The sequence below is a fragment of the Ovis aries genome, chromosome 11 (genome assembly GCF_016772045.2).
Source record: "Ovis aries strain OAR_USU_Benz2616 breed Rambouillet chromosome 11, ARS-UI_Ramb_v3.0, whole genome shotgun sequence".
NCBI lineage: Eukaryota > Metazoa > Chordata > Mammalia > Artiodactyla > Bovidae > Ovis > Ovis aries.
The window spans coordinates 40,716,621-40,860,193 of record NC_056064.1 but is presented as its reverse complement, the minus strand read 5'-3'; the positions used below and the strand labels follow the sequence as shown (position 1 = coordinate 40,860,193).

The following is a 143,573-nucleotide window of genomic DNA, read 5'->3' as shown; positions in this document are numbered from 1 at the left end:
TATATATTCACTAAGACATCATCAGAAGACCATACATGAAACAATAGGATATTAACAATTCAATAGACCATCAGTTCAGTTCAGTTGCTCAGTCATGTCCGACTCTTTGCAACCCCATGAATCACAGCACGCCAGGCCTCCCTGTCCATCACCAACTCCCGGAGTTTGCCCAAACTCATGTCCATTGAGTCAGTGATGCCATCCAGCCATCCCATCCTCTGTCATCCCCTTTTCCTCCTGCCCCCAATCCCTCCCAGCATCAGGGTCTTTTCCAATGAGTCAGCTCTTCACATCAGGTGGCCAAAGTATTGCAGTTTCAGCCTCAGCATCAGTCCTTCCAATGAACACCCAGGACTGGTCTCCTTTAGGATGGACTGATTGGATCTCCTTGCAGTCCAAGGGACTCTCAACAGTCTTCTCCAACACCACAGTTCAAAAGCATCAATTCTTCAGTGCTCAGCCTTCTTCACAGTCCAACTCTCACATCCATACATGACCACTGGAAAACCATAGCCTTGACTAGACGGACCTTTGCTAGCAAAGTAATGTCTCTGCTTTTTAACATGCTATCTAGCTGCCATCTATAGGGTCGCACAGAGTCGGACACAACTGAAGCAACTTAGCAGCAGCAGCAGCAGCAGGTTGGTCATAACTTTCCTTCCAAGGAGTAAGCATCTTTTAATTTCATAGCTGCAGTAACCATCTGCAGTGATTTTGGAGCCCAGAAAAATAAAGTCTGACACTGTTTCCACTATCTCCCCATCTATTTCCCATGAAGTGTTGGGACCAGGATGCCATGATCTTAGTTTTCTGAATGTTGAGCTTTAAGCCAACGTTTTCACTCTCCTCTTTCACTTTCATCAAGAGGCTTTTTAGTTCCTGTTCACTTTCTGGACCATAGGCATGGGCTTTACCATTTGAGCTACCTGGGAAGCCTTCCCGGAAACTCAGCTGGTAAAGAATCAGCCTGCAATGGAGGAAACCTGGGTTTGATCCCTGGGTTGGGAAGATCTCCTGGAGGAGGGCATGGCAACCTACTCCAGTATTCTTGCCTGGAGAATCTCCATGGACAGAAGAGCCTGATGGGCTACAGTCCATGGGATCACAAACAGTCAGACATGACTGACTAAGCACAGCACTATACAGGCCTGGGCTAGTCAAACTCTCCCACTTTACAGACAAATAAACTGAGACCCAGACAATAAAGACATGGACCCAAACACTCAATGAACTATTGCAGTTGGATCTAGATCTGAGCCTCTAGATTCCATATCCAGTTATTAACCTAAAAGTACATTTAGTTCCATGTTTATCTAACACATTGGCAATGCCCTGAATACTTTTTGTCTCTATGTTTGAATACTCCCTTGGAAAGGATTGCTTTTTATTTTTTTCTGACCTGGACATGTGTTAAAACTGGATTCAGTTCAGTTCAGTTCAGTCTCTCAGTTGTGTCCGACTCTTTGTGACCCTGTGAATCCCCCAATCCCTCCCAGCATCAGAGTCTTTTCCAATGAGTCAACTCTTCACATGAGGTGGCCAAAGTACTGGAGCTTCAGCTTTAGCATCATTCCTTCCAAAGAAATCCCAGGGCTGATCTCCTTCAGAATGGACTGGTTGGATCTCCCTGCAGTACAAGGAACTCTCAAGAGTCTTCTCCAACACCACAGTTCAAAAGCATCAATTCTTTGGCGCTCAGCCTTCTTCACAGTCCAACTCTCACATCCACACATGACCACAGGAGAAACCATAGCCTTGACTAGACGGACCTTAGTCGGCAAAGTAACGTCTCTGCTTTTGAACATGCGGTCTAGGTTGGTCATAACTTTCCTTCCAAGGAGTAAGCGTCTTTTAATTTCATGGCTGCAGTCACCACCTGCAGTGATTTGGGAGCCCAGAAAAATAAAGTCTGACACTATTTCCACTGTTTCCCCATCTATTTTCCATGAAGTGTTGGGACCAGATGCCATGATCTTCGTTTTCTGAATGTTGAGCTTTAAGCCAACTTTTTTACTCTCCTCTTTCACTTCCATCAAGTGGCTTTTTAGTTCCTCTTCACTTTCTGTCATAAGGGTGGTGTCATCTGCATATCTGAGGTTATTGATATTTCTCCCGGCAATCTTGATTCTAGCTTGTGTTTCTTCCAGTCCAGCATTTCTCATGATGTACTCTGCATATAAGTTAAATAAGCAGGGTGACAATATACAGCCTTGACGTACTCCTTTTCCTATTTGGAACCAGTCTGTTGTTCCATGTCCAGTTCGTCTTCCCTTTAAGGCAATAATTGGTATTTTCTGATTCTCAATACCCAAAGAATAGAAAATCAACCCTTAACAATTTGAAATTAGGCAAAAGGAATCCAGGGTAATCACATGATTGCAAAAATGTATCATTGGTTTAAATGAAATACCTTAATTCCCTGGGGTAAAACTATAAATTTATCTTTACTGTGTGATTACTTCCAAGAATTTCAAAAATAACCAATTTATAATATCTTCAATGAATTTTTGTGCAATACTTCTCTGTGCAAATTTTGATGATTTGGGGGGGTGCAAGAAAAGATCCATATTAGGCTATATTAGTCCTCTTTTTCTATTTCATTCTACTAGGAGAACTTCTTCACGTTAATAAGGTACTATAGTCTCAAGGCATATCTTAAAATTGATTTTTTTCTCTACGTTAGCCTCAATTCACTCTGCTATTTTAGACATTATCTCTTTTTTTAATCTAGATATTAGACATAAAATATACTTATTTTCTCAAGGTGAAATTTAGCAATGCTAACAAAATCTTTTGAAGAAATATTTAAAAAGCAACATGACGAGCTGAAGGTAAAGTTTTAACACTAGCCCCAGAAAATAATCAACTAACCTTACATTGACTGTTATCATTTACATAAGATTTGGTAGTCATAAATCGAAACATAAGAATAATTTTTCAGGACTTCCCTGGTGGTCCAGTGGTTAAGAATCTTCCTTGCAAGGCAGGAGACACAGGTTCGATCCCTGTCAGAGAACTAAGACTCCACATGCTGCTGAGCAACTAAGGCTGAATGGGCTACTAAAGCCCGCGTGCTCTGGAGCCCATGCTCTGCAACTGCTGACCCTGCAAGCCACCACTAGAGTCCACACACCCCAGTGAAAGATCGCACATGATGCCAAACAGATTCCACCTGCAGCAACTAAGACCCAACACAGCCAAACAAATGAATGTTTTTAAATTTTAAAAAAAGGATAATTTTCAATCAAGCAGCTAAAATACTCCCAAAGTATTCATTTTCTCTGTACCAATTAAGATGAACCAACTCATCCTGATTTGTTCAGGAAACCCCTTAGTCCCAGGCAAACTGGAGTGCTTGGTCAGCCTATTGATAAAGAATTGCTCTTGCCTTCCTCTATTTAGGCTGCTGTAACAGAATACCGCAGATTGAGTGGCTTATAAAAACAACAGAAATTTATTCCTCACAGCTCTGGATGCTGGGATGTCCAAGGCCAAGGCACCAGCAGGTTTGCATTCTGTGCAAGGTTCACTTCCTGGTTCATAGCCTGTATCCTCAGGAGTCTCTTTTCTCACAGTGTTAATCCCATTCACAGAGACTCCACCCTCATGAACTAAACACTTCCCAAAGACCTCACCTTCTAAAACCATCACCTTTGGGGGGTAAGATTTCAACATATAAATTTTTCAGACAAGTAGAGAGGAACTAAACCATTTTCCTGAGTAAAGAGACAGTTGCACAAGTTTAGACTCTAGGCAACATAGAATAACCTCTCTCACACATCTGAGTAAGTCCAAAAATATTTCAAAATACCCATTACAAACTGATTAGTGTCTGTAGGTTCAGGCAAGTTGCAAACTGAGAAGTTTTCATTTGTATTTGGTTTTGACCCACGCACACCCAATCCACATAAAAGAGTTGGTAACAAATTCTATTGTTTCCATTACAGGAACACTTCAAGTAAATAGCAGCTATTCCATTACCCAAAATCCAATTAAAGAAATACTTGGCTAATTCAGAGATGTATCAGATGTATCATGTATTATTTTGCAATATTTATGTCAACGTATTTTCCAGTAGTACCATAATAACATGGTTGAGTGGACAGATCCATTTAATATTTTCAGTCCAGTCAAATGCATGCCTTGACTAAAAGCTCATTTTTCCATTAATGTTTTTATATACCTACCCTGTTAATGATGTGTGAAATTGGAAACTAAACTTCATAAAAATTCATTATTAAGGAATGTAGCAATTTTCTGTTGGTAGAAAGGTCATAGAGCTGAGACAAGAGCAAGAAGATGAATCACAAATTATGGTGGGAAAAGGTAGGTAAGAGAAAGGGACCTGAGAAAGTTACTTTAGCACAGAGGTTCTCAAACTTGGCTGCACCTTAGGATCGACTGTGGAGATTAAAATATTCTAATGCCCAGATGACTTATAGATCAGTTAAATCAAGTTTTTTGAAGGTTAGAATACAGGCATCCATATATTTTAAAGATTTCCAGGTAATTACAATGTACAACAAAGTTTGAGAACTTGTTGCTTTAGTAGCGTCAAGTGCTTTTGTATTTCTTTGTATGTTTCCGATATTTCTAATTTTTTAATACTCTCATGAGAATTAATTACTTATTCAGTTCAGTTCAGTCGCTCAGTCGACCCCATGGACTGCAGCACACCAGACTTCCCTGGCCATCACCAACTCCCAGAGCCTGCTCAAATTCATGTCCACCGAGTCGGTGATGCCATCCAACCATCTCACCTTCTATTGTCCCCTTCTCCTCCTGCCTTCAATCTTTCCCAGCATCAGGGTCTTTTCAAATGAGTCAGTTCTTCGTATCAGGTGGCCAAAGTATTGGAGCTTCAACTTCAGCATCAGTCCTTTCAATGAATATTCAGGACTGATTTCCTTTAGGATGGACTGGTTGGATCTCCTTGCAGTCCAAGGGACTCTCAAGAGTCTTCTCCAACACCACAGTTCAAAAGCATCAGTTCTTCAGCACTCAGCTTTCTTTATGGCACAACTCACATCCATACATGACTACTGGAAAAACCATAGCTCTGACTAGATGGACCTTTGTTGGCAAAGTAATATCTCTGCTTGTTAATATGCTGTCTAGGTTGGTCATAGATTTTCTTCCAAGAAGCAAGCATCTTTTAATTTCATTAGTCACTGCAGTCACCATCTGCAGTGATTTTGGAGCCCAAGAAAATAAAATCTCACTGTTTCCATTGTTTCCCAATCTATTTGCCATGAAGTGATGGTTTTAGAAAAGGCAGAGGAACCAGAGATCAAATTGCCAACATCCGCTGGATCATGGAAAAAGCAAGAGAGTTCCAGAAAAACATCTATTTCTGCTTTATTGACTATGCCAAAGCCTTTGACTGTGTGGATCACAATAAACTGTGGAAAATTCTGAAAGGGATGGGAATACCAGACAACCTGACCTGCCTCTTGAAAAATCTGTATGCAAGTGAGGAAGCAACAGTTAGAACTGGACATGGAACAACAGACTGGTTCCAAATAGGAAAAGGAGTACGTCAAGGCTATATATTGTCACCCTGCTTATTTAACTTATATGCAGAGTACATCAGGAGAAATGCTGGACTGGAAGAAACACAAGCTGGAATCAAGATTGCCGGGAGAAATAGCAATAACCTCAGATATGCAGATGACACCACCCTTATGGCAGAAAGTGAAGAGGAACTAAAATGCCTCTTGATGGAAGTGAAAGAGGAGAGTAAAAAAGTTGGCTTAAAGCTCAACATTCAGAAAACGAAGATCATGGCATCTGGTCCCATCACTTCACGGGAAATAGATGGGAAACAGTGGAAACAGTGTCAGACTTTATTTTTCTGGGCTCCAAAATCACTGCAGATGGTGATTGCAGCCATGAAATTAAAAGACGCTTACTCCTTGGAAGGAAAGTTATGACCAACCTAGACAGCATATTCAAAAGCAGAGACGTTACTTTGCCGACTAAGGTCCGTCTAGTCAAGGCTATGGTTTTTCCAGTGGTCATGTATGGATGTGAGAGTTGGACTGTGAAGAAGGCTGAGCGCCGAAGAATTGATGCTTTTGAACTGTGGTGTTGGAGAAGACTCTTGAGAGTTCCTTGGACTGCAGGGAGATCCAACCAGTCCATTCTGAAGGAGATCAGCCCTGGGATTTCTTTGGAAGGACTGATGCTAAAGCTGAAACTCTAGTACTTTGGCCACCTCATGCGAAGAGTTGACTCATTGGAAAAGACTTTGATGCTGGGAGGGATTGGGGCAGGAGGAGAAGGGGATGACAGAGGATGAGATGGCTGGATGGCATCACGGACTCGATGGACGTGAGTCTGAGTGAACTCCGGGACTTGGTGATGGACAGGGAGGCCTGGTATGCTGCGATTCATGGGGTCGCAAAGAGTCGGACACAACTGAGCGACTGAACTGAACTGAACTGATGGGACTGGATGCTATGATCTTCATTTTTTGAATGTTGAGTTTTAAGCCAGCTTTTCAACCTCCTCCTTTACTTTCATCAAGAGGCTCTTTAGTTCCTCTTTGCTTTCTGCCATAGGGTGGTATAATCTGCGTATCTGAGGTTATTGATATTTCTCCCAGTAATCTTGATTCCAGCTTGTGCTTCATTCAGCCTGGCATTTCTCATGATGTACTCTGCATATAAGTTAAATAAGCAGGATGACAATATACATCCTTGACGTACTCTTTAACCAATATGGAACCAGTCCATTGTTCCATGTCCAGTCCTAACTGTTGCTTCTAGACCTGCATACAGATTTCTCAGAAGGTGGGTAAGGTGGTCCGGTATTCCCATCTCTTTAAGAATTTTCCACACTTTGTTGTGATCCACACAGTCAAAGGCTTTAGCATAGTCAATGAAACAGAAGTAGATGTTTTTCCGGAATTCTCTTGCTTTTTCTATGATCCAATGGATGTTGACAATTTGATCTCTGATTCCTCTGCCTTTTCTAAAACTAGCTTGAACATCTGGAAGTTCTCAGATCACCTACTGTTGAACCCTAGCTTTGAGAATTTTGGGCATTACTTTGCTAACATGTGAGATGAATGCAATTGTGTGGTAGTTTGAGCATTCTTTGGCATTGCCCTTTCTTTGGGATTGGAATGAAAACTGACATTTTCCAGTCCTGTGGCCACTGCTGAGTTTTCCAAATTTGCTGGCATATAGAGTGAAACACTTTCACAGCATCATCTTTTAGGATTTGAAATAGCTCAGCTGAAATTCTATCACTTCCACTAGCTTTGTTGTAATGATGCCCACTTGACTTCACACTCTGGGATGTCTGGTTCTAGGTAAGTAATCACGCCATCGTGGTTATCCGGGTCATTAAGATCTTTTTTGTATAGTTCTTCTCTGTATTCCTGCCACCTCTTCTTAATATCTTCTGCTTCTGTTAGGTCCATACCATTTCTGTCCTTTATTGTGCCCATCTTTGCATGAAGTGTTCCCTTGGTATCTCTAATTTTCTTGAAGAGATTTCTAGTCTCTCCCATTCTATTGTTTTCCTCTATTTCTTTGCACTGATCACTTAGGAAGGCTTTCTTATCTCTTCTTGTTATTCTTTGGAAATCTGCATTCAGATAGCTATATCTTTCCTTTTCAGGTACCTAATCAAATATTTTCCCAAAGCTCCTATAATGAATTCTGTGATGAAAATTTGCCATGTTATTTTAACCTCTTCATTTCTTTTACCTCTTAGATTTTTGTCAGAGTGAAGTAAAATATTAACATGCAGATAAGAGGCTCCTTAGGCAAAACATCTCTAAGCCAAGCAACTAAAAGATTTAGTATTGGGAACACCTAAGTAAATTTTTCCTTAAAGAAATATCAGATTGTTTTAGTATTTCCCACAGGTACACTTTTTATTTCTCTAACAGTTAATTAGACATCATGCTTCTTTGCGACCCCATGAATCACAGCATGCCAGGCCTCCCTGTCCATCACCAACTCCAGGAGTTCACCCAAACTCATGTACATCGAGTCAGTGATGCCAACACTATGATACACCTACCTAAAAATAATTTTCCTATTTTTGGTAACTTGAAACTTTAAAGTTTCACTGAATCAATTTAAATGATGGGAATTCATTGAATTCTAGTTCATTTTTAAATAAAATAAAATACTGAAACTTTAATTGCTAAAAAAAAAAAATTAGACATCATGCATAAGCTCAAGTGAAAAAAATAGTAGCTTTAGAAGAAAGCATAGCAATCAACTAATTGAATCCACTTGTTTAAGAGATGAGGAAGGTAAAGTCTAGAAAGGTGAGCCAAGCCCTCCTGGGATTCAAATCTCATTCCTACCTACATATAGCACCTCTGACATATGGAAATATCAGAGCTGAAGAGAGCATCACATAATTTTTAATACTCATTGTTGTTGTTCATTTGCTAAGTCGTGTCTGACTCTTTGTGACCCCAAACTCATAGCAAATTAAAAATAACAATTCTAAACATGAACTATTGAAAAGTCAAGATAATTAGGGTATTAACTCTTAAGTTGAAACAATTTGCAAAAATGCCAGTAATTGCAAGAAAAAAGTAAGCCTAAGATAGGTACTAGAGGTTGAGCATTTTTATTTTCTCTACATATGGTCTTAAATAAATTATTTTACATAGACTATATGTGGCATGGACATTTTTTTAAAGCTTATATTGTGCCAGATGATATACCATACCATTTCTCCAGGGGAAAAAGTAATATAATTCCAAAATTACATTTTATGGACATCAAGCAACATTGTATTATGGTTACATATACACCTATCTAGCCTTTCACTTTAGAAAATGGATACTAATTTCTGATTATGCAGTAGATACTGGTGGCCCCAAGGAATCCATACTACCACCACCATCACCCTACCCCACATACCCCCTGCCCTGGGACTCATGCCTTTCTGTAATTTCTCCCATATTTACTTTGTCCTGGGCCATGACTTGATTTGACCAATGGAACATCAGCAAGCATGATGAAGCAGAGGTTTGATAAATGCTTACACATTAGCCTTACCCCTTGGACTGCTCTTTCTAAGAAGCCACCTACCATGTAAAAAGTTCATTTACCCTAAAACTATCACACTGAATAAGTCTAAGCTAGCCTCCTGGAGAGGCCACACGAAGGAAAACTGAAGAAACCAATCAACAGCCATAACTGAAGCTCCAGACCTATAACTCAGATCAAGCCATTCCAGCTAGTTCTTAGCCATTCACGCCAACCCAGCTGAGGTCCCAGATACCATACAGCAAAGACAAGCCATTTTAGTATGCTATATCTGAAATTGGGACCCATGGAATTATGGAAAGATAGAACAGCTGTTGTTTAAAGCCAGTATATGTTGGGGTAGTTTTTCATGCAGCAGTGGATAAACAAAACAAAGTATTTAAAATAGAAGAGTCTATTATTTGCTCAGTGACAATAGCTGACTTAAAGCTAGTCCATTAGCGATGTTATGTGGCAGCCTGGATGGAAGGGGAGTTTGGGGAAGAATGGATACGTGTACACGTATGGCTGAGTCCCTGTTCTGTCTACCTGAAATTCAATACACAACAAAAAGTCTAATACAAATAAATAAATGAAACTAGTCTATTAGCATCCCATCCAACTTTCTACCAAGCTTTGTAATCATTTTAACATTGAACTGGATCTCTACAGAAGTCCTGGTCCAGTAACCATAGGTGAAGCACCAGAGCTTTCAAAAAAAAAGCCAAAGTCTTCACTCTTCAAAGATGGGACAGAGTAAAGCCAATGCTCCAGTATCTTCACAGCTTCCCTCTGTGTCTCTTCACAAATGGGGGACCAAGCAGTGTAAGTCCAACCCGGAAAAGAGCATGTGAGAATGCCCAAGTAAATTCTTTTCCATCATATCTTTGAGTTTCAGTTCCTTTCAACTCTGTGTTTACGTTCCTCATTCCAGGCACATTAACAACTTCTCTCTAAATACTTGGTAGGTATGACATAGATCAAGAGTTTCACTGAAAGGTGATCTGTTTTCAGTGTAGGTAAGCAAAGTCCTCCTTGACCAAGAAACTATTAAGGCCTGTACAGATTAAGATGATCACAACCATCAAGTTGTTATAATGTTTAAGTTTTTAAGTCATTAAGACCCTAGACTATTGTCCATTCATTCTAGGCATGTTTTTTTTTTTCCACAGTGCTGAACATTAAATACTATACTCGTACATGGCCTTTAATCCACAAATACTTTTAAGATTTTTGGTTGGATAGATAGATAGGTACCCTGAAGTGTTTTGTTGGTTATTTGTGTATCATAACAACATTGGTTTTCCAACTTCCTAGATGCCTGGGATCATTCCTGTGTGTGACTCACTCTGCATCTCATTTATTCTATTACAACATCTACCTGTCACCATCTTCCTGAAGAGGATTAGAGGGTTTCTAAAATATATTTGCAGTGAGGTCATGCAAAAAAGGAAAAGAAGACTGTCTCTGACATACTTCAGAATCTGATGACCTAACCATACTCACAGTTTTTACCAAAGAAGTTCGTATGTGTGTATGTGTTAGTCACACCAGTACATGGACTGTCCTGCTCACCATAAGGTCTCTTTGAAATTTAAATTAGGAGCCATCTAAAAAACTTAGTCACTAAGTTGTAGCCAACTCTTTTGTGACTCCATAGACTGTACCTGCCAGGTTCCTCTGTCCATGGGATTTTCCAGGCAAAAATACGGGAATCGGTTGCCATTTCCTCCTCCAGGGGAATCTTTCTGACCCAGGGATTGAAATCCTGCACTGGCAGGCAGATTCTTCACCACTGAGCCACCAAGATTAAAAACTATAAGTCACTTTATGCTAATTTTTAACGGATGCATGCCCAACACTCATATATGTGACATACATACACACATATATTTTAAAAAACTTTTAACAGTAACAACTCTTCTTGACTGAGTTCTGCACCCATAGCCTCATTTAACGCTTATCACAACCCTGTAAGGTTTGATTATCCTCATTTTAGAGTTGAGGAAACTGGGACTCAAATGGAGTGAACTAATTGACCTGTGGTCACATAGCTAAAAATGATGACACCAACATTTGTACCCAAGATTCTTTCTACTGTGTTGCACAAAGTCAAAAATTGTTGTTAAAGAGCTATGGAAAACCTAGACAGAGGCAACATGCTTTGATGAACTCTTGCTGATGGTTTCTATCTAAGGTGAAGGTGCAGGGATAAGAAATCTGAATGGGCATGGTACTAAAATAATACACAAGAGCTGGAAATACCCAGGACTAGGCAGGAACAGAGTTTTTGACCTGAGAACTCCCTTCCTATTACCCAAATCTTGAAGCATTCGCTCCTCTGTGCCCTAGAGGTATTCTCTTAACTTGCCTAAAACCCTACTAGTCAACACCAGAGAGGAGCTTAGCAAGTTCCAAAACCAGAGGACCTCACCCCTTAGTCTGACCTTATGCTCACTCCTACTTTCTACCAAAAATATCTCTCCCCATATTTTCAGAGAATGAGAAAAAAAGAGAAGGATAAAGAGAAGATGGTCATGATGGCCGGGCCATAGTCAGAACATGTTCAAGAGTCATCTGTTAAAAATATTGTATCCAGAGTCCCCCCATCACAAAAATATGCTGTAAGGATTTCCAACACTCTAGGAAGTAGTAGTTTGGGAGTCAATATCTAATCCCAAGTTTTATATATATATATAACACATATAACTATATATATATATATATATATATATATATATATATATATCTCAGTGCCTCTTAAATCTTAATATTCATACCTATAACATGGGATTCTTATTACAAATGCAGATCTGGGTTTCTAGTAGGTCTGGGTTAGGGCCTAAGATTCTGCATTTTCACAAGCTCCCAGATGATGCTGAGGCTGCTGATTTACCAACCGCACCTGGATTATAGATATGCATTCAATCCACGTCAGTCTATCCGCTAGACTGAAAGTCTTATCTCTAAGCTGTCTCCATAGATGTCATGCAGGAAAGGCAGCACACCAGAATCCCATTAGCATCGTCTTTTCAAAGTGAGGAAAGCTTACAGGAGCACTAAGGGAGGGCTTGAAAGAAGGTGTCTCTTGGTTCTAGTCAAGAGTAGAGAACAGAACAGTCTGGAAGCTTAAGGAGACCCATCACCTTGTCCCAGACTATTTCTGGCGTCCATGTATTATCACAAGACCCGGAAGGTTCACCACTATCCAGAATCATTGATGAGGATGCAAAATGCCTTGTCAATATTGTCTATTGCATAGCACATATGGCAATAACAAGTACGCCACTATTTACATACAAATATCCACTTACAACATTCTTCCTAAATAATCTGCAAGGACCATTTTTTTATTCAGAGAACTAAATGATGTCTGAAGTTTTAAGGAAACCAACAACTCTGTGAAATGATGTCCTGTTCCACACTAAACTAACCCAGCTTGGATTGGTTGCTTTCATTGTTATTGATGTTTTTGTCTCTGTTTTCAAGAACTCACACGTGAATTGGAATAAGAACCAATCAAGAAATATGTATGACGTTCCTAACATGTGACTACTATGGAGCCAATCCCCATTAGGAAGACAAAACAAGGAAGTTAGTGAAGTCAGAACTTCAGAGAAGCAAGTTAAAATATACAAAACAGTCCTTTTGCCCAACTGCCGTTCCTGGTACCCATAATCATGGTAGGTAGTCATTATAATTACTACCTTTGCCGGTTTCATGATAAGGAAATTGATTTAAGCTAAGAGACAAAAAGAAAACAAGTCTCTTCAGTAAAGCTTTTTCCACCCTCTTGGAATTTTCTCCCACACTCAACAAAAACTTCATAAAGCCATCCCTGACCCTTCTGCCCAGTTCCACCAAGTCAAGTCCTACAGTTGGCCTCACACCCTTCCCAAGCATCCAGGTATTACCATGTGACTTCCCCCCACCAGGCCCCAGCCTATTTTTCCAGAGGGCAGCCATCATTACCTGAATGGCAGGTTTGCCATGCAAGCTGCCTTAATGTGAGGCTTTGTAGACATCACGCCTGAGTTGTCATTAATGTCCTCTGAAAATAATAATCAACTGATAGACCAAATTAGGGCATTCCAAGAAAACATTCATCCAGGCATTTGGGGAAGCCATGGAAAATCTAAATTTATTGACCTTTTTGTTCTCCAGAGAAAGATTTAACATACACACAAAGACAATAGTCAGCTAAAAGCTTATGAACCTCATTTGCTACAGCGCTAAGGGTTGGATGAGCAGCTCTGGGGAAGGAGGTAGCATCTTTAATCATTCCCACATGTACAAAGGGCTGGAACACTGGCAAGAGACCTTATTGTGGGGATGTGGGTGATTCCATTTCTCACTCTGTCCTTTCTTCTTCCCTCTACCACGTTAGGTGGTTAGAAGTTTCTAGAAGAGACCTCTCTACAGGAGACAAATTATCGTCTATCTTCCTCCTCTACCCCTACCTCTCATGTAGACGCACCTGAGGCCAATATGACCCAAGGGAGGAGGTGACAGCACTCAAGTCTGCTGTCTTCCACCCCAGCCACACTGTCCCTGGGCCAACCAGAGGGTAGGGTGACCAGGATCAGGTTCTGACTGAGGCCACAGTGGGGCTACCTTCTAATAGCAGATGTCCCTCCCCCAGTCACAGGAACCGGAAGGAGGAAATAAGCCCCCAGGGACAAGCACAGGCCTGCTAACCACTTTTACAGCATTTGTTGTTGTTTTCCAGTTGCTAAGTCGTGTCTCACTCTTTGCGACCCCATGGACTGCTGCGCTCCATGTCTCTCTGTCCCTCACCATCTCCTGGAGTTTGCCCACGTTCATGTCTATTGATCAGAGCCGCTATCCAACCATCTCATCCTCTGCCGCCCTCTTCTCCTTTTGCCTTCAATTTTCCCCAGCATCAGGGTCATTTTTACAGCAGGCATAGAGTTAAAACCACAGCTTGAGACACTTTAGGTATCAAGACACTCAAAGGCTGGGTGAGAGGGAAACAGAAACACGTGAAGTGGGGGAACAGTGGAGTTCAGGGCTGGGAGTTCGAGGCTTTGATGCACAAATACTCTCCAGGATCTTCCTGGTAGTGCTTGGAATCAGATCTGCCTCACCTCCCCCACCAGGAACATGCATGGGGGAGAATTCAGGGCCTATTCCCATAGCCCTTTAGAAATACCCCTTCTAGGTGGTCTCTGGTACACTGAAAGGATCCGAATGATGTCTGGAAGGCACCGCTGTGCTTGTCTGGGTCCCAGAGCAGGGGAGACTTGAGGCCCACAGATATCTGCATCCTGCCTGCCCCCACCCAAGCTTTGTTTCGGTGCCTGCAAGTAACCTCTGACATTTATATACTTATATAAAATCATCTCAATATAAAAAGCACCTCCACAGGTTCTCCTTCTCTTGGTCTCTTCTCATTTCCGCTCCTCTGCAGTCAGCTCAGTGGCAAAGAATTTGCCTACAATGCAGGAGCCACAAGAGATGCAGGTTTGGTCTCTGGGTTGGGAAGATCCCCTGCAGGAGGGCATGGCAACCCACTCCAGTATCCCTGCCTGGAGAATCCCATGGACAGCGGAGCCTGGTGGGCTACCGTCCATAGGGTCGAAAAGAGTCGACCACGAATGAGGCGACTTAGCTCGCACGCACATGCTCAGCTAAGTGTTTCTTTGAGGGCACAGACAGGGCAAGTAACCTTCAGCTAGCAGAAGTGGAGTTGGGAGAGGGTGGAGAGTTAGGAGGAGGGGAAGAGGAATTAGAGCTGCAGGCAGCAACTGTTCTACCTCACTTCCCCTCAAACCCACTCAGGCTTGTAGGAGACAAAATCCATTTACAAAACAAGTACAAAAATGGGTTTGAAGTTAAGCAGCAGAAAAATATTTTTTTCCAGTTCCTGCCTTTACAATTATCCCCTGTTGTAAGTGCTGGCTCCCTTTGCAAGACAACTTGTCAGGGATTATTTCCATACTGGCATCTATGTCTTCAAGGCATCCAAGTATCTTGTTTATCTTTCAACAGATCAAAAGGCAAAAAGAAAAATGTTCTTGGATCAACTCCCAGAAAAATCTCAAACCAGATTTTCCTGGGATATTTCAGGCCAGTCAATGCCTGTTATTTTATACTGTGGCTTCTTTCTTTTAAAATATGGATTAAATGACATGATGAATAAAAAGATTAAAAGTTCACAATTCCAGCAGCACTGGTTTCTAAATTGCTGTGCTATCTACTTAAAAAGTTCCATGGACTTTTACCATCCTCTCTGCTCTTCAGGGTCACTGCTTTGAGACGGGGAAAACAAAGCAGAGAGCAATTATGTTTGACAGGAATGGTGTAAGGGAAACCAGATTTCAGTTCCAAATAGGACTGGAACCAGATAGATATTCTGATCTGACTATTTTCTTGTTAACTATGGGGCTTCCCTGATGACTCAGTGGTAAAGAATCTGCCTGCAACGCAGGAGACCCAGGTTCAATCCCTGGGTTGGGAAGATCCCCTGGAAAAGGAAATAGCAACCCACTCCAGTATTCTTGCCTGGGAAATCCCATGCAAAGAAGAGCCTGGCAGGCTATACAATCCATGAGGAGGCAAAGAGTTGGACACAATTTAGCGATTAAGCAACTGAGAGGGGCTTTGACTCTTTTGCACACAAACACGGCCAATTTAAAGAACACTGGATAGCTGGGGTAGTGTAATAATTTAAACGATGGAAACAGGGACTTCCCTGGTGGTACAAGTGGATGAGAACTCGCCTGCCAATGCAGGAGACTAGATCCTTAGTCTGGGAAGAGTCCACTTGCTGCAGAGCAGCCGAGCCCGCGGGCCACAACTACTGAGCCCACTTTCTAGGGTCCATGAGTCACAACTCTTGAGCCTATATGCTGCGACTGCTGAAGCCCGTGTACCTAGAGCCTGTGCTCCGAAACAAGAGAAGCCATCCCAATGACAAGCCCACACACCACAACAAAAAATAGACCCCGCTCACCGTAGGGAGAGAAAGCACACACGCAGCGACGAAGACTCGTCGAAATCAAAAACAATAAATAATTAAAAAATAAAAGATGGAAACGGATTTGCTTTTCCTGTAGGTCTTTCATGCTTGTGGCAAAAAAAAAAAAAAAAAAATTAAAAACAAGATAAAGGATATAGTTTGCTTTTTGCTTTTAAAATTGTCACGTTTGCCAAATGCCTTTCGAGATGACTGGCCAACTGTTGCTCACCGAGAAGTAATGCTGCTCTTTGCAAAATGCCGATTTGAACCAAATAGGAAGAGCAGTAATGATGATTCACAAACAGGTTTCCCTAGATGGACTGGAAATCAAGTTGCTTCGGCAGTGATGCGATATGAAGGGCAAGAGCGCCCCCTGCTGACCACAGAGGCAATTTAGGCCTGAACTCCGTATTCTTTTACGTGATCAGGGCTCTCAGGTTGAGCTGAAATCTGTATCCAAACAGCTTCTTGAGGAAGTAAATAAATTCCTTCACAATTCATGCCCAAGGCAGGATAGAAACTTTTTCAGTTCAGTTCAGTCCCTCAGTCATGCACGTCTCTTTGAGACCCCATAAACCGCAGCACACCAAGCCTTCCTGTCCATCACCAACTCCCGGAGTTCTCCCAAACCTATGTCCATTGAGTCGGTGATGTCATCCGACCATCTTATCCCCTGTCCTCCCCTTCTCCTCCTGCCCTCAGTCTTTCCCAGCATCAGGGTCTTTTCAAATGAGTCAGTTCTTCGCATCAGGTGGCCAAAGTATTGGAGTTTCAGATTCAACATCAGTCCTTCCAATGAACACCCAGGATTGATCTCCTTTTGGAAGGATCTCCTTGCAGTCAAGGGACTCTCAAGAGTCTTCTCCAATACCACAGTTCAAAAGCATCAATTCTTCCGCGTGGCTCAGATGGTAAAGCGTCTGCCTACAATGCGGGAGACCCGGGTTCAATCCCTGGGTTGGGAAGATCCTCTGGAGAAGGAAATGACAACCTACTCCAGTACTCTTGCCTGGAAGATCCCATGGACAGAGGAGCGTGGTAGGCTACAGTCCATGGGGTCGCAAAGAGTCGGACACGATTGAGTCACTTCACTTCACTTCACTTCACTTCAGCTTTCTTTATAGTCCGACTCTCACATCCATACATGACCACTGGAAAAACCACAGCCTTGACTAGATGGACGTTAGTCGGCAAAGTAATGTCTCTGCTTTTGAATATGCTATCTAGGTTGGTCATACTTTCCTTCCAAGGATTAAGCATCTTTTAATTTCATGGCTGCAATCACCATCTGCAGTGATTTTGGAGCCCAGAAAAATAAAGTCAGCCACTGTTTCCACTGTTTCCTCATCTATTTCCCACCAAGCGGTGGGACTGGATGCCATGATCTTCGTTTTCTGAATGTTGAGCTTTAAGCCAACTTTTTCACTCTCCACTTTCACTTTCATCAAGAGGCTTTTAGTTCTTCACTTTCTGCCATAAAGGTGGTGTCATCTGCATATCTGAAGTTATTGATATTTCTCCCGCAATCTTGATTCCAGCTTGTGCTTCCTCCAGCCCAGCGTTTCTCACGACATACTCTGCATATAAGTCAAATAAGCAGGGTGACAATATACAGCCTTGGCGCACTCCTAGCACCTTGAGATCTCAGTAATTTGTATGACAGGTACAGTAGCAGAGGACGACTAACAAAATGGAATTAAGGTCCCTGTAAGCCTGTCTCCCCACTAAAAATAAAAACTAAACTACAGCCTTCTTCAGCAGCTCATTGAACACCAATTCCATTAACAATGAGCAAAAGAACTTATTTCCTTATTTGAAATAAAATATTGACCAAGGGTTTTGTTGAAAATAGGTCAAACCCTACGAAATTACAGGTATTCCAGTGTTTATGCACAAACAGCCTGAACGCAATGAGCCCATCAACCACTGACAAAGATACACAGGAAAGCCTGAAGGTGTGGAGCTGGGGGCAGGCTTCCCTTCTTGATGGGACTGGGGGTACAGGATGTAAACCCTCTGGCCTCACAATTTTCCCGAGCACATCCTCTGAATTTCTCTAAAAAATGAAAAGTAGAGGCTAGAATTTTAAAGTGTTTTTGGTAATTTAGAAAACTGCTCCACATGATACATAAACATTTTTTAAATTAGCTTTTTTTTTTTCCTTTTAACACAAGTATCCTAATAAAAAGGAGCTTCAGAGAAAAAAACGTTTTAACATCATGTTCTCACATTGCCTGATTCTCTGTCAGACAGCAGTCTTAGAATTCGGCAGGACCTTAGAAAGCAAATTCCAAGTGTTACCAAATCCAAACGTGCTATGCTTGCCACAGGACAGGACAGTAAATCTGAGAGGCGAGGGGTTGAGGCAAGGGAGAGACTTTATTCAGGAGCCAGGCGACCGAGAAGATGACAGGCTAGAGCCTCAAAATAATCATCTTGTCAGGGCCTGGTTGCCAGGTTCTTTTATGGATCAGAGATTGGGGGGAGGTGAGTAAACAGAGTAAAAAGACTGTTCAGTCTTCACAAATAACCCCTGGAATGGCAAGCCTCAGGCCGGGGAATATGTTAGCTTTATTTCCTTAACAGTCCTTCGCAGGTGGGAGGCTCAGGTTATCTCCCTGAGGCAGGCTGTTGCGTATGTTTATAATCACAAAATGGGGTTAAAGTCTTGGGAGCAGATCCAGTGTAAATTTAAAATTAACCCTTCCCTGTTAAACAGGTAGACTTGAAGGACCAAGTTGGAGAAAGTAGAGAGCCCATATCCTGAGCTGACCCAGTACTTCCTTTAGTGTCCACTGGGCAATGGCCCCAGGTTACACACACACACACACACACACACACACACACACACACACACACACACAGAGTCATGGCCTCTGCGTTGTTGGATTTGTTTTGTTTTGTTTTGTTGCCTTGCTGCACAGTTTGCAGGATCCTCGTTCGGCCGCCAAGGATTGGACCCCCGGGCCCCTGAAGTGGAAACTCAGAGTCCTGACCACTGGTTGTTCAGTCACTACGTTGTATCCGACTCTTTGTGACTCCATAGACTGTTCTTCTGTCCATAGGATTTCCAAGGCAAGAATTTTGGAGTGGGTTGCCATTTTCTCCTCCGGGGGATCATCCCAACCCAGGGATTGAACCCGCGTCTCCTGCATTGCAGGTGGATTCTTTACCACTGAGTCACCAGGGAAGTTCCCCTAACCACTGGACCCCCGGGGCAGTCCCCGGAGTTGTCAGATTTGAAGAAACTGTGGCCAGTGCCAGCCTCCAGGACAAGACACTGAATACAGTAAAAGCCGGAAGATACCCTTGGCCTACAGCCTCAAGTCTCCAGGGGATTCCAAGGTCCAGCTTAAGGATGGGGACCACTGGGTCGAAGGATTTCTCTTGAGTCTAGGTATAATTCAATATAAGCTTGGAGATTTCTAAGCAAAAAAGAGAAAAGAAAATCCTACAGCAAGTTACACTGTTCATTATAAGAACACAACAGAAAGCCAGTTATCCAGCAGAGGGAGCAAGAGGTAAATAAACGCAGTACTCCTTTCAAAGTCCTAAACTGGAATCTTACGACTTTAGAGTCCAGATGATTCATATTCTCTTCAGCGATATTATTTCCTGGAAGGTAAAGAAACTTGGCCGCAGTAACACAGAGAATAAGACCTTCCATCTCTTGACTCCAGGTCTTGTATTCTCTCCCAGAACAAAGCTGACATGACACGATTCTTCTATGTTCGTTTACCTACAGAAACATGCAATCGAATTCCTTATGTAGAAGAGAGAACATAGCAAAATACATTTTAATAGATAGTAGTGAGAGGGTAACAGGCAGGAAGGCCAGGGATCTCCAAACGGAGGAAATAGGCTGCAAGTGTGAGACATTTTTATCTCTCTTAAGAGGCAGGAGGAAACAAACTAGCGATATTTTTTTCCTTCTCTATACAAATTTAGAAGAAGTTTCTCTTAAAATACTGTGTTGCCATAATGACACCTGGTCTCACCTGAAGTTAACTACTCTCAAACCTCGAGTTAACCAATGCATTTTTCTTATGGAAATATTTGTCTTAAGCTATGTTAATGTGCTATGCATTACCCCAAACTCTGTCTTCAAGTCGATCTGTCAAGTAGCCTCAGAACCTACTCAGAACCTACTATGTTGTTCCCCTAATCTAGGTAAATGAAACTATTTGTATGGTAATCTGCCCTTCTACAAGATTCAAGTCAATCGTTTTATGGCCCGGGATGAATCCTCTGGTGCCAAGATTATCCCAAAATACATCTTATGGATGAGGGGCCTGGTGCCATTCTGAGTTTTAAGACACTACTTTCTTTCATTAACAGACTGCTAATGACTATATAACATCCAGCTGAAGACTAGCAGGGGGGTACTCTTTCTGCCCCCTTCTGATGCCTATGTCTGAAGCTTTCTCTATCTTCTTTATACTTTAATAAAACTTGATTACACAAAAGCTCTGAGCGATCAAGCCTTATCTTTGGCCCTGGATTGAATTCTTCTCCTCCAGAGGCCAAGAATCCCGACGTGGGTCAACAACAACCTTTCAGTAGGCTTCCCAGGTTGGAGAAGGTGATAGCATCCCACTCCAGTACTCTTGCCTGGAAAATCCCATGGACAGAGAAGCCTGGTGGGCTGCAGACATGAAGAGTTAGACACGACGGAGCGACTTCACTTTCACTTTTCACTTTCGCTTTTCACTTTCATGCATTGGAGAAGGAAATGGCAACCCACTCCAGTGTTCTTGCCTGGAGAATCCCAGGGACGGGGAGCCTGATGGGCTGCCGTCTATGGGCTCGCACAGAGTCAGACACGACTGAAGCAATTTAGCAGCAGCAGCAGCTGCAGAAGCAGGCTTCCCAGGTAGTGTTAACAGTAAAGAACTGCTAATGCAGGAGACATGAGATGCTGGTTCAATCCCTGGGTTGGGAAGACCCCCTGGAGAAGGAAATAGCAACCCACTCCAGTATTCTTGCCTGGAGAATCCCATGGACGAGAAGCCTGGTGGACTACAGTCTATGGGGTCGCAAAGAGTCGGACACAATTGAGCAACCAACACACACACAGCTGCTGCTGCTGCTGCTGCTGCTGCTGCTGCTAAGTCACTTCAGTCATGTCTGATTCTGTGTGACCCCACAGACGGCAGCCCACCAGGCTCCCCCATCCCTGGGACTCCAGGCAAGAACACTGGAGTGGGTTGCCATTTCCTTCTCCAATGCATGAAAGTGAAAAGTGAAAGCAAAGTCGCTCCGTCGCGTCCAACCCTCAGCGACCCCATGGACTGCAGCCTCCCAGGCTCCTCTGTCCATGGGATTTTCCAGGCAAGAGTACTGGAGTGGGGTGCCATTGTCTTCTCCGAACACACACACAGAGACACAGGAAGGATTTCTAAGAAAACTATAAAGAGGGACATCCCTGGTAGTCCAGCGGTTAAAAACCCGCCTGCCGATGCAGGGGATGCAGGTTCAGCCAGTGACCAGAGAACTAATCTCCTGTGCAAGAAGCCTTGCACCGCAACAAGGAAAGCCCAAGTGCTTCAGGGAAGACCCAGTGCACCCAAGATTTTTAAAAAAGAAAAATACCGAGAAACTTCTTCCTCTTTAAACCAGATAAATTAGATTCCCTCATACTCATTCAATCATTCATTCATTTATTAACCATCAATTGTATACTTACTGTGTTAACAATGTATCCGGACCACCTAAGCCCTATACACCCTCATAGCCCTATACTGAAGTTTGGGATGTTTTAGCCCCTTCTTAAGACATATTTTGTGGGACACGATACAGGCTATTACTGTGCTGTGTTTCCTTATGTGGCTGTCAGTGTTACACACTGTGGCTGTAGGTATTATTTACAGCAGATAAGGACAGAATATTTCCGAATGAGCTTTCCAAAGTCACTGCACTTTATAGGCTTACTCGTTCAACACGCATTTGTAGGCAAAGGTCCAGTCCTCAAACTTCACGGTTCAGATATTTGACTTTATCAGTTTGCTCAAGGTTGATAGGTGCTAAGGGGATGAACTCATATAAATCCCATTACCAAGAGATCCTGTAACCCAGCAGGACCCTATGGGGCCTACCTGGGACAGACTCCCCTATGTCTGTTTCTTGTTTGTAGAAAAACTTTAGCCTCCTCAGCCTTTCCTGAGTTACAGAGAGCGAAAAAACACAGGAACAAAGGAAAACAATCACGCGAGACAAAACAGTATTTAACCACTAAAGTCTAGGACTTTTAGTTCCTCCTAATATAGAGCCATATTCTGAGCCAGATACTTACACTATTTTGTGGATATGAAACCCCCACTGAGTGGAAGAAATTAACAGCATATTGACCACAAACAATAGACCCCAGACAGGTTGCAACCAGAAGATTGATGATTTTGATTCCCAGTCAGAAACCACCACCAACCAGTCAGAAAAATGACAAGCTGATCATGTACCCCACAGCCCTCTCCCTCACTCTGTCTTTGGAAAACCTTTTCCTAAAAACCATCAGGGAATTAGGGTCACTTTCCTTCACCACAACCCACTGCCCATAGATTGGCTTTGCTGCCTATGGGCAAACGGATCCAAGTTTGGTTCAGTCATGTTTCCTATTCACTTACAGTGGAAGTGGTATTGGTGCCTTTCCAGTATCCATGGCAGCTTTGTCTCATGATGAATGTGCCAACTAAATTATATACCAGGAAATTGTTTAGTGATCATGGAATAAAAGCAAAGGCTATGAATAGGCTTGAACGGCACTTTTTTTAAGGAATGTGAAAGCTGCTTCAGTACTAAGCAACACTCTGCTGTGATGAGAATACCATCTGCCAGATGGCATCTGTTGGGCAATATTCTGTCATCTGTTCCAGTCCCCACCTATTTTCCACTTTCACCAGGTGCTTCTCTGTACATCCACCTGCAAGCCCTAAGCCAGCCTCTCTGCTTGGACTGTGAGTCCTCGAGGAGAGAACAGGCTTAATCATATTTGTACCTGGATGACACTAAGCTCTCATAATTTCTAGTGATCAGAGGGGGAGATGGAAGAATGGATGGACTGGGTGGATGCATGAATGAAAAGAAACTCTCATTGATTAGACTCTGCCTGGGTTTCCAGAGTCCTAAGATTCTTATCCCATTTGGGAGATGTTAGGGGTCTCACTCTGAATCATTATTAGCTTATTCTTTGGCTTTTAAGTTCTTTACATTCAAAGCTGCGTGTATCTGTGTGCATATTATCACTGATCCTACTTTTCCCACTCAAATAATGATTATAAAAATATATATACACATTTGAAAAAGTGGTATGTTGTCTATTCTGTTAACTTAAAATCAGTATTTATAATGTATGATCTATAAATCTCTTTTTAACATTACAGGGAATCACTCTACAGACATAGTTCAATGACTTCTCATATTACACAGAGTAAAAGCCAGAGTCTTTGTAAGACAGAGCCATCCGCCCTACATCGGCATTTACTTCTGACCTCCTTTCCTACCACCCTCCCTTCCATTCTTCAGCACCAGCTCTGGGCCAGGCCACCCACTACCACACCCCCTCATACCTCCAGACCTTTGCACCTGAAGGTCCCTCACCCCATTCAGATATCACTCCCAGGGAAACCAGTCTTAACTGCTCTGTTTACAAATGCACCCGCCCCACCAACAGCCCCAGCCCAGACCCCTTCATTTGTCTTCATAGCATGGATCACCCTCTAACATGCTCTCTTCACCTCTTGCTCCCTCCTCTGACTTTAAATTCCATAAGAGCAGAAATTTTGATGTTTTCTCACTACTGTATTCTCAGTACCTACAATACAGCCTGACACACACTTAAAGTACTTATAAATTTTATGAACAAGTGAATGAATGGAACATCAAATATGCTACAAGGCTTATGCTAAACAATAGCAGTCCTTGGTCTCCCCATTCCTGAATCTTCCTCTCCGAAACTGTTTAACCATTTCTGGTATTAACCTGCGTATTTCTAAGGAATATGCTTATACTGCTATTTCTTGATTATGCAACTTTAGACATTAAAGACTCAAATTCCTATTGTGGAAGATGACACAGTGTTCTTATATCACCAGACACCTGCAGTCCCCACTTCTCTACCTTCCTAGCAGAATTATATACCATTATCTTATAATTTACTTTTATGTTTTTATCTAGATATAACGATATAATTGCATGTATCAATACAATTGATTGCTACAACACAATCCCTCTAGATATAATTCTAGTTAGAAAGAAGCTCCATAAACAGAAATTTGTGTCTATTTTGGCTGCTGAATAAATGAATTCTTTCTCAGATGTCTACCATGTGATTTTCCCATGGCTCATTCATTACTGTATTTTCAGGACTGGGCCTCCCCATGTCCTCTCCAGTTTCCTGTCTGGCTGGGCACCGCACTGGCGTGTGACCACCACCAGGAAATATCCAGTGATTCCTTTCCAGCCAGTTTTACTTGGGAATCTCTCTTCTATATCCCAAAACGTTTCATTGACACTTACACTGATTTATAACTACTGACTTATTAATTAGCTTTTCCAACTAGTCTGCAGCCTCCTCGGCATCGTGGAGTGTCTTGGTCATCTCTGAGCCCCACTGTCTATCACAGCATCAGACCTATTATTGTAAAAGAGTCTCAAGGGATTCTGAACGAAGGACACACAGCCTGCTCGGAGCTTTGAGGCAAGAGAGAAATGACTTTTTCCTGTTCCAGGGGAGCCCTTAGGACAAGACACTCACTGTTTGCAGAAATAAAGTGGGGCTCGACTGCTATTCCTCTACCCATTCACTTCTCTGGACTAACTCATCCCAGGTCATTTCATTCAATTTATTTTTCAACCATTATTCTGTATCTTGTTCAAATCTCCCTCAAAAATACAAAATAAATTTAACTAATGGAATTAAAGCATCACAGCTTCCTTCAAAGTTAAAATTTTTGCTTTTATGAAATGTCTGATTCAACATTAGGCTCGGCTTAACAAAATAAAAGCATTCAAATTTGAAATGTACAACCAACTGAAACATCTTCCTATGTCACTACTACCGTAACTTTCTAGCAGTCATCCTAAAAGAATCACCTAAAGGATTAAGACCCCGGCCCCAGGGTCTCTAACTCAGAGGATCAGGTAGGGTCTCAGAATCTCTATTTGTAACAAGTTTCCAGGTGATGCTGATGCTGCCCATCTGGGGACCACATTTTGAGAACACTGCTTCCCCATCACCCTCCAAGAGGACTCAGGCGCTGAGTTGACGAACCTGTGAAAGTTTAGATATCCTGCCCCCAATCCCAACCAAGCTAGCCAGCTTTGAGTACATGACTGCAGCCCCTCTCAAATTTTCATATGCATGCAAATTACCTGAGGCTCTTTTGAAAAGGCAGGTTATTATTCAATAGGTCTGAGGTACAGCCCCAAAGCTGCATTTCCAGCCAGTGCCCAGGAAAAAACCAATGTGTTAGAGCAGGAAGCAAACTGAGGTTAAGGCATCACACACTGTACCAAGCAGACGAGTATAAAACTAAATAATGTAGAGCCCAAAATTTTGAGTTGGTTCAAAGCACTTGATTTTGGGTCTGAGCACTAGAGTTACCAATACACTTTTGTCTTTTGTGAAGATTTTTGACAAAACCAAAGCAAGTTAATATTTAACCCTCATCCATATAAAACTTCCCATATGAATAGGCCCAGCTGACTCACTGGCGCTCCCCAGGTGTACCCAAGCTCTGTGCAAACAGTGTAGATGATAGTAACCCCGGTGGGGATGGCTGGGAGGGTGGGGTTGCTTATACACGTTGATTCAGAAATTTACTCTTTGTTCCATGGTGAATGGTGTCTTGTTACATGTTTACAGCACTTGGTCCTTCACTGGCATCCAACTTTAGAACACCATTATCTAATGCACTATTGAATCCAAATCCCCTTAAGTCCTGGGATATCGCTTTTTTATTTCTTAGGTTATAAAGAGACTGGGGTGATGGGAAAGTGAAAGGGAACATTAGCTCCTCCCAAAACCTACCTCATCCACTTGCCCTTTTTACTGCTGTGGGTATTGCATGCTACATAGTTTTCAGGGCCCAGTGCAAAATGAAAATGTGGGGCGGTGGTTCAAAATCATTAAGAATTTCAACACTGGGACAGCCGAGCGTTAAAACAAGCACCAGGCCCTTCTAAGGCCATCTGTCTCTGAAGAGACTCTGACATAACGAAAAATTCTTGAACTGAGAAACTCAGTTCAAGACTCTCTCACCCTCCTGCCTTCTTTCCCCCTCTCAAAAAGTACCAGAAAAGAAGTTTGCAGAGAACAGTGCTGTCATTCATTATATCGTTGAATAAAAAATTATTCTTGTCTTATCTTTGGCCTCCCTTTCCTTCCATCTTTGCTGAAATATAACATAGTGAAAGGTTTCTCAGTTGTGTCTGACTGTTTATGACCCCGTGGAAACTGCCAAGCTCCTCTGTCCTTGGAATTCTCCAAGCAAGAATATCCGAGTGGGTTGCCATTCCCTTCTCCGGGGACCATCCCGACCCAGGGATTGAACCTAGGCCTCTCGCATTGCATGCAAATTCTTTATCATCTGAGCCACCAGGCAAGCCCTAACTGGATGCCACTGATTCAGAGTTACACTGAACCCTACCTTTGGTTGATTATGATAAGCTAATTTACCTAATCTATGATGGGTAATTAGAGGAGATGTGTAATCTCCAGCAACAAACTTTTCAAGTCATCAGGCAGCACATCTCAAACTTCATTGGTTCACAAAGACCTTGTTAAAATGCAGATCCTGAATTAAGGAGGTGGTTAGGGGACCCAGAGGCTTCCCTGGTGGCTCAGACGGCAAAGAATCTGCCTGCAGTGTGAGAGACTCGGGTTCAGTCCCTGGGTCAGGAAGATCAGCTGGAGAAGGGAATGGCAACCCACTCCAGTATTCTTGCCTGGAGAATCCCATGGACAGAGGAGCCTGGCAGTTTCCATGGGGTCACAAAGAGTCAGGCATGACTGAGCAACTAACACTTTCACTTTTCTTCAAGAGATCGGGGGGCACCATGGCATGAGACTGAGGACCACACTCTGAATAAGGCAGCTCTAGAATCATCCCATCGGCTAAAGTAGCCACTAACCTCACAGGCCTGTGACTCATCTAAACAGAGACGTACTGTGTGAGGTATATACCATATTTTAAAGACAGCCCCCACAAAAAAGGTACAATATCTCATTAAGACTTTTATATTGATTGCCTGTTTTAGATATATTGGCTTAAGTATAATATATAACAAAAAGACTTTCACCTGGGTTTTTTTTAACACTTTTTTTTTTTTTTTTTGGTTGCTGCAATGCGGCATGTTACTAGGAATCAAATTCATGTCCCACATGGAGCACAGAGTCTCAGCCACTAGACCACCAGGGAAGTCACCTTTTTTCACATTTTTAAATGTGACTCCTAGAAAATTTTTAATGACTTATGTGGCTCACTATCGGACAGCATCATTCTGGGAGCTTAGCTGGAACTTCATTTATCCATCCTCTGCATTTGGTTATAAACTATACTTGGGATGAGAACATGAGGCCAGCCCTGGAAACCACAGGGAGGGAATAACTTGATAGCTGAGTTCATCTCTCAAGGTCTCACCACACGAAGCTTGCTTCTCTGGTTCCCTCCACACCAGGACACACACACACACACACACACACACACACACACACACACACACACACACACACACGGGAATGGAGAATACGTAAGGACAGGACCTTATCTATACTGAGAGCACAGCACAGAACCTATTATCTAAGTAACCTATGAATATCTGATGTATTGATGCTCAGTGTATTAGTAAATCATTCACAGCTCTCCCTACTTATGACCTTGTACTTCTGGGTTACTGTGTAGATTCCAAAGATAGCACATACTTCCTCAATTACATTTTCATCCAGATGGCTGTCCTTCAGCTTATCTAGTATTAGCTACATCAATCAACATCAGTTTCACAATGCTATTAGTCTAGTATTTATTGACTGGCAAGCCTTAGTGGCCCTTTCCATGTCACCATCACCAAGCTTATAATTATTGCACTTCTTCTATGATCGCTACAATTCACTGAGTGCCTCCCACATGTCAGGTGTTGGGCTGAGCACTTGGAAAAGGTCATCTCATTTAAGCCTCATGACAATACTGTGCTGTGTGTCATCCCCACCCTCCAACTTCCTGTGAAGAAAGTGAGGCTCAGAGAGGTTAAGAACCTTGCTCACTTCACATGGCAAACAAGAAGCAGAGACAGGATTCAAATCCAGACCTCCGAATTCTGTGCTTTCAACTCTTGGTATCTATAATACTGGCAGCATGTTCAGGATGGTCTGTGCAGCAAAGAGGCAAAAGTGATCTTGGATGGTTTTGAATGGTGCTTTTTCTTAGCCATACCAAAGCAAAGATACTTTTATTCTTTTTCTGAGTCTGTTTTTTAAATGTACATGTTTCTCAGTAAATAAGAAAATAGGGAAATGTCATCAATCATTTTTTCTCCAAGAAACATGTAAATCTGACATTTCCTTTACACCAGAATGTTGTGAACATGTGTATGCATATGTGTGTGTATATATATGGATTATAGAAATATGTGTATATGTACATATACTGCATTTCAGTTATTAATATGAATCATATCAGGGTGATACGTTGGACAAATAGGCTTATAAGGAAAAAATGGAAGAATAATTCAAAATCAATCACCAATCAATTGTTTTATGGCAAAGTCACTTGTATTGGAAAGGTTTTTGAAAAACAGGCTTTATATTTTTGAGTTAGTTTCAGTTTTGAAGTCATTTTTTTCTAGTGACTTTATTCCTCCCTCATCAAAAAAGCTGGTTTATCCAGAAAGGAAGATTTCAATGATGACAGTTTCCCTTTGAGGATTATGGCCTGTGTTTATAAATATTGCCGTAAATTTTTAAAACGTCAAAGCTTTGAAATAATGTACGAACTACTTGTTAAATCCACTTTGACAGAACTATAAAAAGGACAAAGTCTTTTAACATTTTTCTGATAGTTCTACCAAAATAATAGTTCATTCAAGTTTCCACATAAAAATTTTGGATGAAATTCCTGGAATACCAAGATGCAAAATGATGGAGACAAAGTGATCATAATCACTGTGACAAAACAGATTAAGGGTCATGGTTTTAACATGTGTGGCAGGCCAGAATAATCGATTCTTATGTTTACTCTTCAACTAGCTGGTCATTGCTTCTAGGATTTCGGTTTTCCATTTTGACAATATTAAGGCATTAGGTCAGTGTAATCTAGGAGTGGAAAAAGATCTGGGTTAGAGATCTGACTGAACTCTAGTCAAATGTCATACTGATTATGTCCAACAAACATAAATGATAACCGAACACGCACCACAATAAATGCTTTTAAAAAGCTCCTGGGTAAATTTTTAATAAAGCCTCAAATGACTTAGGAACAGAATGAGTCCTGCAGTAGGAAACAAAGTGAATTATTGGAAACAAAGTGAATTATTGGTACAGATCAAATTGCCCAGAAATATCATGTGTCAACATTAATGTCAGTTCCCCAGAAGTAACGCATTGCTCCTTAATTACTCTAGGCTTTCAAAACCGGGAGTCCTCTTGACAGCTCATTTCACAGAGATGCATTTATTTTGAGAAACTGTGTGTAGCTACCAGTCAGTCCACTCTATCAGCAGAAGACTAGGTCATAAAATTCTGTTATGTTTTGCCCTGGGTAGCAATTATTAAGTATCGCTCAACATATGTGTCAAACACATTAAGAAATTGCTCCAGGTTTTTTCTACCTGTTCATTGCTTAAAAAGGTAGAAAACACCAAACAAAGAGGCTATTGTGGAACACAAGGTGTCAAAAATATTACTTGCCTCAGGAGAGTTGAGTAATAGCATATCATTCTTGGAAAAAAAAAATATTGATGAAACAAGTCTCCACTGACATCTAGTAAGTCTCCAGAAAGGTGTAAAGCCCCTGGTTAGAAGGGTAGGAAACATATCCCAGGAACAAAATGCAAAACTGCAAAAAGCTATGCTATCTGCATTGGTTATTGTCACTGCTGAATCTTGTTGTGATAATGGTGGCTTGCTACCTTCGTTTCTCTATATCAAGTTAAACAGGGTTCCTCACAATGAGATTGCTTCCCCCTGACTCACTGATAACCAAGTAGGATTATCTGAGGATTTATTATCTTATTCCATGCTGACAACCCAAGTCTGTAATTAATCTGAAACCTGGACTTTGGAGCCTGCAGACTGTCCAAACTCATCCAGTTCTTTACCTTTAAGGTCTCTTGGGTCCAAGTGTTCCGCTGTCACATGCACATTTCCTCATCTTTCTTATCCACTGACATTACTATTAAATCCATGTATTTCCTCTGCTAGACCATAAGCTCCTTGAGAGCAGAGTCTGATCACCAAGTAAGCATTCAGCAAATACTTGCTGAAGAACAAATGATCTGACTCATTTACACACTAATTTTTCTACTTTCAGAAGCTAGTTCTCAAAAGGTCATTTCATGCTTTTCCAACTACTTGGTTCAGAACATGTTGATCTTTATAGACAAGTTTCCCTCAAACCTATTTACAACCCCTCCTTCCAAAATTAGACATTAGGAAAAGATTATTCTCTCTCAACGTCTCTCTCTAACCCCCCTTTCTGTCTCCCTTCCACACCCCTCGTTTTGAAGCTGAACCTGGCCTCTGTACTCTGACACCAAATTAAATCTCAGAGACACAGTCTGGGGTGAAATAGACAAGAATAACTTTATTGCTTTGCCAGGTAAAGGGGATCACAATGGGCAAATGCCCTTAAAACTGTGTGTCCCAACCTTGAAGGAGTTAGTGAGATGTTTTCCACTCATGGTTCAAAGAGGGCATGATCAGCTTGTGGACATTCTTCTGATGGGATAGTGGTGAGGTAAATGGGACTTAGCATCATCAACTTTCTGGTTCCAATGGGTCTGGGGTCTACCTGCTTGTGAGCAGCATACTTCTCCCACCTGGAGGGGGTTCAGTATCTGCAAACGGCTCAAAGATATTGCTGTGTGTATCCCTCGATGGGGAACCAGGACCTTGCCCCAGGGCTGCACTACTATTTCTCTCAATTATCTGTTTCTGGTGTCTTGCATCCTCTCCCTTACCTAATTAGCAATTGTTTGAACCTGCTCTTTGGAAGCTGAATGAAGCCTATTTCTTGTAATGAAAAAATGGAAGACCCAGAAAGACTTTTGTGCCCAGGAGCCCCACAGGGTCCTGCTCGGTGTCAATTTCAAGTTCTATTCTGAATCCTCAACAAATTTTCAACACAAGCATCTAGAGCTTCTCTTTCAATCAATATCCTGCTTTGTACAGTTTTTTCCCCCTAGTTTAACTGTGCGCACTTTAAAAGCTAATGACATAACACCCAAATGAGAACACATCTACTGTTTGTGTTCTGAAAGACTAATTAATAATATATCTCTTCATTTAGTTTGATGTATCTGTCTACACTGTGCCTTGCTCTAGTATTCTGGAGCCAGTGATCATAGGCATATTTTAGAGCACTTGTTTCAATTTTGTGCTATTAGGAACAAATGAAGGAAGACAGTGAAAGATTAGATCTTTAGACCAAGGATGAAAACTAGAATGTGTGGGGCATATACCTTCAGTTCAGTTCAGTTCAGTCACTCAATCGTGTCCAACTCTTTGCAACCCCATGAATCACAGCATGCCAGGCCTCCCTGTCTATCACCAACTCCCGGAGTTCACTCAGACTCACGTCCATCAAGTCAGTGATGCCATCCTGCCATCTCATCCTCTGTCGTCCCCTTCTCCTCCTGCCCCCAATCCCTCCAAGCATCAAAGTCTTTTCCAATGAGTCAACTCTTCACATAACGGTGGCCAAAGTACTGGAGTTTCAGCTTCAGCATCATTCCCTCCAAAGAAATCCCAGGGCTGATCTCCTTCAGAATGGACTGGTTGGATCTCCTTGCAGTCCAAGGGACTCTCCAGAGTCTTCTCCAACACCACAGTTCAAAAGCATCAATTCTTCAGCGCTCAGCCTTCTTCACAGTCCAACTCTCACATCCATACATGACCACTGGAAAAACCATAGCCTTGACTAGACAGACCTTAGTCGGCAAAGTAATGTCTCTGCTTTTGAATATACTATCTAGGTTAGTCATAACTTTTCTTCCAAGGAGTAAGCGTCTTTTAATTTCATGGCTGCAGTCACCATCTGCAGTGATTTTGGAGCCCCAAAACAATAAAGTCTGACAATGTTTCCACTGTTTCCCCATCTACTTGCCATGAAGTGATGGGACCGGATGCCATGATCTTCGTTTTCTGAATGTTGAGCTTTAAGCCAACTTTTTCACTCTCCTCTTTCACTTCCATCAAGAGGCTTTTTAGTTCCTCTTCACTTTCTGCCATAAGAGTGGTGTCATCTGCATATCTGAGATTATTGATATTTCTCCCAGCAATCTTGATTCCAGCTTGTGCTTCTTCCAGCCCAGCATTTCTCATGATGTACTCTGCATATAAGTTAAATAAGCAGGGTGACAATATACAGCCTTGACGTACTCCTTTTCCTATTTGGAACCAGTCTGTTGTTCCATGTCCAGTTCTAACTGTTGCTTCCTGACCTGCATACAGATTTCTCAAGAGCCAGGTCAGGTGGCCTGGTATTCCCATCTCTCTCAGAATCTTCCACAGTTTATTATGATCCACATAGTCAAAGGCTTTGGCATAGTCAATAAAGCAGAAATAGATGTTTTTCTGGAACTCTCTTGCTTTTTCCATGATCCAGCAGATGTTGGCAATTTGATGTCTGGTTCCTCTGCCTTTTATATTAGCTTTTTAATCAGTAATTTCATTGGTGACAGTTTTGTTTATACATCAGCGTGGTGTTTACAAGACAGCTTTCCTGGGTCAGGCAAACTTACTGAAAATCAATTTAGAGAGCAAACATTATATTGATTAATCTTAACTTTGTATATTTGTACTGTTGCTATAGGCAAGTCATTTAATCTATAAACACCTTTTCCTTGTTTGTAAAATGAGGAGGATGCCTGACATTATGGTTAAGGTCCCTTCAAGATGTGAGAGTTTATAGTTCTTTGTATTTAAAAATAAACACAAGGAGTAGTAAAAATACATGGTGCTTATTTGTCTTCGAAATATACCAAGTTCGGGTTGTTCAAATAACATCCATAAAACTGAATCACTGATCACTTTTTCCCTTAAAATATAGTCCAAAAAGTTCAATGTTAATTGGTTATTACCATTCATTCAGGTAAATCTAGGCAAGGTAGCCTAGATCCGTCACAAATTATACCCAAGCACCATAAATACTACGTGTTTTTTTTTAATTATTGCAATGAATGAAATGCTCACTAAAGTGGTAATGCAGCAGAGTAGTCTACAGAAAGAGAAAACTTCGAGGTAGCAATGAGGTCTCTGCAAGGCAGCTTCTCCCAGTCACCTGTGGTCTGTTAATGCAGAGGCTTGGCTCAAGTTCCCTAGTGGCTCAGATGGTAAAGAATCTGTGTGCAGTGCAAGAGACCCAGATTCAATCCCTGGGTTGAGAAGATTCCCTGGAGAAGGGAATGGCAACCCACTCAATTATTCTTGCCTGGAGAATTCCATGGACAGAGCAGCCTGAAGGGTTACAGTCCATGGGGTCTCAAAGAGTGTGACAAGACTGAGCAATTAACACTTTCACTTTAAACTAAGGTGCCTTTGTTCAGAACCCTGTCCACCTGTAGATGGCAGGAAGGAAGAAATCAACACATCCCCCTGCCTGAGGCTTGCCATTCTAGGAGATATTTGTGAGATTAATGGCCTTTTTTACTTTGTTTTCTCACCTCCCCCACTATTTCCGATCTATAAAACAACCTGGCATCCAGACCCAGATAAGATGGTTATTTTGAGACAGTAGTCTGTGATCTCCTTGGTCTACCAGCTCTCTGAATAAAGTCATAATTCCTTGCCTCAACACCTTGTCTCAGATTCATTGGCCTGTCGTGCAGGAAGCCAGAGTGAGCTTGGACTCAGTAACACTATCATTACCCAGTCACCAAGTCAGAATCCTGGGAATCATTCTTACCCTGTTGCCCATGCCACACACCCATTCATTCAACAAGGAGAGTACACAGGCTGTCCTTGAGACAAGGACACAGGAGAGATGAATAGGGTGACCAGCTGTCTTTGTTTGCCTAAGTGTGAGAGGTTTTCTGGGATGCGAGACTTCCAGTGTTAAAACCAGGGGAGTCCTAAGCAGTCCTGGAAAGAAAGGAATTACGGAGCACAGGGATGAAGAAAGAAACCGGGAAGAAAGGACACCCAGAAAAAGGGAAGGGAACAGTGTGTGCGAAACGATCGAATAGAGGAGCATTGGGGCGTGTGTTACTGAAGAGTAGAGTTTGAGGCATGGAGGGGTGAGAAGGGGACTCTAGAAAGGTAGGCAAAGGGCTAGCTCTTGGAGAGCTGTGTATCGGACTTGACCACATAAGTGCCAAGTGTTGTTCAGGGAAGTGAAATAATCAGATGTGCATTTGTGGATAGGTGTTTTGAGAGTGGACCTCAAAAATGAGGAACCGCTGATGTAAGCAGCAGGAACTAAGCCGTTATGTTTTTACTTATTTGCGTATATCTGGTCCCACTGGGTCGTCTTGCTGTGCACGGGCTTTCTCTAGTCGCAGCGAGCAGAGGCTACTCCTTATTGCAGTGGACAGGCTCCTCATTGCAGCGGCTCCTCTCGCTGCAGAGCACGGGCTCTCGGCAAGCAGGTTTCAGAAGTCATGGCACACAGGCTCAGTGGTTGAGGCTTGAGGGCTTAGTTGCTCCAAGGAATGCGGAATCTTCCCAGACCAGGGATCGAATCCTTGTCCCTGCATTGGCAGGTGGCTTCCTATCCACCATGCCACCAGGGAAGTTCTAAGGTGCTATTTTTAAACCGTCAATAATTTACCTGTGAGTCTAAGGACAGAAGCTGGAATTTATCCTGGGGACAAATTATTCCTCTGTTTTGGGGAGGAATTTTGTTGGGATTTCTCTTGGGCCAACACAAAACAAGTACCCACTTCAGGATACTGGGTTTACATGGATGTTCCCTGTTATTATTCCCACTTTAGGCAGGTGTTAGACTCTGTCTCTCCTGGGCTCTTTACAGATATCATCAAGAAAACAGTATCTCTATGACTGAGCAGAAACCCACAGAATGCAAGACAACTTTCTCACTTACATCTCCCCTAAGATTCTTACTTTCATTTTCTGTTTGATCTCTGAAAAATCTTTCCCTTCATAATATGTCTTTAATAGGCTTGGAAAAATAAATAGATAAAGGAAAGGAGGGAATGAGGGGGAAGGGAGGTAGAGGGGAGAGAAGGAAAGGGGAGGGAAGGAGGAAAGAGAGGAGACAGGGAAAGGATGAAGGTAGGGAGGAAACAGCGTAACGCACTTTAGTTTTCCATGAAGACATTTGGGAGAGGGGCATTAGATGTATCCAGCCTGCCATACTCCGTGACATGAACCCTGGATAGCAACTCTTTTACTTTCTAAACATGCCTAGCAGAAACAGCAGTCAATGAGCAAGAAAAACCTCTCCATATTGGCAAATGCTGCTCCTCTCCACCAAGGTGGGCATCAACACTTCATTCACTCATTCATCATTTACATGGCAAGTTATATCGAGTGCCTACGAGGTTTGGCCCACCGTGAGACAACAACTCATTGAAGCGCAGCAGGGCAGGACCATCAAATAAGTACAAATCGAAAAAAAATCCAAATCTGGGGAGGGAACCCTCCTACATTGTTGGTGGAAATGTAAATTGATACAGCCACTGTGGAGAACAGTATGGAGCCTTCTTAAAAAACTGAAAATAGAGCTAACACATGATCTAGTAATCCCACTCCTTGGCATATATCTAGAGAAAAACATGATCCTAAAGTATATATGCACCCCAGTGTTCATTGCAGCACTGTTTACAATAGCCAAGACATGGAAGCAGTCTACATGTCCATAGACAGAGGAATGGAAAAAGAAGATATGGTATATATATACAATGGAATATTACTCAGCCATTAAAAAGAATGAAATAATGTCATTTTTTAGCAACATGGATGGACTTAGAGATTGTCATACTGAGTGAAGCAAGTCATACAGGGAAGAAAAACTATCATAGGACATATCTTGCGTGCGAAATCAAAAAAGAAATGATACAAATAGACTTAGAGACTCATAGAGAATGAACTCATGGTTTCCAGGATGGGGAGGATTGGCAGGGAAAGGATAGTTAGGGAGTTTGGGATCAACATGCACACACTGCTATATTTAAACTAGATAATCAGCCAGGCCGTACTGTATAGCACAGGGAACTCTGCTCAGTGTTACGAGGCAGTCTGGATGGGAGAGCACTTTGGGGGAGAAGGGATGCATGTATACGTATGGTTCAGTCCCTTTGTCGTCCACCTGAAACTATCACAACATTTTAATCAGCTATACTCCAATATAAAATAAAAAGATTTTTTAAAAACAAAACCAAAAAGCCTGTTTGTGGCTTGTTTAAAAAAAAAAAAACTTGAATGTGAATGATTAACTGTAAAATATAATAATGTAAGTTTATTACATCAGTATCTCAAAATGCTTCACTAGAAAAATTTTCAAATACCAGAGTAGTTAGAACAGCATAATAAATCCCCACATAATAAATCCATTTCCCTGGCAACTCACTCCAGTGTTCTTGCCTGGAGAATCCCAGGGATGGGGGAGCCTGGTGGGCTGCCATCTATGGGGTCACACAGAGTTGGACACGAATGAAGCAACTTAGCAGCAGCAGCAGCTTCAACAAATAAGTCATACCCAAACTTCCTTCATCTATACACCCAACCTCTTTCTCTCTCTCATTATTTTGAAGAAAATTGAAGATGTCATATCATTTGACTTGTAACTAACTCAGTAAGTACATCGAGCAGGAAGGTCATGTTTTTCCCTGACTTAACTCCATGTGGCATCTAGAACCACGATGTCTACAAACACCCACATTTCCTCTGTGTCATCCTTCTCAACCAGTGAGAGCAGGCATCCCAACTGAGAGGTCTGGGAACGTCTCCATCTTCTCCCCTCCACCAACACACCTCCCCGAGACTGCAGACTCTATACTTACAACATCAGGGTTACAACAGCTTCTCCATGATGGGAAAAAAATGGAAAGTCCTCTGGAAACTATACTACTCATGACAGCTTGCCAAATTACCAGTCATAATTAAATATTAATCATTAATGCCCTTAACAAAGTCTATCTCAGAGGGCAAAATGCACTTTACTTCCTATTAGTTACAAGAAAGTTGGGATCTTAAAAATATTTATTTACAGATACAGTCATGCAACAGACTGGAATATCAAGGGCTCTAAACTCATGATTTGTATATTAAGAAGAGTTAATAGGGTCTGTATCTAGTCCAGGTATAATTCAGAAATATTAATTGTTGTGAAATACTAGCCTGATTTCCTATGGTCGCATTATAAGATATAATAATCTGCCAATATAAAGCATAAAGCTTGGTGTAATAGAGACAGCAAATTCTCCTGTCCTTACCCAAACATGTGGAAATCTTCTAAATACGAATTTCTCTACTGCAGCAAACAAATAGGTTGGGTAACTGAACCCCACATTAATAACCCTACTGTATCATATTTAATTTAAATGTAGAGTCTCAAAAACTTATAAATACTAGCCAAAAATCTGTGGAATAACACATAGACAAAGTTATTTCTCCAAAAACTTAAAAATTATTTTAATAATTTTCATGAGATTTTAACTCTTTCACTTAAACTAAATTGGTTCCAGTCATAAGGAGGAATTGTGTTAAAGAAGAGAACAAAATTTTCATGTTTAACAACTGCACTTTATATTCCTTTCTAATTATAAAACTCAATTTAAATAATGTGTCTGTCTACCTTTATCACATATGTCAGTATATAAAACTCTTCAGTTCAGTTCAGTCTCTCAGTCGTGTCTGACTCTTTGCAACCCCATGAATTGCAGCACGCCAGGCCTCCCTGTCCATCACCAACTCCCGGAGTTCACTTAGACTCACGTCCATCGAGTCCATGATGCCATCCATCCATATAAAACTCTTAGCTGAAACTAACTCAGGACAAAACTTGTACAATTTAAACAAAACACTGTCCCAATGACTGCAGTCAAACAACCTCCCTTTCCTCCACGAAACAACAACAAAAGACCACATTATTTTTATGAATACACATATATAAAAAGAACCTAGTTCATGAGTTTATAGAAAGTTCCTCATTACAGACTTTAGCTGGGACATCCATGTACAGGGTAATTTTCAGCTCTATAATAAATAGCAGGGTATGCCGTCATTTTTGGTGAACTCTCAGTGAGTGTTGACTGATGCATATTTGAATGGATAAAGATATAAGTAAGACCTGTCCATACATATACCAGAGAGTGTATGAAATAGGTTTAACTTGGTCTTGTAATGTTTACTTTCATAACTGAAGTGAAGTCTAATACATAGTATTAGTTTAAAATATATGACCCAGCAATCCCACTCGGAGAAGACAAAGGCACCCCACTCCAGGACTCTTGCCTGGAAAATCTCATGGACGGAGGAGCCTGGTGGGCTGCAGTCCATGGGGTCGCTAAGAGTCGGACACGACTGAGCGACTTCACTTTCACGCATTGGAGAAGGAAATGGCAACCCACTCCAGTGTTCTTGCCTGGAGAATCCCAGGGACGGGGAAGCCTGGTGGGCTGCCGTCTATGGGGTCAGACAGAGTCGGACACGACTGAAGCGACTTAGCAGCAGTGGAATCTAGGAAAATGGTACAGATAAACCTGTTTCTAGGGCAGGAATAGAGATGCAGACAAGGAGAATGACATGATGTGGACATGGAGGGGGGCGGGGCAGGACAAACCGAGAGATTACGTTTGATGTATAAACACTACCGTGTGTAAAGTGGGAACCTGCTATAAAGCATAGGAAGCTCAGCTTGGTGCTCGGTGATAACCTTGAACGGGTGGGGTGGGGGGGGTGGAGGTGGGAGGAAGATCCAAGAGGGAGGGCATATATATCTATATATACATGTATATGTATATATACATATACACATATGGCTGATTCACTTCACTGCACAGCAGAAACTAACACAATATGGTAAAGCAATTATATTCCAACGAAAACAAATGCAGTATACTGTTTATAAGAGAAAAATAATATTGTATCATCTTACTTTAGATATTTACCAAAAAAAAAAAAAATTCGACTTCAAAAGTAAAAAAACTATTGGTTTCAGAGAAAAAACAACAACAACAAAAGCAAGCCACCAATACAAGTAAACTCCAAAATCTTCAGAAAGAATGTACAGGGACTTTGTCTGTGCCTGTTCTTAGCTTTTTCTTTTTTGTTTGTTTGTTTGCTTGCTTTAATCATATGCAAATCTCAGTTCAACTCAAGGATCAGGATTGAATCAATGAAGATTTTTCTGTGATTTCCCAATCGCTTCCATTTAACGTGATGAAGGAAACAATTTAAATGCTTCAGGGGAGGTATGAATTTTTTTGGTCAGGGAGTTTGAATGAGGTGGAGCAAACAAATCCCGTTCCTCGGATCCCCACCGGTGAGACCACATCCCCAGCTCAAATGAGCATGGAGGTCAACACACCTGCAGTGGCTTCCAGTCCAATTGTGTAGGCAGGGTGTAGCCACAAGGCACCGCACACACTCCTTCCTGTGCATGGAATTGTTCCGCTCATGCTGTCAGTATGGAGACATGTGGGAAAGATCTGGCTTCTGTGCACGCTTCTGCAGGTGAAATCCACTGAGGATTTTAGGAGGGAACAGTGGTAGCTTTAGGATGGCTGGAGCAGAGTCCGTCACACAGTGTCACACTGACCTTACCCAGCGAGAGAGACTTCCCCATTCACCAGGTCAGGCGCAAACTCTATAGTATCTATTCCAAGTCTCTAGAGAAGAAGACCTAAAGCCAGGCAATGACAGAGAAAGCTAAACACTTTGTTTAGTCTTAGGACATTACATCTGGGTGGGGGACTTCAAAATCATCTATCCACCTCAGTTCAGTTCAGTCACTCAGTCACATCTGACTCTGCGACCCCATGAATTGCAGCACGCCAGGCCTCCCTGTCCATCACTAACTCCTAGACTTCACCCAAACTCATGTGCATCGAGTCAATGATGCCATCCAGCCAGTTTATCCTCTGTCATCCCCTTCTCCTCCTGCCCCTAATCCCTCTCAGCACCAGGGTCTTTTCCATTGAGTCGACTCTTCGCATGAGGTGGCCAAAGTATTGGAGTTTCAGCTTCAGCATCATTCCTTCCAACAAACACCCAGGACTGGTCTCCTTTAGGATGGACTGGATGGATCTCCTTGCAGTCCAAGGGACTCTCAAGAGTCTTCTCCAACACCACAGTTCAAAAGCATCAATTCTTCGGCGCTCAGCTTTCTTCACAGTCCAGCTCTCACATCCATACATGACCACAGGAAAAACCATAGCCTTGACTAGACGGACCTTTGTTGGCAAAGTAATATCTCTGCTTTTGAATATGCTATCTAGATTGGTCTGGTCATAACTTTCCTTCCAAGGAGTAAGTGTCTTTTAATTTCATGGCTACAGTCACCATCTGCAGTGATTTTGGAGCCAAAAAAAATAAAGTCTGACACTGTTTCCACTGTTTCCTCTTCTATTTCCCATGAAGTGATGGGACCGGATGCCATGATCTTCGTTTTCTGAATATTGAGCTTTAAGCCAACTTTTTCACTCTCTTTCACTTTCATCAAGAGGCTTTTTAGTTCCTCTTCACTTTCTGCCATAAGGGTGGTGTCATCTGCATATCTGAGATTATTGCTATTTCTCCCGGCAATCTTGATTCCAGCTTGTGTTTCTTCCAGTCCAGCGTTTCTCATGATGTACTCTGCATATAAGTTAAATAAGCAGAGTGATAATATACAGCCTCGACGTACTCCTTTTTCTATTTGGAACCAGTCTATTGTTCCATGTCCAGTTCTAACTGTTGCTTCCTGACCTGCATATATCCACCTACATTCATTTAATTCATTTCCCTAAATTATATCTCCAAAAGAATAAGTGTCTTATTCCTGCTTTAAATATTTGAAATTTTGTGGTTGTATGAAGTATTTTAATTATCTTCTAAAATATGACCCTTTAACAGGATAAACTTAGCCCCCAAAAAAACATAGAACAGAGATTCTGAAGAGTGAGTTATCAATACCATTGTTCTCATGCAAATCAAAACCACAATGAGATATGATCTCACACTTATTAGAATAGTTATCATCAAAAAGACAGGATAACAAGTGCTGGTGAGGATGTGGAGAAAAGAGAACACTGGTGCACTAGTAGCGGGGATGTAAATTGGTACAGCATCTGTGTAAAACAATATGGAGGTTCCTCAAAAAAATTAAAAATAGAACTACTCTCTGACCCAGCAATTTCACTTCTGGGTATATATTCAAAAGAAATGAAATCACTGTCTCTGGGATATCTGCCCTCTCATGTTCATTGAAGCATTATTCACAATAGCCAAGATGTGGAAAAACCTAACTGTCCATTAATGGATGAATGGGTAATGAAGAATATAAGAACACGAAACATCACGGATAGAACTTGAGGGCATTGTGCTAAGTGAAATAGCCAAGAAAGACAAACGTTGCATGGTATCACTTACATGTGGAACCTTAAAGAAAAAAAGTCAAACTCATAGAAAAGAGAGTAGGAAAGTAGTTGCCAGGGGCTGGAGGGTGGAGGGATGAGGTCAATGGAAGAGGCTGGTAAACAGATGCAAACTTTCAGTTGTAAGATGAGTAAGTTCAGAAGACCTAATTTAAAACATGGTGACTGTAGTTGATAATGCTATACTGTGTAATTGAAATTTATTTTTTTAAGTAGAACTTAAATGTTCTCACCAAAAAGAAAAGTTTTTTTTTTCATTTTTAAACATTGTTTTTTATCATTAGCGTGACTTACTATTATGTACACACATCTTTATTTTCAGATAAATTATTCATGGAGATTGCAAATATGCTTTATGTGTACATTAGGATGAAAGAAAACGTGCCAAGGCAGGTGCAAAGACTAAAATAATACTTTCCAGTTTCCCTTTGTTTCCTCTGTTGAAAAAAGAAATCACTCCTGAAAAAAGCCTCTGAGAAAGGCCTCTAGTGGTAATTTCTGGAATGGTATTAAATAGACTGCTGTACAAAGGGGAAAGAAAAGAGGCAAGGCAAGGTGGATTGTGGTGTCAATCGTAAAGTGACATGTCAGCAGAGGAGGCGTTTCTCCTGTGAGTTCTATAAAAGGTCAGCTCGTCCGCGACCAAGAGACGGACTCTGCTCCATCCATCCTGAAGCTACAACAGCTGCTTCCTCCTAGAACCCCCAATGGATTTCAATCAGAGAAGATTCCATCGAAGCCTGAGTTCCTCCTCCCAGGGCCCTGCGCTCAGCATGAGCAGCTCCATATATAGGAGGGGGGTCGCACCCAGCGTGTATGGAGGGGCTGGAGGCCACGGCACCCGCATCTCGACGTCTAGACACATGCTAAACTATGGGAGCGACCCTGCTGGAGGAAACCTGTTTGCTGGCAATGAAAAGATGACGATGCAGAACCTAAATGACCGCCTAGCAAGCTACCTAGAAAGAGTGCGGTCACTGGAGCAGTCCAACTCCCACCTTGAACTGCAGATCAAGCATTGGTATGAAACCAACACACCTAGCACCAGTCGGGACCACAGTGCATATCTGGAACAAATCAAAGAGCTGCGAGATCAGGTGAGGCAGGATACTTCTGCTTTCTTCTCTACTGTCTAGCTGTTTCATACGTCAAGAAGGGCGTATATGTTGGGTGGCCCAAATGGGCACTGTAAAGCAAATTAGGCTTAAATGCCACATCTATAAAAATGGTATATTTTTATATGCTATATTTATATGCCATCTACCCTTATTGCTAGAGAACCTGACTACATAATAGGATGACTTTGTGTGTGTGCGTGTGTGTGTGTGTGTGTGCACGCTTAGTCGCACAGTTGTGTCCCAGTCTTTGCAACCCCAGAGACTGTAGCCTGCAAGGCTCCTCTGCCCATAGGATTCTCAAGGCAAGAGTTCTGGAGTGGGTTGCCCTCCAAATGAATATGCCTTCCCCCAGGGGATCTCCCCAACCCAGGGATTGAACCTGAGTATCCTGCATTACAGGCAGAATCTTTACTGTCTGAGCCACCAGGGAATCTCCACAAGTGTCAGAATACTGGATCACAAATTTCAATGATGAAATGATTCAAGGTGGTAATGGGGATGGGGCATAGGTCTTAATGATATCCGAGTTTTAAAATACTCTTAAAATATTTAATAATCTGATCATCATTCATTCACCAAGCAGTTCAGAAACCACTTCAACAGTCATAAAATGTTTTATTGCCCCAATTCAAATTTAGTGCAATCATACCCGCTCCCATGTCATACCAGAAAGGTGGAGTGCTCCATTTTATCAATAACGTGGAATTAAAGAAGACTTTGCTCCTAACTGAAGATGTCAAATGTGACACAGAACACTTACTCTGGTTTAAAATTCTTATCTAATCAAGAAAATTGTTCCTTTCATTTTCATTTCCATTTTAACATTCCTCTTTCTTTAGAGCAAAGGCTACTTACTTGCCAGCAAGTCTCTCTTTTCTTGCATTATATTAAACATCAGTGCAATTTAATTCTGATTCTACAGGAAGTTACTTTGGGATTTCTGGAACTGTGGGGATGTGAAAGCAAAGGTGTTTAAATTGCCCCTCTGCCAACAGCTCATTTTTCTCAGGCTCTTACTAAAATATTCAAAATCAGCCAACCATTCTCCCCTAGCCATTGCATGATTCATGTTTATGAAGCTATTTCAGGCCATCCTAAACACATAGGCACAGCCAAATGTTACCTGAGCAGGCCCAGTATATGAAAGAAGACTGCTCTCTCCAGGACTAGATCTACTGAAAGAGACATGCCTTCGTAGCATCTTTTACAAGCAGACTTCTGATCTATATGCATCTTAGAGGATTCATCCATTAGGTAACCACTTCTTAAGATCAGGGACTTTGCCATCGCAATAGCCCCAGTGCCTACACAAGTTAACACCACATAGCAAATGTGCATTCATTCAGCCAGTGTTTAATAGACACTAAGTGCTGGCACTCAGAGAAAACAATGGCACCCCACTCCAGTACTCTTGCCTGGAAAATCCCATGGGTGGAGGAGCCTGGTAGGCTGCAGTCCATGGGGTCGCTAAGAGTTGGATACGACTGAGCGACTTCACTTTCACTTTTCACTTTCATGCATTGGAGAAGAAAATGGCAACCCACTCCAGTGTTCTTGCCTGGAGAATCCCAGGGACGGGGAAGACTGGTGGGCTGCTGTCTATGGGGTCAGACAGAGTCGGACACGACTGAAGCAGCTTAGCAGCAGCAGCAGCAGCAGCAGCAGCAGCAACAGCTGGCACTGGGGAAGATGATGGTGAACATAATGTGATTTGTGTGCTGTACACAAATGTCCAACTCTTTGAGACCTCATGGACCATAGCCCGCCAGGCTCTTCTGTCCATGGTGATTCTCCAGCCAAGAACACTGAAGTCAGTTGCCATGCCCTCCTCCAGGGGATCTTCCCAACCCAGGGATCAAACCCAGGTCTCTCACATTGCAGGCAGATTCTTTACCGTCTGAGCCACCAGGGAAGCCCTAATGTGATTTGGGGGAAACAAATATGGACAAAGGCAACATTGTCCCATGTGGAAGGATAAAGGGAGGGCTATGTAGGGCTGTGACAGCACAGGCAGTTCATCCAGCTCTGTTTTGAGGAAACCAGTGAAGGCTTCCTTGAAGCAATGATGTTGAGGCTGAGAGGAGAGAGGAGCTCACCAAATGAAAGGGGCTAACAGGAAAGTTCTAGGCAGGAACATCAAAGACAAGGCTCTCAGTAAGTTCTGATGGCTCAAGTTGAATTAAGCTCTTCGTTTGTAGAGTCATACGGAAACTGACCAAACCCTCAGGACTCACGTTGCATTTTATGAATCTATTGTATTAAAGCTCCAACCCAATATTTCTCCTTTCCATTTTCATGTGGCAATCCCTGAGATGAACATTGTCTTTAGTTCAAGAGAGGCTGTATCTGAGGATCAGCTCAATAATTTTAGACTTCTGTCCAGTTGAAAATGTCACTCTTTCTGGTGTATTTTCCAGATTAAAGATGCTCAGCTGCAGAATGCTCGATGTGTCCTGCAAATCGATAATGCTAAACTGGCTATCGAGGACTTCAGGCTGAAGTAGGTTCTCTGATACCATGCTGACACTTCCTGAAAAGGAGGGCCTTTCAGTGGTCTTTCATGACACTTGACTCCCCACAGCATTGTTGGCAAAGGAGCTCCCACTAAATAGTATCAGAACCTTGGCATTAAAAGGGTGTTAGAAGCTTTCTGATCTAGCATCAGAACTGGACTTCTCCTCCCGTAGTCCTAAGATACGGTCACCCAGAGTGTAAATGAACACCTCTAGTAATTACTACTGTTCTCCTTGGTCAGCTCTGATTGCTAGAACATTCTTTTTCAGTTCTACCTTTTCACCTACTGAAACTAATTCTGTTCTTTGGAGTAATAGGAAGGCAGTTTACAACTTCCTTTCTGCCTGTACCCTTTTGTTATCTAGAGAGTCATTTATCTGCGCTTAGTGATTCTCTGAGTCATCCATGTTCCTTCAAGTAAATGACTAAAGTTCCAGGGGTGACTCTTCATCCTTCCAGTTTGACAGTGTTTTACAGTAAGGTCTGACCAACCACAGAACCAGGTTGATTAAAGCAGTTCAAGTTGGGTTCACTTTCTTGCAGTCACATCACATTACATGCAATCAGAGCTGTTCCTCATAACTGCTTCCACACTAGGGCTTCCTCATCCTGAATTTGTACAAGACATTGGCACTGAAGAGTCTTTTGTGGTTTAAAAGCACAGTGTTATAATGCTATAAGGGATCAAAAAGAAAGAAATGAGAAAGCAGATCTAGAAATTAAAGCAGTAAAAGTTCATTAATCCAAGTCAGCATTTGGGAGTCTCATTGCATTATCACTTCTTAAAGTTTACTATTTTAATAAAAATGGGAATATATAAGGTCATAGAAGAGAATGCATGAATTTTAAAGATAATTCACTTTGGGTGCATCTTTTTACAAAGTAATAAAAATAAACTGTTCATGTTCATTCATTAAGTAAATCTAACCAATTTTTAGTTAACTTTTTAACTTTTTATTTCATCTTGGAGTATAGCCAACTAACAATGTTATGACGGTTTCAGGTAGACAGCAAAGGGATTCAGCCATACATATACATATAACCATTCTCCCCCAAACTCCCGTCCCATCCAGGCTACCAGATAACATTCAGCAGAATTCTCTGTGCTAACCAACAAGTAGGAAAAAGACTTGTTGGTTATCCATTTTAAATACAGCAATGTACATGTCGAGTCCAAACTCCCTAACTATTCCTTCCCTCCATCTTCACCCCTGGCAACCATAAATTCATTCTCTAAGTCTGTGAGTCTTTCCACTAACCATTATTTAATATCAATAATGTGAATCCTTTGCTAACACAGTAATTAGAGCAATTTTTAAGTTTTAAAACAATATATTCCAGAATTTAAGAAATTTTAAAAGTAATTTCAGAGTGTTATTTTACCAATCACCCCAAATCACAGAGACTACCCTATGAAGCAAGTGATCTGAGTCCAAGGTTCTCCAGAACATTTCCAAACGTATCGAGACACAATGATGTACTGAAACTGACCTCTTCTTATACCACATAAAGATTGATCTTACTATCATTTTAAGATCATCTCTTCTATAATGGCTTAAGAAGAACTCAATTATCTCTCCATACTACTTAATTCACAGATATGAAGCTGAGCAGGGGATTTGCCAAACAGTGGTGGCTGATATTCATGGCCTGAAAATGGTCTTTGATGACTTAACTCTAAAGAAGGCAGACTTGGAGATTCAAATTGAAGAGCTGACTAAAGACCTGCATCTCCTCCAAAAAGAACATGAGGAGGTGAGAAAATATTCAGAAGCAGTGTTGGAAATGATAGAATGGCTCTAATAATAATGAGGAGGAGGAGGAAAAAGAGGAAGATGTGGTGATTGTGGTGGTGGTGAAAAAGATGACAACAAGATTAATAGGAGCCTTAACATCTTTTCAGTCTGGCTGCTGCCAGGTTTAAATGACCTGGAGCAGTCTCTGAACCATAATAAGCCTTAGCTAAGCTGTTTTCTTTCTCTATTACTCATCCCCAAGGAAAGAAGCCTTAAGATTTACTATGTCTTTTCTGCATAGCCTCATCTGAGAATGTACTTCAGACTATAATCAATCGGAATTTTCACCCCTGTAGGAAGTGAGGAGCCTACGTGCTCATCTGGGCAATAATGTAAACGTAGAGGTGGATGCTGCTCCAAGCCTGAACCTCGGTGCCATCATGAATGAAATGAGGCAGAAATATGATGCCATGGCCCAAGAGAACCTTCAGAAAGCCAAAGAACAGTTTGAGATACAGGTAATAGCATAATTCTAATGGGTAAGCCAATGTGAGGAAGCTGTCTTCCAAAAACAGATAACTCATTTCCTTCCTTCCTCTCTCCCTCCACCCCTCCCTCCATTCTTTCCTCCCTTTATTCCTTATTTTCTTTCATTCTTTTTTTTTTTTCATTTTGGAACTTTAGATTAATGATCTGCAAAAGCAAGTCACAGTGAGCACTGAAGAGTTAAAAGGAAACAAGGATCAAATAAAAGAGCAGAGACACACCCACCAGGTCCTGGAAATAGAGCTCCAGTCTCTTCTCAGCATGGTAAAGCACATCTAACTTTCAACTCTCACGGGGTGTGTGTTTACTAAGCGCCTGTATCAGGAACTCTGGAAATGCAAGTACCTATAAGAAATAATCCCTCCCTTTGCAGAGCAGTCAGGAAAACACATCAAACAACTGATGATAATGAAAAGACAGAAAGAAGTCAAAGTAAAGGACAAGACACTGCAAGAATGCAGAGGTCAAAGTAGAGCTGGAGGATGTCACAGGAAAAGTGGCCTTTAAAGTAGACTGGAAAGAGTAAGGCGCAATTTTTAATTGGAGAAGAGGGGACAAGACATTCCAGGCTAAGCATATCAGTCAGCTCATGATGAATTATGCTGTGGTAACAACCTTCAAATCACAATGGCTTACAATAACTGTTACTCAGTCCAAGCTCACTCTACTCACCACACAACAAGTCAATAAATCAGAGTCCAGGTGTTGAGACAGGAATAAAGACTTTATCTGGAAAGCTGGCAGACTGAGAAGATGGCAGACTAATGTCTCAAAATAACCATCTCATCGGGGGTCTGGATGCCAGTTTCTTTCATAGAACAGAGATGGGGAGGAGGTGAGGAAACAAAGTAAAAAGGTCATAAGTCTTACAAATATCTCCTGGAATGTTTAGCCTCGGGAAGGCCATCAATTTCTTCTTTCTTGTAGTCATTTACATATGGGTGGACAGGGCTTCCCTTGTAGTTAAGTCAGTAAAGAAGTGAAAGTAAAGTTGCTCAGTCATGTCCAACTCTTTGCAACCCCATAGACTGTAGCCTGCTAGGCTCCTCTGTCCATGGGATTCTCCAGGCAAGAACACTGGAGTGGGTTGCCATTTCCTTCTCCAGGGGATCTTCCTGACCCAGGGATTGAACCCAGGTCTCCCGCATTGCAGGCATACTCTTTACCATCTGAGCCACCAGGGAAATCAGTAAAGAATCTTCCTGTAATGCAGGAGACCCGGGTTTGATCCCTGAAGCAACTTAGCATGCATGCATGCATTGGAGAAGGAAATGGCAACCCACTCCAGTATTCTTGCCTGGAGAATCCCATGAACAGAGGAGCCTGGCAGGCTAGAGTCCATAGGGTTGCAAGAGTCGGACACTACTTAGTGTCTAAACCACCACAGGTGGACAGGATAAGGATGTTTCCTTAAGCAAAGGCACTTTGGTTTAACATTCAGGCAGACAGGCATGGTTCCCTGAGGCAGGCCATTATGGATAAGACAGTGAACAATAGCAACAGGAAGCAGAGGTTAAAGTAAAAGAAACAGATCCAACACGTAGTCAGATTTTGTTCTTCCCTGTGGCAACAGCACTACATCCATCATGGGCTGGCTTCAGCTCTGCTCCATGACTTTTCCACTCCAGGGTAAGTGGACATGCCAGTGTTGTGCCAGAAGGAAAGGGGCAATAGCTAGACTATGTGATAGCTCTTAAAGCTGTCTCCTCATAAAATGCATTGGTCAGTTTCACTTGCATTTCATTAGCCAAAGAAACTCACATAACCAAGCCTACCATCAACAGGTTTAGCAAGTCCAGTCCTCCTAATGGAAAGGCACTACAAATCACAGTGAGGAGAAGCAAATACAGAGAACAAAAATACATATACCACAGAGTGCAAACTCAAATAAACAAACAAAAACCTGAAGAGCCAGTGATCCCTGTTGATTAGCTGAGGCTGTCTAGTTGGAAAAAGTGAGAGATAAAGCTAGAAATATGCATGATTCCCACAATGACTAGATAAAAGAATTCTTCTCAAGAGAAATTACCATCGAGGCACCTCTTAAATCGGATCCTCAAATAAGAAGCATCTGCTTTTTCTTGTGCTCATAGAAAGAAGCTTTGGAGCATACACTACAGGAGACCAATGCTCGTTATAGTAGCCACTTGGCCACAATCCAGGCACAGCTAAACTTGCTCGAGGGCCAACTGGTGCAGGTTCGGATGGACACAGAATGCCAGATCCATGAATATAATATCCTCCTTGATATAAAGATCCGGCTTGAGCAGGAAATTGCTACCTACCGCCGTCTTCTGGAAGGAGAAGATGTCAAGTAAGGCTCTTAGAATCAAAGGATAGATGTCGATGTCTATCTGCTATTCTATTTTAATGTCCATACCTTAAACTCTGTAACTCTTTCCCCAGCACCAATGTAATACCTAGCTGAAAAACAACTACACACACCCCCACCAACAACACCAACAAAACAAAAATTTACCAACCAGTATGCACACCCCTCAAAAAAATACTAATCCTTTGTGCTTCAGGTCATGCTGTAGGACTGAGATAGAAGATGGTTAAGCATATCCGATACAGATATGCTTGTGTTAATTGTTATGATTGATACATAATTGAAAGCACTATAATTTTTTATTAAACTTTTTATTTTTTATTGGAGTATAGCTGATTAACAATGTCATTGCTTCAGGTGAAGGAACAGCCAAGGGACTCAGCCATATATATACATGTACCATTCTCCCCCAGACTGCCCTCCCATCCAGGCTGCCACATAACATTGAGCAGAGTTCCAAGTGAAAGCACTGTAACTTTTTAGAGTTCTCACTGCAAGATCATGAATTGAAAAACAGTCCACAGAGGTCTGTGGGAACCAGTCTGAGAATCATCAGTGCAACTGTCTTCAAATACCACCCCCACGAAAGGCAACAAAAGAACACAAGATGTAAACCGCCTTCATAATTTTGTTATTCTAATTACAGAAACTTCTAGTAATTAAAGATCCCTAGTGTATGTTAAACCAGTCATTTCTGAAGCTATGGATTTTTCAAGTTAAAAAGTAAGACACTCCAGCTTGAAGGAGCAAGCACTGCAAAGAGGGGGGAAAGACAAACAGTAGTAAAACACACATCACTCAGACTTTATTTTTAAGCAGAACAGGCAGGAGAGCATTTCATTTGCAAAATGATAATAACACATTTTTCTGTTTTTCTTTTTTTTTTTTTCTTTTTCTCAAAAAAACGAAAAACAAAACTAGAGAATATCAGTTAAGCACTCTAGATGAGAGAGGTAAGTATTCTAAATTCTTACACATTTCCTATAAGACTGAATTTTCACTCAGTAGTTTACCACTTATCTGCCACTGGTGAAAAGTAAAGGAAAGTCGGCTCTTAAGTAAACAGATATCATCTTACGGATTCTGAATTCGGGGCACATCATATAAAGAAATCCTCCATATGGGAAATTTCTCACATTCCCATTGATGGGGTGATTTTCTTGGCCCAGGCTCTTATTACTGTCCTGAGACATCCTAAGATCCTAAAAGAGAAAAACAAGATGAAAATGTGCATTTTACTTAATTCAATATGACATATTTCTTTTGTGGGGAGTGGGGAGAGTAGAAGATTTTTCTCATTTATTTAGAAAATGGACTTCAGATCATTTCAGAAACAGAATGGGTTCAACTCCTTTCTAAAAGAAGGAAATACATACAAAATAGTAATTTAAAGCTGAGTATTCTAAAATAGTAGCGTCTTGGGTTTGAATTAACATTTTATATTTAAATCTCAATTCAGACATAAAGAAAACCAGGAAGATTAAGACAGTCGTACAAGAAGTAGTGGATGGCAAGGTTGTGTCATCTGAAGTCAAAGAAGTGGAAGAAAATATATGAAGGGCTGGCAGAAAGTGATGCTGCTGAGGTTTCGAAAGAAATGTAGCTATAACTTTCACTCCCTTCAAGAAACTGGCATCAGAAAGCACTATTAATGTTTCTTGGTGATTAGAGGGGGGAGAAGGGAGTCCATTTACTAGTCTCTGTAATTGAATATAAATGTTTTACTCAGAGAAGCTGTGAGCAAAAATGAAATCCAATGATCACTGGGATATTTAAAATATCATTACTGCTGCCTTTAACACAAAATGCATTAATCACAAGCTAATATCATTACTAAACCTTACAAATCAGAGGAGGCTATGCAAACTATAAACGAACCTCTCTAACGCCTCCCATTTCTGAATTGCAAAAATCTCCTTTCAGGGTTTCCTGGATTCTTGAGTCAATTTCTTGATTAATTTCACTGAATTTTTAATATCAATATAATTCTGCTAGCTTTAAATTATATTTGCTTCCCCCCTTATTGTCTTGGCTGTCTTTAAAACTCAGCTCGGCTCTGAATAATTTGAGAGTCAAATTCCGATCATAAACGCTGAGCAGAATAAGAATGAAGCACATTATGCTTGAAATGGGAATAGACTGAAAACAAAATTAGCAAAACCTTTCTCAAGGCAGAATGCTTCTCCTTATGATAATAAACTGCATAAATCATCATCGGGTGCTCTCTTTCTTTATGCGGTAATTGTATATTATGAAATGTTTCTCACTATTTTTTATAATAAAGTATGCAATTCAGCTGTCTCTAGCATGTTCACAGAGTTGTGCAGCTATCACCGCTATCTAATCTTACAGCATTTTCATCACTCCAAAAAGAAGCTCCTTTGGCAGTCCCTCCAAACCTCTTCCCCTCAACCTCTGAAAACCACTAATCCATTTCCTCCCTCTATGGATTTGCCTAATCTGGACGTTTCATATAAACAGAATCATACAATGTGTTCTTTTGTATACAAATGTTCATAGCAGCATTATTTTTAACAGCCCCAAAATGGAAACAGCTCAAACGCCGCCCATCACCTGATGAACAGATACACAAAATGTGGTAGACCTCAGCAACAGAACAGTGCTGCGTGCTCAGCCACGCCAGGCATGTCTGACTCGTCGTGAGTCAGGATTGTAGCCCGCCAGGCTCCTCTGTCTACGGGATTCTCCAGGCAAAAATACTGAAGTGAGTTGCCATGCCTTCCTTCAGGGGATCTTCCCGATCCAGGGATCAAATCCTCTGACTCCTGTGTCTCTTGCATTGGCAGAAGGGTACTCTACCCCTGAGCCTCTGAGGAAGCCCCACAACAGAACAGTATTCTGCAACAAAAAGGAATGAAGTGCTGACGCAGGACAACAGGGATGAACCTTAAAAACATGATACTAAGTGAAAGAAACCAGATACGAAGGGTCACATACCGTGTTCTAGTGAGACTTCTAAATTCTACATCTCACTAAATTTGCATTTTTGTGAGTAATAACTGCCTTCCAAATGTTTCCAGGAAAAAATTAATTTCCCCTCTATCACTGTATTCTAGGAAATGGATAGCTCAAATTTAAATTTTAATATTCGCGTTTATAAATAAATAGGATTTTGAGTGATTATTATATTGAAAATAATAATGTGATTCACTTAAGATAGTCATATCTAATATTTACTGAGCACTTCCTATGAGTTAAACAGTGTGCCAGCATTTTATATGCCTTTCCCATTTAATCTTTACAAGGAAAGTCTTCTACCTGTGAGGTAGAGGGATTTGGATTGGATCATATGAACTTGCCAACAGATGATCATCTTTGACCTTCAGAAACAGCGATTTTACCTGGTTTGACCTACCATATTATTCCCATTTTACACATAAGGACAAATGAGAATTATATATGAAGACACAAAAAAGTACTTTCCCAAAGTCACAGTTACCAAGTAACAGAGCAAGTTTGAACTCAGAGCTGTTTGTCTAAAGTCATCATGTCTTTTTCAGCAACTAATTACATTGACAAACACTTACTGAGTCACACTTGAAATGAACACCTATCCTTAGTTGTTTTGTCATTTACTAATTGTCACTTTTCACTAGCCAGACACTTACAACATCCAATTATCACAAATGTCCAGCTTACATCACACACAAGATTTGATTCAGCACAGCCTTTGTCAGAAAAGATATTATTCTCACCCCTTCTCAATCTATTACTTTTCAAAGTAGTAAAGAGGTTTCTTTCTCATTTCTTAATTTCCTTCCAAGTCACTTTAGTTAGTAAATTGATTTTAAAGATGTCAAGAATATTTAGAAGTGAATTCTTTTTCACGTCCTGAGACACGTTCCGGAAGAGTCTGAAGCTTTAACATACAAATATCTGACATTGTGAGTCTAACTAATAAAAAGCTTACAGGAGATGCTTTTGAAATTCGCTACACACGACCATTGTCATATGACAATCATGATGCTTTATTTAAAAAGAGGTGGGACCATTATTTTTGACTCAATTTCCTGTCATAAAAAATGAAGATCAATTCTTGCCTTTTGGTCTAACTCTAGTTTCTTCCAAGTAATCTTTCAAAGAAAGTAGATGAGACCATACATACTCGTGGAACCAGATGGTTCTATCTCCAGTTCTACCAGTATCAACTGCGTGAAAGTTAAGCATTAACCTCTGTATCTATCTATGTACTTCTTACAGGAGCTAAGAACCAGAACAGGACAATCCAATTTCTGACAGGCATACAGATCCAGAGCAGGTTCGTAGTCAGTAAATACAGGTTTGGTTTGGTTTTTTTATCATACATTAGAATTATCATCAATGTGTTTTGTTACTTTATATGAGATTGTCAGTGCAGACATGGAGCTATCCAATGCAGAGAGAATCCCTAGAGGTGAAGTTAGGGTGGAGAGAACATTTTTTCCCCCCTAGGCTTTGGGAATTATTTCCACACAGAGTCATTACAACATATAAAAAAGAAAAAAAATGAAATTATATAAAATCAAAACTTTACCTGAGGATACCCTCTGCTCTCACTCTCACTCACTTGGTAGTGATCTCAGGTACCTGATTACACCCTCAAACAACAATTCCAACTTAAGGCATTGGGCTTCCCTGGTATCTCAGCTGTAAAGAATCCGCCTGCAACGCAGGAGACCCTGGATCGATTCCTGGATCGGGAAGATCCCCTGAAGAAGGGACAGGCTTCCCACTCCAGGACTCCTGGGTTCCCCTCATGGCTCAGAGGGTGAAGAATCTGCCTGCAACGTGGGAGACCTGGGTTCTATCCCTGGGTTGGGAAGATCCCCTGGAGAAGGGAACTGCTACCCACCCCAGTATTCTGGCCAAGAGAATTCCATGGACAGTATAGTCCATGGGGTCACAAGGCATTGGACATGCCCGAGCAACTTTCTCTTTCAGTGATCTCTATTTTTTTAATTTCCCTTTTCTCTCCTAGACTCACTTTCAAAATTCACCTTCAGTTCAGTTTAGTTCAGTTCAGTCACTCAGTCATGTCCAACTCTTTGTGACCCCGTGAATCACAGCATGCCAGGCCTCCCTGTCCATCACCAACTCCCAGAGTTCACTCAGACTCACGTCCATCGAGTCAGTGATGCCATCCAGCCTTCTCATCCTCTGTGGTCCCCTTCTCCTCCTGCCCCCAATCCCTCCCAGCATCAGAGTCTTTTCCAATGAGTTAACTCTTCGCATGAGGTGGCCAAAGTACCGGAACTTCAGCTCTAGCATCATTCTTTCCAAAGAAATCCCAGGGCTGATCTCCTTTAGAATGGACTGGTTGGATCTCCTTGCAGTCCAAGGGACTCTCAACAGTCTTCTCCAACACCACAGTTCAAAAGCATCAATTCTTCAGTGCTCAGCTTTCTTCACAGTCCAACTCTCACATCCATACATGACCACTGGAAAAACCGTAGCCTTGACTAGATGGACCTTTGTTGGCAAAGTAATGTCTCTGCTTTTAAATATGCTATCTAGGTTGGTCATAACTTTTCTTCCAAGGAGTAAGTGTCTTTTAATTTCATGGCTGCAATCACCATCTGCAGTGATTTGGGAGCCCAAAAATAAAGTCTGACACTGTTTCCACTGTTTCCCCATCTATTTCCCATGAAGTGATGGGACCAGATGCCATGATCTTCATTTTCTGAATGTTGAGCTTTAACCCAACTTTTTCACTCTCCTCTTTCACTTCCATCAAGAGGCTTTTTAGTTCCTCTTCACCTTACCAGGGTATTATTTTATCTTCCTACTTCTCTTTCTTACCACGTACAATCCTCCCCTGCTTTTGAGAATCACTGAGCTCTGAAGTCCAGAAATCAACCTCAATCATGACCACTAGGATCCTTGTTCATCCTCATCTCAAAAGCAAAGCATTCTATATCAGTAATTCAATATTCTTTCACTTACTGATAGGATAAAATGTTATTCAAAGCAAAAAGAAAAGGTGTTACGGACCAAAAAAAAAAAAAGAAAAGCTGTTATGGACCAAGTGATCAGTGAATTGCATAAAGTGAAAGGTCTGTCTTTAAGAGAAAGAACTCAGGAGGAAATTCTGCAGTCAAAGACTAGGAAACTAACCAATCTGATGTAAGATGAGCACACATTCTACTTAATAAAATCTAAAGATTTATAAATGCCATGTCAATAATCTTATTTTGAATATTCCCTAAGCTCTACCAAAAAATGGAGATATGATTCTTTTGAACAGTTCACCCTGGTTGTAGTCATTTTCCCCTGTGACTCATTTTGCCAACAACCCCATTTTATACATTTCCACCTTCCTGTATTTTTACAGCTGTCAGAAAAGTTACTTGCACTTCTAAAAACTCTAAAATATGAAATTCCCTGATGGGAATTGAGGGAGTGGTTGAGACTCTGCATTGCCAATGCAGGGGATGTTAATCCCTGGTCAGGAAACCCTGACCCCACATACTATGCTGTGTGGCCAAAGAAAACAAAAATCCTCTAAAATAGAGGCCTAATTATTTCACTTAGCCTCTCCTCCCCCTACAAAAAAAAAAAATCCACTGAAGAAGAAATATTTCTCTTTTCCACTTCTGAAGTTGCTCCCCATTCACCATCGGATTCAGAATAAATCTTATTCAAAGCATACCAGTAAATTAAAGCAAAGTCTTTTTCAAGTGAAATAAATTTTAAATGACAGATTCAAATATATTAAGGATTAAGTTCTTTCAAGTGCAATAACTCCAAGTATGCAAGAATGAAGTTTAGCAAACACTAGGCTAAGAGTCAGGATACAAAATGAATTAGATATAGTCCTCACCTGAGAAGCTTTCAGTCTAGGATAATATATAAAATGTATAAAAACACAAAGGTATACGTGCAAACAGTGTTACATATTGAACCAAATTATTTAAATTTTACATATAGGCATGAGATTTAGAAAGTATACATTTCAGCACAAAATTGTTTCCAAGTTCAAAAATTCAAGTTAATCATATTTCCATTGTATGTGATATCACGAAGTTATAGCTCAGAATTTGGCACATTCCTTCTGACTCTGTAAGCAAGTAATATTTGCTTTCATTTCCAGGGCCAAAAAAGGGAATCACTCTGTCTTGTGGGGCTGTCACTTTACTGGTACTTCATAAGATCTCTGGAGATGTGGTTACATTTCAAAAAGTGTGAGTAAAAACACATTTGCCTATATAGGTTTGCAGGATTTCATGTGTGATGCCATTTCTTGCAAACCTGAAAGAGAAAATCGCTAGGTCTCATGCTAAACACTGAGAAATGAAGTTCAATTTTGAAAAGGGAAAGACCTAAAACTCCTGGTTGGTGGGCAGGGCAGAAACCTAGTTTCACAATCTGGGGGTCAGAGTGACCCTCTGTCCTTTTTGTTTTTACTGTTAGAGGCAGGGTTGTGTTGTCTGTCTATCTGCAGCCCCAGATCCTGTCTTGGTCATCTCCCGGCTGTGTGGCCTTACATAAGCCACTTGACATCCTCACCCTCAGACTGCTCATCTACTAAATGGGGTAAAATTTACCATCTTAAGAGGCTGCCACGGAAGGTTAAAAATAATGTCTGTAGTTCACCTGCCCACCATCTGGAACATCGTTAAGTATACAATAAGCACTAATGATTCAAAAAAGACAAGCTCGGACAAAGTGCTGGTAACATAGATGAATGGAATTCTTGGAAAAAATCTCCGTATGGAACTGGGACCCCTGACATTTTAACTTAACGAGTTTCCATTCTCTCAAGAAATGAAACAGATGGCTGGATGCTGGCCCCTCTCTTCAAGCTGAGTCTGCTTTGGACTGCTGCTCCCTTTCTATATCTAATATGAAAGAGAACATGCGATTTCTGCACATTTCTTGCTTTTAAAAAAAAATCCTTTATTTAGGCACCCCACTAGCTTGCTCTTTGTGATGTGTCTAGGTTGGGAGAAAATATGTCCTTTGGCATATGTCTCTCCTATAAAAAGGTAAAAGGAAGTTGTAGTAGGATTTCACTTTGAGTTCATCAATCCCTGTCCCTAGGAAAATATAAAGAGGGTCACAAGATCCTTCCATTTGTGCGAGTTGACATTAGGCATTCCCTCTAGAGGTCTGACATGGACTTCAAGCGGAACCCCTCTGATTTCCCCGAATCAACTAGTGGGCACAGGTAGACCCAGCTGTTCACAGGAGTGTTCACACAACTGAAGAACCTTACCTTCAGAGAGGCTGGAGTCAGAGTCAGATAATATTCAGACAATATCTGGATATTTGGGGGTCCAGGGGTTGAACGTATGAGCATTGATACAATTTCAATAACAAAAACAGCAGTAACAAAGTTGGCAGTAGTGAACCGTCAGACGAGGTTCCTGATTTCACAGAGTTTGCTAAGGTCAAATATTATGTAAAAGAAGATCTGCTGGAAATATTACTAGTATCATATTCTACTCAAAAATAGCATTTTTCAGGGAATTCCCTAGTGGTCCAGTGGTTAAGACTTCATGTTTCCAATGTCAAGGGACTAAGAGGAACTAAGATCCAATGGAGTGCAGTAAAAAGATTTTTTTTAAGTTATTTTCAATGTTTAAGAGGTATTCTTACTGAATCAGAAAAAAAAATGCAACAACCTAATGACAAGATTTTTAAATCCTTGGAAACTCAAATTCCAGTATCAATCTGGAAAATGCATTTGTCCCCCACTTCTCCCAGTGAATTTTACAACTGTTTCTGGAACTATATTCTGTTAGAAGATAGACTAGATCATGATCAGATGGTTCATACTGAGTTTTCAAAAGGAAACAAATAGGCGATATGAGGGAAGAACTTTAAGAAGCTTAAGGTTTAGGAAGAAGGATTCATTAATTTACCCACTCAGCAATCCCTCACTGCTTTCCCACTATGCATAAGACACTGTGCAGTGCAGAGAATGTGAGCAACAGAATAATTTGGAGAAGAAAAATCCTTTATGACAACCTATCTGCACTCCACCCAGATTTCTTCTTTCTATCACAAGTATGTAATGGGGAAAATAATTCAATTATATCTATACCAGTGAATTGTCAATATGCATAAATCATTTTCTTGTTAAGCTGGCCAAAAAAGGGGGGCCACTATACTTTGGATGGAGAGAGGGAACCTTCCAAGGCAACACCCATTCAGAGACCTATAAAAGGTTAGCCTTCCTGCCTTGCTGACACTGCCCCCTCCTGAGCTCTAGGTCCCTCCAGCAGCACCATGTCCCTCTCTGTGCGCACCTCTGGGCTGCCTCAGTGGCTGTCCTCCCAGAGTGGGACCCTGGGCAGAGCCAGGGACATGTCTGCCTCGAGCATTGGAAGCGGCTACGGGGGCAGCCCCTTTGGCTTCGGAGGCAACTCTGGGGGAGGCTTTTCTGCTGCTTCCATGTTTGGTTCTAGTTCTGGCTTTGGTTCTAGTTCTGGCTTTGGTTCTAGTTCTGGCTTCGGTGGTGGTTCCTTTGCAGGAGGACTGGGTGCTGGTTATGGAGGAGCTGGAGGAGGGGGCTTTGGAGGCCTGGGAATCGGATTCGGAGGAAGCTCAGGAGGGGGCTCTGTAGGGATTTTCCCTGGCATCGATGGAGGCCTTATTTCTGGATCAGAAAAGGAAACCATGAAAAATCTTAACGACAGATTGGCTTCCTATCTGGATAAGGTTCGAGCTCTAGAGGAGGCTAACACTGATCTAGAAACCAAAATTCGAGAGTGGTATGAAACACGAGGCTCTGGGACTGGAGACCCTGGGTCACAAAATGATTACAGCAAATATTATCCATTGATTGAAGACCTCAGGAACAAGGTAACAAAATGGTTTCTTTCCAGGGGCTTTGGGAATTATTTTTACTTTCCTGTTTTCTGTTTCAAGATTTTACAGTGATAAATCACCTAAAACTTAGATATTTTTCCATTCAACTGTATTTGGAGTAAATTCTCATCTCAAGATATTTGGGCTGTGCTTAGTCACTCAGTCATGTCCAACTCTTTGCAACCCCATGGACTATAGTCCTCCAGGCTCCTCTGTCCATGAGGATTCTCCAGACAAGAATACTTGAGTGGGTTGCCATGCCCTCCTCCAGAGGATCTTCCAAACCCAGGGATTGAACCTGGGTCTCCTGCACTGCAGGCGGATTCTTTACCATCTGAGCCACCAGGGAAGCTCAAGAATACTGAAGTGGGTAGCCTATCCCTTCTCCAGGGGATCTTCCCAACCCAAGAATCGAACTGGGGTCTCTAGCATTGCAGGAGGATTCTTTACCAACTGAACTTCCAGGGAAGCCCGTAGTTTCATTTTATCATTTACCATAAAATGACTGTATTCCCACTACCTTTTCTGTGGGATAGGTATGTTTCTTAATTTTTAAGTAAGATTCTCCACATATATCCTCTTTTAAAAAGTAAAGCTGCTTTACACTCTTCATAAAATAGCACTTTCAGTTCAGTTCAGTTGCTCAGTCATGTCCGACTCTTTGCGACCCCATGAATCGCAGCACACCAGGCCTCCCTGTCCATCACCAACTCCCGGAGTTTACTCAGACTCCCGTCCATCGAGTCCGTGATGCCATCCATCCATCTCGTCCGTGATGCCATCCATCCATCTCATCCTGGGTCATCCCCTTCTCCTCCTGCCCCCAGTCTCTACCAGCATCAGAGTCTTTTCCAATGAGTCAACTCTTCGCATGAGGTGGCCAAAGTACTGGAGCTTCAGCTTTAGCATCATTCCTTCCAAAGAAATCCCAGGGTTGATCTTTAACATCACCTAAAATTTTCCTGCCAAAGATATATTTGCAAAACACTAGTATTTGATGACTTCACTTTGTGTGTCTTCTCCTGTTTTGCCAGATCATTTCTGCCAACATTGCAAATGCCCAGCTCATCTTGCAGATCGACAATGCAAGACTGGCTGCCGATGACTTCAGAATGAAGTGAGTAGGATAAACGACTAATGATACCTGTCATGTCCCAGCATTTCTTCTTACTTTTCTATTTTCCTTCCTTCATTGATGGCAAATATTTCAAGCCTTCCTCACTTCACAGGTTCTACACATGTTTTGGTAAATTTACACTGGGCATTCTAGAAAGTATCTAGATTCAATAGAGTCGCATTACATGCCCTTAATTATAAGTTGCTTAAACCCAGGGCTGTGGATTACCACATCTGACATTTGCTATTGACTCATGAAGTGCCAAGATAATTCCACCAGGATTCTAAACCTCAGTCTTCTGTGCATCAAAATGAATTAATAATGTTTGTGCCTGGGAGTTAAATAAAATGATCTTTTTCCTGATGACACATACAACTAAAATATTAACCATGTACTTATTTTTATATCCCATCCTCCTTTCTACACCACCCCCTCCCCTCAGATTAAGGAGGAAAAGCCTAAGGTCCTGTTTGCTCCACAGAATTTCCACTCAAGATGTTGCTTTGGTGATGATCCTGAAACCTAGTACAAGTTACTAAAGGAATATTGATGCTTTAAATTAAATCTTGACTAAAAGTTAAGCAAGATGACTAGATGATTATTTTATTTTCAACCACTTCTAGGCTTCTGTCAGAAACTCCACCTAGAGAGGGGTTGCTACTGTTCATAGTCAGGGCAGTCAACCAGAAGTAAAGTTGTAAGCCTGGGATGCAGTGCTGCTGGGGTTCACTGCTGATAGAAAAGTATAATTTTTTCACTCCTCTCCAACTAAGCAGTAAATTATCATTTTTTAAAAAAAGGAAAATAAAAAGTTAGAAAAGCAAAAACACCAACATTCATTACACTGCTGCCAGATTTATTTGCAAAGTAGCCCTGAAGATGCCAGGGGCCTTATTCAAATGGGTGTGTGGATTCCCTAGACTGTTTTGCACTTGATTTTCAGATATGAAAACGAGCTGGCCCTGTGTCAGAGTGTGGAGGCTGACATCAACGGCCTGCGCAGGGTGCTGGATGAGCTGACCCTGGCCAGAGCTGACCTGGAGACGCAGATTGAGACCCTGAATGAGGAGCTGGCCTACCTGAAGAAGAACCACGAAGAGGTGAGAGCCAGAAAGGACAGCTCTCTAAGCAGCTTTTTTCTGCCAGATTCAAAAATTATCATTTCAAATGTATAAATATGGAGTTAGAAGAGATATGCATGATCCATTGGACAATCAGAATTTTAATTGTCCTGATTTCATGATTTTAAAAATATAGTTTGGGTGTTTTTGTTTGGTTGGTTGGTTTATGGTCACACCAAGTGGCATGTGGGATTTCAGTCCCTTGATCAAACCTGTGCCCCTGGCATTGGAAGCCCGGGACCACCAAGGAAGTTCCAAAAATACAGTATTTTTAAAGTTCAAAAATAAAAGTCTACCAATAATACATACTGTTAAATATGCTAGAGAAACTGGTTATACCCAGTGCAGTACACACATGGAACTCTGATATACCACAATGTATATCAGTAATTAAGCATAACCTGGCACAAGACTCCTAAAGAGCTTTCTACTGGAAACCAATGACTATGGTACAACCAGTGAGCAAACCCAGGGACTGTCTGCAGCCCTCGGTTTGGCAGGTGTGGTTCAAAGCCCCAGGGGCACCAATTCCACCAGGCCTTCCCATCTTGTGAAGGCCATGGAGCCCCAAAAAGCAGGGCCAGCTCATCCATCAGGCACAGCACCAAGGACCCTCAGTGAGTTTAGGGGCCCATCTCTGCTGCTGCTGCTGCTGCTGCTGCTGCTGCTAAGTCACTTCAGTCATGTCCGACTCTGTGCGACCCCAGAGACGGCAGCCCACCAGGCTGCCCGATCCCTGGGATTCTCCAGGCAAGAACACTGGCATGGGTTGCCATTTCCTTCTCCAATGCATGAAAGTGAAAAGTGAAGGTGAAGTCGTTCAGTCGTGTCCAACTCTTCACGACCCCATGGACTGCAGCCTACCAAGGCCCATCTCAAGCTCTTTCAAAAATCAGAAGAAAGCTACTAATGTTTAGATAAAAGATGTTTGAATAGTTTGTATTAACTGGTTTGTCTTTAAACCAACGCAGTTGTAAAAGGTAATGTTTCCTATTTTTGTGGATGAAGAGGCCCACGAAAGTCACAGTGGGCCCCTTCGCCCCTCTCACCCTCTCTCCCTCTCTCCCCAGGAGCTCCAAAGCTGCCAGGCCGGTGGCCCAGGCCAGGTCAGCGTAGAAATGGACGCTGCCCCCGGAGTGGACCTCACCAGGCTCCTCAACGACATGCGGGCGCAGTATGAAACCATCGCTGAGCAGAACCGGAAGGATGCGGAGGCCTGGTTCATTGAAAAGGTACTGCTAACAAAAACAATGGAAGCGAGTCTGAGTGAACTCCGGGAGTTGGACAGGGAGGCCTGGCTTGCTGCGATTCATGGGGTCGCAAAGAGTCGGACATGACTGAGCGATTGAACCGAACGGAACAAAAGCAAAAGGTGTGGATACGCTTGTATTAAAGGGGAGCAGGGCTGACTCACGTCCCCTCACCCCTCTTTGTTGCGGCAGAGCGGGGAGCTCAGGAAGGAAATCAGCAGTAACACGGAGCAGCTTCAGTCCAGCAAGAGCGAGGTCACCGACCTGCGGCGCGCGCTTCAAAACCTGGAGATCGAGCTCCAGTCCCAGCTCGCCATGGTAGGGCGCGTGCCAAGAGATGCATCCAAATGAGTAAGACGGGCCATTGGCAGCCTTCCGCATTTCGGTGCCCTCCATTGTTACGTTTGTGCCGTTTCTCTCCCACGTGCAGAAGAAATCCCTGGATGACTCGCTGGCTGAAACCGAGGGCGACTACTGCAGCCAGCTGTCCCAGGTGCAGCAGCTCATCGGCAGCCTGGAGGAGCAGCTGCTGCAGGTGCGCGCCGACGCCGAGCGCCAGAGCGCCGACTACCAGCGGCTGCTGAACGTCAAGGCTCGCCTGGAGCTGGAAATCGAGACCTACCGCCGCCTACTGGACGGCGAGGCCCAAGGGTAAATAGATAACTGGGATTGAAAATAACCTCAATGGCTGACCAACAGTGGACACCAGATGCGGTTTAAGGGCAACAGAATCGGGAAGGGGTCTTTAGTTGACAGAAAAGAACACATCTGGTAAAGACCTAGGGGTTCCTAGGTGGCTCCACGGTAAAGAATCACCTTCAATGCAGGTTCTATTCCTGAGTGGGGAAGATCCCCTGGATGAGGACTTGGCAACCTACTCCAGCATTCTTGCTTGGGAAATCCCATGGACAGAGGAGCCTGGTGTGCTACAGTCCATGGGGTTGCAAATAGTCTGGCGCAAATGAGTCTCGCATGTCTAGTATGCCTTAGCATTATTAAATGCTCTACACTTTGCAAAGTGTTGTCACCATTATCTTCCTTGATAAAAGTTCATAAAATGCTGGGATGAAAAATGGCGCCACAGACAGAGGCATACTGCAGACGTGTATTAGAACAATCGGCCAGTAGAGTTCTGATTTTAATGCTAAGAACGACACATCAAATATCAGCCATGCAACCACCTTGAAACTACTGTAGGGAACTTTCCAAAAGTAACAGCAGCCTGGACTGGTGGGAAGAATTCAGGATCATAAATTGGGAAACCACATCTTCCATTAATTGTCAGTTGGCTTCACTTCAAGAACCCTTTTTAGACAGGGTTTGAAAACAAAGGTAGCTGCACCACTGATTACTCTCAGGATGCATCACTCCATCATTCTTAATCAAGAAATTTAGAATACCTTCTCTCATTGGCCACTTTAAAAGCCCAAACAGCAAATTCCTTCTTCCTTCTCATTCCAGAAAGCATCATGTGATATCAACTCCCTTGTTTTCTTTACAGTGACTCTCTGGTGGAAAGTTCTTATGTGACAGCCTCCACATCTCAAACACCATCAACTGATTCCTCTAAAGGTATGCAGATTCCCTAGGAATCATGTAGAACAAGTCAGAATCACATCTATTAATGACCAAATCTGTAAGATTATAGCAGTGTATATTTGAAGTATATTTGTATTTGGAGCCAAGAAAAAATATTTATGCATTCCTGCAGATAAACTGAGTAGTCTGCACAGGGTTAAAACTTTCAGCAAGTTCAGGAAGGGAAAAAAAAATCTACTCTACAAACAGGTATTGTGAGAATCGTAAACAATTTTTAAGTGTTTAAAAAGGAAATCATTTTCATTTGTACATAAGACAACACTGAAAACATTTTATTAAATAAAATGGATTTTGTTTAGAATGAAGAGGTCACACCTGAAAGTTTAAATTCCGTTGACTGTATCAGTGAATACCTAATTTAGAAGCCTAAGTTAAACAACAAATGTTAGATGAATATTTGAAGCACTGACTTTTGCTCTGTTTGTTCCATGTTTAATTTTTAGACCCTAACAAAGCCCGGAAAATCAAGACAATTGTGCAGGAAGTAGTGAATGGTGAGGTGGTCTCGACCCAAGTTAAGGAAATTGAAGAACTGATGTAAAATTTCACAAGATCTGCCCCATGATTAGTTCCTTAGGAACAAGACATTTAGAAGTAGAAATTATTCCTTTTAGAGTAAGATGATATATTAGTTCAATCTCTGCTTCTGTTTGTTTCATTTTCTTTGGATTCCCTATTAACTTTGAGTCTTTTTTTTTTTTCCCTTGGCCTTCGAAACAAACTTTAATTACAAATCATTGTGGAAATGTGGATCTCAATAGCAAATCAAAATTGCCTTACATCTTTCTGGACCTGAGGTAGTCCTTTAATAAACTTTATTCTAGTGACCTAGAACATATTTTTAATCATCACACCTTAATCAAGTAGTACTGTTTTAATAAAGTTACTTTTAATAAAAGGTGAATGGTAATAATGTGAAATGTGTACCTTCTTGACACCAACAATACAGTCAAGGGCACAGAGAGAGGTTTGTGAAATACTACTGATGAAGTCGATAAACACTGAGCTAAAGATGTTGAGGCTGGAGATTAAGTTAAGAAGATTCTTGGGACTTCCCTGGCAGTCCAGTGGTTGGGACTTTACCTTCAAAAGCAGGGGGTGCAGGTTTGATCCCCGGTCAGGAGCTAAGATCCCTCATGTCTCATGGCCAAAAATCCAGAACATAAACAACAGAAGCAATAATGTAACAAATTCAATAGACTTTAAAAATGGTCCACATCAAAAAAATAAAGAAGCACGCACTTAGAATAATTAACAACAACAAAAAAGATTCTTATAGTTCTTTCCTTTTTACATCAGCCCATCAAGGTTACAAAAAAGAAAAAGTATTGTTCACTGCAGGGTATAACATTTGTTCTGTTCATTTTCCAGCACCTTCTTTCATTCAGTCGAGAAACTCTTATTGAACCCTCATAGTGTGCCAGACTGGAGAGGTATAGTCCTTGCCTGGAGAAGCTCACAACTGAGATTGAGGGCAGAGATAGACATCTACCAGGAATGGTGATAAGCTGAGACAGGGTGGATAGAAGATCAAAGGACACTAGAAGGAAAAAGAAAAATTTGTGATGAGGCAACCAAAGACTTCATACAGAAACCAACCAGGCAGAGAAGGGAGAAAGGGAACAGAAGAAACATGTATGAAAGGGCATAGGGACATGAACACACATTGCTTTGATGGCCTTTCTCCTATCTGGCACCAGCAAGGCCCAGGGTGGGGTTTCTATTGGGGTGGGTCAGACCCACAAGTCAATAACAGATGTCAAGTTCTTGGCTAGGGCAGAAGATGGCCAAAGTCTAAGCCTGAGTAGATGGTGATTCAGACTGGTTCAGTCTGAGTTGCCAAATTCAAAACCCTAAAAGGAAAACACGAGCGAAATTTACTGATTAAGAGCCAAATCTCTGAAGCCGGACTGATTTCAAATTCTGACCTTAATACTTAATAGCAAGTAACTTAACCTCTTGCATGCCTCAGTTTCCTATTCTTATAGTGGGGCGGCTTTGTGAAAATTAAATGAGGTAGTGTACATAAAACAGTAGGAACAGTCCCTGGAACCTAGCAAGTACTCAGTATTTTTGTCTTATGATTGCTTTTTGTGTGTAACCAAAATCCTATGGAGAAACCAGGGGAACTGATGAGCAAGGCGTGTCAGAGGAGCAGAATGGAGAGAAGAGGGTCGTACAGGCCTGGAGGAATTCCAGTGCTGCGTGCAAAAGCCCATGGAAGGTTAGTTATTTGGTCATTCTCAGCTGACACGCTTCGTATGCAGCGTTCTGAAGTCACACTTTCTTTTAAATTCACTAGCGGTCTTGGATACTCCATTCTTCTTCCTTTATTGTGGATGGCAGCTCAATTCTCCAGCCCTCACTTTCCAGATCTAACTCTAGGAGAACCTTACTGTTCAGACCCAAAAAGATTATCAAGGTCTTCCCTGCACAAGCTCTATCACCCACAAATAATACATGAGGCTACTTTCTGGTACTCAAAAGTGGCTGCAAATAGTTACCGTTTTAAACAACACCTGTTTTGCTTACAACTACACCTGAATTGTGTGAGACTCCAAGCAGACTCCTTTGTTGGTGGCTCAGATGGTAAAGCATCTGCCTGCAATGCAGGAGACCCGGTTCAATCCCTGGGTCAGGAAAATCCTCTGGAGAAGGAATGGCAACCCACTCCTGTATTCTTGCTTGGAAAATCCTATGGATGGAGCCTGGTAGGCTACAGTCCATGGGGTCGCAAAAAGTTGGACACGACTGAGCGACTTCACTTCACTTCCAAGGAGAAATGGGTTTTGCATAGGTATAAATCTGGTGATCATTTCTTAACTATTATCGTAGTTTCTCAGCCTTCTCTTCTTTGGAAATATTTTCTCCACTGGGCTCCCAAAGGCATCACCTCCCTGGAGGCTTTCTCTGACTCTTCTTTGTGACCTCTTAGTGCTGACTTAATCCTGCTATCTTCTCTCTCTACTCTTATTCCCTAGGTGATCTCATCTAATCTCATGGCTTTAAAGTAACCATCTGTGGATGGATGTTAACTAGACTCATTGCAGTCACCATTTCCCAATATATATAGAAATATTAAATCACTACATTGTATACCTAAAACTGTTATTATAATATTGCTGCTGCTGCTGCTGCTAAGTCGCTTTAGTCATGTCCGACTCTGTGTGACCCCATGGACGGCAGCCCACCAGGCTCCCCTGTCCCTGGGATTCTCCAGGCAAGAACGCTGGAGTGGGTTGCCATTTCCTTCTCCAATGCATGAAAGTGAAAAGTGAAAGTGAAGTCACTCAGTCGTCTCCAACTCTTAGCGACCCCATGGACTGTAGCCCACCAGGCTCCTCCATCCATGGGATTTTCCACGCAAGAGTACTGGAGTGGGGTGCCATTGCCTTCTCCAATAATACTAGGTATCAATTATACCTCAGTGAAGTAAACAGATAAGGTAACCACCTATGTTGATTACTCCTTGTGGTTCCTCCAAGATGGCCCCAGGGAGCCTCACCTCCTATTACAGAGGCCCCTGAGCATTTTCCCCTCCCACAATGAATACAGCAGACCTGCTGAAGAAGTGACTGTATACCTTCCAAGGTTAGGTCATAAAAGCATTTTTGTCTGACTTGGTCTCTTGGATTGCTCATTCTGGGGGAAATTAGCTGCTCTTAAGGTAATACTGTGGCGGGGGTTGGAGGGGCAGCGGAATCTACCTTTCAAAAAAAAAATCAGTGATTTCACAAAATTTGCCACTAACACACCAACAGTGAACATCTCCTGGAACAGCCAGCAAATTCAAAAATCACAATACTATTCAGATAAAATCTTAGAATATTCTATACTCTTCAATTGGCAAAGGAAGCTTTAGGTTTCTGATTATTTAAATTCTCCTTACTCCACCCTCACTGCCAAGAAATGCAATTAGCAAGAATTCTTATCATGAAACTTCAGGCATCATTCACTGCACCACATGCCCTAGTTCAACACCAACAGGAAAGGTCCTTTTGGACTCAGCAATTAATCAATTGCAGAAATGAGAGGTCTTTCTTAAAGGAAAACTACTCATAAGAAAAAGCCCAGGTACAGGATCAGAAAACAAAGGCAAGCATATCATTATGATTATTTTAAAATCTAAATTTTTACTGATGTAAATTTTAACTTTTATATGCACATATTGTTGGGGGGGGTGCTAGAGAAAGGTCTGGAAAGTATTGTACATACTAAATTGTTGGAGTGGTTATCTCTTGGAAATTAATCAAGGGGTTTGAAGACTATTTCTTCTTTTGAACATTTTAAAATGCTTAACAAACAGTATACATAACTCTGATATTTAGAGGAAAATGAATTTAAGTTATCCAGAACAAATGGGTTTGCAAGGAGGTGAAAGTAGAAAGAGAATCATCTAGAAAACAACCATGGATTGCCAAAACAGAAGTCTTTAGGCTTTGTAAGAGTGCCACCTACTGGAAATTCAGGATATGAGATTTTAAAAATTAATCCTGCCATTTAAGCCACTTGAGATATGTCACACGCTAGCTAGGGGGAAAAATAACTAATCTACAGTGACATAGAATGGATCCATGGCGGTGGTTTACTGGTTAAGTCTCCATGTTTCCACTGCAGGGGGCACGGTTTTGATCCCTCGTCAGTCAGGGAAGTAAGATCCTTCATACTGTATGGCAAAAAGAAAAAAACCAGATCAGTGGTTGCCTGGGCTGAAATGAGTGGTGGAGTGAAGATTAACTGGTTAACTAGAAAGGGTCACAAGAGAACATTTAAGACTAATGGAAATGTTCTGTAGCTTGATTATGAAGATGGTATATCTATTTGTCAAAAATCTTCAAACAATACGCATAAAATGGGTACATTAAAGAATTGATGCTTTTGAACTGTGGTGTTGGAGAAGACTCTTGAGAGTCCCTTGGACTGCAAGGAAATCCAACCAGTCCATTCTGAAGGAGATCAGCCCTGGGATTTCTTTGGAAGGAATGATGCTAAAGCTGAAACTCCAGTACTTTGGCCACCTCATGCAAACAGTTGACTCATTGGAAAAGACTTTGATGCTGGGAGGGATTGGGGGCAGGAGGAGAAGGGGACGACAGAGGATGAGATGGCTGGATGGCATCACTGACTCGATGGACGTGAGTCTGAGTGAACTCCAGGAGTTGGTGATGGACAGGGAGGCCTGGCATGCTGCGATTCATGGGGTCGCAAAGAGTCGGACACGACTGAGCGACTGAACTGAACTGAACTGAGTAATTAAACAGTCTGTCTTCATGACAATGCTATGTTGAAAGCACCATGTAGGATAATCGATGAGGTACTAGGGCAAGGTTGTACTTGCTCTTAAGTGCTGATCAATAAATATTCAGCAATTTCACAAGCTGGTTATTAAACCATTGGATTCAACTCCTGGGTCAGGAAGATCCTCTGCAGAAGGAAATGGCAACCCATTCCAGTATTCTTGCCTGGGAAATCCCATGAACAGAGGAGCCTGGCAGGCTACAGTCCATAGGTTCGAAAAAGAGTCAGACATGAATTAGCGACTAAACAGCAACCTGAAATTGGCAATAAGAGGAACATCTACACTATGGGCTTTGGGCTCTACTTATGTATTCTGCTGGAGAGCTGGCTTAAACCCGCCCGCCACTGAGCACAGTCATCAAGAACACAGATGCAGAAGCTGACGCCTGGGTTTGGGTTCCAGCTCCACGACTTTTCAGTGGTTTTATTTACCCTTCTGTTCTTCAGTTCTTTGGTCTGTAAAAATCAAGGCAATAAAAGCACCATGACTATTATGAGGCTTCAGTGAGTTAATTCTCATTTCACAGAATAAGCATTAAGTAAATGGTAACTGTTGTTATAGAAAGAAAAACAAAGTCACTCTGTAACTAAAGAAATTAATTTGCAGATTTTCTTTCAGACTACTAGACTTATTCATTCTTTCCCTTCTCTTCATGCTATCTCCCAAACAATTTCAATCTCAGAAATGTGCCATTTTCTTTTTCACTTGAAGTATTTCTCCTTAGCTGATTGCTAAAAAGGTCAAATTTTCTAACAGGACATTGGTGTAATAATATTTATCCTCCCTACATCACAAGCTGTTGTGAGCATCAAAAAGACCAGTTTCTGTGAAAGAGTATTGTAAGCTGCAAATCATGTCAGAATTGTAAGACACTGATTTTAACACCACTGCTCAGATTGAATGGAAGGGTTCTACATGTACAGGACACAGAAAAGAGGCTGAGGAAAACCTTAGGACTCCAGGGGATTGTCACAATTTTCAGGGTTTGTTTTTTTTTTTCCTTTAACATGCATGGTATAACTTTTAGAAAATCCTGAGTAAATGCAATGCTCTACATATATGCCATAAATAGCAAATTTCAGAGTAAATATTTAAACTCTATAGAATGCAAACATAGGGCCAGCAGCCTTTTTAGAAACCACTTCTACACTCTGATCTTCCTTCAGATTAAATTACCTGTGAATTTTCAGTTGATGAAAGATGCTATTGCTTATGTTTCACAATGCATATATTCTTAAAGAAATGCAATCTTTTCAAAATCATGGAAATAGACTTTAGAAGGAGACTTGTAAATAAAATAGTCCACAGAGAGGTAGGGGGATCTACCAGAAACTAGATGGTATTTCAGGCTTCATTCAGTGAGTCATTATTTTACTCAAACCAAGTTACTCAACTTGAGATGATTCACCTTCTGGAAAAGAGTAAAGAATAGCATGTATAATCACATTAACCCAGCATTTGGAATTCTCAGGAAAAACACTGTAAATACAGGGTATTATGAACTTGGCTGGTCAGAATATATTCATTTTAGTTATCCTCTTGTAAACCACTTCCTAAAATTACATACACATGAAGTTTTTGCTGAGGAAAGTGTATCCATTTTGAAATATTTCATTTACTTGAAAAATATCATGCGATTTTCAAAAATTGCTTAAGGCTGGAAAGAACCTGCCTGCAATGCAGGAGACACAAGAGACGCAGGTTGGATCCCTGGGTCAAGAAGATGTCTTGCAGTAGGGAAAGGCAACCCGCTCCAGTATTCTTGGCTGGAAAATTCCATGGATGGAGGAGCCTGACTACAGTCCATGGGGTTGCAAAGGGTCGGACACGACTGAGCAACTGAACACACACACAGACACACACAACCAGTTGAAATATAATTTTTTTTTTAATGTTTAGTAGGTGCACTGGGATGATCCAGAGGGATGGTATGGGGAGGAAGGTGGGAGGGGGGTTCAGGATGGGGAACACATGTACACCCATGGCAGATTCACGTTGATGTATGGCAAAACCAATACAATATTGTAAAGTAACTAGCCTCCAACTAAAATAAATAAATTTAAATTAAAAAAAATTTAAACTAAATATTTAAATAAAGCATCCCATATTCATTTATTTGTGTATTCATTCATTCAATAAATATTTATTTAGCACCAATTATAGGTAAGTCTTTCAGAGAAGGCAATGGCAACCCACTCCAGTACTCTTGCCTAGAAAACCCCATGGACAGAGGAGCCTGGTAGGCTGCAGTCCGTGGGGTCGCTAAGAGTCAGACACGACTGAGCAACTTCACTTTCACTTTTCACTTTCATGCATTGGAGAAGGAAATGGCAACCCACTCCAACGTTCTTGCCTGGAGAATCCCAGGGACAGGGGAGCCTGGTGGGCTGCCGTTTCTAGGATCGCACAGAGTCGGACACGACTGAAGCGACTTAGCAGCAGCAGCAGCAGCATAGGTAAGTCTTTACATAATCTAGTGACAATAATCTCAGTTTTTATGAACTAAAGGTAAACGCACGATAAGGTTTCATACATTATTTTTCTTTGTTGCATAGGCATAAGTGGAATAAAGTAAGTCATCACCATTTTTAATTGGCAGAAGTGACATTGCTCCACATGTGGTACATACTGATTATTTTTTAAAAGTGTGAGAGACTTAGTCAACTCCTCCTAGAAGATTTGACACCTCCTCATTCATTTTACGGGAAAGGCTATGGCACCCCACTCCAGTACTCTTGCCTGGAAAATCCCATGGACGGAGGAGCCTAGTGGGCTGCTAAGAGTCGCTAAGAGGGGTCGCTAAGAGGGGTCGCTAAGAGTCAGACACGACTGAGTGACTTCACTTTCACTTTTCACTTTCATGCACTGGAGAAGGAAATGGCAACCCACTCCAGTGTTCTTGCCTGGAGAATCCCAGGGACCGGGGAGCCTGGTGGGCTGCCGTCTATGGGGTCGCACAGAGTCAGACACGACTAAAGCGACTTAGCAGCAGCAGCAGCAGCATTCATTTTACGGGTTTGATAAGTTAAACTGATATTTTGAGGGCATGTTTTAAAACTATGCTACTCTTAAGTATTTAATTACATTTTATATTACATGTTTCATTATGTAAAAGTAACTCCAATGTACTTTAAGTTATTTTTATCCAACACTCATTTTAAACAGTCTTATATGCTGGTTCTGAATAGAGCAATTTCGATGTCTAACTTCTCTATCTTACCTAATAAATGACTGAGTAGGCTTAAGATAAATTTTCATCGTTATTTAAAAAAACAAACATACACAATCAGCATCTAATCAATAGATAATCCTGAAACAAAAAGCACAGATTTAAATCCATACTAATTTAGAGTTCATTGGACAGAGATAAAGCAAAACAATAAAGTTGGCTTTCCTGTTTCATGAGTCAGAGGCTGAAGGGAAGAAAAAGTCCTCCAAGGAGTGACATGAAGGTGGGAGAATTTGACTCAGTTCCCCACTGAAGCCTGCAGTGGAATCTCTCCCTCTCCTACGTGACTCTGGTGTTTTTACAGCTTGTAGATTTGGAACGAGCAAGGATACCTGAATGATAACTGGTGGGAAGACGAGAACAGCTCTAGGGGAAGGTAGGTCTCAGGGAGAAGCCAGTGAACATTTAGTCATCATTATCGGCATTATCTGTCACCTCCAGGATACACAGCAAATAGGAGATGATCTGAGGAGTTAAAGGAAAATACAATATTGTAACTCCCTTGATACAAAGCTCGAGCAACAGGTTACACAATGATTTCTTGATTAGCTGCCCTTTCCAACCAATGGGACCCTGAAAACTTAAATCATGCAAAATTTCACCCCCAAAATGGGTTAGGTGCATCTCAAGACACTTGTTAGATACACATGTATCCTGACATCTTACAGCATCATTATAACTTATGATTTAGGATGTTTGGGGTCACTTAATTTGTTTGTTTTGGTAAGAAAAATCACCAAATAGGAAAGCACTATTTCAACAAACTTTTGCATCTCAAATGGAACTGTAGCTAAATAATTCAAGTAAAGTTATCCCATCATCAACATTGGTCTAAAAATCCTTCAACTGAAGCTTTTCCACTAGGTCAAGTTACATCCATCACTTTATTTATTCATTCATTCAACAAGTAAATATAGAGCACAGTAAACAGGCTGAGGAAAACCTCAGGGCTCCTGGGGATTGTCATGCATAATCTTAGGAATCTGTTTGTTTTGTTTTGTTTTTGACAAGCATAGAATAACTTTTAGAAAAATCCTGTGTCAATGCAATGCTTTGCACACATGCAACAGACTGCAAAATACAGAATAAATATACAGAATAAATATACAAGACTTACAAAATGCAAACATAGACTCGTCAATGCACAGAGAATAAGTGGTTGCTATTACATAGGTGGCATTAAGAGGATGCTCTGAATATATTTAATTTTAATCTATTAATTTTGGCTACTTTATTTCTTTAAATGCATGAGTCACATGGATATAAATCGCGCTTATTGCACTCTCTTTAAAGGAATCATGCTGTCAGGGGCCAAAACACCATTAAGAAAGTGTTTGCATCAGTCCCCTAGAGGGAATCATAATCCAGCCACCATAAACTCCAGAGCTAAAGTGATAATTATCAGAACGAGAAAAGCTCTTCTCATAGTCTCTGGGAACCCAAGTAAAGTCTCAGAATAAAAAGTCACATTAAAAAAAAATGTTAATCTCGTTTGCATTTTACTGAGAAATTGATTGGATTCTATTAATATTTTCAGAAAACTTTAAAGATAATTGACACTCAGTGGAGACATAAATTTTTTATCTAAAATATACAACTCCTAACTTGGCAATTTCATAAGACATATTGATACAGATCATATTGCTCAATACATGGCTTCTAATGACTCAGTAGAAAGTTACCTTCAGTTTCAATGAGCAGTCTTTTCATTTATGACTTTTTAAGCAAACTAATCTGAGGACTTTTTCCCATCTGTCTGAAGAGTACTAGGAGTTGTTTTCACACGAGTTACTTGATTTCTATGAAGTATTTATAAGAAAAAAAAATATGTATCCATTAACATTCATTTGTAGAAGCAACCTCAGAAACCTCATGAGAGTGTGATCTGTACATAGGAAATCCACAAACTATGGATACAAACTGAAACTGAATTCTCTTGAGGAAACTTGTGGAAGACTGGTTTTCCATGAAAAAAAAAAAACAACAACAACATTGAGTCTAAAATTTTAACACTCCTGGCAATCAAAACCAAAATAAAACTTGTTCTCCTTTAGTTAATCAAGGTGTTCTACCTAAAATAGACTTTTCTCTCAATCAAACTAACATTTATTGGGCATTATGGAAATAACTGTGAGCAAACATAGACATACATGCAGATAACCTTACCTTGAGGTATAAGGAGACTTGGTGATGAGAGAAAATGCAGACGAGGAGCCAGAGAAGTTTGGAAGAGGGAGAGAATACACAGGGCTGGGGCACGAGGACTAGGGCCACTCTTTTGGTGAAAGAAGCATTTGAGCAGAGCCTAGACGAGTATATAAAATCTCAGTGTGTGGTGTTAACTGGAAGTGGATTGGCAGGAACAGGAGCAAAGAGCATCTCCCTTGATATGCTTTCTCACAAGACTAAGTGATCTTCTTCCGAGAACCCATGTTCTTTGACCATGGTGGTCTGAACTTTATTTTTAAAAGAGTTGTGTGTGTCTCAAGGCAAGAATAATGAAGTGGTTTGCCATTCCCTTCTCCAATGGACCATGTTTTTTCAGAACTCTCCACCAAGACCGGTTCGTCTTGGGTAACCCTACATGGCATGGCATGGCTCGGCTCATAGTTTCATTGAGTTAGACAAGGCTGTGGTCCGTGTGATCAGATTGGTTGGTTTCCTAACCAATTTTCATATTGTGGTTTTCAGTCTGTCTGCCCTCTGATGGAGAAGGATAAAAGGCTTACAAAAGTTTCCTGATTGGAGAGACTGTTGAGAGTCCCTTGGACTGCAAGGAGATCCAACCAGTCCATCCTAAAGGAAATCAGTCCTGAATATTCATTGGAAGGACTGATGTTGAAGCTGAAACTCCAATACTTTGGCCACCTGATGCGAAGAACTGACTCATTTGAAAAGACCCTGATGCTGGGAAAGATTGAAGGCTGGAGGAGAAGGGGAGGACCAAAGATAAGATGGTTGGATGGCATCACCAACTCAATGGACATGAGTTTGAGGAAACTCCGGGAGTTGGTGATGGACAGAGAGACCTGGAGTGCTGCAGTTTATGGGGTTGCAAAGAGTCAGACACGACTGAGGGACTGAACTGACTGACTGACTGTATGTGTCTGAGTCCTCTTCAAAGGCAGGACCATGTATTGTTGATCATCTAGAGATAAATACCCAGCACTGAGGCAGGGTCTGGCAGAATGTAGGTATGCCAAATACATGTTGGTTGAAGTGATGATTAGAAACATCATACTCAGTTTACACACTGTCAAAATAATTTAAAAATTTGAGGAAAGTACTGGATAAAATTCAACTAAAACTATTCATCAAGGGAAAATTCCCTGGTGGTCCAGTGGTTAGAACTCTGTGCTCCTACTGCAGAGGACATAGGGTTTGACTCCTGGTTGGGGAATTAATATCTTGCATAAACTACTAATCAAGTCCATCATTCAGCACATATTAAAATAAAAGCATATGTTGACTGAATGTTTCATTGGCACCAATTATTCTGTCATATCTGTATGGCTCTAGTTCATGAGTCTCTCAATTTCTAAGCTGGAAATAATCATGTATTTGAGTTACTACACAACAGCAAGTGAGGACACAGGAAAACCAAAAAAAACAATACTGCAAAGTGCCCACTGATTGATCTTTGTTAGGAAGAATGTCCTCCTCAGCACTTAACAGTTGAACAACTCAGAGAAAAAAATACGTATTGTCAGGAAAAGTTGCTTAGAGGGAAAAAAAAATCCAATGTGTATTGTTAGATTTTGCAATAGCCCATGTTGTAATATAGAAATGTAATTTTAATTGAAGGAGGAAGATAATTACAGCTTAGGAACCAACTAGTTAGTCAACACCACAATCAGAAATATCTAAGGGACAAGCCTTGGTCCCACACCCAAGAAAAGGGGGTGAACCCAAAAAGTGAGTAAAACGAGCTTCCATTAAAATGCGTTCGAGGCATGTGAGCCATTCTGAAAGTCCTGAAACCACGAGGAAGAGAATTTTGCTACTACTGATTAGTTATTAAGTTTAAATAATTTCTATAGATTTAATAGAGATCTAAATTTATAGATTTAAAGCAAGAAATTCTGCACTGTATTCTATCTCCAGAAGTAATATTATGCTGGGAATTGATGAAATGAAATAAAACACAGCATATATATATATATATATATATTTTTTTTTTTTCCTGGAACTAATGCTAGAGATAGAAAAAAAAAAAAACAAAAAGGCCAGATAAATCCTGCAAATTTGGAAGTGATCCAAGTTATGGCAACATAGAGATAATGGAAGTGTCATTTAGGAAGAATTGAATGGACTGGTGACCCTATAGCTTAGCAAAGAAACTATTTTAAAAGAGTTGAGTATTCCTCTTCAAATATCAAAGACTACAAAGCTAAATTCTATGTGGCAAAGCAAGTTATATTGTGTGGCAGATTTGCGTTCAATGTAAAGACAAACTTTTAAGTAATTAGAGCAGATCAAAATTGAGTATCTTGTGAACCAATGAGCTTCCCTTCACTAGAAATATTCAAGTAGAGACTGGAGAGATCTGATAAGGTAGTTCTGAGAAGGTACCTCGTTGTTGAATAGAATATTTTAAACAAGAGAAGCAAGAAGGGAGCTAACATTTGTGAGGATCTCATTTGCAAACTTTTTATGTGCTATCTGAATTGGTAGTCTCAAACTTATGAAATGGATATGACTTCTCATATGAAGATACTGAGGTGTAACTTACTACTTTCCCAGTAAGAGAAAGAGCTAGGATTTAAAACCTGGGATGACTTCAAAGAGGCAGAGGAACCAGAGGTCAAACTGCCAACATTCGTTGGATCCTGGAGAAAGCAAGGGAGTTCCAGGAAAAAATGTACTTCTGCTTAATTGACTACATTAAAGCCTTGGACTGTGTGGATCACAACAAACTGAAAAACTCTTAAAAAGATGGGAGTACCAGACCACCTTATCTGTTTCCTGAGAAACCTGTATGCAGGTCAAGAAGCAACAGTTAGAACAAGACACAGAACATCTGACTAATTCAAACTGGGAAAGAAGTACAAGGCTGTATATTGTCACCCTGCTTATTTAACTTACATGCAAAGTACGTGCATGCTAAGTTGTTTCAATCATGTCTGACTCTTTGTAATCATATGGATTATAGCCCGTCACGCTTCTCTGTCCAAGGGATACTCCAGGCAAGAATACTGGAGCGGGTTGCCATGCCCTCCTCGAGGGAAATCTTTCTGACCCAGGGATTGAACCAGTGTCTCTTCAGTCTTCTGCATTTGTAGGAGGGTTCTTTACCACTAGCACTAACTGGGCAGTCCTATATGCAGAGTACATCATGCAAAATGCCAGGCTGGATGATCACAAGCTGAAATCTAGATTGCTAGGAGAGATATCAACAACCTTAGATATGCAGATGATACCACTCAAGGCAGAAAGTGAAGAGGAACTAAGTAGCCTCTTGATGAGGGTGAAAGAAGAGAGTGAAAAAGCAGACTTGAAACTCAACATTAAACAAACTTAAAATCATGGCATCTGGTCCCATCACTTCATGGCAAATAGAAGGTGGAAAAATGGAAGCAGTGACATATTTCATTTTCTTGGGTTCCAAAATAACTACGGACAGTGACTGCAGCCACGAAATTAAGACACTTGCTCCTGGGAAGGAAACCAATGACAAACGTAGACAGCATATTGAAAAGCAGAGACATCACTTTGTCAACAAAGGTCCATCTCTATAGTCAAAGCTATGGCTTATCCAGTAGTCATGTATGGATGTGAGAGCTGGACCATAAAGAAGGCTGAGCCCTGAAGAATTTATGCTTTTGAACTGTAGTGTTGGTGAAGACTCTGGAGAGTCCCTTGGACTGCAAGGAGATCAAATCAGTCCATCCTAAAGGAAATCATTCTTGAATATTCATTGGAAGGACTGATGCTGAAGCTGAAACTCCAATACTTTGGCCACTTGATTCAAAGAGCCAACTCATTGGAAAAGACCCTAAAACTAGGAGAGAATGAAGGCAAAAGGAGAAGGGGGCAGCAGAGGATGAGATGGTTAGAGAGTATCACCGACTCAATGGACATGAGTTTGAGCAAACTCTGGGTATTAGTGAAGGACAGAGGAGTCTGGCATGCTATAGTCCGTGGAGCTGCAAAGACTGGGACACACCTGAGCAACTGAACAACGACTGGTGACCTGCAAGGTCTCTTGCAAGTTCTTTTCTGGTTGGCACCCCCACGGCAGTGAATGCATTCACTGTCTAAGTAATTTCATTCTGATCATTTCTGTCCATTTATCTAGTCTGTCAAAATATTCAGGGACTTTTGGTCAAAAAGCCTATCTGCTTTCTCCATGACGTCAAACTCAGAGGATTAACCATCCTTCCCGTCCTTCCCTGATGAATTCCGTAACTTTGATGGCCAGAATCCCTGACAACCCATCTAAACTAGAAAGGGCAGAGTTTTACCTCACATGGATCCAATCTAGGCTGCTGGTTGTGATTTTCTGGATTAATGTCATTAAGAAGAGTTCTATGGTCAGTCTAGGTTCATGAGGAAAGAATGTCATTATCAATTAGTATGTTCACACAGATACAGGACAGAAGAGTGGTAACAAGAATGCTTTGTGTTTCTCATCTCTAGTCTACATGTTTTCATTCAGTTCTTGAGTGAATACAAGCTCTATGTTCTTTACCAACTAACTGTTGAAAGTGATGACTACTGACAGTATTCTTAAAACTAGTGGCGGAGGATATGGAAATACACAAGGTAGACAGAAGGCTGTCCATGAGACTAATTATCAAGAAGGTTTATACATGATATAAATAAGAATGACTTTGGAAAACTTTCTACAGCCTAGAATCTGTTCTTCTCAGTCTTTCGTGTCCAGAAACTTGACTTTAGTAGTATACCCGAGGTGACCTGGCACTTGAAGACAGACTGACAATATTTATACAACACTAATGTACAGATTAGCCTAGTCAAGGCTATGGTTTTTCCAGTAGTCATGTATGGATGTGAGAGTTGGACTCTGAAGAGAGCTGAGCGCTGAAGAATTGATGCTTTTGAACTGTGGTATTGGAGAAGACTCTTGAAAGTCCCTTGGACTGCAAGGAGATCCAACCAGTCCATTCTAAAGGAGATCAGCCCTGGGTGTTCTTTGGAAGGAATGATGCTAAAGCGGAAACTCCAGTACTTTGGCCACCTCATGCGAAGAGTTGACTTATTGGAAAAGACTTTGATGCTGGGAGGGATTCGGGGCAGGAGGAGAAGGGGACGACAGAGGATGAGATAGCTGGATGACATAACTGACTCCATGGACGTGAGTCTGAGTGAACTCCGGGAGATGGTGATGGACAGGGAGGCCTGGCGTGCTGCCGATTCATGGGGTCGCAAAGAGTCGGACACAACTGAGTGACTGAACTGAACTGAATGTACAGATTAGAATTCCAGTTTATTTTAACAATAAGGGACATTTCTTTCAGATGTTCATGCCATACTTTGTAGAATGAATTAGGAATCATAAAGTTGCTACACAAGAACAGATTCAAAGAGAGGTTTGAGGACCACGTCCTTCAGATCCTACTCAGTCCAGGTGAAATATCTTGGCCCCACACGGCAATTCCTCTCTAGTAACTGGACTGTCTATGTGCCCAAATTCAGCATCTCTCTGCCTAAGATGAAGCCAAAGGCACTTTCTCTGAATTCTCCTTTTGATATTCCCTAATGACCACACTCCTTACCCGGGTGTTGACTCTCAGAGACAGATTATATTTTGGTCTTAATAGTTCAGTTACAAAGGCAACTATATTTCCCTTTCTCCCATGTTCATGGGGATACCTCACTGTCACATCCATATTTATAGCTGTAGCCACCTCTTTCAAGAATCAGAGGGCAGCCCCTAGGCTCATGGCATATAAGAATAAAGTCTGTTATTTTAAAAATACAAAGGAGAACCATACGCACCTTCCAGGTTCAATGCCCATTCATCACAATGACTCTTCTAAAATACAGAATTTTTTCAGTCATTTTTTTAATGGTACCACACATCTTCTCTTTATGAAAAGTTCCCTGTGATGAAATTTAAATTAACCATCCAAAAGGTGGTTTCCTGCAGCACTGAGGCTTCACTTGCTCTTGGATCACTATTATTTGATTACCCTTTTTTTCCAGGTATCTAAGAGTTATCTTACTTCTTGGCTCCCTCAGTGTTCTGCTTTTTTTTTTTTTTTTTTTTTTTGCTTGTTTTGTTTCCCAGAAGCTCAAGTAGCTCCAAAATTCTACTTGCTTGTTTTCAAGTGCATTCTACACACAGCAGTCTTGTCTTCACTCCACCCCTGCTTCCCTCCTCATCATCCTTTGTTCTTTCATGCCCACTCTGCATGCTGTAGCAACACAAGACAAAGGTGGCTTCATTCCATCACCATCCTTTCCTTTCCTAGTGACAAGAGTTTTGGCTTCTGGGCCTGAACTCTCCCAGAAATTCTTGCTTTCAGATCTTCAGGGATCTTGTGGCCAATATAATGGACATTTTCCTAGACCTCATTCCCCTTGATCTTTCTGCAGAACTTCCAGGAGGTTCTGTAAACTCCACCAGGTGAATCACCCAAGCTAGACCTCATTCCCCTTGATCTTTCTGCAGAACTTCCAGGAGGTTCTGTAAACTCCACCAGGTGAATCACCCAAGCTTTAATCCATGCTGTGATTCCCTAAGGCTTTTCCAACCTTTCAGATTACTCCTATTCACTCCCTTTATCAGTTACTCACTTTTCCTCTGTGCTAAGCTTAATTTTGAGGATATCCTCAACTTCCAATCTTAACCTTCTGCTCTTTTCTACCTTAAAAATGTAGTTGTTCTCAAGGCTTTGACTATCACCTCAGTATGGATGATCCCTTAAACCCTCTCCTAAATTTTTCTATCAATTTGCTTTTAAAGGAAATTAAAGATTTCCTTTAGTCTGAGCAAATGGTCATGTAATATAATTCACGAACTCTAAAGAATGAGCATCTGTATGTATTTTAGTTAGCAGCCTTAAGAGAACTCTTAAGTTTTTAAGAGTATTTATACAACGATTATATTTATACAGCACTAATGTACAGATTAGAATTCCGGTTTATTTTAGCAATAAGGGACATTTCTTTCAGATGCTCAGGGCATACTTTGTAGAATGAATTAGGAATCATAAAGTTCCAGCACAACCACAGATTCAAAGAGAAATTTGAGGACCAGTATTTATATGATCTTTCCAGAGCCCAAAGCAGCCATATTGAAAGTCCTTGTCCTACTTGGAAGCTCTGAGCTGTTGAATTCTTTGACTCTGTTGACCATCGCTTTTTCTTGAAATTCTCCTTTCCTCTTGAAACTTCTGTCTCTTGGTTTTTTCTTTTTTACTTTATCTTTAAATCTCTCTTGTTTTTCCTTAAATGTTAATTCCTTGAGGTTCCTTTTGCTCTTGGTCCTCCATCAAAGTTCTTGGTCAAAGCTCCATCCCTAGTCTTTGATATCTTGGGTTCATTATCTTTCCTACAAAATCTGCTTCTCCTTCATATTTCCATATTAGTTAATGGCACTCCCCAAAGCCCAAAACCGGAGACCGCTTGTCATTTAAGACTCCCTCCCTCTCTTTCATCAACCTGTAACTAGTTAATAGTCAAATGCCACCATTTCTATCTTCTAACTTCCCCTTCCTACCAACCCACTGCAACTTTCTTGGAAGTTGTCATTGTCTGTCACCCTCTTCCACAGACCCCTGCAAATTCTCCTTTCTCATCTCCTTGCCTCCAGCTTCAACTCCAGTTCATATAGTACACTGCCAACAATGTTATCTTTCTAAAACTAAAGATTATATTCATCCCCTGCTTAGCAACCTTCAGTGATACACCCCCTGACTATGGGACGAAGTCCAAATTCCTTAGAATGATAGTAAAGGTCCCTCCCCTTGTCCAAAAAAGGTCCTTCCCCACCTGGCCCCAATCTATTTTTCCAGTCTTATATCTTGGCACTCATTCACACAAACTTCATGCCCCAGTCAAATCAAACTTTTCAGTTCTTCAAATATGCCGTGCATGTTTTTACACCTTCTTTATGTATGCTGGTCTCTCTGCCTAGAAAAAGTTTTCCCCACTCATTTTTTTTTTAATTTTATTTACTTATTTTTGGCTGCACTGGATCTTCATTGCTGCGCATGAGCTTTTCTCTAGTTGGGGTCTGTGGGCCTCTCACTGCAGCGGCTTCTCTTGTGGAGCATGGACTCTAGGCATGCAAGTTTCAGTAGCTGTGGCTCATGTGCTTAGTCGCCCTGTGGCATGTGAGATCTTCCTGGACCAGGGATCGGACTTGTGTCTGCTGCATTGGCTGGTGGATTCTTAGCCACTGGACCACCAGGGAAGTCCCCCGACTTACTTTTTTAATATATTTTTTTTAATTTGTTTGGCTGTGCTGGGTCTTATTGCGGCACCCAGGCTTCTCTCTAGTTGCTTCTCTCTCATCTGACTCTTTGCAACCCCGTGAACCATAGCACGCCAGTCCACTCTGTCCACGGGGCTCTCCAGGCAAGAATAGTGCAGCGGGTTGCCATTTCCTCCTCCACTGGATCTTCCCTACCCAGGGACCAAACCTGCATTTCCTGCATCTCCTGCATTGCAGGCAGATTCTTTATGACTGAGCCACCAGGGTAAATTTTTTTATGACTGTTGTTATGGTGACGGTCTCTCCAACCATACCCACCTGTGTTGGTAAGTAACACCTTAGATTGAATTAAACTAACCAGATGGTTATCCTCTTAACACCTGTTTCCACACAGGCTGAAAGCTTCAGGAAGAAGGAAAAGTAAGGGAAATGGAGCCCATCAGAGGAGGAAAAACTCAACTGGGATGCGGCTCTAGGGTACTGGGGAGCAACTGCACAGCAGGGGGTTACTGGAGGACGTGGGAGAGGAAGCAGCAAAACAAAGGTCCGTATTCAATGACGGAAACTTCAGTAGGTTCTGCTGCTTCTACTCCTCCCTTAAGATGGGGACACACCCTCTCTCACACTCAGCAAAAGTGGCCCCACCTCTGCACATACACTTAGCTCTTCACGAGAAGAACTCATCTCCCATTGTTACTTAATTCTTGCTGACTCTCATAATGTAACTATTGTTCCCACCTATTGCCCCCATCACCCTGCCTTTTGGGTAGTGAGGAGGCCAAGGAGAGAAGTGAGCTGTTTTCTCTAGTTCTAAGACATAGGTTGCCACAGAGGATTAGATCTAACCTATTTCTTTCTTCCTACCTTACCTGCAGCAGTGAGCAGGCCTTCTATGAGGAAGCTTGGAAGGAAGAAGCCCAGAAAGTTTCCATGGAGTGAATATAACATGTATCCAAAAATGCTTTCTCTCCTCTGAGACGTGTGTCAATCCACCTTAAAGAAACCAAAGCCAAGGGCTGTCCATGACAATGCCCCAGCTGTATTGAATGTGTGACTTTTGTTGTGGTTTCAGTAAATTAGCCCTACAGAGCACCCAGTTCCTCCAAACCTGTTCTCCTGCCTTCCTTCGATTCTAGAAGCCATTGATATTCTTCTAGTAAATTCCTTTGTTTAATGCAACCTGTCTGTTTCTGACTCTAATGAGTAGCTACACTGGGCAGCCTACCTGGAGCCTCTTGGAACAGTTGCTCAATTCCGTCCCCATTCTCCCACCCATTATACCTACCCCCACCTCCACACTGGCAAGCACCTGCTTACACCTAGCACAATGCCAAGTGTCAAGAAAGAAACAGGCATAATATTTGGTTTCTACCTTCAAAGAGTGTACACTTTGACAAGTATTTATTAACCATGGCATTGTAATTGTTCATTTTCCTATTAACCTCCTGTAGGACAAAAACTTTATACAAGTCCTACTATACAGCAGAGCCTAAGCAGAAACAACTTAGGCACTAGAATCAGGGGAAATCTAGAAGAGTTTAGTAAAAGGACTATCTGCCAAAGTGTGGCAAATGATGTAGGGAAACCACTGGGAGTAGTAACTTACAACCCCTACATCCAAAGGACGAAGGCAAGTGAGTCAGAAAGTGAAAGTCATAAAGAGGGCCGCCTTGAGAGGAGCTGTGCATTTCATGGACAGTCACAGTCAACATGGAGGAGATGCCAAGGGAATAAACACCCTAAATCCATTCTCTTACCTTCCTGCAATTTCCTGATTTGGTCCCCATTGGGAAAACCTAATGAAGGCCAGAGGGCAGCTCATCTCCTGGAGGAGAGAGCAGGCTGGAGAAAGGAGGAAAGTGGATCTGGAAGGCAAATGGTTTTGTAGGGTCAGCACTCAATACCCATTTGTCGGATTAGACTACTATCACTACTTGTCTCCAGACAATGTCTAGTTTCTCTTTTCCAATTTTATGGTTCTCATATTGCTATATTAGTGTTTTCATTGACAGTTTTCCTAACACATGTTCCTCCTCTCTGCTACAGAAATAGACACATGCTTAAAGACAACTGTCCATAATCTAAATTCCCAATACTCAGTGTCTACTCTTGAAACCCTGGTGAAAGCTGAGACTCTTATGTCTTTCCATGCATTTTCATCCCCTCCATCCTGTGCACCTAAATGTAACAAAATTATGAGTTCATGGGAAGCTGACATAGAAAAGGCTGAACAATCCCCATGCTGTGGGGATGGGATGCAGTGGACTGAAGTGGAGATCCTGGCACAAGGGAACAGGATAGCATTGAGCTTCCACATATGGGCATCTGGGAATCTTAGGTAGACTGGGAGATAAGAAAGGAAAAAGAAGTGTCAGAGAGACAGAGAGAGAGAATTTGAAGAAGAGGCAACTTCCTGAAATTCAGAGCAGGCTCCAGGGACAGAAGTCTGAGAAATGGGCATGAGAGCAGGAAGAGATCTGTGCACAGAATAAGGAATAAAAAATTTTGTGCCTTCTTTTTGGTCTCCATGCATTCTAAAAGAATGCTTATTCTTAAAAGTTGCCCTTTTAAGTGGTCAACCGTGATTTTTCAACAGACTTCTGCCCAAAATAATCTATCTTCTTCTCACCAAGAACTGAAATTCCTATTACAAGGAGCAATCTCTTATTTTACACCTGAAGAAAAAGTTCAAAATGCTAAATGCTTAGAGTGCCTGGAACAACAAACGGTGAATACAGCTATATTTCTATTATGGCAAATGAACAGTTTTGACAAACCTAGACAGCATATTAAAAATCAGAGATATTACTTTACCAGCAAAGGTCCGTCTTTGTTGTCAAAGTTATGGTTTTTCCCGTAGTCATGTATGTGTGTGACAGCTGGACCATAAAGAAAGTTGAGCGCTGAAGAATTCATGCTTTTTGAACTGTGCTGCTGGAGAAGACTTTTGAGAGTTTCTTGGACTGCAAGGAGATCAAACCAGTCAATCCTAAAGGAAATCAGTCCTGAATATTCATTGAAAGGACTGATGCTGAAGCTGAAGTTCAATACTTTGGCCAGCTGATACAAAGAACTGACTCACTGGAGAAGACCCTGATGCTGGGACCCTTTTGCTTCAATCTAGGCAAAAGGAGAAGGAAGTGATAAGAGGATGAGATGGTTGGATGGCATTACCAACTCGATGGACATGAGTCTGAGCAAGCTCTGGGAGTTGGCAATGGACAGGGAAGCCTGGCATGCTGCAATCCATGGGGTTGCAAAGAGTCGGACATGACTGAGTGACTGAACTGAAATGAACAGCACTGTATCTTTTCTTTAAACAGAAAAAAAAAAAAAAGAACACAAGATAGCCCATGGCTTCAGATGAAAGGCAGAGAGTCTGACCTCAAGAAGATGGAGCAAATAAAGAAAAGAGTAGAAATGCCAACAACAAACTTTAACAACTCCACAATTTTGTCTAAAGGTAACTCCTCAAAGTCTGAGATGTGTATGAATATCTAGAATCAACGCATGCTCAGCTGTTGAGCTTATAAGGAAATCTGATCAAGAAGCACGCATGCTCATTGCCAAAAATCAAGGGCCTGTAACTGTCTAAAAAGAGTCCCTGGCACACAGAAAGCATTCAATAAATATTCCTTGAATGAAGGTGTGGTATAATTAGATATAAGTGAGTGTTAGAGATCACTGTGAGCTAAAGTGGGGAAATAAGAGGGAGCAGTGAGAGAATGAGAATTTACTGAGTGCCAACTAAGTGCCAGGCACTACTACTTGTTTTTCATTCATTTTCCTAACATCTTTTGGAAGTTTCACAGATAAAAAAAACAGACTCAGAGACGATAACTAACATTTACCCAAGCAGGAAAACAGTACGCCAGGACTCAATCACTGCTCTGTTTAACTCCAGAGTGTATGCGCTACTCCACATGTACCCCCTGGAAAGGGACTAGCAGTTGGCTTGAAAAGTTACATGGAAGGAGAGAGAGAAACCTGAGCTAGGCTCAAGAGCATGAGAATGATATGAATATAAGGTCAGAAAGAAACAAAGATTCTCTGTTAAAACAGTGTCTGCAATGCAGGGCTTCAAAAAAACAATGGTCATTCAGCATAGTCAGAGGGCAAAAGCAGGAAAGGACGGACGTCTCCGTTTCTCCCACTCACACAGTTTTCTGTCACATATAATCAACACCCTAAGGAGGCATCGCTTCAGTATATGTGACTCACCAATTGCTAAACTAAGGGATAGAAAAATTAAGTTGACTCAAAAAAACTATACTTAAAAATCTTCTCATTAAAAATGTTGTTACAGTTGTACATACATGTTAAGCTCTACAATAGTCTCACTGACTTGGAGGCTATACTTTGACCTTGACCTCAGCTACTCTTGCACTCAATGGCTTATTCCTCTGGGTTTTAGTAGCAGAGAAGCGCTAGAAGTGGCTATGGGTCTATTAAGGCCTCAGGGGAAGCTGTGGCCCGAAGGGGGCTCAGAGAAGTAGGGCATGGAGGTGTTTATGGTGCTGGGGCTGGGCTGGGCACTGGCACAGGGTGGAAAAACATGAGTGCTGGAACAAATGGAAGCACTGGAAATGCTGGTGGCTCTGATGCTGCTGCCTTATATCAAGTAATTAGAGGGAAAATATGCATCAATTGATAGTCTCCTATTTTGATAAGGTGCATCACCTAGAAAATACCAGTGCTGACACTGAATTCGAAAGAAAAAGATGGTATGAGAATTTTGGAAACTGAGGCATGAATGGTCAATCTCAAGACTACAGCAGACATTACATCAGTAATGGAGGACCTTAAAACTCAGGAAAGTTGTCTTACCTAGAAAACATTTTTTTCCCTGGCCAACATCCATCATATCAAACAAATTGATGCATTTAATACAAACAGAAAAATATCTAATGTGCATAAAAATTAACATGAAATGGCTTGACACTCATTTGAAAGAGGAATATTTGCCTTTTTGTGTGTGTATTTCAGAAGTTATAAAAGAAAATACATTTAGCTGAAAAGTTCCATAACCATCTCAGAAAGGTATGAATTTAAACTACATAGATGTTTATATAGTTTATACAAATATACTTATGATTGGCATATAGTTATGATAACTGAAATCAGTGAGGTATATAATCTGGACCTAATAGCACCCAGTGAATTCTGTTGCATGATATGGTTCCTTTTTCTCTCTCAAAAGTCAACACAAACAAGACTTTGGAAAACGTCAACACTCTGCCTCAGATCAACGGTTCCAGGCTCACTGTGGATGACTTCCAGCTCAAGTTAAGTCAGAAAACATGTAAAGGATTGATTATCAAGAAAATATTTTCCCCATAATCACTCTAACTTAACGAGCAATTACTACCAAATTTACAATATCATTCTTTCATATTATTAAACATCCCAACATATAACTATCTGTTTTAAAACATTTAAATTACAATAAATAGCAACCATCAGGTAGCTATCTGGAAACTTCCAGCTCTTTGAAATGTAACCTATGGCATGAAAGTGAAAGTGAAGTCGCTCAGTCGTGTCTGACTCTTTGTGACCCCATGGACTGTAGCCTACCGGCTCCTCCGTCCATGGGATTTTCCAGGCAAAGGTACTGGAGTGGGTTGCCATTTCCTATGGCATATGACCCTCAAATCATAGGTCAGAGACCTATTTTTACAAAGTTGCAGAACATCCCCAGGACTTTTCTCAGTAATTAGAGAACCTAGCACCTTTCCTGGAGTCAGGAATTACATGGAATGTAACCAAAAGTCTCAGTACAGCAGCACACATGAAGATACAATGGTAGTGTCACTGTGAGACACTCCTTTCATAAAGCACAGGTAATATAACACAGACTACAAAGTTAACATGTCTACTAGGTTTTTCCCATCTCCCTCCCCCTACCTAGCCCTCTGACCTCAGTAATGACCCATAGGCACCTGGGTCATGACAGGGTATGGATAAATATGCTTTCTCAGAGCAGCATGGTAATGCATCATGCTGGAAAGGACACTCAATCAGAAGCTAATATGAAAAACCAGGGTCAGCAATGATGGGTGGTGGGAATGTGGAATTTCTTATTTATTAATATCTGTATCCTTCTGAATCTTAATCCTTGGTGCTTTTTCATATTTTGCAAAAGTCTCAAAATTTTAAAAACAGTGCTGGACCAAGAATCAAAAGACTTGGATTCACGTCCATGCATTTTCATCCATGGCTTTGTTGAACTGTTACTGAGTCTCAACTATTTGCTAATTAAAGAATAATAACGCCCCTTCCCCCTCCTCCCAGCAAAATTTACCCCTCTCAGTGACAGTAAAGATCAAACGAATCACACCAAAATCCTTTTAAAATATAAAAATATTATCTTTTATCACATTGATCCTCAATACTTTATTTTTTTGGCTGCACCATGTGGCTTGTGGGATCTTAGTTCCCTGACAAGGAACTACAGCAGTGAAAGTGTCAAGTCCAAACCACTGGACTACAGGGGAATTCCCTTGACTATTTCTGCAACAGAGTTGTCAGATAAAATACAGGGAACCCAGCTAAACTGGAATTTCAGATAAACAATGAATAAAGTTTTAATACAAACATTTCCAAATATTATATGAAAGTGAAAGTGAAGTCGTTCAGTCATGTCCAACTCTTTGCGATCCCATGGACTGTAGTCTACCAGGCTTCTCTGTCCATGGAATTTTCCAGGCAAGAGTACTGGAGTGGGTTGCCATTTGGGGCACATTCTAAAAAAAAAAAAAAAAAGTATTCATTATTTACCTGAAATTCAAATTTAATTGAGCAGGCATCCTGTATTTTTATCTGCTAAATCTAGGAACACTATTTTATAATCTTCTAGAAATTTTTTTAAAACTTAAAAATGATTTCTAAAATCTACATTCCCATTTTCATCTTTTCAAACCTTTTAAATTACCATATTGCAGATGCAATAAAAAGTAACCTGCAGTGTTCTGTTCAGTTCAGTCACTCAGTCATGTCTGACTCTTTGCAACCCCATGAATCGCAGTATGCCAGGCCTCCCTGTCCATCAACAACTCCTGGAGTTTACCCAAATTCATGTCCATCGAGTCGGTGATGCCATCCAGCCATCTCATCCTCTGTCGTCCCCTTTTCCTCCTGCCCCCAATCCCTCCCAGCATCAGGGTCTTTTCCAATGAGTCAACTCTTCCCATGAGGTGGCCAAAGTATTGGAGTTTCAGCTTCAGCATCAGTCCTTCCAATGAACACCCAGGACTGATGTCCTTTAGGATGGACTGGATGGATCTCCTTGCAGTCCAAGGGGCTCTCAAGAGTCTTCTCCAACACCACAGTTCAAAAGCATCAATTCTATGGAGCTCAGCTTTCTTCACAGTCCAACTCTCACATCCATACATGACCACTGGAAAAACCATAGCCTTGGCTAGACGGACCTTTGTTGGCAAAGTAATGTCTCTGCTTTTAAATATGCTATCTAGGTTGGTCATAACTTTTCTTCCAAGGAGTATGCGTCTTTTAATTTCATGGCTTCAATCACCATCTGCAGTAATTTTGGAGCCCCAAAAAATAAAGTCTGACACTATTTCCACTGTTTCCCCTGTGGTGTACTGATTATTTTATTTTGGATCAGGAAATGAGGGTTGACAATGTTACCTCATGTTGAAGTCAATGTAGAAATCAAGATGGCCCAGGAATGGACCTGACTGCCCTGCTGAACCACAGGAGGGGGCAATCTGAGGTTCCAGCAGAACAAACCACAAAAAAAACTGATGTCTGGTTTAATGAAAAATTAAACCTATCATCACCCAAGAAAAGCATCCAATATTAAGCAGAACTCATGAAAGCTGGTACAACGTTCATATTTTTATTCTCCTCTAATATTTTAGGGTAAAGAACTGAATAGGCAAGTACCAACTTCTGCTAACAAGACAAGTATCAACAGGAGCAAGACGGTAAGCTGCAGCAAACCCTGCAGCCACTGGAATTAGAGCTTCAGGTCCAGTGATCTCTGGTAAGAAGGTTGTTGTTTCCAAAGTCCACTATCCACACGTGACAGTTACTGAGAGGTCACAGATTTCTCAAACTATTTCATGTCTCCATAGAACAATGTCTGCACTATAAAAATTAAATACAACTCTGTCTAGGGGCTAAATGAGAGAAGAACAGTAGATTAGAAGAAGAGAGAAAGACATAATTCAAAGAATAAATAAATTTAGAACAGCTGATTTTAAATTACAATTTAAGTTTTGTCTGGTAGTAGTTTAGATTACGTCCCGCTCTGTTTTTCTACTCTGAAATTTTTAATGAATCACCTTTTTACGTTTACTTCCATTCTTTCATGAAGCAGTCCTTGGATTCTAGTTTGACAGAAACCAAAAGTATCAATAACTACTGTTGTCAGCGTTCACAAACGCAAGAAATGATTAGCAAGGTGGGCGGGGTCAAGTTCAACAAATCAGGATTCAAGCAGAGGGCCTGAATGTTGAACAGAACAACTCCTGTGTGAATATTTGACTGGTAAATGAGATTGAAAAGTAGCATAAGCTAATGAATGGAAAATCTGGGCAAGTGATACAATAAATAATCCACTAAAACCCTAGCCATTTGATGAAATACTCAGTTCTTAAATTATTGGGTATACTTAATCAAACCTAGACTATCAGGCTAAATAGCATGTGGCATAAAGTAATTTACCATTGTGACTGATCCACACCTAAATCAGTCAAATCCATACCCTCAAAACATATGCAAATCATAGTGTTGGCAGAACATCTTTTAAAATAATATTTTAAAATCAGCTAGACAAAAAGGGAACATTTTTCAAATCCGCTCACCTTAAAAATTTCATTTAGTTCATTTATAGGCTGGAACAGGTTCCATCTTTACCACTGTAATTCATATTTTGGGGACTGTCTTTGAAACCACAAAGCAAAGTTTAATTAGACATTTGGCAGTAAAAGGTCATAGTTAAAGAGTATGGGATCTAGGGGAGGCAGACTCAGCTTCAACTCTCGCTCCACTATGAATTTATTAGCTGTATTACCCGTGTACAATATATAACCACTCAAACCTTCAGTTTCCTCCTCTGGGGGGAAAAAAAAAAGATCTAAAGTAGTATCTGCCTTATAGAGTTGTACATAAAGCCCATAGAGTGCCCAGCACTGAGTAAATGTTAAACAAATGTTAGTGTTGAAAGTGGTGACAGTTCTTGTTATTCTTAATAGTCTTACAGCAACTTATTGGATATCATTGTGACAGATTGCTAGTGATAATTATCCTGATAGGGGTTGTGGAGTCCTCATCCTTGGATAGTTAAAAAAAAAAAAGTAATCCTACTACATCCTATTTGCGGCTGCTGCTGCTAAGTCACTTCAGTCGTGTCCGACTCTGTGCAGCCCCACAGACGGCAGCCCACCAGGCTCCTCCATCCATGGGATTTTCTAGGGAAGAGTACTGGAGTGGGTTGCCATTTCCTTCTCCAATGCATGAAAGGAAAAGTGAAAAGTGAAGTTGCTCAGTCGTGTCTGACTCTTTGAGACCCCATAGACTGCAGCCTACCAGCTCCTCCATCCATGAGATTTTCCAGGCGAGAATACTGGAGTGGGTTGCCATTGCCTTCTCCAACATCCTATTTAAATGGTAGCAATTATATCTGAGATGTCAAGGGGAAAATAAATAACATACAACACTTTACAGTTCTATAAATATCCAATCATTTCTATCTAAGCTTTAGGATTGAAAGTGAAAAGTGAAAGTCACTCAGTTGTGTCCGACTCTTTGTGACCCCATGGACTAAACAGTCCATGGAATTCTCCAGGCCAGAATACTGGAGTGGGTAGCTGTTCCCTTCTCCAGGGGATCTTCCCAACCCAGGAATCAAACTGGAGTCTCCTGCATTGCAGGTAGATTCTTTCCCAGCTGAGCTACCAGAGAAGCCCTAAGTTTTAGGGTTAGAAAATTCTAATCTAAACTCCACATTTTAACCAAAATGATCAATATGGAAAATATCTGTGAGAGACATCAAAGAGTTTGATAGCTTTTGAAGCTGGGAAGTCCCAAAGCAACAAAACCCCTTTCTGTCACAGTTAACTATTAAAATTAGTTCAGAGATGCACCTTGTGTTTACATGTAAAGAGTAAAAGCCTGATTTTTAAAATGCAGTTAATCTCTGTAATGGGTGTTAGCTCTGAGTGGAAAAACCAGCATTTAAGAAAGGATTAACACTGGGATTAATTATGGTGATTAATCATGGTGGCTAACTGCTCTGGTTTGTTACTTTAATGACTAGTCTGGAGCTTAGGACAATCCTGACAGAGTTAGGAACCCCTAGAAAACCAAGTAGGAGGCACCTTCAGAAAGTTAAGAGTGTAGCCTAAGTAGATGAGACCTGTCTGACCTCTTCAAAAGCAAGACTTGTTGCCGTATTAATGCTCTTTCTTTTCAAAAGCTTTCTTTTCATATTAGTCCATCTTTTCATCACAAAATGTAACGATGATAAGAACAGCTTGTTTGGGCTTCCTTGGTAGCTCAGTGGTAAAGAATCTACCTGTCAATGCAGGAGACTCGGGTTCAATCCTTGGCCTGAGAAGATTCTACATGCCGCAGAGAAACTAAGCCCATGTACCACAACTATTCAGCCTGTGCTCGAGAGCCCAGGAATCAAAACTGTTGAGCCCATGTGCCACAGCTACTGGAGCCTATGCGCCCTAGAGCCCGTGCTCCACAACAAGAGAAGCCACCACAGTGAGAAGCCAGCACACTGCAAGGAAGAGCACCCCCAGCTTGCTGCAACTAGAGAAGAGTCCACACAGCAACGAAGACCCAGCACAGCCAAGAATACATAAATAAATTTTAAAAATTATTTTTTAAAAAAAGAAGAGCTTGTCCTATCTGAGAAAGAAAGTAAAATCCCTTATGTTCTTGCTAATTTCTAAGTTACAGGACTAGAAAATGCAATTCCACATTACTTCAGGAGAGCTGTAAGCATTGCTCATTGTACTAAAGCGAAAGCTCTGAAGATAGGTCTGTGTTCAAATCCCTTTATTGAATAATTCTGGGCAAGCTACTAATTTTTCAGTTAAGATAAAAGGTACCCCTTTCACTTGCTGTCCGGATTTAATGACAGAAACATTCAGGTCAAGTGTTTAGCACAGACCCTTGGAACATAAGAGAGTTTTAATAAGCTCTAAAAGCTTTAACTATCTGAGGATTGACTGCAAATGCTGCATATTTAATTAATGCATTTACTCCAAGACATTATAAACTCTTCAGTTGTTTTCAATCTTCAGCTTTGTGGAGGAAGGTCACTGAACAGTTACGGTAAATTTTCTCTACTGCTATTGTGTTACAGTTAAATAATTATTTAAATCTATTCCCTATCATTCCCACTGCACACACAAAAATGAGTTGATTCTGACAAGAGCTTTTCTTAATTTGTTATGAAACTGACAAGTTTCTTGACTTCTTTTCAGTTCAGTATTTTAAAAATCTCTAAACAACAAAATGAAGAGATTAACTTCATAGGATTTTTTTTCAATCTAGGCACATCACATGTATCCACTTAAATATGAATAATACTTATTTATTCTATAGCCCCCTGGAGGAGGAAATGGCAACCCACTCTAGTATTCTTGTCTGAAAATTCCCATGGACAGAGGAGCCTGGCGGGCCACAGTCCTCAAAGAGTCAGACACGACTGAGCAACTAAGCATGGCACATACATAATCTAAGGTATATATCATCATATATTTTAAGATATCTAAAAATTCCTATGCAGAATCTTAGATTTCTTATTGTTCTTACACAACATTCTCATATTTGAAAGTTATTACAACTGGCTTTAAAGAAAAATCAAATTAGTTGTCTTCAACTAGCCTTGATTTCAATTTTAAACTTGTATATTGCGAAAACATAGGTGAGAAGAGTTTTGAGACCAAAATAAAGGCAAAGAAAAGAAAATGGGAAAAGGCTCTGAGATGATAGGAAAACATTTAGAAAACATTAAGTATCTACTAGGTGCAGCAAGAGAAAAAGGTACCCTCCCTTCTCAAAAGGAGCTTTCATGTCTTATCTCATTGGGAACAATAATAATTATATCATACTATAAACTACTAGGTTATACACACAGGAAATGAAAAGAAAGAGACAGCCATGACTAGACTAATGGTGAGAAGCCTCATGAAGGAGAGGAGCTTGGACTTGATTTGAATAAGGCCTATTGTTAGTAGTAGTACTATATACATATTTTAGTATTTACTATTATTATTATCCATATTTTATAGGGTAGTAAAATGACACACAGGCTCATTTTTAAAGGCTGAGTGTTCTGCCCAAGGCCACATATTTAATAATTACTTTACAAGGAGAATGCAACAATTTTTCCACTCTACTACCTTCACTCACTGCGGGAAGAATGAGGTTGGACAGACAGAACAGGGCAAGGCTACCAAAAAGACATAATCTACTAATAAGAGAAATCCTTAGGTACTTATTGCGCATGTGGATGAAGTGATGACAGTATTTTTCAAGAGCAGTCATCTTGCAGCCACGAATAGAACAGATCTTAGGTGACACGGCACCGAGCCAAGAAAACCACTTCAGAAGCTGGTGATGTAATTGATGACAGAAGTGATGAAATTCTGGATTAGGACAGCTGTGGTGGGACTAGACAAAAAAACAAATATATCAGATGGGGCAAAAGAAAAAGTGACCAAATTGGTAACTTGGTGGATGTCAGAGATAAAGAAAAGGATGAAGTTAAAAATGAGAGCATGTGTCATTCAGGGAAAAACAGCATGGTTTGTCACAAAGTTATCAAATAGAACACCTTTCCCCTGCTGGACCACCCCCCAACCCCAGCCATTTTCTCCTTCTCACTAGCTGTATTTCAACCTTGAATTCTAGCTTTCATCCACTCATATTTTACTGACCAACTGTGGGTTAGGCTCTGATCACAGTAACAGTAATAACAGCAACAGAAAAACCTTTTTACAGCACTTATTCTATAAAGACCAGCATGCATGCATGCTAAATCGCTTCAGTCTTGTCCGACTCTTTGGGATCCTATGGACTGTAGCCCACCAGTCCCCACTGTCCATGGGAGTCTCCACGCAATACTGGAGTGGGTTGCCATTTCCTTCTCCAGAATGAAATGTCAGGCACTGTTCTAAATGCTTTATATTAATTCATTTAACTCCCACCTACACCTCTATAGGACAATCAAAATTGTGATGCCACATTAGAGCTGAGAAAACTGAAATAAAGTCATACAGTAAGTGGATGGCCCTGGATTGTTACCCAAGCAGTCTGATTCCAGAGCCCACCCATCTAACCACTCTGCTACACTACACTGAAAAGCCTTCATGCTATTTCCATGTTTTGACAGTGTCCATCATAGTGCAGCCTTGGAAGTTTTAGAAAAACTGTGTAATATGGGAGTCTCTCCAGATTTCAGAGCCCTGAGTATTAGAAGTTTTCCAATGACAAGACATGGGCTTTACCAATATCTTGATTGTCCTAATTATTCAGCTATCTGGGAGAAGGGTACCAAATCCATCAAACACTTGCACAGCTTTCCACTTGGTGTTGACTCCATAGGTCATAATCACAATGGCACATTTCAGCAGTTTGCACAGTCACAGAACATTCAAGCAAAGAATCCCTTATTCTCAAACTTTACATGATAAATAAAAAATTCTAAACATTTAGCTTATCAACCTTGCCATCTTGAGACATAACTTGCATTATCAGTTTTGTCTTTCTGCCACTAAATGATTTATTACATCTCAATTAATCAGAGAAGAAATGTGCAAATAGAATTTTCAGTTAGAAAAATTCTTAAAAAGAATTTTACTGGAGGCAAAATAAGAAAGAAATAGAAAAGAGATCCAAACCCCAACAGTGAGATGAGTCAAGCTGATAACAAAGTAAAAACACACACACACACACACACACATTTCAAGAGCCACAGATAAATTAACCCAATGAGAATAAGAGCTACATCCATTCTAACCATGACTCAAAACTCAGAAGCAATTGAGAAGAAACTGATAAATAAAATGCTAAAAGCAAAACCATCAATTCCAATATACACAGTGGACTGTCCCACCACTACTCTACTAAATCTGCCCTCTGAAAGGGGGCCAACAGCTTCTAAATGACCAGTGATCTTTCTTCAGTTCCCTTTCTCCTTGATCTTCCTTTAGAGACCGCTCCACTTTACCTGGGTTCTTTCCCCCCTTGACTTCCATGATCCGTCTCCCTGCTTTCCCAGATTTAGGCATCACTCTTCTCAGTACTATTCTCTAGCTTTTCACCAGCCCCTCAAGTGGTCGTCTCCCAAAAAGTTCAGACTTGGACCCTCTGCTCATTTCTCTAAATTCCTTCCCTTAGGGGACCTCACTATCCTGAAATCTGCTCCTCTAATCTCTCTCCTGAGCTGTAGTCCTATGACTCTAAGTGTTAATAGACATTTTCACAGTATTATTTCAAATACACGAGTTTTAATCTAAATTGGTCTTCTCCTCAAAACTTGATCTATTCTTTCACTGTGCCCTCACACATAAAACACACACACACACACACACACACACACGCCAAACTGTCAGACTCCCTTAACTTCCTCAACACCCTGTCCATGCCTCAACTGCAGCCCAGATTACCCTAATTCTGATTCATGGGTATGTTTGTTTGCCTCTCCAAGTACACTCACTGAGGGGCAGGAACTGTCTGAGTCACCCATGTATCCCCAGGGAATAATACTGCAGATGCTAAAGAAAATCTGTAAGAGAAATGAATAACCGGACAAATCTGTTTCAGCCAAACTGGTCTCCACCTGCTTGGCATTTCACAGTCCCCACTCCCCAGCCCAGAACAGTCCTCTCTGCTGCTGCACATAAGGAAAACTCCCACCCATCCTTCCGGAGACTCAGCTTAAATTCCACTTGTCAGGTGACCCCATTCAACCAGACTCCTTGCTCATCGGTCTTAAGGTGACAGGCAGTTCAATGTCATAAACCCAACATCATCTTTGAAGCCACTCAGGCAAGTTGTAGCAGAAACCAGCTGTGTTACTCTTGGCAGATCCCTGAAGCTTTCTAAAGCTTCATTTCTTCAGCTATAAAATGAGATAAATAATATCCATCTGGAGAATTTGGGGGAGGATTAAAGAAGAGTAAACTACCTAGAACACAGTAGATGTTCAGGAAATGTGAACTCCTCCCTCCCACTTCATTTACCATTTACATAGGACTTACAGTGCACACTTTTGTCTCCATGACTAGATTGTAACAATTGGTAAGATCTGTGAGGGTAGGAGATGCATCTCATTTACGTTCCTATCGTTTAAACATCCCTCAGTGTGCCTTACATAGAGATACAACAAAAATTGAGAACAATGAAATTACAATTACAGTGGATTATGGCAATCAGGTGTAAATAGGGCCAACACTAGAGCTGACCATAGTACATTTTCCATCTAATTTAGCTGCAGGATTATCACATGGCACCTCTGTAGTTTTTGCACATGCCAAAAGCTGGTTTCAACAAATGACCACACATTTGTTGAAACCAATTTCTAGCGTGCACAAGTCAATAAGGAGTCTTTGATAATAACATTAAAGTTGGCTTAAATGCTGCAGTCAATATTAGAAGCTTCTGTATTTGTACTTTTTCCCATATACTTTTAGGAAGCTTTCTACAAATTCTGTGATTTAATGTGATAGCAACAGAGCTCTTCATACTACCTGTTAACTGAAACTAGATTGAGATGCTTATATTTTTCCACCAGGTTTGTTTTTTTTTTTTAAGGCTGATACTAAAGCAAAACTAGCAAGATCAACTCCCAAAATATAATTACAGGTAAAATTTAGCAAAATCTCTTTAACTATTTTTTCTAAATTAATTTCACTAATATCAGGTCTTCAACATCCTCTCTGAACTTGTTGGAATGTTTTTTTCCAGTCTGGCTTATCATAACCTTCCTTTACTATATATTATCTTCAGCAAGAATCAATTCCCACGGTTGAGTTTCATTTTTTCTTTTAACTCTGCCCCACTTGCATGTGGTAACAAGTTGGAGAAGCTGCAATTGTTGGGTAGTAACCTCCACTCTCCCAGTCTACACCTCATTCACACTCCCAGCCATATTCCCTTCCCCTGCAGAAGCTAATCCTATAGTTTTCATAAACTGGAATGTGCAACTTTAAGTGTAACTGGAGAAAGCAATTAGTAATGGAAATGTGTGCCAAACATCCTACCCTTTCAACATATTCATGTTTCCAAGTACTTTTTGTTTCGTTTGTTGCTTCCCATGTGGAGAAGTTTATGGTAACAAAAAGAGGCATTCAGCATTCTGACCAAATCCACCAGAACAGAGAACACAGACACACATTGATAATGCAGGAAGAGCCAAAAGCCAGACATCAGACCAATTTTCTAACCTCATTTATCCATCTATTTTATCTTTTTAGGCAAAATCATAACCGCTCTCAGCTTCAGCTTCCTCTTGTATAAAATAGAGACAACACCCTCCCTATCTCAGCAGTGTGAGTAATAAAATGACAGCATCACAAATAGCACTGTAAACTGTAAACTGTGTGTGAATATATACAGAAATATATGTGTGAATATACTTTTGAATAGCAATGCCATATCCTATAGATAGATTAAAAAACAATTTTATATCATGTGTTAAAGTGAAAGTGCAAGTTGCTCAGTCATGCCCAATTCTTCATGACCCCAAGGACTATTAAATTCTCCAGGCCAGAATACTGGAGTGGGTAGCCGTTCCTTTCTAAAGGGGATCTTCCCAACCCAAGGATCGAACCCAGGTCTCCTGCATTGCAGGGGGATTCTTTACTAGCTGAGTCACAAGGGAAGCACAAGAATACTGGGATGGGTAGCCTATCCCTTCTCCAGGGGATCTTCCCGACCCAGGAATTGAACCAGGGTCTCCTGCTTTGCAGGCAGATTCTTTACCAACTGAGCTATCAGGGAAGCCCATGAGCTATCATGTGTTAAAAGTCCCAATTAAATACTTTATTAGTTATATAAAATTCTACACACAGTAAATCCAAGGGAAACATTTTTTTTGAGAAGCAGAATCTAGCTTTCAAACACATGTTCACAGACCACTTCATAATTTTGAAGCAAGTATCATTTTCCAATCTGGTATATTCTTGTAAGAAAATTTTTACTCATAATCACTTCCTTTTCTATTGGCCAAACTTAGAGTAAACAAAACAGTGGAGATTAGTTCATATCTTGTGCTAAGAATTTCTGCAATGTGGCCTTCATTACAATGAATTTAAAAATTTAAAAAAAAAATCCAGGATAACTTCCTGATGTTAGATTTAAATGTTAAAAAGAATAGCACCACTAAATTAGAAGATTCCTAAATCATTACACACTTCCAATTTCCTAGACAAAACATCTATGTACTTTCATTCTCCAAATAAAAGATTTTCTATAAACATACACACACATGCATTTCTTAAGTTGTGTTTTTATGTCTTTATTTATATGTGGTAACTTTTGAACACAAATCGTTTAACATGTTTTTTATTTTCATTTTGGTTGCTTGCAGTTTACAGCCCTATCATGGCATAATTTTATCTGAATTTATGCTGTTCTAATTAATTAAAACTTTAAAACATGAATTTGAAAAGTATTAACTATGATTTTGTAATTTAAAATTCTTTTTCTAAACTTTGCAAACATTCTGTACAAACTAAATTAGTGCCGAGGAAAAAAGGAAAAATGCACGTCAAGTTGCTCAAGCTTCCTAAAAAGGTGAAAAAGTTTAATGAAACAAATGCTCATATGACCAACACCCATTTTCAGTTTCAACATAGCAAACCTCCTGTTTGTTCTTAAGGCTAATTCAAAACCAAACATATTGGGGCTGGTGATTACTTAAGATAATTTATGCAATCATAAGCCGAAGATGCAAATTTGGCAAAAAGAAAATCAAGCAAGTAAGCAAAACTCTAACACACGTGGGACACACCCTCTCAGTATATAAAGGCCTGTCACTGTCCTTGGTACCAGGCACTCCCTGAGCTAAACAGCATCACCATGTCTGTTCGATACAGCTCAAGCAAGCAATACTCTTCCTCCCGCAGTGGACATGGAGGAGGAGGAGGATCATCCCTCAGAATTTCAAGCAGCAAAGGCTCTCTTGGTGGAGGATTTAGCTCAGGGGGGTTCAGTGGTGGCTCTTTTAGCCGTGGGAGCTCTGCTGGAGGCTGCTTGGGGGGCTCATCAATTGTCTATGGAGGAGGATTAGGAGGTGGCTTTGGTGGGGGCTATGGAAGTAACTTCGGTGGGAGCTATGGAGGAGGCAGCTTTGGAGGGGGCTATGGAGGAGGTAGCTTCGGAGGGGGCAGCTTTGGAGGGGGCAGCTTTGGAGGTGGTTTGGGTGGTGGATTTGGAGGAGATGGTGGCCTCATCTCTGGAAATGAAAAAATAACCATGCAGAATCTGAACGATCGCCTGGCTTCCTACTTGGACAAAGTTCGGGCTCTGGAAGAATCAAACTATGAGCTAGAAGTCAAAATCAAGGAGTGGTATGAAAAGCATGGCAATTCAAGCCAGCGAGAGCCTCGTGATTACAGCAAATACTACCAAACCATTGAGGATCTTAAAAATCAGGTAAGGGGCATTTTTTAAATGTAACTTTAAGTCTCTTTTTGTGCATGTAATTCTGATAGATAATTTTTTAATCAACTACAATGTTCACTGTGTTTGACTACATTACTTTCTTGCTTCCCTGAGCAATCCAGTCTCTTCAAAGGTAAACAGCTATGAGGGTACAGTCATTGCAATCTTCATCCAACATGTGTATTGTGTATCTTGTAGGATGAGGGGATTACTAAGAATTTTTAATGTTTTAATGAGTGTAAGAGTTCACAGTTAAAATACATTAGAAAATGTACAAACACAGGGACTGAAAGAATTATTCAGTGAATCAGAAAATATTATTCAAATTGATAACAACAGCAAATACTCACTACTGACACTGTAAGAAACATGAATTTTCCAGTATGAAAATGGAATATTGCTTGCCTTGAGGGAATTTTTGAATTGCATTGTGTGCGGTTTATATTCACTTAGAATATATATTTAAAACAAGTTAAACCAAATACAAGTATGAGTCAGTCAAAAGTTAGCTAAAATACATGGAAATTACACAGGTGTAAGAGGACATGAATGCAGCTATATAAGTCCAGTTAGTTTTCAGAAAGGGAGGATATAGAAATAGAAAAGTATGGAAACTTCAAGAGAACAAACGACTCAATCTTAAGTATATAGGTAAGACTTCAATGTCAGATTTAAAATAAAAAATTTCCCAAGACTTAGTAATAGAACACCACAGAAATGTGGTTCATCTCTGCCACTATAAAAGCTGTGTCTGTGTCTGATTTCTTTGTCTCTCCTTCCAGATCCTCAACCTGACAACAGACAATGCCAATATCCTGATTCAGGTTGATAATGCCAGGCTGGCAGCCGATGACTTCAGGATGAAGTAAGCTAAGCAAATGTGGTACAATACTGTCACAATAAATACATGAGATGTTTTTAACAATGTATGCCCACAAGAGCGTTTACATTTTCCTGAATTCATTCAAATTTAAACAATACTGGAGCTGTCAAGAGAAATTTTCAACCTCAGTATTACCTTTTGAGTTGAGTTCAGTTCAGTCGCTCAGTTGTGTCCGACTCTTTGCGACCCCATGAATTGCAGCACGCCAGGCCTCCCTGTCCATCACTAACTCCCGGAGTTCACTCAGATTCATGTCCATCGAGTCAGTGATGCCTTTTAGGCAATATTATAAGAAGATGCGCTTTAAAGTAAATGCAAAGTTTCTTCGCATTAAACCACTAATAATCCCTATGTTAATCAGAGTATGATAAATGTTGCCAAGATATAAAGTCAACTCTTTACTTGGTTTCTAAACAGTCCCCACCCAGGAATCTCTCCCTGATATAAGTTATACTCAGTATTTGTATCATGCTTGTTCCAGGTATGAGAATGAGGTAACCCTGCGCCAGAGTGTGGAGGCCGACATCAATGGCCTGCGCAGGGTGCTGGACGAGCTGACCTTGACCAAGACCGACCTGGAGATGCAGATCGAGAGCTTGACCGAGGAGCTGGCCTACCTGAAGAAGAACCACGAAGAGGTAACATAAATAGTTATACTTCCCCCAGCCAAAAAGGGACTCAGGGTCATGAAGCAGTCATTAAATATTTCTGTTCCTCAAACAGGAAATGAGAGACCTTCAAAATGTATCCACTGGTGATGTGAATGTGGAAATGAATGCTGCCCCAGGTGTTGATCTCACTGAACTTCTGAATAACATGAGAAGCCAATATGAACAACTTGCCGAGAAAAATCGCAGAGACGCCGAAGCATGGTTCAATGAAAAGGTAGTTCATCTTCTTTTGCAGCAAAGTCAATGGTGGTTAGTTCAAATTTTTGGTGGTTAGTTGGTTGTTAGTTCAAATTTTTCTCATCGGGTCCCATGTTTTTAATATTCTAGAGCAAGGAACTCACTACGGAAATCAACAGTAACCTTGAGCAAGTATCGAGCCATAAATCTGAGATTACTGAGTTGAGACGCACTATTCAAGGCCTGGAGATTGAGCTACAGTCCCAACTAGCCCTAGTAAGTAAATAATTCTCTCGAGAAATAACATCACTTTATCATGCGTTTCATCCTCACATAAGAATAGGCAACATAAAAGAAAATGCAGAGTCGAGGGGAAAAAGGTAGAAATAAAATTGAAGCTTTTTGTTAATGGGAGAAAAGTATTATTGGCATTGATCGAAAAATGCTGAAATTGAAATATTATTAAACATAAAACACAAATCTGTTCGTTTTCTTTATTCTTCTCATGAAATTATTAAACAAGCCTCACTGTACTTAAGTCAACAATGAAGTAGTTAAGTTACAATATATTCCTTCCTCTGCAGAAACAATCCCTGGAAGCCTCCTTGGCAGAGACAGAAGGTCGCTATTGTGTGCAGCTCTCTCAGATTCAGTCCCAGATCTCCGCTCTGGAAGAACAACTGCAACAGATTCGAGCGGAGACCGAGTGCCAGAATGCCGAGTACCAACAACTCCTGGATATTAAGATACGACTGGAGAATGAAATCCAAACCTACCGCAGCCTGCTAGAAGGAGAGGGAAGGTAAATTACAGAAAATGTTTAAATCATCCCACTTGCTTTTATTCAGTGTTCCAAGCCGCAAGGCTTTTCCCAAAACTCAAGGATGTGTCAGAGGATGGGAGAAAGTAGAAAGAGAGGAGGCAAAGTACACAAGAAGGCGTATGCAACCAGCCTCAGTGTCCCAACGAATTTGACCCAAGAAAGATTCTCAGGCTTGGGTGCATATATAACTGCTTTAAAAGATCGAGTTCATAATCGGCAGGGGTGATTTTCCTCAAAACACGTTTTGCCCAGGTTATAAAGTAACAATAACCTGGAAACAGACTCACAGCTTCCAACGTTAGAGCTAACGGAAATTAACATTTACTCTCCAAGTTCCGGCGGCGGCTCCTACGGCGGCGGGCGTTCCGGCGGCTATGGCGGAAGTTCCGGCGGCGGCAGCGGCGGCTACAGCGGCGGAAGTTCCAGCGGCGGCTACGGCGGGGGAAGTTCCAGCGGCGGCTACGGCGGCGGAAGCTCCAGCGGTGGCGGCCACGGAAGTAGTTCCGGCGGCGGCTACGGCGGCGGAAGCTCCAGCGGCGGTGGCCACGGAAGTAGTTCCGGTGGCGGCTACGGCGGCGGAACTTCCAGCGGAGGCCACAAGTCCACCACTTCAGGGTCCGTTGGAGAGTCCTCATCTAAGGGACCAAGGTCAGCAGAAACTAGCTGGGGTAATCAGAATTAGTTTTAACTTTTTGATGGGTTTTTTTGTTGCTGTTTTTTGGTTTTGCTTTTTTTAAGTTCTGTAACTTTTTTTTTAGAATTATTTTAAAAATTAAAATCTTATAAAATCTTTATTTGCTTTTTCCAACCGACTATAGTTGTTGACTCCAGTCTTGAGGGGAAAACGGTATTGTCTAAAATGCTGTAGCTTTTTGGTGTTTTTAAAAGTAGCTGTAAAGAAGTTTTCCTTTTTTCACTTTTGTGGGGTTTTTTTTTTTTCATTTAGATATTTTGAGATAGATATTTTGGGTAGTAAATATCTTTGATTTAGCTATTTTGCTCATTAATTAGTAAGGACCCAATAAATTGTATTCTAAATTGTTGTTTTTATTGTAATTAACTTACAGATACTAACAAAACCAGAGTGATCAAGACAATTATTGAGGAGTTGGCACCTGATGGTAGAGTCCTTTCATCTATGGTTGAATCGGAAACCAAGAAACACTACTATTAAGCCGCATTAAGAGGAAAGAGTCTCCCGTCACACAGGCCATTATGCATAGATGCATGAAAAAAAATCTCCAAGAAAACACTTCAGTCTTAATGGCCTATGGAAATAGGTCCACTCCTTGATCCTAAGGTGTCTAAACGGTGTTTTGTGGTTTCTGTATTTCTCCTTTTCACTTTACCGAAAAGTATTCTTTAATGGAAAAAAAGAAAAACTTTCTATTCTCATTTACTAATGAATTTCAATAAACTTTCTTACTGATGCAAACTATCCAATTTGGTCAGAGTTGTCTTTATTTGAAGTAGACAATTTTTAACATTAAAGATTAGTAAAGTATCATTTGAAGATTGATTTATCCAGAAATTCTGAAGACAGGTTATCATTAGGATTTCTCTGAATCCGTTTTTTAATCTTATGGGTATGTTGGACCACTGTTAATAATCTCACTGAGGAAAAAGTCCATGAGTCACCAGTTACTCTTTCTTTAAGATACTAAAGTATGTTGACAGTTCCCAGTTCTCTGGCTTTGAATTAAGTCCTAGAAACTATGAAAAGTCTCATACCCCAAAGATTAAATTAATTGGAAATTTCACATTTTCTGATCACTTGCCTTCTCACATTTAGCTGTTCTTATTAATATTTTCTTCTCATTACTATGTTGTTTCTGCCCAATTGCTACACGGCCAAAGAGATAGCTTCCAACACTAACTAGCCGAGTAAAATCAAATCACCCTGACAAAATTATTTGGTGTCTATCAGACAAACAGGAGAAGCACTGTCAAGACATGGTAATACCAGTTTAACCAAAAGGACACCTGTAAGTTTCTACTTTGACCAATTAGTACAGTGACAGTACTAAAGACCTGGTTCTTACAAGGTCAATGCAATCACAACCTTCAGTCAATAAGAACCCAACTGACATTACTCTGTGAGTATATGGGGTAGGTAAGGGTTGGATTTACTCTGTGACCCTAAGACTACCTTGTGTTCCCTGGTGGGTTCCTAGGTTATCCTTGTCCACCAAATAGCCTTTCTTAGTATCCTTACTGATTTGAGCTCCAGTTCTCCCAAGGACCTAAAACTGGCCACTTGATTGAGACTTCTGCTGGGTAAACCCCACACTCTATCCCAAACTGATCACTGAAACTGTGTTTTATTGTGAATGGACTTTGTTATAGTGAAAACGCCATGACCTCCCTGGCACCAAACATTACCACAGACACTGCTTTAGTGCACATGACTTTCTATGTGTACTGGCTGCCCTTCTTGGGAGCCAGTCTGTTCAAGTCCCAAGATGCTGCCTTGCAATGCCCTGAAACAGGGATGGGTAAGGATTCTTTGAGAGGAGAAGGCGGCAACAGAGGATGACAGTTGTATGGCATCACTGACTCAATGGACATGAATTTGAGCAAACTCCAGGAGATAGTGAAGGACAGGGAAGACTGGTGTGCTGTAGTCCACGGGGTCACAAAGAGTTGGACATGACTTTTCAACTGAACAACAACTGTGTATATACTATTATTCAAAAAAACTCTCTTATTATTATCTAGCAAAATTAACCAAGTCCCTGGGACCTAGATTATTGTTCTTCATCTGAGTTGGCCATTCTCATTATTCTGAATAAGGGTTTTCATATTCAATAACATGGATTTGAGACAAATGCAAATACATTATTATGAAATAGTTATGTGCTCCAAGCCAGGATCTCAGCTGGTCAATTATTTATCTGGCTGGGTGGTGACCCAAACCTTCATTCCTAAAAAGTCTGAGTCATGGTGGTCCTGTCTTCTTATTTTTTCCATCTTCTAATATCTCTTTAAAGCATTTATATTTAATTTTCTTTATAAAGTAACTAGCTTATCTCTGATGGAAAACTACTTTCTTGATGGGTGTTGACTAATCTGGTTGTGGTAATTATTTCTCGACACATGTATTAATACATCAAGTCATTACACTGGACACCTTAAACTTATACAGTACTGTCATATGATATCCCAGTAAAACAGACAAAAAAAAAAACTACTTTCTTGACTGAACTCCAAAACTATAGTTTCATAAAGACAATGTATCTAAACAAACAATTTTATTTTAACAAGGACATTTGTTTTTGTAGTTTAAAAAGTTATTGTTGGCTATGTAGATCACTATTTTTACTACAAAGATTTATCATGTAGCTATTAATCAAAAATCCTGTACACATTCTTACAGATTCTAAAGTTGTTACAGAGTCCTGCTATTTAAGCAGGGAAGTGTCCACTGAGACTACCAGAGCCAATTTTGAGACTCATGTGGAATCACACTAAACAGCAAAAGCTTGTATCTCCAAAGATTCTGCTTTATGCTGCTAAAAGCCTTGGAACTTTGCACACTAACATTGATGTCCATAATGACTTGATATTTTGGGGGGGTCTTGGAGAATAACTTTGTTATGGCCAGCATAGGGAAGCAGCTTGAGTTAGTTTAATTAAATAAGGTTCATCCAGCATTTCCCATCTAGATTGCATCTTAAGAGTGGAAATTAGGGAAAGAGCTCATTAGTAGTAATAGGCATGCATTTCAAAGTCAGTGATTCCTGGACTTCATATTCTGGCACTGGCATTTACAAATCATGTAAATTTTGGACAAGTTACTTTAACCATCCTAAGTCTCAGTTTTCTTATCTATACAGTAGGGATAATAATTACCTCATATGAGATTATTGTTTCCCCATTTGGGGATAATATGAGTTAATAAAAATGTGTGCTTAGTCGCTCAGTCATGCCCAGTTCTTTGCAACACCATGGACTGTAGCCCAACAGGATCCTCAGTCTATGGGGATTCTCCAGGCAAGAATAGTGGAGTGAGTTGCCATGTCCTCTAGGGGATCTTCCCAACCTGGGGATTGAACCTAGGTCTCCTGCATTGCAGGCTGATTCTTTACCATCTGAGTCACCAGGGAAGTTAATAAAGCCCTTAAAAAATGCCCACTGTACTGAAGAAAGAGTATTATGTTCATTTTCAAAGAAATATGCTTGTTGGCTAAATAACTGAGTTTCTCCAAAGATGGACAAGAGCATCACAATAAATTGTTAGAGTAGGTGATCACTAACATCGTCTACCGAGAGGTAGAGAACCAGGTCAGGTTGCTGTCCTAGGGCTGCAAAACTAAATTCCAGTGTCACAAAGGGTTATGATTAATCCAGTTCTGGGAATGTGAAGTCTGATAAAATATAGCAAGAAGTTTGTGAAAGTAAGTGGGAAGGACCAGATGATCACCCCCAAAGATCTGAGATGGTTCACCACCCCTGAAAACTACAGCTGTGGTCAGCCTGATCACAATGCAAACTATCCAGGCTGTGTCCTTGGATGACACAGGGAAACAAATGATCACAACATATATAAAACCTGTCTGGAAACTAGGTACGGAGGATTTTTTTTTTTTTGAAGGATACTTTTTGAACCAGGTTGTCCCACAGAAAAAGACATGCCAAAAGAAGAAGGACTCTTCGAGTTGTCATCTTGCTCCTTAGTCTCTAGATAAAAACACAAACACTGAGACTTCTCTGGTGGTCCAGTGGTTAAGAATCCTCCTGCCAGTGAAGAGGACTTGGGGTCATTCCCTGTTCTGGGAAGATCCCACATGTCGTAGAGCAGCAAAGCCTATGAACCACAACTACTGAAGTCCCCGTGCCTAGAGTTCATGTGCTGAAACAAGAGAAGACACTGCAGTGAGAATCCTTTGCCCACAGCAAAGAATAGCCCCCAATTGTCACAACTAGAGAAAGCCTAAGCACAGCAATGAACACCCAGTGCAGCCAAAAATAAAACTAACTAATTAATTATTTTTTTTAAAAAAACCCAGAAACACCATTCTCATGCTAACATTGAGTTAAAAGGTCTTTCCAGCCTAACATCAGTTTGGAAAAGAAGAAATTGTTGTGAATTGGTATAAACATTGGATATTACCTCAGAGAACAATTTGGGTAGTGTTCTAAAAATAGTGTTGTCCAAGATTTTAGCAAAGAAAAAAAATCACATACTAAAGCTTTCAATTAATCTTTCCTATACAGAATAAGTTATCTAAGAAGAAATGCTAGAAAAGTATAAAGAAATGGGTTCAAAGGTTAGCTGAACCATGACCAAGCTAAAGAGCCCTTTAGAAGAGGAATTCTCATTAAAAGTTTTGACCTACTACTATGTGTTGGAATGCAAACTGGTGCGGCCTCTATGGAGAACAGTATGGAGGTTCCTCAAAAAACTAAAAGCGGAATTGCCCTATGATCCAGCAACCCCACTCCTGGGCATATACCTAGACAAAACTATAATTCAAAAAGATACACGCACTCCTATGTTCACAGTGGTACTGTGGCACTATTCCACACAATGGAATAATAATCATTAAAAATAATAAAATAATGCCATTTGCAACCACAAAGATGGACCTACAGATTATCAAACTAATAGAGTCAGAAAGAGAAAGACAAATACCGTATGATATCACTTATATGTGTACAATCTAAAATATGACACAAAATGAACATACCTACAAAGCAAAAACAAACTTACAGATATAGAGAACAGACATGTGATTGCCAAGGGGGAGAGGCAGTGGGGGCGAAGAACTGGCAGTTTGGGATTAGCAGACACAAACTCGTTTACCTAGGACGGATAAGCAACAAGGCCATATTACATAGCACAGGATATTCAATATCCTGTGATAAACCACAATGGCAAAGACTATGAAAAGGATATATATGTATAACTGAGTCACTTTGCTATACAGCAGAAATTGTACGACATTGTAAACCAACTTTGGCCACCTGATGTGAAGAACTGACTCATTTGAAAAGACCCTGATGCTGGGAAAGGTTGAAGGCAAAAGGAGAAGGGGCCAACAGAGGATGAGGCGGTTGGATAGCATTACTGACTCCATGGACATAAGTTTGAGTAAGCTCCAGGAGTTGGTGATGGACAGGGAAGCCTGGCGTCCATGGGATCACAAAGAGTTGAACACAACTGAGCGACTGAACTGAACTGAACTGTAAACCAACTATGTTTCAATAAATTTATTTGTGTTGATCTATAGAGCCTCTGTAAGGTTTTGTGAAGTAAGAAATTTGAAGGGGAGACTAAAAGCAGAGGACTTCCCTGGTGGTTAAGACTCCCCGCTTTCAATGCAGGGGTTGTAGGTTTTGAACTTGTAAAGCTTGATATAAACATAAGGGGATTTTGTCTTTATATTCATCATGCTCTAGACTTTGAAAACATTAATGTTGAGGTAGGTTCTTGCTGTTGTGCTGTGTGTGTGCTCAGTCATGTCCAACTCTTTGCAGCCCCGTGGACTATAGGTCACCAGGCTCCTCTGGCCATGGAATTTTCCAGGCAAGAATACTGGAGTGGGTTGCCATGCCCTCCTCCAGGGGGTATCTTCCCAACCCAGGGATCAAACCTGCATCTCTTGTGTCTCCTGCATTAGCAGGCGGATTCAGGGGTTTAATAATTTCCTGCCGAGGGCATGTGTGATCCAGGTTGAAGTCAGCCCAAGAATATACATTTGCAGGTGAGCACTGCCCTCTGATGGCAATAGAGAGGTAGGGGCAAGGGCAGTTAATGACATGGGCGCACCAGAGGTGATGCCGAGAAGCCACTTATTTAAATTTATGCATTACTGGAGCCTATTATGCAGAGTGAAGTAAGCCAGAAAGAAAAACACCAATACAGTATACTAATGCATATATATGGAATTTAGAAAGATGGTAACGATAACCCTGTGTGCGAGATAGCAAAAGAGACGCAGATGTATAGAACAGTCTTTTGGACTCTGGGAGAGGGCAAGGGTGAGAAGATTTAGGAGAATGGCATTGAAACATGTATAATATCATATATGAAACGAATCACCAGTCCAGGTTCTATGCATGATACTGGATGCTTGGGGCTGGTGCACTGAGACGACCCAGAGGGATGGTACGGGGAGGGAGGAGGGAGGAGGGTTCAGGATGGGGAACACGTGTATACCTGTGGCGGATTCATGTTGATGTATGGCAAAACCAATACAATATTGTAAAGTAATTAACCTCCAATTAAGATAAATAAATTTATATTTTAAAAAATAAATAAAACTGTTGTAAAGCAAAAAAAATTAATTTATGCATTAACAACAACAAAATCTTCCTCCTTTTTTTTGCCACACATGTTCCTTTGGAAATATTTTCTTTACATATACAGAATGTGGACCTGTTATGCCAAAGTGAAAGTGAAAGTCGCTCAGTGGTGTCTGACTCTTTGTGACCCCGTGGACTATACAATCCATGGAATTCTCCAGGCCAGAATAATGGAGCCTTTCCCTTCTCTAGGGGATCTTCCCAACCCAGGGATTGAATCCAGGTCTCCGGCATTGCAGGCAGATTCTTTACCAACTGAGCTATCAGGAAAGCCCGTTACACCAATTATTTGTCTAATTATTATTACTTACAGTTCTCTGGGGGCTCAGATGGTAAAGAATCCGCCTGCAAGGTGAGAAACCCGTGTTTGATCCCTGGGTCAGGAAGATCCCCTGGAGAAGGAATGACTACCCACTCCAGTACTCTAGAGAAGTCCATGGACAGAGGAGCCTGGTAAACTACAGTTCATGAGGTTGCAAAGAGTTGGACATGACTGAGAGACATGAATTCAAATTCAGTGATCATGCAAGCAATGAAGAGAGTCACAATTCTTTATATATTTTACTATCCTAATTCTTTGTTATTTCAATCATTCAATAACTTAATTAAAAGATAATTTCACAACCCATACAGCATTTTAAGATTATTGATGGCAACATATAAAGCAGATATTCAGTAGAGTTATTACTTATATCTGAAATATGCTCACAAGACTCTCAAGGTCACCTAAAAATACGCCACATCTTCACTCGGCAGGTAGCTGGTAACACTGAGCAAATTGTTAAACACTTCTGGGCCTTACTTGCCTCATCTGTCAAATAAAAAGGCTGGAATCAGTGATGTCTCAGGCCCTCTGCAGCTCTAAAAAGATCCTACAACTTTGCCCAGAAAATGCATTTAAAGGCCATGTTGATGCCAGCCTCGGTACCAGCTAACTAGGTTTCAGACTGCTTGTGCCAACAGAGTTCCAGGAGACACCCTGACTGTCTTGGTGGCAAAGCTACTTCATTTCTCTCTCTGCCACAGAACCGGACCGAGTCAAGCCCAACCAAGGCCCTCCTTCTCCTGTCCTCTCTTCTTCCTTCACCCCACTCTCCCACCAAAGCCTCAAGAGGAGGCTACTCAGGTCATTTCTTGCCCACCTCTGCTTCCGTCTCAGCTTGACCTCCCCAGACTGTCCACACCAGCATATAACACAACCACAACAATAAAGCTGTCCTTCGTTGACAGCTTTTCATTTACCGGGCATTGTACTGAGCCAAGTCTCCTTTAGTATATCAACAAAAAGGGATGGAAAATCTTTTCATCCACATTTTGACAACTCCCTAAACCTTTTCTGCAGGTTTCCTTGCAGAAGGGTTCAACTGAAAAGATTTTTTATAATATTACACTTAATGTGTCTTTCTCCCGAATTCGCCCAGGAACTTTTTCTATTGGAAACTGATCATTCATTTCCTCTCTCTACCTCCCAACCCTCTCCTTTCTCTCTCCTCTCCTCCACTTCCCTTCCACCTTTCTCCTCATCCCCTCCCAACTCCACTTCCACGTATCTAACATATGGACTTCAAGGCAGAATCCGTATTCTCTATATACCCAATGCCACATCCAGCTTCCTGTCATTTCATTCTTCAGCTAAAATTCTTTTGAGGCTGATGCTATCCAATTACCCCCCACCACACCCTGCCACCATCCAAGGACTTTGGCACCTGGTTCACAGTCCACTTCTCTTCATCTCCTGCCATCACGGGAGACTTCCTGGCTATATAGATGGCTTATCTAACACTCCAGTCGAATTCCTACTCCAAGACTCCAGCGTCAGTCCATTTCTAACCTCTTATTCCAGCGATTGTTGGGACCAGGCCCCATGGCTATTCACTAAACTTTATCAAGATCTGGGGTTATATCTCAATTAGAATTCTAAACTCTGGCTTCCACTGTCTAACTTTAACCCACCATCCTTTGTCTCTGTCAATCTCCTGCCCATTCCACCTGCTGTATATCCTCAAAAAAGTGCCCAATGACTCTGTCTTTGCTCAGTGTATCTCTTCCTCTAGTCTTACTTTCTTCTTTACATATGGTCAATCACAGGTTCCCCAGGTGGCTGAGTAGTAAAGAATATACCTGCCAATGCAGGAGATGCAGGAGATGGGGGTTTGATCCCTGAGCCAGGAAGATTCCCCTGGAGGAAGAAATGGCAACCCACTCCAATATTCTTACCCGGAAAATCCCAAGAACAGAGGAGCCTGGTAGGTTACAGTCCATGGGGTCATAAAAGAGTTGGGACACAGCTGAGCAGCACAAACTGTGGTCAATCACCTCAACTGTTTTCTCAAGAACACCAGAAACTTCTTTGCTATTTTTTCCTTCTTCTGAGCCTGTCTTCAAACCCCAAAGGCACATCAGCCAATCATCTCTCCTCCTACACGAAGATAACTTCCAAACATGCATTTAAATGTCATTACAAATGAGAGCTGGTCCTTCATTTCTTCCTGACAATCCTTTCACTTGTTGCTAGTCAGGCATTTTCCCCCATTCCAAGTACTTACTCTAAACATTCACACTTCCTATCTTCATATGAGACATTCCACCAACCCCTAAAACTCAACTGGACCAAAGCTAACCCCAGTATCTTCCTCCTCCTATGTTTTCTATCTCCGTCAGTATTACAGGATTCCCAGCATCTGAAAGCAATTACCTAAGAGCCATCCCTAATTCTTATTCCTTATTCTCCAAATTCAATCAATGACCATGTCCTTTCAACTTCTTTCCATCCGACTACACTCATCGTTTCCACCTGAACCATTGTCCTAGCCTTGTAACTGGCCTTATTTTTCATTTCAACCTGATTATGTTGCCCCCTGCTTTTTACTTATGAGTCATCCCAAAGTCTTTAATACAGACAGCTAAACATGATCCAGCCCCTATCTGGTCCTGACCATACATTTCTCAAAGATTGTAACTATGCATTTTTCATCTTTGCATTTATTTAGCATCACATCTTTATTTTTACACTTAGTATTGACTAACAAATGTAGTAGTTATTAAATAAAGGAATCAGTCAATATTTAAGTTATTGTTCAAGGTAACGAATAGATGTAATCACAGTAAGACAAGATAAGTTAGTAGGATCATATATTTTTTAAAACAACACAATGTTTCTTGCTGTGGTGGGATAAAATATGTGTTTCTGTAGCTAATGGTTCTTTATATCAATATATCTCTCTGGTAATTAAGACCCTACTGTAGCTGATGGTACCCTATCACAAGCTTAGCTTTTAAAACTTTATAATAACCTGTGTCAAATAATAATGGTATATTCTTAGGGTCTAGATGAAAGTAAAGGATTACTCACCCAAAATTATAAGTTAAAATAATGAACTTAATATAGAATGAACCCTATTATATGTAAGATAACAAATATCCTGAAGCAACAACCCAGGATGGTAGACATTAATTTAGCCCCCCAAATCACCCAATTATACATAATTTCATGCTAATTTGAATGATGCCTTTTTTTTCCTTTTGGCATGTATAACTCAAATAGAGACACCCCCCACTGTGTATAAAAGCCCAAAGAAGCCATCAGCACACAATATTCTGTTCTCCTCTGAAGTTACGGCTATCCAGAGACAAGGTGACCCTTTCTCATACTGCCATGTCTCTCCGATTTTCTAGTGGGTCCAGGCATATTTGCCTACGGTCTGGAACTGAATCTCTCAGACCATCCAGTGGAGGCACAGGCTTTGCAGGTAGCAATGCTTGGGGTAACTCTGGTGCTGAACGTGGATTTTCCTATGCTTTGGGAGGCGGCTTGGGCAGTCTTCCTGGTGGGGACCATGCTGGTGGTATCCCGGGAAGTGGTACCTGTGCTGGCTTTGCTGGAAGTGAAGGGGGACTCTTCTCTGGGAATGAGAAGGTGACCATGCAGAATCTTAATGACCGCTTGGCATCCTACCTGGATAATGTGCGAGCTCTGGAGGAGGCAAATGCTGAACTAGAGAGAAAAATCAAGAGTTGGTATGAAAAACATGGTCCTGGATCTTGCCGTGGACTTGATCATGACTACGGCAGGTATCACTTAACAATCGAAGATCTTAAGAATAAGGTGAGAATTCACAAATTTGGAACTCCTCAAAGTATTTAAAACTAAGAATGATCTAGCAAAAGACATAGAAGTAGAACAGGAAATGCTTCAAATTGTTATGTATCATTTGTATCATATTTATTATCTATTTTGAAACATAATTCTTCCTAGTAGCTAAAAACAGGCACTTTGATTCATGAATGTCTATGCAACTTAAATGTTACTAGTTCCATTATTGCTTATTTTGAGATATATTCATTGATAAAGAAGTATTACAGTCTAAAAGTTATATGGAAAGAAGTAAAACCATATTTGTAATTTTTAAAAATAAAATTTTAAAACTTTTTGGTTATTACATAAGGAAGTGAGATTTTTTAATACCAAGGTTGATGGTGCAATGGTTTTTGTTTGTGTGCTTGTTTGTTTCCTGAAATAACAGGTTGTTAGAGCAGACTTACCGGTTGTATTCTCCCTCCTGATTTCTTCCAGATCATCTCTTCCACTACGGCAAACGCTAATGTCATTCTGCAGATTGATAACGCCAGACTGGCTGCTGACGATTTCCGGCTAAAGTAGGATATAGAAAATAATCACACCTAGAACATGGTTCTAGTCCACTTAATGTGTTATATAAAATTTCAATTTCACCCCAAGTAGAATAAGCTATGGGCTTCCCAAGGGGCGCGAGTGGTAAAGAACCCGCCCGCCAGTGCAGAAGACATGAGAGACACAGGTCTGATCCCGACTGGAGAAGGGCATGACAGCTCACTCTAGTGTTCTTGCCTGGAGAACCCGATTCGACAGAGGAGACTGGTGGGCTAAAGTCCATAGAGTTGCATAAAGTCGGACACAACTGAAGTGGCTTAGCACACACGCACAGAACAAGCTATAACCTAAGAGATTAAAGGAAGTAACATGTGACAAAGATACAACAAAATGCAATACAAAGCCTGTTTTAAGATTACAATCAGCTAGACTCACATTTTTACATATTTATGACATTCTTGAGCCAAAATATCACTGTATTTCTAGGCCTGCCTAAAATAGTGCCAAGTACAAAGTAAATGTAAATATTTGTTTTAATTGACCAATTTACAATTTTTACTTTTAACTTCAATAAAATCCTGAAAAGCCCTATTTCTACTTAATTGGGATATGCTATTGGAATTTGCATGACCAGATATTCATGCCGATTATTCTGTACAGAATTGTGTGAGAGGAGTGGAGGAGGACTTTCTTTTTATACATTTATAATATTCAGAGACCTGATTTCATTTCTAACTTTCACTTAAAAGCAGTTGAGCAGTTGAGTAAAGCAGGTTTTACTTTTTGGTCTCTTGAGCTAGTCTACTTGGTGCTGAGATTCACTGAATGTTTCCCAAGGTATGAAAATGAGCTCGCCCTTCACCAAAACACAGAGGCTGACATCAATGGCTTACGGCGAGTCCTGGATGAACTGACGCTCTGCAGGACTGACCAGGAACTGCAGTATGAATCCCTGAGTGAAGAGATGACCTATCTCAAGAAGAACCATGAAGAGGTAGGGGAAGATGTAGCTCTAGTTATTTTAAATACTTGGGGGTGAAGACTAAATTACAATAGTAACTCATGCTCCTTATAATAATTCAAACAGTGCCAAGGCATACAAAACAAAGAATTCCATGTCTCCCGCTCTGCCCTTCTAATCTCCTCCCCCAAGGTAATACATGATTAACACGTTGATCTGTAACCTTCAATCTTCTGCATGTCACAGCCTAACCTTAGGAAATTAATACATTACTTTTCTCTACCACATTCAAATCCAGGAATGTTCAAATCCCAGTCGTTTCAGGTACTAAGTATTTTGGGCAAATAGTTTAACCTCCCTGTGCCTCCATTTCCCAATCTAAACTAAGTCTGGCAATAGTACCTACTGGTTAGAGATGTTAATACCCCTAAACTGCTTTAGAACAATGTCTGGCATATAACAAGCGCTCAAGTGAGAGCTATTGTCCTTAAGGTGAGAGTTCCAAGAGGGCAGGGATTTTTATCTGTTTTTCCACTGCTCTAGTCCCATCAACAAGCACTCTCACTGACATTTAATCAAGAATTATATGCTTGATGCAAACTACTATACATAACATAAACAACAAGATCCTACTGTACCACACAGGAAACTATATTCAATATCTTTTTTTTTTTTTTTTTTTTTTTTGCTGCACCTCATGGTATGTGAGCTCTTAGTTTTCCAACCAGGGGGATCCAACTCATGCCTTCTGCAATGGAAGCTGGGTCCTAACCACTGGACCGCCAGGGAATTCCCTACATTCAATATCTTGTAATAACATTACCTATAATGGAAAAGAATCTGAAAATGAATAGATATACATATAAATGGATCGTTTTGCTGTACAGTTGAAACTAAAACAACATTGTAAATCAAGTATAATAAAAATATGTTTTTTAAAAAATAAAGGAAAAAAGAATTTAAGAACTCTCTGATCTTTGTACCCACGTCTCATTTAAAAAGATAAAACACCTCTCTGGATGTTGTGCCGTGGGTTGTGGCTGTCTTAACAAATAACGAAGTAAATAGATGATTGGCATGACTACTGATCGAATAAGTCAACTTCAAAAAAAAAAAAAATCATTCGTGCCTTAACTTAGACAGCTCGAATTTAAGTCACAAACTGAGACCACCTAAAAAAGGAACAAGAGCGCAGGTGAGCACACACCGGCTTCAGGCCACAGTCAACGTCTCCCCGCAGGAAATGAAGGCTCTGCAGTGCGCCGCGGGAGGCAACGTGAACGTGGAGATGAACGCGGCGCCCGGCGTGGACCTCACGCTTCTGCTGAACAACATGCGGGCCGAGTACGAAGACCTGGCCGAGCAGAACCGCAGGGACGCTGAGGCCTGGTTCAACGAAAAGGTGAGGGATGCCCAGCCCAGCCCAGCCGGTACCCTCCCCCGCCACACCCTACCCCCACGCCCGGCACCCTGCATGCTTCCACCCCACCCCCTCACCCCCTCAGCCCCCCGGCCACGCACCCACCCACCCCCTGGCAAGCTCAGACCCGCTAACTCCCGGGCGCCCGGCCTTGCAGAGCGCCAGCCTGCAGCAGCAGATCTCTGACGACGCGGGCGCGGCCTCCTCCGCCCAGGGCGAGCTCACGGAAATGAAGCGCACGGTGCAGACCCTGGACATAGAGCTGCAGTCCCTCCTGGCGACGGTAGGTGAGAGCGCAGGTCAGCGACGCTAAAAAGTCTAACTGAAATTCTTCCCAGTCCCCCGGTTACAACTTCACCTCCAAATACGTAGTGGAGAGAGGAGGACAGACAGACCCCGAGTCGCTCAGAGAGACAGATGGCACCGCTTCCTCCCTGAGGTCTCTGAAGTTTCCTTCCCGCCCACGCTCAGCGCCCACTCCCCGAAATTGGTCCTTTCTTCAGCTGGATGCAGAGCAGACAGCAGCAGCACTGATCCCACCTGCCAATCAAGTGGCAAGCTTCTGTCAGGCTGTCAGGCAAAGCAGAGCTGGTGTCACCAGCATCTCCTAATATTGCTGAAGTCCTGTTAAAGGCCACACTGTGCTTTCCACCAGGCAAAGAAGGGGACACATTTCACATAAGGACTGTTAGCCTCTTCAGCCTCAGGGCATCCAGGGGAGACCTCCCAACCTGACACATCCCAAAAGGCTTGGCATTCAGCCCTCTCTGGCACTTAATTGCCAATTATTTCAAATGTTTCCATGGACATAGCCCAGGAGGAAAACGGCTTCTCTTCTCCAGTGTCTGCTGGCAGCATTCAAAAGGCTTGGTTTTGAGAATTATGGCACATGTGGTGGTCTAAGGGTTCCTGTCCTCATCAGAGTTTCCATGCCCCCTGAGGACACCAGCTTGACACAAAGAGCCACTTTTATACACATGAGAGCAGTAAGCAGAAAAGGAAAAGATACTCAAAACAATAGGAGGACTGATTTTGTAGACACCCTAAAAAAGGCCAGGGCTTTCTTACCGTATCATATTTAGATTAGAAACTTTACCACTCACTAACCCCATCTGAACAAGTGTGCCCCTCTCCTCCTTCACCTTCATCACCACTGCTGGCTGGTACCCAAGACCCTCCTCCCTTCCATTTTGGGCCCCTGGAACCCTCCTCTCTTCCCCATTCCCTTCTTTCCTGCAACTAGAACCTGAGGACCTATCCTGCTGCCATGCTCCCGAACACAGATCCTCCCTCTCGTTTTGGAGCTGCGCTGAAGGAAATAAATTCCTAAGTTCCCAGGGCAGAATTTTAAGCACTGTCACAGAGAAGTGATGATATTAGAAAGTAGCTAGATTCCGTGCAGTATTAGAAAGTAGCTAGATTCCGTGCAGCCAGTAGTCCTGTAGTTTGGGCTCATGAAATAATCCACAAAAAAGCCCATCTTAACTTCCAGCATAACCAAATAATAGAATAAGGGTAGCATGGAACCTATCTTCCATTCCTGAGATTCTTTTGTGGTCAGATGACTTCTGTAGTTTGGAACACAAACTGTGAACACGCTGGGAGTTGTCTAAATATAATATCTCAATGTTTCACCGGCTTCCTGTAATGTACGAACTTTTAAGTTCATCCTGACCTGTCTCCTCATTTACAAGCCAACCTTTACAGTAGCAAGGTGTGAGATAGAGATGCTTATGGTCTGGTCTGATTTAGGACAGTGTTAACAATCTTGACAAGGAGTATCATATGAGAACACTTTATCAGGGAAATGCAAGTTTTGAACACCTGAGCATGCACCTCCCTGATATCTGCCACTTGTCGCCTCAGTGTCCTGTTACCATCCTGTTCACCTTCCACTTCTTTTCCCTGGAGAGCCCAGCCGCACCCATGTGATGTACTGGTCAGACTGTTTATCAAAGGCAGTGCTTCTTAGCTCCCTGAGACTCCTGTTTAATAATGAATCTTTTAGAACTCCCTCTTTATAATCCTAAAAATGGATAATATATTTAGCAATACACAAAAGATTTTTAAAACCAGTGTAATGCCATAACAGCAATCAAGAGGAAAAATAGAAGTTTTAAAATAATATATATTTAATATGTAAACACTTGGGCCCAACTACCCTGTAATGAAACAGACTGAGGCTTACACCTTCTTTTCATGGATAAGTTTCATTTTAAACATCAGATTGGGAGTTGGTCCACACAAGAATACAGAGAAAATGAAAGAGTGGAAGGAGGAGTGCACACTGGGGTAATAACTAGTATCAAGAGACGTAATAACCACCCGGATGTGATACGATAATAGAAAGAGGAAAATTATATTAATTAAAGTAGAGATTACATGACAAGACAAATTACAGACTATGTAAGTGGAAATGAGGAGGTATAATATTCACAAGAGTAGAGTTGAAATAATGACCTGTCCTGGGTTATGAAATATATCTCTTGTCTTGAAATCCCGCCCGTGTGAGAGCATTCGCACAATCTCAAGTGCTTATTAAAAGGCCTTTGACTGATGACAGAAAATCAAGAATGAATTAGAAAAAGAAACAGCAGCACAAAAAGCATTGGAACAGCGGTGGGGTAGATCTTTGGAGACAGTAGCAGAATAAGATTGAAAAACAACAGGCAACTCAATACGATCTCAAAATAAAATGGAAAGATTTCAAAATAAGATTGATTTCTTATTATGGTACCCCCCAAACATGTTTTCATATAAAGATTGATTGTTATATGAAATAATATCTAAATATGTGAATGTCTGCTGGAATAATCATAAATCCATGGGTCAGGTATCTCATGCCAGGACATCCATCGGGCCTGGCCCCCCCCCCCACCCAGTAAACGCCAGTCACTTCCCCTTTCTCTCCACCTCCTGTTTAACTGTGACAAGTGCCTCAGATTTCCAAAGCTCACCTAGGGAGCAGTACTGCCCTTGGCTGAGAAACACTAGCCCACGTGTCCTCCAAGTGGCCCTCCTTCATCCCTTGTTGTGACATCTTTTATGTCCTCAGAAACACTCCCTGGAGTGCTCCTTGACGGAGACGGAGGGCAACTACTGTGCACAGCTGGCCCAGATCCAGGCTCAGATCGGGGCCCTGGAGGAGCAGCTGCACCAGGTCAGGACCGAGACCGAGGGCCAGAAACTGGAGTATGAACAGCTCCTGGACATCAAGGTCCACCTGGAAAAAGAAATCGAGACCTACTGCCGCCTGATCGATGGAGACAGAAAGTAAGTGATGCCATCAGAAAATTCAGTTTTACCATTTCAAGCCACAACCGTAGACAGTCATTCCCTTCCATGCCTCCGAGCCTCCCCTCTTCCTTCCCACTGCAGAAAAGCATGGCCATCTCTTGCCTCAACTGTCCCCTCTTCCATACTTTGTACATCACAGTTGCATCTTCGTCTGCCCTGGGTGATCCCAGGCATCCCTGCAGAAGTCTCCATTTGTTATTCTTTTAATCCTTGTGGGTTTCAAGCTTTATGCACCTTTCAGTTCATACCTAACATCACTGCTGTCCTGAAATAAATGTACTCTTTACAACCCCCCAAGATCTATATGTAAAATGTATACTTTTTCCTTGAGTTTTAAATTCTTGGGCTTTAAACAAAAATCAAATGTAGATTTAGATAACTAAAAATTTTAATATTTTCCTCTATAGAAAATGAAAATCTGTTTGGGGCCTACAAAGTTTACTTGCATTCATGTTCTTCCCATGACTCAGTGAATATTTATGAAGTGATGAACAAATATTACAGAATAAACTGGATTTTTTTCAACAGCTCATGCTCTAAATCAAAGGGCTTTGAATCAGGGAGCCCAGGAAATTCATCTAAAGGTAATAAAATCTAGTTTTCCTTCTATTTCAGCAAATATTTTTACATTAATGACAATCACACACTATGGCAACAGCCTGTCTATATTTGAGTAATTTTAACTAACGTGCTCTGAACTTATTCTGTTGAGTGGATACAACTATCCCAAACAGTTATTATAAACCAATACTTAACTCCCTCAATAAAAATGGACATAATATATTATGACAGTGGAATTCTTTGTCATGTAATATTTTAAGTTGAATATGTGTATTGCATATGTTTTATTTCTAGATTTATCCAGAACCACGCTGGTAAAGACGGTGGTTGAAGAGATAGATCAGCGTGGTAAAGTTCTTTCATCGAGGGTTCAGTCCATTGAAGAAAAGACGTCTAAAATGACCAATGGCAAGACAGAACAAAGGGTTCCTTTCTAGTTGTCACTTTTGAGAAAAGAATCACTTGGGGAAAGATCCTGCAACACTTCGTTATTCTAAATATCAAGGAGATAGTAAAAACACTTTCTACCTTAAAGATTAGTTACTCACCAATAAAAAAATAATCCTATTGTCCCAGTTACCTTTTATAGGAAGTTGGGTGTTTGTTTTCAAATAAATAAAAAAGTTGATGTGCGCTTATGTCCATTCACTCATGACAAATAAATAATTGAGAGTTATTTTTTCCCATGTCTAATTCATAGGGAAACATTTATGAAATATATTTTAACTGCCTTTTACCCTAGCTTTATGTAATAGTCAATGCCACATGGCATTTAAATATTAAACATTCACTAGGCATAATCTTTGTTGTTGTCATTGAGTCACTAAGTCACGTCCAACTCTTACGACCCCATGAACTATGAACTATAACCTGCCAAGCTCCCCTGCCCATGGGATTTTCCAGGCAAGACTACCAGAGTGGGTTGCCATCTTCTTCCCCAGGGCGTCTTCCTGATCCAGGGATCAAACTTATGTCTCCTGCATTGCAGGTCGATTCTTAATGCTGAGCCACTAGGGCAGCAGGCATAATCTTTAAATCATTTTTACATGAGCAGACAATTTGGAAGGAAATCAGTCCTGAATATGCATTGGAAGGACTGATGCTGAAGCTGACACTCCAATACTTTGGCCACCTGATGCAAAGAAATGACTCATTGGAAAAGACCCTGATGCTGGGAAAGATTGAAGGCGGGAGAAGGGGACATCAGAGGATGAGATGGTTGGACGGCATCGCCGAATCAATGGACATGAGTTTGAGTAAATTCCAGGAGTTGGTGATGGACAGGGAGGCCTGGTGTGCTGCAGTCCATGAGGTCGCAAAGAGGTGAACACAACTAAGCCAGCGACTGAACTGAAACTGAACTGAAGCAATCCAGAAAATTTTAGAAATTCTCTTGTGATTGAAAACTTCCACCCCTAGATGGCGCATTCCTGGTGTTTCACCTATGAGCCTATCTCAAATTCATTTGGAGATCTGGATACTTATCAGGATGCCATTCCCCATAATCAGGATAATCTCGAAAGATCTACAGCAAAGAATCTCATGCCAATGACTCTTTTCTAGAGTAGAAGTTGGCAAGCTTCTCTAAAATATTTGGCCTAAATAGTAAATATTTTAAGCTTTGCAGGCCATAAATTCTCTATTTCAATGACTACTCAACTCATTCACTGAAGTAGAAAGCATAAACAATAAATAAGAAAATAAGCATTACTACCTTCCAATAAAACACTGAAATTTGAATGGCCAATAATTTTGACATGTCAAAAAATATTTGTCCTTCTTTTGATTTTTTTCCAACCATTTAAACATAAAAAGCCATTCTTAGCTCATGGGCTGTACAGAAACATATGGTGGGTCAGATTTAACCCATGTGCAGCTCTTCTAGAACTTAAAATTTCATGAGGTTGATGAATACATTTTTCTATCTTTCTCGATCAAAGTGTATGATAGAGATTCCCAACAAATTTTAAACTCTGCAAAGGAAGAACAGCTCTCATATTTCTCAAATTTGTGATCGATTCTAATGAGAAGCTTTAATGAGAGCAGGAATTCTACCAAACAACTCAACAGTTATATGGGAGTTCAAAGAAGGGGCAAAAACGATATTTATAAAATCTTGAGCCAAAGGTCACTAAATGAAGCAAATAGTAGAAATTGATGGGGAGATAATTTCCCAACGGTACACTGTATGGGTTTCCCAGGTGGCTCAGGGGTAAAGTATCTGCCTCCCAATGCAGGAGATCCAGAAGACGTAGGTTCAATCCCTGGATGGGGAGCTCCTCTGGAGGAGGAAATGGAAACTCGCTCCAGTATTCTTGTCTGGAAAATTTCATGGAGACTGGCGGGCAACAGTTCATGGGGTCACAAAGAGTCAGACATAACTAAGCAACTGAGCACATGCAAGCACACGGTATAGGGCCAGCTGCATAACTTGCAGGGCTCAGTGCAAAATGAAGATGTAGAGTCCTATGTTCAAAAATCAGCGGAAAAAGTGTCACTAAAGGCACTAAAATAAGTTTGTTTGTTTTTCCTTCTGCACTCATACTCTCGACGTCATAGTTTTGTGTAAGGCTTGGAGAGCCGCACTCTGAAGGGGACACTCAGGGACAGCCTTTCGTGGACTGACAAATTTTATTATCCAGCTTTCGCAGATATATGGTCTCAGGGAGCAGAGCATAAAGCAGACTTGCACGTAGCCTTTCTCGATAAAACATCAAAGCATTCAAGCATAAAATACAGTTCCCACCGCCCAAGCCATAACATAGCTTTGGCAAAACTCTAAAGGGAGTCTTATCATGAAACAACAGTCCTTGCTCCCAGAAACAGGTGGTCAGAAGGAAGCCTTCAAACGCCTCAAGGCCGGGCGTAAGATCTTTCGTTATCCGTTCCTAGCCTCAGGCACTCGGGGAATGCTCATAACCCTTTGTTATGCTTGTTCCAGCTTCCAACCTTCATCTTGAGTGGAGCAAATACATTCTCAGTATTTACTTAAAGTCTTCCAGCTCCTCCACAGTTTTGGAGTAGGATTTTTTGGCCATTTACTGTCATTAGGCGTGCTAAGTCACTCAATCATATCTGACTCTTTGTGACCCTATGGACTGTAGCCTGCCAGGCTCCCTTGTCCATGGGGTTTTCCCAGCAAGAATACTGGAGTGGATCGCATGGCCTCCTCCAGGGGATCTTCCCAACCCAGGGGTTGAACCTGCATCTCTTAAGTGTCCTGCATTAGCAGGCAGGTTCTTTACCACTAGCACCACCTGAGAAGCAATGTCATCAAAGGTACATAAAAATTAAAAATTTAAGCTATTGGCATGAATTTTACAGTTTCATATTGTGCAATGCCAGTTTTAAATCCAAATACAAGAACATTCAGTCAATGAAATTACACAATACTTTCTTTTTTTTTTTTTTGCTGATCCCCCCCACAGGACATGGGGGATCTCAGTCCCCTAACCAGGGATGGAACCCATGGCTACTGCAGTGGAATCACAAGTCTCAACCTCAAGACCACCAGGGAAGTCCACAACTCATATATTGTAGCTCATACATGCATATGCATTTTATTCTTACCAAAACAGTGGGAACACTGCATCAAACAAACGCAGCTATTTTTTAAATTTCACTTTATAGGCTCACATTCTACCAACACTCTTCACCACTGGCTTTCTGATAAGTAAGAAAAGACAGAAAAGGACACAGGGTCACCTTATCTTTCTATTTCACTGTTTTCAGGAAGTAAGTTGGCTAATACAGGAATGTAATAGAAGTATATGATAGGGTTCCTTGATCATTCATGTATCTTAGAACACTACTGCCTCTGTCTACATTTAAGGCAAGTTCCATTTAAGTGGGAAGCCTGGCCTCTTGGTGTTGTTAGAGACCCTGCTTACTCGCTTATAAACATGTCATACTTACCTTGTACACACCATCAGGGAAATTTGTTCAATGCATTCTTGTATTGGAACCCCATTCTCTGGATCCTAAGCTTTCCTGTTTCTTGTTCATTTTTCCCTCTAGTGACTTCTTGAAAAAGTTCAAGAGAGGTAAATTTTTTGAGACTTTTTAATGTCTGAAAATATTTTTATTCCATCCTCACGCATGATTAATTGTCAAAGTAGAGAATTTTAGGTTGAATATCATTTTCAGTTAGAATTTTGAAGGCTTTCTTCACTGGAATCATGGCTTCCAGGACTGTTTAGAAGTCCCGAACCATTCTGATTTCCTCATCCTTGGATACATGTTGTCTTTTCTTCCACGGTTCTCTGAAATAGTCTGTGCACGTGCCTGGCTGTTAGTCTTTCTCATTTATTATTCAGAGTTCTTGGTGGTCTCTTTCCATTTAGAAACTTGGTTCTTTATAAAATAGTTTCTTCCTTCTCCCTTCTCTATTTCAAGAAGACCTCCTTAAGACTGTTCTTCTTAGGCCAAGCATTTAATTTTCTAATGTTTTCACTTATCTTTTTGTTCTGCCATTGGGGAGATTTTTAAAAGTTTGTTTTACAGCCAATCCGTTGACATTTGTTTGTGGGAGTTAGCTTTTTTTTTTTTTTTTCCAAGTTGTGTATTTTTTTTTTAATTTTTATTTTTACTTTATTTTACTTTACAATACTGTATTGGTTTTGCCATACATTGACATGAATCCACCACGGGTGTACATGCGTTCCCAAACATGAACCCCCCTCCCACCTCCCCTCCCCATAACATCTCTCTGAGCTTTTAATCCCAAGATCTCTTTCTTTTGCTCTCTAGTTCAACTTTGATGATATTCTATTCATATTTCAAATATGCAGTATGTTTGTTACTTCTAAGGATATTAATTATAATTATTGTCTTTTTAAAAGTTTTCTTCAGCTTCTTTGATTGTTTCAAGAGTGTTATTTTTTGCTTCTTTCTTTGAATCTTTGTCTTTCACGTTTTGGTGTTTTCCAGTGTAAAGTGATCTTTGAAATTCTGTTCATTTTCAAAAGGAAGGCCTTAAGTATTTGAAAGTTCCGTGTGTACATGTGTGTATTTCATTCCAGGGTGGTTGTCAGGTGAGTTTCTTTTGTGGGAAACACTCAAATACCTGTATCTTGAGTTCTTTTCTCTACAATTTTTCAGCTTCCCTAGAGAGGGCCCCAATAACCACAGTTGGCTACATAATTTGCAGGGACCAATGCAAAATGAAAATGTTGGATTACTTGCTCAAATTCAGGAAAAAGTTCAGCTAGAGGTACTAAAGCATCAATATTTTTCTTTAAAAACATTTCGTTACTTATATAGTAGAGGTAAGAATGATACATGTCTAATAACAAAAACTTATAAGTCAAAAAAACATTTTTGATGTTCTAATTTTATGTAATACAATAAATTAATGCTTTATTAAAGTGATTTCTTGATTGATCAGCATGTTTTTCTGGCTTGCTTTTCTGAAAATTCACTTATTATCTCATGAAAATTTATATTTTTATCAACTGCATTTTCAATCTATATAATTGAAAGGAGTGTAATTCTTGGCAAATGTAAGATCTCTCAAGATCTTAAATAATCTCAAATGGAGAAAACAGCATGGAGCAAAGAACAAAATGGAGGAGAGGGAAAGGAGGAGTAAAATAAAAGAATGGACAAGTCAGGTAGGTAGAAGAGTCTGAAGGGTCAAGAGAAGACGCTTCAGCTAGCCTATGGTTGATGGATTTAAACTGAAAGAGAGCAGAGGAAGGAAAGAAATACTCATTGACTACCTATCATTGACGAGCGTAATTGCATAACATATTTAGCTACCATTCAATAGTCTCTGAATAATACAAGTAATGGCTCCATCTTAGTAATGAAAAACCAAGGCTCAGGAAGAATGAACTTTGCATTAGTACCACAGTTAGAAGAAAATGGCAGGCCTGATATGTGAATGCTGACATATCTGACTCAACAGCCCAAGTTCTTTCAATTACATGAATGGTGCGGTACTTCAGGCCTGGTACCTTGGCCTCCTGACCATGATGGAAAGAAAAAAAGACTTGAAACCAAAATTCCAATTAAGGTTCTAATACCTGAGTTGAAAGAAAATGATAGTGACAAAGACAAAGACAAGGAAAAGAGAAAATTTCTTCAAGAGAAACTACAGAAGTAGATTCAATAGTACCTAGTGAATTACTGGAGACAGCTGGTAAAAAATGAGAGCAATTAAAATTTTTCTTAATAATCATGAGATGACTCAGGGTAATTCTACCAACAAATAACAGAGAAGGATTGCCAAAGAACAAAGTGTGATGACAAGGTGGCTGAGCTGAAAGTTATGACAGAACATCCAAGTAGGAATATCTGATGGGCATAGTAAAGAATGTGTCCAGAATGGGGACGAAGCCATTATTAGAGAATATGAAACCGTTCACATAGAGCCAAAGCCACAAGAAGGGATGAGGTCACTGAGGGAGAGAGGGTAGGGGGGAAAAAATAGCACGAGTATGAAACTGTAAAGAACGACACATTTTGGACCATTCTTTCAGAATCTATGAGTGGAAGAAAGAAAAGGAGCAGAGATGTAGCTATATTCTTGAAAGCAACCGTTTAGGACTCAGTTAAGACTCAGGTGGTCAGTATCAAACGTGTCCAAGAGGGTGTAGGAGAAGAAATCTGAAAAATGATGACTGGATTTGAGATGTAAGATAATTAGTAATTTGGGGGGGATAAGTTTCAGTAAAATGATGAGATTAAAATTTAGGGGTGAGTAGGAAGTGAAAAGTGGAGGAAATGAATGCGGAAAATTTTTCTAGAAATAATGAAAGGAAGAAACGTAAAAATATAAGAAATCCAGAAATAGAACAGGAATATCAGGTCATAGTCTAGTCCCTTCATTTTACAGATGAAGAAACTGAGGCCCATAGAGGTTAACCAATACTGTTTTGGTTTTTTTCTCAAGCTTTAAAAATTGACTTTCTTTTTTAGAGCAATTTTAGGTTTACGTGGAAATTGAACAGAAAAATACAGATAGTCTCCAGATACCCACTCCTCCCAATCTCGCCCCCCACATTCCCCCACAGCTTCCCCTATTACTAACATCTTGCATTAAGTCAGGAACACTGGTAACAACTGATGGACCAATACTGACATATTATTATTAACTAAGTCCATTTCCTTAAGGTTTGTTCTTTGTGTTGTACATTCTATGGGTTTTGACGCACATGTAATGACATGTATCCACCAACATAATACCACATAGAACAGTTTCACTACCCTAAAAATGCCAATACTGTTATTTAACCTAGTTAGAAAAGAGCTTAGAGAGAAAACCAATAAAGATGGAATGGTAACTCAGAAGGGATAAGAATCAAGAGAAGACTATCTGTCTTCAAAGAAAAGCCCATTTAATTCCTTAATTTTCATTTTGTACCTCTGGTACCATGAACCCACTGGTTCTTGATATTATTTTTGATCTATCCAAAAGGATCGTTATTATCTATAGAAAACCATGACTACGATGGCTCACTTACTGGACAAAAAGCAAAGTTATTGGTTTGAGCAAGGGAAAAAGAAATTTGTGTATCACACTATTTTATTCTTATAGGAACTTTATAGTCCTAAGGCCTGGAAGACAGGAAGAATTACTCATGCTAAATTTGAAATGAATCATTATAATAATCTTGATAATACGCCTCCCTTTCTCATTTTGGAGATAACAAATAACCCCAAGGTAACTATCCACCTACAGAAATGGACACATTAAGGTAAAGGCATTCATTTAGGAAAAAAGTACCTAATTATGAATACTTCAGATGAGCTGGCAAACACCATTTTGCTATAGGTAGCAGAGTTCACCAAGAAACACCCTGATAATGTGTATATAAAGGTATGCGACACTGTTTCAGTAGGACATTTGCCATCAGAGCTTACCTCCAGGAACAAGCAGGGCAGTCGAGACACCATGAGCGTGCGCTTTTCTTCTGCATCCAGACGCCTTGGCTCCTGTGGAGGAGCTGGCTCTGTGCGGCTCTCCAGCGGGGGAGCCAGCTTTGGGGTCGGCAGCACAGGCAGTGTGCCAGGCTTTGGAAGCGGCTTCACCTGCGCCTTTGGAGGCAGCTCCTCTGCAGGAAGCTACAGCGGGGGACTGGGCGGAGGAAGTGCTTCCTGCACTGCCTTCACTGGAAATGAACATGGCCTCCTCTCTGGCAATGAGAAGGTGACCATGCAGAACCTCAATGATCGCCTGGCCTCCTACCTGGACAACGTGCGTGCCCTGGAGGAGGCCAACGCCGACCTGGAGCAGAAGATCAAGGGCTGGTATGAGAAATTTGGGCCTGGTTCCTGCCGTGGTCTTGATCACGATTATAGCAGATACTTCACGGTAATTGACGACCTTAGGAACCAGGTAAGAAACAGTGCCAGGAGGTTTAGTACCTGTAAGGGTAATTAGCCACACAGGCACAGATGCCTAAGTTATCAGAGCAAGGCTTATGCTCTCAGCTGCTAATTTTAGGTAGCTTATTAATACTAAAACTAATTTGTATTAAAATTCTGGTCTTCAAACGTGGCTTACTCATCATCTGGTATGTGGTATGCATGTTTATGCTTTCAGAAATACTAAAATATCAAAAACTGCCCAATGTCTCCAGCTATATATTTACATAGAAAGTTTTCCATAGAAAGTTTTTTTCTGTTTTAATGAGTAAGATAGAGAGTAAAAGAGGCAATACTTAAATTTTCCATTTTCAAGAATCATCTTATTAGAGACAGGATGCCAAAAATATTGCTATAATTTTATAGTTGACTTTATTTCAAGGAAATCTGAATTTTAAAAAATATTTCCTCATTCTTAACTAATTCTCCATTTATCAGATAATTTCTGCAACAACAAGCAATGCCAATATTGTCCTGCAAAATGACAATGCAAGGCTCACAGCTGATGACTTCAGACTAAAGTAAGTGGAGCTGAAAAGAAACCAAAACAGTTGCCTAAGTTTTCCCTCTTATATTTAGGCTATTTGAGGTCACCTCCATTCTTTGAGTTTATTTGTTTTAAACCAAATGCGTGTTTGAGTGACTCACTGAATTATATATTTTATTGGGAAATTGGGGGACTGACACAAATGAATGTCAAAAGGGAATTTTGAGTCTTCTCATTCTCTTGTGTCAAAGAAAATTATTTATTTTTTGATTATGAATGATCTACCTGAAGTTTGGAATATATTTTAACAGTTGGACTTAAAAGCTTAGTTTGAAGGGTTTTTTGTTTTGTTTTATACAGTTTCTGCCTTAACCTTTTTTAATATCCTTCCTACTTTGAGTTTATTATATTTATTTTATTTGCCATGCCTTGTGGCATGTAAGATAATTAGTTCCTCCCCCAGAGATGGAACCCTCTGCAGTGCAAGTGTAGAGTCTTAACCAGGAGACCAGCAGTGAAGTCCCTTAGCTTGAGTTTTATGATGACCTAAAAAGTGATAATGGGGCTTCCCTGGTGCCTCAGAGGGTAAAGAATTTGCCTGCAGTGCAAGAGACCCCAGGTTCAATCCCCGGATTGGGAAGATCCCTGAAGAAGGAACAGCTACCCACTCTAGCATTCTTTCCAGGAGAATTCCAAGGACAGAGGAGCCTGGAGGGTTACAGTCCATGGGGTAGCAAACACTGGGACACAACTGAGCGACTTAATGCAAAAGGTGATGACTGATGTGATGACGCTTTCAAATATTTTTCTAAGGTTTGAAAATGAACAGGCCCTTCATCAGAGCGTGGACGCGGATGTCAGCAGTTTGCGCCGGGTCCTGGACGAACTGACTCTGTGCAGAACGGACTTAGAGATTCAGCTGGAGACACTCAGTGAGGAGCTGGCTTACCTCAAGAAGAACCATGAGGAGGTAGGTGGTCTCTCCCCCCGGATTTCCTAGCCTGCCTTCCTCCCAATGTTTAAAAATACATTTCAGATGACAAATATAATATCTTGAATTCAAGAAAGAATTTGTTGATTTCTCCATATGGCTTAGATGGTCTGAAATGTTTCTGTTCATCTCCCTCCAAAGAAACCCTCACAGAAGTTTCTAACCATATGGATCGTGTCTGTCTGGCTCCTTCAGAAATATTCCGATCCCAACATGGTTTCTTTTAGGAGATGAAGGCTCTGCAGTGCGCAGCCGGAGGCAATGTGAACGTGGAGATGAATGCGGCCCCCGGCGTGGACCTCACGGTTCTGCTGAACAACATGCGGGCCGAGTACGAAGCCCTGGCCGAGCAGAACCGCAGGGACGCGGAGGCCTGGTTCAACGAAAAGGTAAAAAGCAAGCTAGGATGCGCTGACCTGGCGCCCGGTGCTGATGCAAGCATCGCTCATAACAAGGCTCCTAACATTTTCAGAGCGCTTCCCTGCAGCAGCAGATTTCTGATGATGCTGGCGCCACCACCTCAGCTCGGAATGAACTAACTGAGATGAAACGTACTCTTCAAACCCTGGAGATTGAACTTCAGTCTCTTTTAGCAACAGTAAGTAAAAATGACACCAAAGAGTTGCTTTAGAAGTTGAGGGGGAAAAAAATCAGAGTTTTTCTGCCACCTGTTATTATTAATTTTCATTTTTATCCAGTCATTGCTCTGCCTGAAATAAGACACATTTGCATTTTTCACAGTGGAATATCTTTGGCCTGAAAATTATACCAAGATGCTAATTAGAATTTAAAAATACAATGCTTTTTAGGTACTCAAAAAGAAACAGGGGCTAAGACCCTGCACTCCCAGTGCAGGGGGCCCAGGTTCGATCCCTGGTCAGGGACTAGATCCCACATGCTGCAACTAAAGATCCCACATGTTACAGCTAAGACTTGGCACAGCCAAATAAATGAATAAAAATAAATAGTAAAAAAAGAAGAAAACAGTTTTTACCCTGAGTCTTCTCTCCCACGTCAAAAGATCAAAAATCACTGTTCATGGAATGCAAACACACACTTGCACCCATCCTAGTTTCTTTATCTAGCATTCCTTTGGGCCACTTAATTTTAATTGGAACACAGGTTCCCTTTTAAGTGACATAAACAAGCAAAGTAGAGGCATGAAGGCTGCCCATAAAGCTAAACATGCATGACAATAATTTTAATAATAACCGTTTTCATTAAGGGTTGCCCAGCAATTTCACCCACGTGAGTCCACAATAACCCTGGGGCTTGGGCAGACCAGAATTTATATTTCATGTTGTTATTTCCAAGAGAAGAATCTGAGGTTCAGAGAAGTTAAGCAATTTTCCAAGAGTCCCACAGTCAGGTACAAAAGGTACCAGAACTTCTCTCCAAATTTTCTAACTCCCAAGTCTATACTTTTTCTACTATGGCTAGCAAACTTCCAAAAGAGGCTATGCTGCTACTGCTGCTAAGTCGCTTCAGTCGTGTCCGACTCTCTGTGACCCCATGGACTGCAGCCCACCAGGCTCCCCCGTCCCTGGGATTCTCCAGGCAAGAACACTGGAGTGGGTTGCCATTTCCTTCTCCAATGCGTGAAAGTGAAAAGTGAAAGTGAAGTCGCTCAGTCGTGTCCGACTCTTAGCGACCCCATGGACTGCAGCCTACCAGGCTCCTCCGTCCATGGGATTTTCCAGGCAAAAGTACTGGAGTGGGGTGCCATCGCCTTCTCCAGAAGAGGCTATAAATATATGTAAAATTCTTACAGGTAGAAGAATAAGACATACTCATTGTCATCCCATGTAAAATTACAGCAAGCACCCATAAAGCCAATGAATCAAACTATTTAAAGCCTAAGAAGACCACTCTTTTCTTGGGATCATTCTACTTCCAGAAAATTTATGCAGAGGTTACTTTTTTAAAGTTTTTTTAAAATATATTTTTAGCTGCATTCAGTCTTCATTGCTGCACATGGGCTTTCTCTATTTGAGGCGAGCAGGGACCGCTTTCTGGTTGCAGTGTGCAGGCGTCTCATTACCATGGTTTCTCTTGCTGCAGAGCATGGGCTCTAGAGTGCAGGTTCAGTAGTTATGGCACATCCCCTGCATTGCCAGGCAGATTCTTAACCACTGCACCACCAGGGAAATCTCAGGATTACTTCTTTAACATAAGAGCTATAATCCTCATGACACAAAGCTGCCACATGATTAGAAATGAGATCACAAAGTGTCGGGGAACTTTAATTCCTGGAAACAGTGGCGAACTGTACCAAAGCACAGGGTGAGAGGGGACAGATCTTTAGACTGTGTCCTAGGAGGAAACAATTTTTCTAACACTCTTGGGGATATGAATAGCATTTACCACCAACTGTGCTATTCTCCAATAGATTAAAAATAGTATGACATCTAATAAGGGCAACAATTAATATTAAACAAGAGGAATACAGTTATTATATAAGGATAACTCTCTCAATATCTTTTAAGTGCTTTGCCATATCCTAAAACAGTGACATCAACTACTAAATTATGTCTCACTGATCCTCAGAAACACTCCCTGGAGTGCTCCTTGACGGAAACAGAGGGCAACTACTGTGCACAGCTGGCCCAGATCCAGGCTCAGATCGGGGCCCTGGAGGAGCAGCTGCACCAGGTCAGGACCGAGACCGAGGGCCAGAAACTGGAGTATGAACAGCTCCTGGACATCAAGGTCCACCTAGAAAAAGAAATCGAGACCTACTGCCGCCTGATAGATGGAGAGGATGGGTAAGTACTGTTTACACTGAAAAAACTATATTAAGGTTATTAAAGACTTTTTTGAAATCCAAAGTATCTATGATCTAGGTCATGCGTACCTAAACTCCTAGTGTTAAGAATTCAGTTATCTCCTACCTTAAATCATTCATCTTTAATCAGTTTCTTGAAAAACAGCATCAAATATTTAATACAAACTTTATACTTTTACAGCTCTTGCACTAAATCAAAAGGCTATGGTGGCCCAGGAAATCAGATAAAAGGTAAACAGAAGCTGGGTTGAACATTCAACATTTGTATATGTTTCAAGGAATGAGTTATTTCCCCTTTATGAATTTGATAAATTCTAACAATTCATGTCTCATTTTACTTTTTTTTAAAGTGAAGTATAGTTGATTTCCAATGTTGTATCAGTTCTGCTGTACAGGAAAGTGATTCATATATATATATATATATATATATATATATACATATACATATTCTTTTTTAATATTCTTTTCCACTATGGTTTATCAGAGATTATTGAATATAATTCTCCATGCTATACAGTAGGAACTTGTTCATCCATTCTGCATATAAAAGTTTACATCTGCCAAGCTCAGCCTCCCAACCCACCCTCCAAACCCCTTCCCCGAGGTGACCACCAGCCTGTTCTCTGTATCCCTGATTTTGTTTCTATTTCATAGAGGCTCATTTGTGTCATCTTTTAGATTCCACACATAAGTGATATCATATGCACTGTCTTTGTTATTTTGACTTACTTCACTTAGTATGATAAGCTCTGGTTGTATCCATATTACTGCAGTATATATGTCATTTTAGATCCATCTAAAGCCACCGTGGTTAAAACAATTGTTGAAGAAATAGATCCTCATGGCAAAGTTCTGTCATCTAGAGTTCACACTGTGGAAGAGAAGTCCACCAAAGTCAACAACATGAAGAGTGAACAGAGGGTGCCTTCCTGAGCCCAAAAGGATGCCCCTAAATCAAAATATCAAATCAAAGCTAGGTTCCTAAACAAGAGCTCTCATTTCTCTGCTTTTCTTCCAATGAACTTAAAATTATTTTTAGAATAGTAACATTTCTTTGACTTTCTCTGTGGTGGTGTTTCAAATAAAAGTTCTTCCTGTTGCAAGTCATCCTCACTGGTTCTGGTCAGTCTTTGCATTTTAAATATACTCCTCCCCAACAGAAACTGAATTTGTTTTTAGTTTCTTCTCTTTAAGGCAATGGTCTTCACAAGTTAGGTGTAAAGTTTAACAGGCAAAAAACTAGTTGGTGTCTTTTTCACATCTTTGTCAAATTTTAAACCTTCCTTCCTTCAGTAAATACTTGTTGAGCATATACCAACAGTAAGAGTAAAACAGTTAATAAAATCCGATCACTGAGTGCAACACACTCATAGAAGTAGAAATATAAGAAATTGAACAATCAGAAATAAATGACATAAAGACTAGAATGACATTAGAAAGGGTCAACAAAACTGAGCTGGTTTTTTTGAAAAGATAAAATTGACAAATCTTTAACCAGACTAACCAAGAGAAAAAGAGACAGGACTCAAATAAATAAAAGTATCAGTGAAAAAGGAGACATTACAACAGATGCCTGAAATACAAAGGCTCATAAGAGAACACTAGAGGGACTTCCCTGGTGGTCCAGGGGCTAATACTTCATGCTTCCAACGCAGAACACCCAGGTTCTATCTCTGCTCAAGGATCCCATGTGCTTCAACTAAGAGTTTCTGTGCTGCAACTAAGACCCAGTACAGAAAAATAAAATCAATATAAAAAAGAAAACACTAGAATATTTATATACCAGCAAAATAGATAATTAGAAGAAACAAATTCCTAGAAACATACAATTTACCTAGACTGAATCATGAAGAAATAGAAAATTTGAACATACCCATAATGAATAAAGAGATTGAATTGGTAATCATAACCTCTCAGCAAAGAAAAGCCCAGGGCCAGGTGGTTTCCTGGTGAATTCTACCACTTAAAGAAGAATCAATGCCTATCTTTCTTAAACTCTTCCAAAAAATTAAACAAGATGGAAATTTTATAAACTCATTTTACAAAGCCAGCATTACCCTGATACCAAAGACAAAAACACTACAAGATAATAAAAGTATAGAGTAATATCTCTGATGAACATAGAGGCAAAAGTCTTTGACAAAATATTGGCAAACAAATTCAAGGGCGCATTAAGAGGGTCATAAACCATGATCAAGTGGGATTTATCCCTGGGATGCAAGATGGTTCAATACATACAAATCAATAAATATGATACATCACATTAACAGAAGGAAGGATAAAAATCATATGATCATCTCAATAGAGGCCAGAAAAGCATATGACAAAATTCAAACACTTTCAAGATAAAAATACTCAAAAAATTTGGTATAGAAGGATGTATTCCAACGCAACAAAGGCCATTTATGACAGTCCCACAGCCAACATCAAACTCAATGGTGAAGAGCTTAAAGCTTTTCCTCTAAGATCAGGAACAAAAATCTTTTCTTCTAAGATCATGTCCACTCTTTCCACTTTTATTCAATACAGTACTGGAAGTCCTAGCCAGAGCAATTAGGTATGAAAAAGAAATAAAAGGCATCCAAATCCAAAATAAAGAAGTAAAATTGTCTCAGCTTGCAGATGACATGATCTTAAATATAGAAAACCCTAAAAACTTCCTCGAAAAACTATTAGAACTAATAAATTCAGCAAAGTTGCAGGATACAACTCAACATTTTTTAAAAATCAGCTATAGTTTTATATACAAACAAATTATCCAGAAAAATTAAACAATCTTATTTACAATAGCATAAAAATAATAAAATATCTAGCAATAAATTTAATCAAAGAGCTAAAATATTTGTACACTGAAAACTATAAAACATTGCCGAAAGTAATTATAGTAGAGGCAAATAAATGGAGAGACATTCAAGTTCACAGACTGGAAGAATTAATATTGTTAAAATGTTTCTACTACCAACATGCTCTACAAATTCAAACAATCCTTATCAAAATCCCAACTGTATTTTCTTACAGAAATGGAAAAAAAAATGCTAAAATTCATAGAGAAACACAAAAGACTCTTGATAACCAAAGCAATTTTGGGAAAGAACAAAGCTGAAGGTATCACACTTCCTAATTTCAAAATATATGACAAAGTTACTGTAATTAAAACACTAGGGTAGATATATAAGTAGCCAATAAACACATGAAAGGAGGTTCAACTTTACTGATCATTAGGGAATGCAAATCAAAACTGAAAGGAGATACCACCTCATACGCAGGTGAATGACTACTGTCAAAAAAATAGAAAATAACAAGTGTTAGTAGGGACGTGGTTGCCAGGTACTGGGAGGAGGAGGGAATGGGAGTTATTGTTTAAGAGGTATGAGTTTCAGTTTTATAATATGAAAACAGTTTTGGAGATGGATGTTGGTTGCAAACATTGGTGAATGAATGTATGTAATATCACTGAACTATACACATAAAATGGTTAAGTGGTAATTTTATGTTTTGTGTATTTTACTGCAACTGAGGGGATAAAACAGTATGGTGGGAGGGGAGAAGACAGACTTAAACCATTGAAACAGAATAGAGAGCTCAGAACTAAACTCACATGCATACAGTCAACTGATTTTTGACAAGGGAGCCAAGGATACATAATCAAGAAAGGACAGTTTTTTCAACAAATGGTATTAGGAAAACTGAATATCCACATGTAAAAAGAACAAAATTGGACCCATATAGTACACTTTTCATACTGTTCACAGAGGATGAGATGGTTGGATGGCATCACCGACTCGATGGACATGAGTTTGAGCAAGCTCCGGGAGTTGGTGATGGACAGGGAAGCCTGGCATGTTGCAGTCCATAGCGTCACAGAGTCAGACATGACTGAGCAAATGAACTGAACTGATCATACACTATTCACAAAATCAACTCAACATGGATTAAAGACATAAATATCAAGACCTGAAACTATAAAACTCTTCAAAGAAAACATAAGGAAAAGCTTCTTGACATGGCCTTGGCAATGATTTCTCAGATTTGATAACAAAAGCAACAGGCAATGAAGCCAAACATATATCTAGGACTTTTTAACATAATTTCCAGGGAAAAAAAATCAAAATAATGATAATGAACACGTGCTATGTGCTAAGGTCTATTCTGCGCATGCATGAAGCTCAGTCACTTCGGTCATGTCTGACTCTTTGCGACACTATGGACCATAGCCCACCAGGCTCCTCTGTCCATGGGATTCTCCAAGCAAGAAATACTGGAGTGGGTTGCTGTGGCCTCCTCCAGGGGATCTTCCCAACCCAGGGATCAAACTCAAGTCTCCTATGTCTCCTACATTGGCAGGTGGGTTCTTCACCACTGGCACCACCCGGGAAGTCCACGGTCTGTTCTAACCATCATTTAATTCTCACAACAACACTATGAGGTATATTCTATTAACACCCTCTTTTTTACAGATAAGAACACTGAAGCAGAGAGTGGTTAGATAATTTGCCCAAGGTCACACAGCTAATAACTGGAGTTGCTGGAATGCTAATCCAGGCAGTCAGGCTCAGAGTCTGTTTGCTTAATTACAACATAAACACCATACTAGTAAGAACTTCATGCTTCCACCTTCCAGCAAGGGAAGGAATTAAAAAAAAAAAAAAAAAAACTCCTAAATCATCCTAACTCCAATCAGTCTGAGATTAAGCAGTCATCAGAGTCTCCTTCCCAAACAAATCAGGGAAGCCACTTTGTGAGAGGAATTAGCTCACCAGAGTGTGATTCTCAGGAAAAAACTAAGAATCTAGTGACAAAACAAACTTTATCTGTGTTCAAGAAACAAACTTTTATAAACTTGGCTAGAAGAAATGTAGAATATTAATTTTAAACAACCACAAAAGAGACCAAAGCATATTTGAAATTAAATGCTAAATTTATCAGGGAAAAAAATAGCATCCAATCATTAAAATAAGATAATGTAAGGAATAACTTTATCCTGAAATAAGCAGACATTAAAATTGCCTAACTTAAAGTTTGTATGTTCAGTTATTTTTGAGTACCTACATTGTTGTTGTTCAGTTGCTAAGTTGTGTTCAACTCTTCATGACCCAATGGACTACAGCACACCAAGCCTTCCAATCCTTCACTCGCTCCCAAAGTTTGACCAAGTTCATATCCATTGAATCGGTGATGCTATCCAACCATCTCATACTGTTCATTGGATTCTACCTACACTATGTGTATTATATAATGAATGTTCTAATACCCAATAGATTCTCAAGAAATGATAATTATATACAGCTGAATACACATTTCTTATCATTAATAAAATCACCACTGTCAGGGAGAAATATATAGATAGAACTAGCCTAGAATATTTAACTCTGTCCCCCACTTCTAGAAAGGACTAAAGCATATCTAAACTTTTGTAGTAATTGTTAGTTTGGAGGAAATCTATGATTAAAAAATTCAAGAGGTTTGCTGCCGGGAGCCAGCATGAGGAATTCTGCCCGTGACAAGGTCATGAGGAAGGAAGCTGACATATGCAAGGTCATGATCAGACTTCAGGAGTTCCCCCTAGCATTTCCTGAGCATCCACCCCCCAAAAAATAAGAATCTGCCTGCTTTTCCACTCTTCTGATATTCTCTGGAAAAAAGTCAACTCAGGGCTTTAGTCTTCTGCATTTGAAAGGGATGTTTCAGTTAAACCCCCTCTGATAGCTCTCTAGCTTGCCTAACAGGTTCCCCAGACCTCTTACAGCTTGTGAATTGCTTACAGCCCCCCAAGTGTGAGAGGCACAAAGCTTAAAAGCATCTTAAAGATACAGAGCCTTTTCTAAAGAGTTAAAAATTATATTGGTGATGGGTTTTCACTGTTGACTCAATGATTGCCGCCAGGCCTCCATATTCTTTATCTTTTAGGCACCTGGGAGGATGTTAATCAATGTAAACAGGATATGGGAAAAGATACATAATAGTTTTGATATTAGCAACACTAGACTTTTGAGTTAATTACTTTCCTCTTTGTTATATATCACTGCACTCCTCTTGTGTCTTTGCTATGTAAGAATGTAACTTTATTTAGTGCTTTCTGAGAATGGCACCAGACTTTGGGAAGATCAACACAAATAAGTCTTCTGGTTGACAAACCCTTATCAGAAAAAAGGCTGTAAAATGTTAATTGGCTCTTTTGGCCAGAAGATGATGTAAATCACCTAAGACTTGTGTATACAAGCAGGTATGCAGAGAGAAAAGCCTGGTTTTGATAAGAGTCTGGACTGCTAACGCTGCATAACTTTGTGTTACCCATTGATCTCCATGTTTTATCAAAAGTATAAAAGGCCTTCTAAACAATAGAAGACGGAGCCAGTCACTGGACTGGTTTCCCCCGTGTGTGTATGTGTGTGTGTCTCTCTCTCCTTCCCTCCCTCTCCTCTTTACTTATAATTTCAGGCTGAATTCCCATCTGGGGCGCAGAGGGTCGCCAAGTCTACTTACTTGCCCTGGCTGTTAAGACCCGCGCGAAAGCGAGCCTGAGGCAAGGCACCCTTAGATATTTAAGCGAGCGCCAGTGGCCCAACGTAGATGGTGCAAATTCCTTGTCTGGAATTTTATTGGTCTTCCGTGTAATCCAAGCTATTCAGCCCTCTTGCTCCACTTAATTTTCCTACTACACTATTGTTTCTTAATCTAATCTTATATCAATCAATAAATATGTTTTTTCCTCGCCGACTCCGTCCGCCCTTCGAATTCCCTGGACCCACCGGGGCTGGACCCCGGCAGTTTGCCCTTATGAGTAAACTCATGTTTCACTGAGTTTAGCATCATACATTCCAGTCCTGCTTTGATATAGAAATGCTTTATAATCTGTGTTGCCTCTTAGCTTCACAGTCAACTTGTCTTCAAAATGATTTTAATAATATATGCTTACCTTATTACACAAAAGATTATCACTTAATTAGTGTTTATGAAAGATCTAGAGATAAGCAGATTATGTTAATAACACTTTGCAGTCTCATAATACCTCTTATCCATGAAACTCAGGACTTATTAACTATTACACTGACAACATACTCTGTTTTACTTATATTACTCATGGGAAGCACGGACAAAAAGATTGAAATTTTGACCAGGTCACTACAAAATCAGTACCAAGTTTCTAAATATGAGCTGAATCTCTTATCACACATTGTTCTAAATTTGTCCCAATGGTCTCAGTTAGTTTTACCTTAATTATCTTTAAATACTTTGGGTCAAAAAATACGGATTTTTATGGATTCTGGTATACCAAATATCATTTAAAAACAATAATGTTGGATGTTTTTCAAAGGTATTCACTATCCACAACATTGACAACTCTTATTCAGAAAAACTACTGTTTCAAAACTATTTGGACACATAATCAGTTAACCAATCAAGTTGCACCATTTTAAGTGATGGACAGCTGACTCTGTCTGACATGTCTGCTTTATTATAATAATTTAAATAATTAACACTTACAAAATGTTTGTGCCCATCCAACTGTGTTGTAATCATTAATTATTGGAACTGCTCAACATTCATTTGAGACTTTTCAACATTATTATTTTCATTTGCCCAACAGGGAAAAGAAGCACCCACTGGACAGGATGACTTCCCATGGGCATCAAAGCAGAAGGAGGAAGACTCTGCTCATCAGTGACAACTAATCTTTTATCTAAAGTACCATGATTATTGGTTTTCCAAGTAGTGATGAAAATCCCCCTCTTTTTCATATAT

At 40.8% G+C, this 143,573-nt stretch overlaps 4 protein-coding genes and 2 long non-coding RNA genes across 7 annotated transcripts; 4 read left to right on the top strand and 2 right to left on the bottom strand.

The window, feature by feature from the left end:
- Positions 1-42,378: 42,378 nt before the first annotated feature.
- On the top strand, positions 42,379-52,280 carry KRT20 (keratin 20). The gene is made up of 8 exons (XM_004012875.6): positions 42,379-42,830; positions 45,269-45,351; positions 46,964-47,120; positions 47,458-47,619; positions 47,786-47,911; positions 49,741-49,961; positions 50,901-50,932; positions 51,439-52,280. The coding sequence occupies exons 1-8, from the start codon at positions 42,441-42,443 to the stop codon at positions 51,534-51,536; spliced, it is 1,269 nt and encodes a 422-aa protein (XP_004012924.2). The 5' UTR covers positions 42,379-42,440; the 3' UTR covers positions 51,537-52,280.
- Positions 52,281-59,188: 6,908 nt separating this feature from the next.
- KRT12 (keratin 12) lies at positions 59,189-65,799 on the top strand. Its single transcript, XM_012186076.4, has 8 exons — positions 59,189-59,786; positions 60,827-60,909; positions 61,853-62,009; positions 63,101-63,262; positions 63,473-63,598; positions 63,711-63,931; positions 64,782-64,852; positions 65,323-65,799. Exons 1-8 carry the CDS (start codon positions 59,211-59,213, stop codon positions 65,418-65,420), a joined length of 1,494 nt encoding a protein of 497 aa, XP_012041466.2. The 5' UTR covers positions 59,189-59,210; the 3' UTR covers positions 65,421-65,799.
- Positions 65,800-88,855: 23,056 nt separating this feature from the next.
- Positions 88,856-119,241, bottom strand: LOC114116856 (uncharacterized). 2 transcript variants are annotated; one of them, XR_009595596.1, is made up of 4 exons: positions 119,127-119,241; positions 116,871-116,979; positions 103,485-116,322; positions 88,856-90,555 (listed from the first exon to the last, which is right to left on the bottom strand). It is a non-coding gene; the product is annotated as an uncharacterized LOC114116856 (long non-coding RNA). The 2 variants fall into 2 exon arrangements; XR_003590650.3 differs by lacking the exon at positions 88,856-90,555 and having other exon boundaries at positions 101,294-116,322.
- On the top strand, positions 115,984-123,830 carry KRT28 (keratin 28). Its single transcript, XM_004012873.6, has 8 exons — positions 115,984-116,433; positions 116,902-116,984; positions 117,796-117,952; positions 119,160-119,321; positions 119,497-119,622; positions 122,395-122,612; positions 123,165-123,220; positions 123,492-123,830. Exons 1-8 carry the CDS (start codon positions 115,984-115,986, stop codon positions 123,632-123,634), a joined length of 1,395 nt encoding a protein of 464 aa, XP_004012922.2. The 3' UTR covers positions 123,635-123,830.
- On the bottom strand, positions 119,451-131,279 carry LOC121820696 (uncharacterized). The gene is made up of 3 exons (XR_006061386.2): positions 131,064-131,279; positions 119,698-119,879; positions 119,451-119,613 (listed from the first exon to the last, which is right to left on the bottom strand). It is a non-coding gene; the product is annotated as an uncharacterized LOC121820696 (long non-coding RNA).
- Positions 131,050-136,936, top strand: KRT27 (keratin 27). Its single transcript, NM_001114763.2, is given in 8 exon segments — positions 131,050-131,538; positions 132,006-132,088; positions 132,868-133,024; positions 133,273-133,434; positions 133,518-133,643; positions 135,593-135,810; positions 136,012-136,061; positions 136,621-136,936. Coding segments are annotated over 8 exon segments (1,383 nt in total). The 5' UTR covers positions 131,050-131,094; the 3' UTR covers positions 136,764-136,936.
- The last annotated feature ends 6,637 nt before the right edge of the window (positions 136,937-143,573 follow it).

Bases quoted from the DNA above. Each gene is read 5' to 3' on its own strand.
- KRT28 (XM_004012873.6), top strand. From the start codon at position 115,984: ATGTCTCTCCGATTTTCTAGTGGGTCCAGGCATATTTGCCTACGGTCT. The intron at 116,985-117,795 runs GTAGGATATAGA...ATGTTTCCCAAG, and splicing joins GCTGACGATTTCCGGCTAAA to GTATGAAAATGAGCTCGCCC. The intron at 123,221-123,491 runs GTAATAAAATCT...TTTTATTTCTAG, and splicing joins CCCAGGAAATTCATCTAAAG to ATTTATCCAGAACCACGCTG.
- KRT12 (XM_012186076.4), top strand. From the start codon at position 59,211: ATGTCCCTCTCTGTGCGCACCTCTGGGCTGCCTCAGTGGCTGTCCTCC. The intron at 60,910-61,852 runs GTGAGTAGGATA...CTTGATTTTCAG, and splicing joins GCCGATGACTTCAGAATGAA to ATATGAAAACGAGCTGGCCC. The intron at 63,263-63,472 runs GTACTGCTAACA...TTGTTGCGGCAG, and splicing joins AGGCCTGGTTCATTGAAAAG to AGCGGGGAGCTCAGGAAGGA.
- KRT20 (XM_004012875.6), top strand. From the start codon at position 42,441: ATGGATTTCAATCAGAGAAGATTCCATCGAAGCCTGAGTTCCTCCTCC. The intron at 42,831-45,268 runs GTGAGGCAGGAT...TGTATTTTCCAG, and splicing joins TCAAAGAGCTGCGAGATCAG to ATTAAAGATGCTCAGCTGCA. The intron at 47,620-47,785 runs GTAATAGCATAA...TTGGAACTTTAG, and splicing joins AAGAACAGTTTGAGATACAG to ATTAATGATCTGCAAAAGCA.